Source organism: Lissotriton vulgaris, chromosome 12, assembly GCF_964263255.1.
Source record: "Lissotriton vulgaris chromosome 12, aLisVul1.2, whole genome shotgun sequence".
Lineage (NCBI taxonomy): Eukaryota > Metazoa > Chordata > Amphibia > Caudata > Salamandridae > Lissotriton > Lissotriton vulgaris.
The window spans coordinates 171251265-171395443 of record NC_141700.1 but is presented as its reverse complement, the minus strand read 5'-3'; the positions used below and the strand labels follow the sequence as shown (position 1 = coordinate 171395443).

The 144179-nt window shown below is 44.1% G+C and overlaps 2 protein-coding genes across 2 annotated transcripts; one reads left to right on the top strand and one right to left on the bottom strand.

The window, feature by feature from the left end:
- Window positions 1–37507: 37507 nt before the first annotated feature.
- On the bottom strand, window positions 37508–61445 carry CCNE1 (cyclin E1). The gene is made up of 12 exons (XM_086947707.1): window positions 60669–61445; window positions 59824–59906; window positions 59536–59608; window positions 56969–57034; window positions 51446–51591; window positions 48294–48429; window positions 40726–40872; window positions 40494–40589; window positions 39598–39735; window positions 39404–39515; window positions 39166–39323; window positions 37508–38127 (listed from the first exon to the last, which is right to left on the bottom strand). The coding sequence occupies exons 2-12, from the start codon at window positions 59835–59837 to the stop codon at window positions 38002–38004; spliced, it is 1212 nt and encodes a 403-aa protein (XP_086803833.1). The 5' UTR covers window positions 59838–59906; window positions 60669–61445; the 3' UTR covers window positions 37508–38001.
- A 436-nt stretch (window positions 61446–61881) lies between these two features.
- On the top strand, window positions 61882–114771 carry LOC147673781 (uncharacterized protein F13E9.13, mitochondrial-like). The gene is made up of 6 exons (XM_086947706.1): window positions 61882–62066; window positions 62149–62231; window positions 81585–81765; window positions 94068–94218; window positions 106965–107092; window positions 114129–114771. The coding sequence occupies exons 1-6, from the start codon at window positions 61994–61996 to the stop codon at window positions 114317–114319; spliced, it is 807 nt and encodes a 268-aa protein (XP_086803832.1). The 5' UTR covers window positions 61882–61993; the 3' UTR covers window positions 114320–114771.
- The last annotated feature ends 29408 nt before the right edge of the window (window positions 114772–144179 follow it).

Here is a 144179-nt window from a genome sequence, read left to right as displayed (position 1 = left end):
GTTATATCAAAGCTTTACAAAGAATTGACACCAAATTACAACAAGAATTCCTGAAAGTGAAAAAATAAAAAATAGCAATAGTAGTAGTTTGGCTAATGGGTAGCTAGTATTCTTACAAAATCCTCGAGTCGTAAAGAAATGGACTCAGTCTGGAGTGGACAAGCTTAGGTTAGGCGTTTATGATCACCAAACACAAGGCCTGAATGATGATGCTGACAAATCATGTTTTTTGTTCTATATCTAAATATGGACACTTTGTAAGCAGGTGGGTACATGGGGCCACTGTGGGCTATTGCTTAGAACATCCTGCAGTGAGTTGGTGTTGCTTTCACCACATCTTCCCCACCACTTGTGATCTATTGATGGTGTAAATTAAGCCACACCTCAATAAATCACACAGCCCGGGGGAAGAGGGTAGAGGCTTGATGAATGGATGGGAAAGGGGATTTCGGGATAGGCTTGACAAAGACAAACGCTACACAAGGACAACATTCGTATGTATGGAAAAGGGGATTTGGGGAAAAGTTTGACAAAGACAAACAGTACACAAGGACAACATTGATCTGGACAATGAGCACTACATTATTTGTCATCAATCTGTTATGTAAGGAAACAAAGGATTGAGCATGACCTAGTACAGTTAAAAGGCAGTGAAAACAGTCCATCTGCCGCCAAGACCCAAGTTATCAGATATCTACATGTTCTGTCTTCTAGGTTGGGAGTGAACCCACCTACCCAGTTCCCCAAATAGGATTGTTAAAATAAATATTATACTGTATAAAATTAGGTGGTGCATCTGCTTTCTCCTCAGGAATGTCCATCACTCTTGGGTGCCTGTCTAGACTGGACAGGTAAGTAAGCTGGAGTTTTGCGCTCATCTTTCACCTTTCGTTCATGCAGGAGAATAGAAGGCCTGTGGATTGTAAAACAGAAACTGTATTTTAGAGTCAAGGAGAAGGATGGAAAGCTTCATAAGAAATGTATCAACTTAGGAAGACTCGGAGGATAAGCAAACAAAAACAAGAGAGGGACTCAGAGTTTCACGTTTGTCATAAGTCCAAAACACACACACACAGCAGTATTTCAAAAATAAAAGCACCTCTCTCCATTCCACATAGCTGAGTACTAGGTCTCAGACTCTTGGTTTACCTTTGAACTGAAGTTGATAACTTTGTGCTTCTAGTTGTTGATGAGGTAGTCCCGCATCGCCCGCCCGGAGGTCTTCATCCTCTTCCTGACTCCGAGCAAATGTGTCCCAAACCAGTCATCATGACCCAAGCAAGATAGACGTGTAGGGCACTGCTGTTGAAGTACAAGTAGAGAAAAAGTATTGCAGTATTTGGCATAGGTTTTTCATTGTAAACTAAAGTGACTGTTCAGTATTTGAAGAATCAGAGAAAAGGAGAGGACTCTTCAAGTAAATATGGCAAAGTGTGAAAGGACCAACCAGCTCCACAGAAAAAAAATATCACCCATCACTCAGGCCCCAAACATTGCAAATCAGTCATCTGTCAGCCACCACATGAATCAAGCATCACTCACAATCACTCGATCATCAGATCACTCATTTGTGCAATGGTTACCTGCTCCAATTCAAGCACAGTAGTAGATACACTATCTCCTCTTTGATGCAAGCAACAGATTGGAATTTGGCGGTATTGTAAATCAAACAATTGCCTGGGGCAGCCATCCTAGATGATAAAAAAAATATTAGAAGGATCATAGGCGTTGTGTATTAGAGACTTGCTCCATGACCCTATGCCCCCGCATTTCCTCTGACCATAACGCTATAATTATATCATTTTCCACACCACACAGCACAGCTCCCCCCAGAATGTTCTCCTTTCCCAGATATCTTATCTCAGATGCATCTTATATTTCGCAGCTGAAAGCACATCTTGCCGAGTTTATTAGTATCAACAAGAACTCGGCCTCCTGTCTTGTAGTATGGGATGCCTGTAAGGCGAGCATAAGGGGTTTCACACAGGCCTATGTGTATAGACAAAATGCCGAACTTAAACAACGCAGAGCTATGATAATATCACAAATAACTAATCAAGAACAGCTACTGGCCCTGGCACTTCGACATAATTTACCAACTGTCACGGATATTAATCTTAAACTTAGTTCTTTAAAAAACAATGCAAAGAAAAGCTTCTATCAGAAACATAGTGCAAATATTCGTAAATATAAAATTGCGCAATACGAGGGGGGGGGACAAAATTGGCCGCATTTTGGCTTATAAGGTGTCTGAGTCCAGAGCAGGCTCTCTAATCTCTAATATTCGGGGGTCAGATAACAAGATATATAATAAACCACAAGAGATTTTAGAGCTATTTGCTGAGTTCTATAAAACTCTTTATACCCCAGAGAATCAGCCAGATCCGGATCTTATACGGGCCTATATTGAGGAATACGCAATGCGGGCAGCTTATAGCGTAGACCTGAGCTCCTTGTCTGATGATTTAACCATGATAGAACTACATCAGGCTATTAATCATTTGCCCGTGGGTAAAGCGGCAGGGGAAGATACTATTCCGTTGGAGTTATATAAGGCATGTTTATCCGAATTAGATCTGCTATTATTAGAAGTTATGCAGTCAGTAGGGATGAATAGAAAAGCACCCAAATCATGGAATAGGGCGAAAATAGTTTTTTTTCTAAAGAAAGACAAACCAAAGGAAGAGAGAGGGTCATACAGGCCAATTTCATTGATAAACACAGATGCAAAAATATTTGCTAAACTCCTCGCAATCAGACTGGTACCTATTATGCCTCAACTTGTCAATATCCAGCAACATGGTTTTATTCACGGGAGAGACACTACCTCACATGTAAACACGGCTATAACGGCTTTCGATGTCGCAGAGATAGAATCCACCCCACTAGGCATGATCTTAGTAGATGCGGAAAAAGCGTTTGATTGAGTGGGGTGGAGCTATCTCTGGAACACGTTGCTTAAAATGGGGTTTAGTGGAAACTTTCTAAGGAGTATACAGGCTCTATATGACAATCCCTATGCCTGCACTAGTTATAATGGTCTAACTTCCTCAGATTTTCCAATTATGCGTGGCACTCGCCAGGGCTGCCCTCTCTCACCCCTCTTATTTGCTCTCTCTTTGGAACCTTTTTTAATGGCTCTTAACTCGCAAAATTTAATCATGCCCTTTAGCTCTGGCTCTCAAGAGCTTAAACTGACTGCATATGCGGATGATATTGCTATCTATACAAACGACATAAATAAGGCCCTAAAAGGAATTAAACTAGAGGCAATTAAATTCGGGAAAGTATCTGGCTATAGGCTTAACATACAGAAGACACAAGTTGTTGCCAACTATTCCCCCTCCACGGCTACTCCAGAGATTTGCAAGGTAGCTACCTATCTCGGTGTTAAACTCACGGCGAAAATACAAGAAATAAATCATATTAATTATAATGAATTAATCAAATCCACTGCTATACTTTTAAAGAAGTGGCATAGGTTACCTCTGAATATTATCGGCAGAATTAATCTTATTAAGATGAAGGTATTACCTAAGTTCTTATATTTATTTCGATCTATTCCATTGGCATTGAATAATCGTTTTTTCCAACAATTGGATGGGGTTCTAAACAGCTTTATCTGGGGCTATAAAAAAACAAGAAGATCGCTGAAACACCTGAAAAATAACACAAGTGAGGGTGGGCTTAACTTCCCAGATTTTAAGTTGTATTTTTGGTCCTCATTTTTTCTACGATTACGTTCTTTATTTCATAAGGAAGGAACCATATTTTTTCACTATCTTATGTTGAAGCAAGAGTCAAACATGTTTTTGTTTAGAGCAAATGACCCCAATTACTTCAAGAGGGTAAGGTTCAAGACGGCCAGGGATATAACAAAGATATGGAAGAACGTATTGATATATTGCAGGACCTCGTTCTTTCACCCGATGCTACCTCTTTGGGGTAATCCAGGTCTTCCAAGAGCATTTTCTGATAATATCAATAATATATGGGCAGAGAAGGGAGTTAGTACCTTGGCTGACTTATATGGCCCACAGGGATTTGTTGATTTTAATCTGCTTAAACTTAAATATGATTTACCGGAAAATGCTAGATATAAACACTTACAGATCCATGATTTCTTAATTAATAAACAAAAGATTCGTAGCATTGCAGACTGTGATATCTGGACTTGTTTATATTCTAAAAAAACTAAATCAGTTATTAGTGGGGCTTATAAACTATTATTAAAATATAAAACAAATGACCTGCCTAAACTAGCGGAGAAATGGGGGGTCCAACTTGGCTCTAATGTCACCCCGAAGCAAATAACGAACTCCCTTTCTAACATCAACAAGCTAGTAAGATCATCCAGCCTTAGGCTACAGCAGTTTAGAACAACGTGCATGCTCTACTATACTCCTGAAAGAGTCTCCAGATGGTCCCCCAATCCCGATTTCACAGACCGCACAAAATGCCCCAAATGCTTTGGGGTAGCCGTTAATTTAGTTCATATGTTGTTTTCCTGCCCTAAGCTTAAAACTTTCTGGGACGAGATTCAAGATATCTGTAGAATTAAGAATATTTTTTTGCCTATTCTTACTGCCCACCTAGTTTTGTTAGATCATCAACCTACCCAAATCCCACATTCTCCTTTGGCAACCATACTTATGTCTTGTGCTAAACTAACTGTTGCAAGAGCCTGGATTGCTATAGATCCACCTACGGCCTGGGATTGGTGGGCTCTAGTAATGGAAATACATTCCATGGAATCTGCCCTAGCTAACCTAAGGGGAGGCCGTTCACTGATAAAATTTGAAAGATATTGGGGAACTTGCTTCTTAACTTGATATTAATTTGTCAAAATTCTATTTCCTTTGACATTGTATGAAATCTATAAACTTATATACCTTTTTTTTTTTTTATCTCCACGTTCAGCAACTTTGGACGTCTATGATCTTTCTTTGCCGTTTTGATGATACCTCTTTGTTCCCTCCTTGTTGCAATATTTGCTGTATTATTTAACTATTTCTCTAATGTATTTAATGTCCTTGATATACATATTTGTATCGTATTTTTTTCCTGTTAACTTGTTTACAATAAAAAGTTTAAAAAAAAAAAAAAAGGATCATAGGCGTTGTTAGACCTGACATCTTTGGCTTGGTTTCCCCCTATCTTTTTGCCTCTACCTCCTGTATTTTTGATGCTGTGCTGGATTTCGTTTTTGCTGGTTTAGATGCTTTGGGCACTTTGCCACTGCTGTTCAGTGTCAAAGTGCAAGTGCTCCCTGTGTAAATTGTTATTATGATTGTCTATCCATGATTGACATATTTGTGTCACCAAGATGTCCCTAGTAAAGTGCACTGAGTGTGCCAGGGCTGGTAATAACAAATGCTACTAGTGGGCCTGCAGCCCTGATTGTGCCACCCACCTGATTAGCCATAAAAATGGTGCCTGTGTGCAGTCTGTGAACTGCCATGTCCTCCTGGTCAGTGTCCCCACTGGCTAGGCCTAGCCCTTCCCTTTCTGTACACATTGGTCACCCCTATGGAAGGCCCAAGGTACCCGCCCTTGGGCAGGGTGCAGTGTATGTGAAAGGTAGAGCATGTACTTGTGCAGGTGACATGCTCTGGTAGTGAATTACAGCCATTTTCGTTTTTCACTATTGTAAGGCTATCTTGCCTCATAGGCTATCATGGGGGATGCTGGCTACAGTGGCTACCAGCATATCTTCCCATAGGAGCAAGATAGGACATAAAAGTCTGGTATCCCTGAACTCAGAATGTAATAACACATCTTTTAGGAAAGGTTGTTTTTAAATCCTGTGTTTGAGAACAGCACTTTTAGAAAGTTGCTGTTCTCTTGTCTGACCTTTCTGTGTGCCTTGGCCTGTTTGTGAATTGACTGTCTGGTTTGTGAGTGACCGGGGCTGGCTAGCTCCCAGAGTCTGAGTGGGCCATCCCTGGGGTGAATAGCTCTATCTGCATCTAGAGTAGTGGGAGGGGGAAGCACCTGGGCCTGAATAGGGCTGTGCCTACCTTCCACAATGCTGGCTCCACCTTCTGCTGGGTGGCTGACGACCCTGCCCCTCTCTCTGAAAGGAAAGGAGAGGCCAGGAAAACAAAGTGCTCAAGGAACACCCAGAACTGGTTCAGACCGGGATCAGAGCCCTACTGCACAAAGGGAACAAAGACTTTTAGGGGTATAAGTACAGGATCCCTGACTACAGAAAATTAGATCATCCTGGAAACAAGAAGGAACCTCTGCCAAAGAGAAAGCTGGAAAGACTGAGGACTGCCCTGCTGTGTGATGCTGGACTGACCTGCAGTTGCTTTGCTGCCTAGGAGAGGGGAAGGACTTTGTTGTTGCTTTGTCCCCTTACTTGAAGGAATCTGCAAGGGCCTGTTGTGAGCTGGCTCCCTGTTTTGAAGTCCCAGGAACAAAAGGACTTCACCCCCAGCTTCCCGGAGCTCTGCTGAGAGCTCTGACCTTCCTAGAATGCTTGGGCCAGTTGTGAGGCCTCTGGAAGTTGCACCTGTGCTGGGAAGCTGGAAACCAAGATTTGACAGACTTTGCTACAGAAAAGTTTTTGCATCGCTCACTTGCGGAGGGCACCCCCGACAGTCTGAGGAAATTCCTGCCGCTACGAAGGCTGAGATCGTCGCAGCACCTGTTTGCGCTGCCAGAGACGTTGCATCCTTCGTTTGCCGGAAGATCACCATCGCTGCGCGCATCATCACAGAGCCTGTCATCGTTGGGTGAGATCGATGCACCGCTTGCTGGCGGATCGCATCACGTCGTTGCGAGTGTCGTCGCAGAGCCATCGCATTGATGAGCTGCGAGAGGAAGATCGCTGGTAGGTCACACATCGTCGCCCCAGAGATCGTCGCAACCCCTACAGATCATCGTATCATGCCTTTGCGAGAACAAACTTCCTACAGAACCTACACACCGGAATCCATACAAGTCATCGCCTTCCTCCCCATACAGACCGGATTCACCACAACACGCCCGCTGCTGCAGCGGGGCTGTCGCTAACGTCTCCCCATGGTCTCAGGAGCAACGCATCGCTTGTTTTCCACCGCACCAGCTTTGGAACTTTGTCGCATTTAAAGGTACTGTTGGCTAAACGTGACGCAACTGTGAACCTTTTCACGCAACTGTGGGTTATTTTTATCGCTTTTTTGCAACCATATTCTTAAACTGTGTATGTTGGATTTTTGTCGTTTTGTGTACTTTAGATTAAATACCTTCATTTTTCTAAACTGTTGTGGAGTCAGTTTGTGGTGTTTTCACTGTGTTACTGTGAGTGTTGGTACAAATACTTTACACATTGCCTTTGGATAAGCCTGACTGCTTGTGCCAAGCTACCCAGGGGGTGAGCAGAGGTTATCTAAAGAGTGTTTCCTCCTTACCCTGACTAGAAGCATGCACATTCCTGGTGAGGAATGTGCATGTGCAGGCTCCCGCGCATACGCAGTTTCAAGAAGTGGGCACGATAGACCAGGAAGAGATGACCCTGCGATAAGGTAAGTGTTTTAAATCTTATTTTAGGCTTTAATCTGTTTAATATTGTGGGCGGCAGGCAGGTGGGAGGTGGAGAGGTGTCACTTAACAAAAATTTGCGGAGAGGCACGGAAATTGTTTCAATTTCAGTGCCTCTCAGCGAAAGTCCCTTACGCGACTTGCGCCCACCTCTAAAAAAAACAGGTCAATCGAGAAACCTATGAAGCTCCAATACGCTCCTTCTCATCCCCCCGAAAGAGACACACAAAAAACCCTCTCACGCTCGCTCTCAGGCAATGTCCCTAAAATCTTGAACTCTCTCCCAATACATATCAGAAACAACCTCTCCTTCACAAGCTTCAAGAGACAACAAAAAATTTCTCCTCAACCGTCATCTCTATCCCTCAGGACAAAAGCCACTCTATATTACCTTAAACAAACTCCTGCGCTCTGACTGAATGGAATCCCTCACTATATGCTACTGAATTGGATTCTATCTAGAATCTTATTGTTAATGTACTGTTCACTGTTTAAGACTCTGTTGTATACGTTGCTGTAAAGCGCTCTGATACCCCTTGGGTCATGCCAGCGCTATATAAAACTCCTAAAATAAATAAAATAAAATACTTGGTCCGTAAAGTAGAGTTCATCCTCAAACTCAGGTGACTCACCTAGAAGTTGATCAGCTAACACACTTGATTCAATTTCTCACTAATCATCCTCCTCCTCCTGTGCTGTTTCAGGAATGGTGTAATTGCAGTGGCGGTGCGTCCATTGGGGGCGTTGGGGCGTTGCCCCACTGTCCAGGACGACCGTCACTGAAGTGTCACGCATGCCATTGCCATTCAATCGATTTATGATCAAAGGGCTGTGTAACCAGAAGCACGCACCAGCACCAGCAGCACAGAATCATGATTGGATTCGGACCTGACCTCATTGCGGAAGGGTGTGGGGGCGGGCCTGTTGCTTTGAAGCCTTTGAGTGACAGGCTGCGTGCGCTGTGACAGAGCACAGCCAGCTGAGCAGAAGGATGGCAGGGCAGCAGGCAGCAGTGTGCGCATTTTGGACAAGTCATTTTTATGACTTGCCCTCGCATGCGCACACACGCTGCAGTACCTTTCCTCCTCCCCCACACCTAGCAGTCCGACAGGCAGGGACCCGGCTCCCCCGGGTCTCATTATGGGCAGTATTAGCCCTGCTCTTAGCCAATCCTGGCGCAGTGGCACTGTTAATGCTGCACTAGGATTGGCTGGGTGAGTTACCGCGCACACAGGATGGTTCCGTTCCGCGCGTGGGTGGCGGCTGTGCTCAGTGCTGATGCACTGTGTGGGCCAATCACATGTGGCCATGGCAAGGCATGTAGTGGGGATTGGCCGCTGTGGGCACGTCACCGCGCCTGGCGTGCCACCAGCAACACTACACAGCAACAAGTAGAGTCACGAGGAGGAGAGTGAGCGCCGTAGATCTCGTGACTGGCAGCAATTCTATTCTTCTCTACTCAGTCTGCACTCTTCCTAAAAACGTAAGTTTTTTTTATCACAGTCAGTCAGGGACTGTGTGTGTCAGTGCGTGTGCGGTGTGCATGCGCGGACCGGTGCGTGTGTGGGTGCCTGGTGGCATCTGGCATGTCATGATTTATTAAATCATAATGAGTAGTAAAGTTCAACTTCTGAAAAAATTACAGAAAACACAGGTCACGGTGAGTCTGCCCTTTCCTTTTGTTGTGCTGCAGAGTTTTCAGTTTTCACACCCTAATTGTAATCCCGGGCTGGCGGCCTCTACAGAAACAAGTGTCAAGGCCTGGGCCGGCTCGCAACTGTCAATAAATGTAATACCCATTCTACATTTGAGCCTCGGCAGTGTGGCCTGGAAGGGGGGAAAAGGTATTTACTTCATTGCTGGTGATGAGCGGGTGGCTTGAATGAATGAAACGATCCCTACTTTAGAGAGATCTGCCCGGACGTCTCGGACACGAATGTGTGAAGAGACAGGGTAAGGCCGGAGACCGTCTGGAGTTAAGCTGCATCCACGGCAAAGGGGCACGCAGGTGGCACACCACACCTAACTGTCTGACTATGCTTGAACGGCGCTTATGTTGGCATTGTACCCTCCGGTGCCCAGTCTGCCCGGATTTCAGACACAAACAAAACCAGAGGCGAGACTACTTGTCTTACCCACTTACGTACGTAGTATTAGTCTCTGGCTCAACCCTCCTCCTATCCAGTGACGTCCTCTTGGGGGGTGCGGGTGAGGGCACAGCCTGCCTGCTGCCACCCAGACACCCCTTGGGGGGACTGAATGCCTCCCTCTCTAAACACTGGCTACACCAATGGGGTAGGTGGTAACGGTGCGTTGGATTCGGGCCTGGCCTTTAGCTTGGGCGAGCTGGACCTAGGGCGCCAATTTTCTGAGGGGTGGTGCCGGTCATGGGGCTGCATGCATTAAGATTATACCAACAGCAGCGACCTTCTCACCTTGCTCCAGCCTTGTCTCTGCCTGTTCTTTTCTGTCTGATTTTCTAGTGTAAAGTGGTTTTAGTTTTTCTTTGTTATACAGCAGGGGGTGTTTTTAACACCCCTTTACCTACCCCCTCCCTTGACCTATCCAACAAACCCATCCTCTGCGTGAGGCAACTAAGCTATCGGTGCTTTAGGTGAGCGGGGGGAGGTCGAGGGATGTTTGCGTTCAGGGGCCAGTCCCTGCTCACCCCCCCCCGTACAGACCACTGCACACAAAAGGGGCCTCCTGCTGCCTCAGTGGATTCACTGCTATCAGCAAGAAAGCCACATTTCTCTCTGCCCACGCCCTGGGCATAACGCATCACATGGTAGGCGGGTGGGCTTTGAAGTTAGTGAATGGTATCCTGCACCGATTCGCATCGCAATCGTATGCACACCAAGGCTCGCCGCAGCCGCATACAGTATACTGATTCCCCCTAGGTCCAAAGTAAGTCTGGCCTGGCTGTTATCTTGAATCCCTGCAAGCATCATGCATTGCTCCCGGACCGCATTCATTCAAATCAAGTATGGAGACGAGACAGTTTTGCACAGGGTGCCAGGCGATGCATTATTAATCTTAGAGTCGGAGATCTGAGTGACTAACTTCAGAGAGATGTGAGGAGCAACTACAACAACGAGTACAGGGGGAAGGTCAGCACTGCGGTAATGAGTGGGACCGGGAGAGTGAATATTAATAATGAACTAGGCTGACATCCTTGACCCTGAGTGATATTCAGGAATTTCCGGTCATCATGTAACTGTGTACAGTCTTCTTGTTATGGCTGTCTTGACAGTGCGGTCGGGTTCAGTCAGAGCTGAAGACTTACGACTCCTAGCAGCACATCCACATGCTGCGGTGCAGTATGAGAATGATTTTACGCCCCACTGCTTTCAAATGTCACCAGCCGCCACTGTGTAATTGTGTGCTATAAAATGTTGGTTCAGTTTGATCATAGTCAATATCTCCACATTTTGAGGCGAGAAACTGATCCTTCTCACTGTAACAACCAGACCAGCTGCATTGAACATATTGTCAGCAGACAAATTGGCTACAGGACAACCCAGATACCTTATTGCCAGCCTACTGAGCTCTGGCCATTGGCACATCTTCCCATACCAATACATCAATGTGGCCCAGATGTACTCTTTGGACACTATGATGTCATGTTGCAGCCTTGTATTACAAGTCAAGCAAAGGATTAAGCTCTCAACCAAGGCATGTGCTTCTGTGTTTTCATTCACATCTGCGGGGGCGAACCTTTCAGACAACTTCTTTAATTAGTTTTCGCTTTTTAATTTTTGTTTCCGTCACTAAGAGAAACAACAGTATTACAATTATCAAAGAAAACCCAAAATCACAAGTGAAATCTCGGGCAGCGTGAAATCACCCTAAGCAATGCTGCGTCACCCTTTTGTGCAATTATGTTCTGCTAGCATCAATCAATGTTAAACAATCACAACAATATTTTAGTATCTCTATCTTAATGGCATACGTGATGGTAAGCAAGTCACATTTCCATCCATCTATCCATTCATCCAACTCTATATCACAATACAGTACCATACGAACAACCAAAAACACAATTACAATAGATAACACATCCCCCTATTAATATTAACACCTTCAAAACAGCAACAGCCTGTGAATACCCCCTTGTCAAATCTTCAAGTTCAGGGCATTGGATTTTGGGATTCGGGTAATTTATTCTAACTTGAAAATTATTTTATAATCCCTTTCAAGGTGCGAACAGTACTCATAGCGCATAGAGTTCAAATTTAATTAACAGTAGCGCTTAACCTATAACTTACAAGAAGGGGCTCCACCTCTGTGAAAATATCTTTTTTGTAGGCAATAGATTTTTGCCACCATTTTTGAATGGGGAATATATCAAATCGTTTCAGTTGACATTTAAATTTTAACTATTTCAACAGACAATCAAGAGATTTGAAAATTATTTTTGTTTTTATTAAATTAGTAAGTCAGATAAATCAGCTTACTGAAAATTAGCAAGAAAAATAGGGCGAGTCCTCAATAAGACCAAAATTACAACTGTGTTATATAAAGGAATTAATCCCTATTCTAAACAGAAGTGTAGAATCAAAAGTTAATAGAACCCATGAAGAGTTTGAGAAAAGAGTAAGATCAAAAGAGCTTTAAAATTATGTCAAATCAGATAGTTGAACTTCTTATAAAGAGCGGTTCTTGAATACAGTTGCTGTAGCAATCTGTACAAGTTGAACCTCAACAAGGAAAAGGTGGCAAACCGGTGCAACAATGGCTAAAACAGTCAGGGAAAATGGGAAAGGAAAACATGGTTGAATCGCTCCAAGAGTATCTCTTGGATTGAGAGCATATAAGTAAAGGCTCTGGATCTAACTAGAAACACACACTAATATAAAAGACATGATCATACATAGATACATTGTTGCAGGTTAGGTCACTCTTGTCCAATGAAGAGACATCTTCCGATGGTGAGCAACCTTAGTTCTTTACCTTTCCCACTGTAACTTCATTAAGTAAATAGTCTACTATCTAAATATGTAACAGACATTACTAAAGAGTTGTGTTTCTGGAAACTAACCTTGGTTCCCCGGGAAAGTTAATACAGAGTCTATTCTAACATTTATTCAATGTTTCACTGGGTTACAATGAACAACTCTAAAGACAGTAACATTTACTTGCAGATTTCTAGTTAAGTAATGTTTTTTGTATTTCACTTAAGTGAGAATTATTGTTAACGGAAGTGATTTTCTATTTAGCATTGTACAAATGTAAGATAGATAAGAAGTTCGAACCTCGTGCACATGAGAACATGTTGCTTAAGAAAGACATTTCATTACAAAACCAAAGCTTTCTGCAGTAATGACAAAAATTCAGTGCAGGTCACACTAAGGTCAGGCCATTGTTATAAACCTCAATGTACCCCAATATAGGCCTAAGTAGTTAGCAAAGGTAGGCAACAGTGATGTTGCATCTCCCGCAAAGTACACAAACATTTGGCTCTCCATGTACTGGGAACAATTTCACCCTTTTTCGAAAATAACAAAAACTGAAATTCGAAAAACTGCTTTTTTGTTTTATTTTTCCTCCTCTGCTCTCAATCAATCAGGGGTTTGTAAAGCATGCTACTCACCCGTGAGGGTCTCAAGGGGCCTGGGGGGGTTGGGGAGGGGGGGGGGAGAGAGCAGCTCTGGATCAGTCGAACAGCCAGGTCTTTAGGTCCTTCTTGAACGTGTGCAGGGTCGGCAAGCGTCTGATGTTCGCAGGGCGATCTTTCCAGGTCTTGGCCGCTATGCTATTCCGCCAGTTCTGTTTCTGCGGATGTGTGGTACCTCTGCCAGGGCAAGTTCGGCGGAGCGGTGGGTCCTCCTGGATACGTAAAAGGATACTCTCTCGTTGAGGTAATTGGGCCCGATGTTGTTGAGGGATTTGTAGGCGTGGGTGAGGCGTTTGAAGGTGACCCGGTTCTCCACAGGGAGCCAGTGCAGGTCTCGTAGGGGTTGGGTCATGTGTTTGTGGCGCAGGGTCCCAAGGATGAGTCTGCCTGCAGCGTTCTGGATGGTTTGGAGTCTGTGTAGATGGGTTCCGCTGATTCCAGCGTATAGGGCGTTGCCATAGTTGAGTCTGCTGGTAATGAGTGTGTGGGTGACGGTCCTTCTGCAGTAAACAGGGATCCATTTGAAGGTCTTGCAGAGGATGCGTAGGCAGTTGAAACTGGTGGAGGTGACGGCGTTGATCTGGGGGTTCATGAAGAGGGTGGAGTCGAGGATGATGCTGAGGTTTTATGCGTGGTCTGTAGGGGTGGGTGGTTTGTCGAGGGCGTGGGCCACCAGATGTTGTCCCAGGCGGAAGTGCAGGGTCAGAGGATGAGGACTTTGGTCTTCTCAGAGTTGAGCTTCAAACAGCTGTCTTTCATCCAGGCTGCAACGTTCTTCATTCCTTCCTGGAAACAGAGTCTGGGGTCTTCGGACTTCATGAGTAAGACGATGAGCTGGGTGTCGTTGGTGTAGGATAGAATGCTGAGCCCATGCTGTCAGACGATGGCGGCGAGGGGTCATGCAGATGTTGAAGAGCGTGGGCCTGAGCGATGATCCTTGGGGTACTCTCACAGAGCACTATGGCTTTTTCAGCATGCTCAGTTGTTCTCACGGTATATTGACTTTCTAGAGGACTTAGAGCTTTTGTTACAACTACATCATTTACCTTTTTTAACATATACAATGTTTTTAGATGCTTTTATACTCATATTTTAACAATTTTTATGTTTTTAAAAAGGCATATTTTAGCATTTATTATTATATTGTCCAGTCGGATGAGGAGTGTGTTTTATGAACATCAGTTGTCTCATATCTTGAACAACTACTCTGGCTGAGAATACTGAGAGTATCAGGTCAGGTATCTATTTATGTTAGCCTTGGTGCAACATTTGGTTACATCTGACCTTCCTCTCATAGTCTTCCAAATGACGAAGTTCTGCCAAATGGGTGGGCTGATGGAGACTTCTCTTAAGCCAGGTATTGGGCAAGCTATCTGTATCTGTTGAATAGTTTCCTTAGAGCTGACGGGGTTGTTTTGTCATAGCAATGTAATGTATGTAGTCTTGTAAAGCGCACTGCTGCCCAGAGGCATCCTGGAGCTGTAGACCGCTGGGGAACCCGTCCTGGCTATCCCTGTGAGATGGTCCCTACTGGGTATCTCCAAGGTGAAACCAGGCATCCCCGGCGAATGGGGGGGGGGCTGTTGTAGAGATGAGGCAAGCTAATGCCCAGAGTTGCAGAGTGTGATCCCAGGTTAGAGTAGGCACCGAGGTGAGAATTATCGAGTCCGCTGACCCTGGTCCACGACCCTGCTGCGTCGGGAATTGAACCCTGGTCCCGGGCCGTTCTCTGCTTCTGGGTCTGCCGCCTCTAACCAGTGAGCCACACCACTCCACTAGACTGACCTTCTCCTGGTATTTGTGCAACGCATGTGTTTTATTAACCCCAATGTGCCCAAATATAGGCCTAGGCAGTTACATTAGCTTTTACCTACATATGTCCTACCATTGTTCTACATGACGGGTCTGGCAGTTACCTTTTACCTAGTTAGGTGCTACATGACTGTCGTGTGGCTTTCTCAGAAAACGAGCCTCATGTATTATGCATGAGGATTCTCAGGATTACCATCTTCTACATAACTCTGTTAAAGTCATCCTTGCCAGACATGCTCATAGTACACTTCTAGGTAGAACCCCTGAGGGTACCTTTCGGATATATAAGCACTACATCTTCACTTGGCAAAAGAGAGGAGGAAAAGACTTCCATGCTGAGACGCTGATGCGAGACTGAGGTTCCTGAGGGTCCTTCGCTCTCACACTTCAGGTAATGGGGTCAGCTTTATCGTAAGGGGATTCTTGGCTATACACCTACATACATGCTAGGTACACTTAGGTATATCTAGGTATGGTTGCACAGCAAGAGTACCCATTATTACTTTCATATCTAAATGAATTCTACCTTTTCTTTACTCTGTTGGTGCTTATAAGCCTGTTTTCAGTGATATAGATCTTACAGCCGATTCCCCAAAAAGTTTTAGGACCTCATTTTCTATTGGAATGATGACCTGGGGGCATCACCCATTCCATTTTAGTCATGTTCTGTACTCCACCAATATTTACTCATGGAACATACTGTCCTCTCTGTTAGCATAGCAGTGTGTGCCTAATCTGATCAACTTCCAGAAATTTTAGACATCTGTTGCTAAAATTACAGGCTTAATTTACTCCCAGTTTTCCCTATAATTTAAAGCCTTATTACGCTTGATCGTAGTTTATACTGTTTAAGCAGTTCACAGCAAACCGGAATATCCTTTGTGAGCTTTTTAGATTGCCGTAGCTTCCTTAGATATTTTTTGCTTTCAGAGTCAAATCATCTGGTCTTTTTTTGTCCTTTGGAACAGGGGGACTTAACTTCTGCTGGGTTCTTCTGCCAATCTCTAGCCACTCAATTGACCACTGGTTTTATAGCATGCACATGCTTATTAATCAAGCCCCCTCATCAAGCTTTTTATTCAGAATTTTTTTCGTAGGTCCACCAGCATCTGAGTATGCTGTACACTTGTTAGAGTGGTAATGCGCTTATGTAATGCAATGTCCAGTGTCATGACTGCATCGCTTTGTGACATTCCTAATGAATGTTTCATTCTCAAGTGAAAGTGGTCACCAATTTGATGCACAAGTACTTGGAAAGCCTTTAATTGGGCAATGCTAGACTTGTTTGCAAATTATCACTTATAAGCATAGACGAGTTACCTTAACTAAAGGTCCGACTTGCAAGTATTACAGGAATATCTGAGATTAATCTACCATTAGGTTAAAAAAAAAACTCCAGTTCTCTAAAAGTCTATTTTCAAAGCTAGCTTATAATTTTGACACTGGGGGAATAATAGCAGGGGGTCAGCTTGGCCACTGTAAGCAATTCTCAAGAACATACATCTAGATACGGTTTTAGGTGCATATTCGAATTACTTAGGTTTAGCATCAGGCTGCTTAGAACAATGTGAATATGTGGCATAAATTTCATTCCAGAAATTAGTATTGATCTAAAGTGTATGCATATCCACTCAGATTTATATACACAATTACTGGTTACCATGCTCCTTACTATCTATTATACAGATCTATGTTGGCCGTGCAGCCACTCACTTTTCAAAGGCACCCGCATAAAACTTTTAGCAAGTTGAGTAGCGATCAAAGTAATTAATCCTCTTGAGTTGCACCCAGATCCATTTGGGGTTGCTTCAGTATAGATCTGGTTGAAAAATAACTCTCCACCCCTCTTGCCCAACACCCAAGTTTGCAGAAAACGTGAGATTTTATATTCTTCTACAATTATTTCCAAGTCCGATTACAAAATACATCTTAGCCCATGTATATTTCATACCAAACGTATAAGGCTGGCGGGGGAGATTTTAGCCTAGTTTATGACGCTTAGTTTGCAGAATTCCTTCTGTTCTATTTCATCAGGATTAATATGTGCAAATCTATTGTGCTCATTCACTGAAAATGTAATTCCTAAGTTATCTTAATTAGAGCCAACTGCTCTTTTCAATTCATTCACATTGCATTATTGTGTTCTTCAATTACCAGATGTATTGTTTAATGCCAAGGCTTATGGGACAGTTTAAAAAGATACTTATATGCAAATTTGTTTGTTTTTTATGGGGCGGAACCAAACGAATCCCATTAAAGTCAGATCTTAATAAGCTTCCTCAATAGTCTTATTAACAGGGAAAATAACATGACCTCTGTTGTTTTCATTTTGGCATCCACTGGCAAAAAAATACTTGTTTAAGGCCACTCTAGGTTATATACTTTAGAGAGTGGCAGGTTTTGAATATCTTAGCAACCTTGACCAATTGAGCTGTCTCACCTTATTAGCGCTCTTCCTTTTCTTGACAAAATCCAAGTATACTACTTACTGCTTCTTACGTATATGCATTCCCACAGGTTGCTTTTTGTAGAAAGGCGTCCTTTTTGGTATGGTCCCCCACACTTTTTGATCCAATGCTGATGGTTAGGACTCTAAAAGTACACTGAAGCCTGCTAACCAGGCCCCAGTGCGCTCTGCCTAAAACTGATGTATGTGAATCGGTAACCCCAACTGGCAAGGATGTTAACCCCCTTTAAAATCCCTAGTAAGTGGTACGCAGGGAATGGGAGTTAAAGGGGTCACCAGTGCTTGAAGCACAGATTGTGCCACCGTGAGTGACCCAAGTAAACGGATGACCTATTTTGGAGTATTGTGAGCATTGCATAGTGAAGCCTAACCAGCCTCAGTGCAGGGGGAGGGGGGTAGCTTGCCCAGGCGTCAGATGGCACAACGTTGAGAGGGCTCTGCCAGCTGAGCTAGCTATCCAGCAGTAATCCAAATGGTACGGACTGCAAAGCTCTGTTGTAAGTCGCACTAATTCATGGCTCACTAAAGTACACAGTGGTTCACACTGAATCACCGCGAAGCATGCAGCACTAGCGGCAGAGGAAACATCAAGAGTGAGCCTGGTGACTGCGCAGTCTGGCCTGTGAGCAGAGCTAGGACCGCAGGCTGTGGTGATGGAGGCGGCCATGCTGGTGCAGTATGTGGCATCAGACTCCCAGAATTTGAGTGATGCAGACCTGCTGGCTGCCAGAGCTGTGGTCTCCTCCGCCTCAATTGAGGAGCACATCAGGACCCATAATGGGGTGCATGCAGGTTGCAGGTGAGGGGGTGCACGTGGGTGGGATGTGAAATGTGGTATGAGGTGCCTGGGCCTGGCCAGCTCTGATGAATACCTGCACTCCCCTGCTGCTTGGTGGAGGTGACTGCAGGCGGAGATTAGGGTTGACATCAGATGTGTCAAGGGGGGCCCTAAGCTCTTGCATATCCTCCTGGATCACCCAACATAGAGGCTGTGGCAGCATCACCACTGCTTTGGTGTGTGGCAGGAGTTGAGTAGCCTGCCTTTGGGACTGCTATGCCCGAGGAAGTTTAGCAGCTACCAGAAGCTGGTGGAGCATGTGGCTCTGAGTCCTCCCCCACCCAGTGGTGGGGGCACCCGGGACAACCCGCAAGGTGAAGTGGCGAAAGGTGAAGGACTGGGTTCTTTAAGACCCAGCGGTGCCAGGGCACAACACCTGAAACCTTCGTGGGTAACCTGCTCCGGCGTACGAATGACAGAGACACGGGACACTTCCTTCGACGTCAAAGATTCAAGGTTTATTTGCTGCAGGGAACACAGAGATCACGACAAGTACACAGCGTGCAACTTGGGGAGACTGCTTCAAATTGGTTCTGTGAATCGCTCCTTTTATACAGTTTTTACCCATAGAACAACATGGCACACAAAAGTTTACAACCCGGTTCTCATCATTATCCCCCAGAGGGGTCGCTTTGGTCACTTTGAAACACATGAGGTCCGGAACATAAGTGCGGAAACATTTGGCGGTTCCCAACTGTAAAAACCATCTTCCCACCATTAGCAAATTCCAATCAGTAGTAAAACAGATCGAAATAGGAACAAGGACAGGTGCAGAGGAAGACGGAGACAGTGGGGAGATCGGAAAGGGTGTAAAAGGGGAGGTATCGAGAAACACGAGATACAGGCATCAAAGGGACGTGCCTAATGAGATGCACGGCTGAGACAATAAGTCCGTGCGGCAAGATGAGCCTCGAGCGGCGCCATCTGCCTTACAGTAGCAACCCCCTCGTCATAAAGACACTCACAAAGAACATGTGTCTTCCGCAGATATCTTGGGAGTCCCAGGGTCGCGAAGCGGACAACGTCCGTTCGCTGGCTACTTGAGGGCAAGAGACAAAATGGATGCCGTATCTAAGATGGAACCCGTGGGTACAGATGAAAAACCCACATAACAAACGAACGGTTTAAGTTAGCACAGCGAAACTGCGCACACTTACTAAACTCGTCATTTGCGGTTCATAGATACCAGACTCGACTATATTCGTACGAGTCGAAAACACCACTTACAATTGTCACGGAACCTCAGACGCTCCTTTTGCCCTCATGTAGGCAAGCACTAGTCGGAATCATATTCGATATTCATCAGACCATCGAGGTGTTGCTGTAGCATAGCTCTGTCCAACTGAGTCCCCTTGGTAACAGATGGTTGTCTCATACACGTTGTAGCACAGAGGCCACATAAGGCAGGACCACACTGTACACAAAGGCAACACGTGAACAGGAACACTACAACGACTCCGATGATCATCAGAATTTTCCAACCCCAAGTCGACATCAGGCCCCAAAACCATCCAAGTAGCGTCCAATCCCCTACATCCACGTGTATGGATTCGGAGATCTTATGCAACCTCGAGATGGCTTGATAGACAGTAGGAGCATTATCTGGAATGAAAATGCAGCAGCTCGAATGGATCACCTTACATACCCCACCTCGATCTGCTAAGATGACATCTAAAACCATACGGTTTTGTAACGTCATAAGTCTCTCCGCCTGAAGTTCTGTGGTGATATTACCAAGGGCACTGGCAGTAATATTAGCTGTCGATTCTACCACTCGAGTCAACTGTCTCAGGTTCCTACTATTGACCATAGGTCCCCAAAACGGGAGGAAACCCTTGAAAAAGTCTCCTGCCTCTTGACCGGCAGTATCCTCTTCGCTAATTACGCCTCGTACAACTCTAGTCTTATGATAATCGGCATCTACAGTGAACGTCGGAGGCAACAGATTTGCAATGAAACATGAGCCCATGAAGTCAGCGGGCAACCATGTGTATGCACGATCATAGCAGATAAAGTATGTACCCTTGGCAGCCAGAAACACATGGGACGAGGACATCGGCAGAATGTAATTTTCAGTGCAAGCACTTGCTCCAAGTCGGGCTTGCGATCTTCGGCCACGACCCATAAGACAAAAATTACCAGTGTGGGGTACGACCCATATCGGAGGCGAGCTTTTAAGCTGCTTTTCGCTAGTGAACACACTATATTCACCTCTACTTAGGACCCTATAGGCCTGTACCTCTTCTTCGGGAATAAGCGAGGGATCATAGATCTCACTATCTAAATCCTCTATTGCTATCGACAAAGGTTTTTGATACGAGGTAGGACCAGAGTTGGGGGAACGTGGTTCTCGAATGGGGTGGAAACCCAGTGCGCTTCGAAACATTGTTTGAAATGCTCGAGCTGACCCTTGGGAACTATACGGTAACACCAGATATGGAATTCCCTTATCCGTAGTGTGTGGCATCAACCCACACACCCAACAATTAGTAGTGTTAACCACTAACTGATGCTGATGGGGGAGCTGAATAAAGGAATTGTTGCGGAATTCTACACGTCTAGCCTGCTCGTGTTCCGGTAACATGTGGAAGGAATGGGGAGAAGCAGTAGAGGTAAGATTAGGGTAAGGAGTAGGAGTAGGTGTAGCAGGTAAGAAGTAAGACATCGTGTAATACACCCCACCCGCCAATAATGCAGAAGCAGTCAAGAACAATACAAACAGTTGGAATATGAAACATTTGGTACGACTGAGTTGCTGCAGCTTGAATCTGTGGACTTGAGCTCCCTCCAAATCATTCAGCTTCGAGAATGCCATTCCCTACGACCGTCCGCAACGTTTCTTGACGCACTTCGTTCTGTGCAGTAATAGTCAATCCCTAGGAGTTCCCAGGAACCGACGGCCTTTAACCTAGCGTCAAGACCTACTGTCCAGAAGGAAGTACGCGCGCGGCCCTACGGCCTTCAATGCACAATATGTATGTATGCAAAAACAAAGTCTCTCAGCTGTAAAGGCAAAAAGGTACAAGGAGTGAAGCTCAAAATATATGTACAAAAATAATTACAGTAATACGAAAGTTCAAAACTGATCACGGAAAACAGGGTAATGCAATTGTCAATACGGCAAGGCAAGATCTTTTATTTGTCCTTAGTGCGAGATCGCAAAAAGTATCGGGTTTTCCCAGGACGTGTCTGCTCGTCAAACAAAGGATCCGTTGAAGAGACAGCGTCCTGCTGATCAGTTGAGTGTTCTGGTCTTGAGTCTTTTGATGCTAATTGTTCAACAGTGTCTTTCTGCTGCGCTGAGGGTTCGTCAACAAGCTGTGCGTCGCTAAAAGGCACAAACGCCGGCAATGTTTCTGTTTCAGATGACGCAATGCCTCTCCTTACCCACGGGTCTGCCGGCAAAGGGATGGGGACTCTTTTGGTGTGCGTGGCATGCACCCAATTCTTACGTCCCTCAAGACGAACGGCAGTCCTCGTGGCCAGGAGCACTTGGTAGGGTCCGGTGAACCTCGGGTCCAGGTTATTTTTGCGTGAAAAGTTCCTTGTCACCACCCAGTCTCCGGGCTGGAGCTGGTGGCCTGGACCCTCTGTCTGCGTCGGCAATGCGTCGTAAACCTGTTGGTGAATTAACCTCAGTTTAGCAGTCAAGTCATGTAGATAATCGATCAACATTGGGTACTCAAGATCAGAAAACATTCCTGGCCTAGGAACCCCCCACACATTCGCAGGACGGCCGAACACTATTTCATAGGGACTAAGCCCTACTCGGGAGTGTACAGTCGCCCTAGTTGACAGTAATGCCAAAGGTAAAGCGTCAGGCCACGAAAGACCAGTCGTAGCCTGAATCTTCGCTAGCTTTAGTTTAAGGGTGCCGTTGTACCCTTCAACCAATCCAGCTGACTGGGGATGATTGGCGCTATGGAACTTTTGATTAATTCCAAGGCCCTTACACACACTCTTCATCACACTTCCAACAAACTCACTTCCGTTATCTGACCACACGACTCTAGGCATTCCATACCGAGGAAAGTATTCCTTCAGTAGGATTTTCGCAGTAGACAAAGCAGTATTGTCTTTGAGAGGATAGGCCTCGATCCATCGGGAGAATGCGCAAACCACAACTAAAACGTATTTCAGGTTATTGCATCGCTCCATATGGATGAAGTCCAATTGAATCACCTCAAAGGGATACGAAGGGGGAGCAAAACTGCCAGGAGGAGTTGGGGTTCCTTTGCCAGGATTGTACATTATACACACCATACAATTCTTCACCAGACGTTCAGCACATTTCGGAATGCCATCATTCTTCCACACAGGAGCCAGCAACTTTCAAATACCTTTCGCGCTAATATGTGCTAACCCATGCGCCATTGTCACAACGGCCAGCACATACGCATCAGGCAACAACCATCTTTTCTGATCCGACAAATCAATCCAACAACCATTCGCATCCAACTTTCCCGTGCTTTCTTTCCACTTCGCCTTTTCAGTCTCGGTGGCCTCATTCTGAATTGCTTTCACACTCTCGATAGTGTCTTCACACATACTCGATTCTGTAGGCCACCTAACCGAACTCGTCACATACATCCGAGTGCTAAGGTTTCGGGCAGTCTCCTTAGCAGTCTCATCCGCAAACGCGTTACCACGACCAACATCATCCGTCACCTTACGATGCACACTACATTTAACAATCGCAACTTGCGTAGGCAAAGTCAATGCATCCAAAAGATCATTCACAAGCTGGCCATGCTGAATCTTCGTACCGTGCGACGTCAAGAAACCTCTCTCTCTCCACAATCGTCCAAAGCTGTGAGCAACACCAAACGCGTATTGACTGTCAGTAAACACATTCACACGTTTCCCTTTCGCCAACACACACGCTCTAGTAAGAGCAATCAATTCTGCAGCTTGAGCAGAATTTTGATTCAACCTTGCAGTCTCAACAACAGTATTCAATGTTACAACAGCATAAGCAGTAGTCGCATCGCCATTCGGCAACTTAAAACATGACCCATCCACATACAAAGTGCCATCCGGATCCTCCAATGGGGTGTTTTTAAGGTCCACTCGACCTTTCGTTTCCTCTTCAGTCCTCAAGTAGCAGTCATGTTCTGCTACTTCATCTGACTCTGTGCTAATTGGTAACAAAGTTGCCGGGTTCAGAACGTTACAACGTTTTATCTGAATGTGGCTTGCCAAGAGCGTCAATTCGTACCCAGACAACCTCGCACTCGTCAAGTGCTGAGTTTTCGTTCGATTCAAAAGAGTATCGACTGCATGCGGAACCATCACCGTAAGCATATTATCCATGACCAATCCTGCTGATTGTCGGATGGAGACCGCAGCTGCCGCTGTTGCTCGTAAACAACTCGGCAATGCTCTAGCTACCGGGTCTAAGGTCGAGGAAAAATATGCACATGGACGTTGCTTACCACCAAAAGGTTGCGTTAAAACACTCAAAGCACAACCCTCTCTCTCGTGAACATATAACGTAAACGGCTTACCGTAGTCAGGGGTACCTAACACAGGAGCCGAACACAATGAATCACGCAGTTCAGAAAAACTTTTCTGACATTCTTCCGTCCATGGTAAAGGAGTTGAAACATCCTTGCACGTAAGAGCTACCAATGGTTTCGCTAGCAATGAAAAATTTGGAATCCATTGCCTGCAGTACGACGTGATACCTAGAAAGGCACGCACATCTCTTTGGGTTTTTGGCACAGCCATTCGCGCAATCGCTGCAATTCTCTCTGGGGTCAATCTCCTTCCCTCCTTTGACAATAAGTGACCTAGATAGGTTACTTCTTGACAACAATATTGGAGTTTAGAAGGTGACACCTTGTGATTTAACTCACAGAGATGTTGCAGCAACGACACCGTAGCAATTTTGCAAATGTCCTGAGTATCAGCAGCCACCAATAAGTCGTCGACGTATTGGATCAAGGCCGCACCAACCGGCAACCTAAACGCATCCAGTTGACCCTTCAAGGCTTGGCTGTAAATAGATGGACTTTCACAGTAGCCCTGAGGAGCGCGTTTGAACCGGAAGCTACGTCCACCGAGAGAGAAACCGAAAAGGTCCCTGCTCTCCTCGGCAATCGGGATGCTGAAAAACGCATTTTTCAAGTCAATCACCGAAAACCACGATGCAGAAGCTGGAATCAGAGTCAGTAGCGCCGTGATGTCAGGCACAACAGGAAATTGAGGAACCACAATTTTATTTACCTCCAGTAAATCGATAACAAAGCGATAAACAGGTGGTTTTGAAGGATCTGTACGTTTAAGAATGGGCAGCACAGGGCTGTTGCACACGTTTCCCCTAGTCTCCTCAATAACATCTTTCTCGATCAAATCATAGATGATCGCCAACAGTGCTCGTTCACCATCAAGGGAGATACGATATTGGGGAATACGTGGCAGCCGCACATTAGATTTCAACTGAACAACATAAGGGGAGATATCAAGCAGGCCCACGTCATTTGGACCTGTTGCCCACAAAGACGCAGGAAGAGAACTCAATTCCGGTGGGAGCTTATCGAGGGACAAATACATAGGAGAGACAACCTTTTCTCCTAACGTAAGCTTTACACCCGCAGGAGAACAATACAAAGTTGCGTACAAACGTTTAAGCAAATCCAGGCCCAAAAGATTTTCGCCACAACCCGTGGTTAAAATCAACGGAGCTTCTAGCTCACGAGGCCCAATTTTAAGGGGCAAAGGGCGCGAAACTGGATTGCTAACGGGGGCGCCAGAGAATCCAACGGAAACATTTGTTAAGCCAGACAAAGGTGCGCCAGGGAGTTTCGAATACATGATAGAACTTTTCGCTGCACCAGTGTCCAACAGAAAAGGCTCAACGACGCCCGATGTAGCAACTGCGACGTAAGGCCCTCTCTGATCAACCGGAACTGATACCACTCCCTCTCCTTGTCTTTGGCTGTCCTAGTAATTACTGTCGTCAGTTCCCTGATCGACGTAATAATCGTCTACATTGTACTGCGCAGATCGTCCTTGCGATGATCCACGTTGATCGAAACAATTATTAGAATTGGATGAGTTATCTGAGCGATCATTCTGAGCACCACGACCTCTACCACGTGATGTTTGCTGCTAACCACCACGACCTCCTCTAGATGAGTTACCATTGTTACGTTCATTCAAAACAGGGCAATTGAATTTAATGTGTCCCTCCTGTCTACAATAAGCACATTGATTGTACCCTAACGAGGATCTTTGGGAGGAGGAGTCATTACGGGTTTGGGATCTGTTCGATTGTGGCTGTGACCTATTCTGTTGCGAAGTATTCTGATTTGACCGCGGAGGATACGCTTGTTGCAACAACACTTTAGTTTTGAGCTCTTTCGTCTTTTTATCAGCACGGTCGTTCTCTTCTTTCTCTCTATTCTCATAGTATTGTGCCGTAGCCAATATCTGAGCCGAAGTAGAAACGGCCCATGCACTTTCCGAATTTCTCAATTTATTGCTCAAGTCGGGCAATAAATTCGAAACAAATTTATCCACAAACAATCTCTGACCACCCTCCGTGCCCATATCCTGACCACTATGGTCGATGAATGCTTCCTCGAACCTCGTAAAGAAGTCGGAAACACTCTCATCTTTCTTCTGCTTACAGGCTGACAATTTGTCCCAGTTCACCTTCATAGCTGGCATAAGAGTTTTCATTAGCGTAATAATTCTTTGAGGAAGGTCAAGAATCAACGGTCGGGTTTAGTAGCAGCCACTTGTCCGGCGTCTGCCGCTACAATGGCAGCCCAAGCACCACCTAATTCAGCCGGGTGATTTTCCTGTCGAATCTTTGCCCATACCGGTTGCGGTACGACATTGCCAAACAACATATCGATATCGGCAAGATTCATTACCGTAGCATCTACAAGCTGTGATAATTCTTTGTAATACCCCGTAGGATTCTTGCGTGGGTCAGGCAAAGATTGCTTCACCTGTAACACTTCAGAGCGTTTCCATGGGAGATGTATCCATACTCTCTGGAAGTGCGCCAATACCGAAGGAGCAGCATTAGGATTAGCTGGTATCCAAACCGGCGGAACTTCACGCATAGGATATTGGCCAGACTCGTCTGGTTGTTTTTCAATATCCTCAACAAACAATGCATGAGGGATGGGAGCGGGACGAAGAGATAGCAATCGTTCAACAGCACGTCGAACGTTGGTATCCACTATCAGCCCATTTGCGAACTGAAGCTGGAGATCAGACAGAGCGGTGAGCACCTCGTCAGGCGCATCAGCCGCTATTTGATCATAAAGGAACTTACACATTTCATTAAATACATATCTCTGTGTTGGTATATTGAATTGACAAAATGTTTCGAGGACAACACGGGGTGGACTTCTCTGAGGATTTACCATCCAACCCATCGCCATGTTATACAGCGCAACGCGTTCTCTGTTTCCAGGAAGCTGACTACGTCTCTGAGGACCATCGGAACCAGCGGACCCATGAACAGGTCCGAGCGAATGAAAGAAGCTAGCCGCAAGAGGAGAATTGCGACTACGAGTAGAGGGAGAAGCATACGATACAGGACTAACAAGAGAAGGAGTAGAAACAGTAGCAACAGCAGGGGTTAACAAAACAGGAGCAGTAGCAGAAGCAGTAGCGGGAACAGGAGTATGTGGAAGCGGAGGAGCAGTAGGAATAGAAACAGACAAAGAAGCAGGAACAGTCGGAAGAACGGGTGCAGGTTGAGGAACAGGCGGAGGAGGAATAGGTGGAAGAACAGGTACGGCAGGGACCACAGGAGCTGCGGTACCCTGTACGTACGGAGGTGGCGACTTCATAAGATAAGACATTAAGGGATCCTCAACTGGCTCTTCCTTCTTTTCCGACTCCGTTGGTAAAGCGGGGTAACATTTATCTACAGTCATACGCTGTAATCGGTCAAACACTTCCTTATCCTTAACCTCCTTATCTCGCTGAAATTGCTCTGCTTTCTTCACTATGGTAGCAACATTATCTCGCTGATTACGTTTAGTCTGTCTGATTTCTTTCTGTCGGGCTTCTTTGCGCCACAACCGAAAGGCATCAAACATGGCCGGCCTGGACTTTCTTTCGAACAATTTAATCTCTAGATTATCTAAAATCGGGGCCTCGAAGCTACCATGAGGTGGCCAACGAAGGTCGCCGTCCTTTTTCGTATATTTAATCCAGTAATCGTTAAAGGTAACTGGGCCTAACCCATGCTTACTATAGAGCTCATACGTGGGAGTTCCAACCGGAGGTATCGGACACGAGTCCTCCAGTCGGGAATCCATACCACAAGGTCTGAAACAACTAAACAAAGTACTGCGACCAGGCATCTTGCACACTAGCCGAGTTTCACAAACTTCAAGGGTTACGGGATTTACCAAGTCCCAGCAAAGAACAAAACCCTCGGTTTTTGGCGGCTGCAGTCGTCAAACAACACAACAAAGTACGCTAGCAAAGTGTCACCGACAAAAACACTCACACAGCGTTAACAACAAAAACACTCGCTAAAGTGTCAACAACCAAGAACTCTGGGAGCGACCCACAAATACTTAACTCAAAGATCGATGGCGTCACCAGGAAGGCCCGTCAATCGTCTCGCTATACCAAGGTCTACGCCAGGCGCCAAAACAGGTCTACAGTCAGGGCAGCAGTCCGTCGCAGCCGTCCGGAGGCGGGAATCTTCGCGGGAAAAGTCTTCGGGCCACTTATTTCGACAACAGGATCGATGAAGCGGAGTGCACCTTCCCTCGGAGATTTCACACGAAGTTCCTCACGATCGTCGGGCTTGGACCGGTACCACTGATGCAGCCCCACGTTGGGCGCCAACTGAAGGACTGGGTTCTTTAAGACCCAGCGGTGCCAGGGCACAACACCTGAAACCTTCGTGGGTAACCTGCTCCGGCGTACGAATGACAGAGACACGGGACACTTCCTTCGACGTCAAAGATTCAAGGTTTATTTGCTGCAGGGAACACAGAGATCACGACAAGTACACAGCGTGCAACTTGGGGAGACTGCTTCAAATTGGTTCTGTGAATCGCTCCTTTTATACAGTTTTTACCCATAGAACATGGCACACAAAAGTTTACAACCCGGTTCTCATCATTATCCCCCAGAGGGGTCGCTTTGGTCACTTTGAAACACATGAGGTCCGGAACATAAGTGCGGAAACATTTGGCGGTTCCCAACTGTAAAAACCATCTTCCCACCATTAGCAAATTCCAATCAGTAGTAAAACAGATCGAAATAGGAACAAGGACAGGTGCAGAGGAAGACGGAGACAGTGGGGAGATCGGAAAGGGTGTAAAAGGGGAGGTATCGAGAAACACGAGATACAGGCATCAAAGGGACGTGCCTAATGAGATGCACGGCTGAGACAATAAGTCCGTGCGGCAAGATGAGCCTCGAGCGGCGCCATCTGCCTTACAGTAGCAACCCCCTCGTCATAAAGACACTCACAAAGAACATGTGTCTTCCGCAGATATCTTGGGAGTCCCAGGGTCGCGAAGCGGACAACGTCCGTTCGCTGGCTACTTGAGGGCAAGAGACAAAATGGATGCCGTATCTAAGATGGAACCCGTGGGTACAGATGAAAAACCCACATAACAAACGAACGGTTTAAGTTAGCACAGCGAAACTGCGCACACTTACTAAACTCGTCATTTGCGGTTCATAGATACCAGACTCGACTATATTCGTACGAGTCGAAAACACCACTTACAATTGTCACGGAACCTCAAAGGGGAGTGGATCGGCATTCTTTGGTGCCTCCCTCCCCCCCCCCCCCAATCCTTCCGTTCGATGTGCCCTGGCCTTATACCCACCTGAGCAGTCACATGGCCTTGGTTTCGGGGGCCATTTGCTTCTGATGGAACTCTTTCCTCACAGTGCCGATACACATGGGGAGGGAAGATGGGGTGCCGATCCTGGTGCCTACATTCGGGTGTGGGCCCTTTGGCTTCACTGGCAGTTGGGCTGCTGACTGGGACTCAGTCCGACTACCCACAAGGGGGTTTTGAAATATTAGCCCCCCCCAGATCTGGCGCTGAGGGAAAAAGGTCGAAGACCATGCTGATCTTTGCTGCTGCTAGTGCCAAGAGACACCACAGCGGATCAGCACCACAGGAAAAGGACTCACCATGGGGAAAAGTGACGGCAAATAAATGAAGCTCCAATTTGACAGCAGGCGTAGAACCAGGCAGGGAGGGCCCCCATACATTCTGAGGTATTACCCAAGTGCACTGGTTGCCAGCTGCAGCCCAATGTGGCTATAAAGGTGATTCTGGACCAGGTCCGCTCCTGTTTTAAGGTTATTGACACCAAGTTAGATCTGAATATAAACCGACTGGAACAGGTCATGCAAAGAGTAGACAAACAGGTTAACTGCATTGACCAGTTGAGCAACGGATATCTGACACGAGTATGGGCAAGCAGAAGTAAGGAAAAGACTGTTGAAAATAGACATGGTTTTGCAGGTATTAGAGCTCAGAATGAGGACCTCGAAGCATGCTCGCGTCGAAATAATCTCAGAATCACAGGCCTCCTAGAGACAACCAACATCAAACAAATGGAGGACTTCATCAAGTACATGCTTCGGGACCTTTTTGGGGATGGACTATCATCCATGTTTGCAGTAGAGCAGCCACACATGTCACTGGGGCCCAGGCCTCCCCCTGGGGGACCCTGCTAGGACAATAGTGGCACTGCTGCTGAATTACCAGGACACAGTGCTGCACATAGCCTGAGAGTGGGTGTGATTCAATATCAGGGCAATGCCCCAACTACACTATTTCTGTACAGGCAGCCCATGTAAGTTCCCCCTAGCTAAAAAGATCTTGCAAAAGGCTGAGGTCCCCTATGGAATGATTTATCCAGCGCGCCTGAAGGTGACTTGGGCGGTCAAACGGCAATTTTTTTTTTTAACTACGCTAAATCTGTATTAAAATTTGCCGAACAAGTTACAGCTCCCCTAGATCTTCCCCAGCATAGACGCTAATCATACATCGAATGATGATTGATTCCAAGTAACCTGCCATAAAGACAATGCTTAATTGTATGCTTTGCACTCATGTGTTGTCAACTGTGAGGCTTCACAATTAATAACTAGCCATATTGTTCATCGGGCAACTGCCCATTCAGCTGCAACCCAAAACGTTTGTATGCACTGAATAGTCAGTATGCTTACATGGTATGCTATTTTTCTTAACAGTCTGTCTGTTGTAGCTGATCTCTGCCACTCTGGAAGGGGTATATGACTGGATCCGCTCTGCCTCACGAGATGGACTTTGATTTTCATTGTGGGTTATTGAGTTTGCGCACGGCCAAGTTTGGTGGTTGGTGTGGGTGGGGAAAGGGGTTGTTGATTGTTTCAGCATTGGTTGATGCAGATACTAAACTATCTTGGTGCCCTTCTTGTGATTGGGGAGCAACAGATCACTTACACCATTGCACATGACTGCGACTTGATGCGGTGTTCAATTTCTCACATGGAACATCCGGAGTCTTAATAACCATCGTACGTCCGGTCAAGTCTTTGCCTATAACCAGCAACACTGAATATACATGTATGACTTTGGGAATGGGGCACAGCAGTTGGATAGAGGCAGACACGCTTTCCGGGGCTCGTGTAGAGTCTGAAATTAGCAGCAATATTTGAGCGCAACAATTCCGATAAATATTTTTGGACTTCACCTCCCAGCATCCAATGTGAAGCACTCATTCAGAGCTGTTCAAAGAGGACTCACAATATGGGTAAATGTGCGAAGGAGTTGCCGCACTTGCGCTTAAAGGACTGCAATTATCCCTTTGAGAAAGAAAGAAATTCTAAACACGTCACGGCTGCAGTCCACTGGTCTTAATTGCTGGATAGTGTGTATGCTGTACCGAATAAAGCAATGGGGAAAGCTCTACTTTGTGTGTATATTTAGCAGGAAGTACAGCTCACTGAGGGCTCCGACTCCAGGATTAAATCCAATTGGTTGGGGGAGAAACACTCTTTGTAATTTAACTAGTCGAGTGGCAATTCTCTTCAGAATGGAGCTGGAGTGGCAGGCACGCAGGGCTAAGTATGACACGCAGTGCAGGTATGAGATTATCACTGGCACCATCATGGGACACCCTATCAGAGTGGACCGAACACAGATGACCCCCAATTTTTAGGTCTCGCAGACCTGCGTTGCAGAACGCATGCACTGTCGCTCTGCGAGGCTTTTTGTAATCTGGACATTTTAGAAGTGGAGTTGAAGCCACACCCATCATTTTGATTGGCTGACGTCACCGTTTATGCTAAATGCTCAGTAGAGAATGAGGCTTTTTGTTACCGCCCTGTCTCCTTGGACGGCCCATTCGGACTGGATATTTAACTTGCAGCGTTATACATTCTCCTTTAAGGGGGTAGGCACTATTTGTTTTAATTTGCGTAATGGAGACAGCTTGTTTCAGTCATCTTTGGCAAGGGGCGACCGCTTGTTTATATTTGCATTGAGTTTTCACTTGAAAGTGAAATTGCGGTGCAAATATAAACAATCAGCTGTTTGCCTAATGGCGACAGCTTGTTTTTTTAATGTTTTTCTAACCTCCGACTCTTGCAGCCTTTCATATTAACGTAAACCACATGACAGGCCCGTGCTATTACATCTTTTGGAGGAAAAAGGAAGTGGCAGTTCAAGCCCCGCGATCTGAAGCAAGATTGAGATCGGAGACCGCAGCCCAAGCGTCTCAAGTGGCTGCCGGAAAGGTACAAGCTCTTGAGGTCCAGGAGTTCCAAAATAGAGGCCCCTTTGACTTTCGCCCTGAGCGCCTCATTCTTTTGTCACTCCCGTAAATAGTTCACTCTGTGGGTCCCGGGTTTTACACGCTATATCTCCTACCGTTATTTATTCCTTCTACTCTGAGGAGCTCAAAGTGAATACGCCTGCATGAGGTTCTGTCTCTGAAAATTACTTTGCAGGTTAATGTGCCTACTACAGATATCAGTTTAGCCCGCGCCTTGTATTCCGGTGCAAACTGATTGGCTCAGAGGAGTTATGCCTTTGTTGCTGCAAATAATATTTTACCAGGAGGCTCCAACTTTCAGTCCTGGTACAGTAGCTCAGGTGGTGAACGCACGTTACACACTGATCTGTGTAAGCTGGAGGCAAGTTATAATTCAGTTTAGATAGATCTCATAAGCTAGTCCATTCGATATTTGGATTACTTACACAGGTCTGTAGTTTTGAGCTGTGGATTAAGGTTAGAGTCTCTATGGCAGCGAAAACTTACTGAGATTTTTGGGAAATCACTTAATCTCCCCGTGCCGACCGTCCCAAAAATGAATTTGTCCTTGTGTAACATAACTGGTGCTAATATAAAGCGCTCCAGTACCTTCAGGTCAAGTTTGCGCTACATAAAACTCTCCCAAAAAAAGATAGCTTTGTAGGGTTAGCTGGTCCGTAGCAACTAATTGGGGGTGATTCTCCCCCCCCCCCCGCAAAATAACAACACAAATTAATGTTCTATTTCCATCAAAAAAATGTAAGGTGCTGAGTACCCACTACATAATTTTTGGGGTGCATTTGTTGCAATAAAAATTGGCACTTATTTTCATCCAAAAACTTGCGAAATGTTGATGAAACGGGTGCACGACTCTAAAAGTCAGACAAGATAGTAGTCACCGACTAGTGTTTGTCTGCCTTTAACTTTCTGATCACCTCCCCTAGGGCCCCCTGGGCACACCTTCCTCGCTATTCGGCACCTGGTTGGAATTATATGGTGGTGTGATAGCTGAACCAGCCAGCAATTCAATGTAATCTTAGACCCCATGATGTACAGGGATAGTGCCTCCAGACAACCTCTGCCACAGACGGCTGCTCAACTAGGCCTACTCATGAGGGACTGACTTACATGACATTTGGAGAGTCAATAACAGCACTCAGGGAAGGCGCATCATAACTTCTGTACACTCTACCTGGTCACATCTGTATTATTGGCTAGTGTGATGTGGTAGCATGGGCGGCACGGGCCTCACACTTTCAGAATTGAAGCTACAGGGTGCTCCATCCCGGGTATTAAAGTGGCAACTGCCGCCGGGACCATTACAAGACCAGGTATTTTGGGAAGATATTAGGATAGCCATCACCGCATACTTGGAATACGACGACATGGATCCAGTAATGAGGGCCACCATATGGGAGGCCTTTCAAGATGGTCATCCATGGGGAAGGTATAGACAAACAGGCCAGCATGCTCGAGGGGGATCTCACAGCTGGAATGGGAAATGCATGACCTGGGAGACCAGTTTCTTCTCGGGGTTGGGGGGGGGGGGGGGGAGGGGGGAGAAATCCGAACAGTCTTGCATATAGACGGGGTAAACTGGTAGAATACTAGGAGGCAGTTCAGCGGGAGATGCACTACAGGGGGTACGAATTATGGATGCACCGCTTCAGGGAGGGTGAACGCCTAGGCAGGTCTCTAGTATGGGTACTGAGAAATCCATGGGCGAGCGACTAAATCACTAAATTGTGAGACGAGTAAGCATGTATACACTCAGGCAATGAGAATGTCCAGGCATTAAGGTTATTTGTTTTTGCCTTGCCACTCACAACAGGATGACCCTCCAGCAAACCTTCCGGACTACTTAGACTCGATCCAGCAGCTGGACGATGGCCACATGCACCATCGGGATGAGCCATTCACAATGAAGGAGATTGTGGGGTGCTTCGCTGTATGCTGGTAGAAAAGGCACCGGGTATTGAGTGACTCAGGCAGAATTATATAAAGAATTTGCCCCAATACTCACACCCCACTTGTTGGAAGTGTATATGGAGGCACCGTGTACATGAGTGCTCCCAGCTTCCTTGAGAGGCCCTCATTGTAATGATCCTCAAACCAGGCAAGAACCACACCCACTGACTCATATAGGCCCCTCTCCTTAATAAATGCGGACAAAAAATATTTACCAAGCTGCTTGCCTCGCACCAACTCCAGCTGCTTCCATCTCTTGTAAGGCTGGATCAAGCTGGATTTATCCCCGGCAGATCCACTTAGCACAGTCTTCATGACATTCTCATTCCATTGATCCCTCACTATATGTAGTTTTGTTTTTTATGCCACTAAGGCGTTTGAATCCTACAAATGGCTGTATCCCTTAGCCAGACACCCAAGGACACCTTTGCCCCATGGAAAAGAGGACCCAAGGTGTCCCTACGTTCCAGAGAATCATGAGGCCCAAGTTCCCTGTTGGCTCAGCATGACTAGCCTACATCATAGCATGCAGCCTCTATGCAAGAAGTTACCTGATCAGATTCATTCTGGTGCCTCAATATATATAATGGTGTTCTTTTCATAAATTGGTGTGCAATATGGCTGCACAACCACACTACTCCCTAGAAGAGCACATTGGGAATACCAGAGCAAACCCCTATCCACTCACAATGGAATACATATACTCCGTACTATTCATCTCATTTTCATATCATAAACAGCCAGCTTCCTACAAAGCCCATTAGCAATCTTGTTGGCTGGTGTGCCGCTTTGTGGGCAGTATGGGCCCCTCGACTCCCCTATTGGCAACATCCTCCTTCACCATAGCCATGCTAAGTTCCACCGCCCCAGGAACCTATTCCCCACAAGTGACATTTACAGGACCACTTTATCTTATGCGATGCGTACGCCGGGCAAATCATCCGCTGGGCTTACCAACGGGGGGGGGGGGGGGGGGGGGTTAGATCACCACTCAGGTGGCTGGCTGCAGGTGTGGGAAGAGGCTGGTATTTCCACTCTACTCTTTTTGGGGGACTGACACCTATTGATGTTCTAGGTGCTGAACAAACATGCACTCCGTGAGGGACAGTTTTTCTACGCCTCCATAAAAGAAGCAACAACTGATGCTTGAGCAACACAGGGTGAGGAAACTGTCACACATCAACTTAGCCAGACCCAGCACACAATGGGCTTGGGGTGCACTCATTACATGGCTCACTAGAGCTTTTACATCACACTCGGCATTCACTTCAAACCCTGTGAGAACGGTGCATAGCAAAATTCAACTGGATCACCTTATCACCAATATCTCTTCCTGGGAGGTGGTGGTCACTGGGACTTTTTTTTTTACAGCAGGCGGCGTAAGCATAGAGCAGCTGCTAGATTTCTAGACCTGGCCTGGATCTTGAATGAGAAAACCAGTACAGCATGCTTGAAGTCCTCTACATCGTCCCCTCCAAACCCAGACCATGGATGGCTGATGTTCACTTGTTAGACCACTGCAGAGGAGACAACACTTCACCACGGGGGAGTCAAGGGGGTCTATCACTGCCTAGTGTAGGGGAGGAGAGGCTGCTTTTCTGGCTGATTGCCCCACTACTGAGCTGATCCTCAGATGATGCACCCATTAATAGTAATTCATGCCATACACCAAGTACAGCTGGCCCTCTTCCCTGGATGACATGTAAGCCAACTCATGGACATAAAAACAGAATTACCTCATGCTTTGCTCCTTGGCCCCTCTTACTTCCTTCCTACCACTCTTCTTCCATGCACTTAACCTCTTTGCCCATTGCGCCTCCTCCCCATGCCTTGACCTCTTTACATCGTCTGCATGGCTATTTATGTTACCACTTACACATGAATCTGATTGCATTGATTGCAGTATTTCATCTTATGCAACATTTCATTAAAGAAACTAGTTTTTAAAATAAAATAAGTTCTTAAAATAAAAAAGTGCAGCTTCAGAAATCTTAACAGTCAAATCCTACTCTTAACACTGTATGCATGCAAGTTTTGATTTGCAGTAAAATTAGAATTGCACTTGATTCCCCTTCAAAAGGCTGCAGAACTCAGGGTTCCTGACATTCTGTAATGAAAATCACCTGGTGCCCTAACCCAGTCAGTCATCTAACCAAGGGGTTTTTCGCAAGGTCACTGGAACCATAAATTAAACTTGGGGCTCATCAGGGGGCACGCTAAGAACTTTTTTTTAAGGGAATGACCCTGTTGAATTTTTATATAACCATTGATCCCTATAGGTGTAAAAATGCGAAACGACGGTAACCCAAATGTTAACTCTTTTTAATTGAAGTTTTAAATGGACATTAAGTAGTAAATAGAGCCCATGTAGTCACAGTGCTATTTTAAAGCTGAATAGCAGGTTGTTCCTAGGGGGGCAGGGGGGGGGGGGGGGGGGGGGTATGTAAAGATGTTAAGTAATCGCAGTTAATAAAGAAATGAAAATGACATTTCTTTGCAGTATTCCAGAATACAGACAGAAATCACCCCTAGAGATTGGAACAATGAAGAACTCAAGCACTTTCAAACGGCAAGTGTTACGAGTATCATGTCATGTTATTACTGAGTGCATCACAGCTCAACATAGGCAACTAATGTCAGATTTTTCAATGAATGGTAATATCGGGAACCTAAGTAAGGCTGATGTGGGATATTTGCATCTACAAATAAACTTTTTAAGCTCATCTTCTTAAGAGCAGCAGCTCATCCAGAAGTTCTTGTGCAGAATGCTGCCTTCTTGGGCACCGTGCACCTCTGACGATGTCCTGAGATTAGCATTTTCAACTTCTTTGGAACATTCATACAATGTGTATCTCACACATGGTCTATTGAAAGTATGGAAAACTGTTAACTCAACCACATCAATACTGCCTCAAAACATCTTAGAATTTGCTACTTTAACAATACATGCATTTAGGTAAATATTTACCCCCTCACTGTTAAACATATGAACTCTTCTGAAGTTAACAAACCTCCTAAAACCCAGAGGCACATAATGACATTTTTTAAACCACCACCCCAAAACTGGGCAGCAGAACTGAATAGGTCAGTATAGTAAACTATGTGCTTCACCACAAAGAGCAACGTTTCTGAATAATGCACTGCACAGAATGCTCCATAAAAACTAATAGGATACAACTGTCAATATATAAATCCTAAAAGTCATGTGTTACTCGGTAACAGGCGAGGGATGTACTGACCATTGACCTATGCCGTACATACCAGGACCATAAACACTTTTGCACTTGAACTACTTGGTTTCTTATCTCCAGATTAACTTCAGTACTTGTATCGAGGCCGCAGGCCTAAAGCCATGGTGATAATCATTGTAGGCAGCCTCAGAGGCAATCCAATTCAACCGCCAACTCCAGTTAACATCCTACATTTTCATTCATTTGCTCTGTGGATGCAATGTGCATGCAAGGAGTATTGTGCACAGCACGCACAATTACAGAAAATGAGATTGCTAACAAGGCTAGAATTAAAACTTGAAGACCAAATTTTATTTAAAAACATAGCAGCACTTAAAGAAAAGTTAAAAACAAGGGTTGTAAACCAATGCTTCGGTAAAAAAAAAAAACACAAATATGTCAACCACAGTGTCTTGTGCCTCCAGAGTCAGTTGGGTGGACACTCACATGGATGAAACCGGTACCAATGGGTGCTGCTTGGAGACACCCAAATGGTACATTTTGTTATTGGCTTTTAATAGTTAATCGAATCAAGTATCACCTGCCATAGCAGCATTGTGAACGCTTCAGTGTTCCATAAAAGGCTGGTGTACTAGATCCGTTGACGCCAAAGGTTTCTTTAAACACTTCAATAAAAGCCTCCCCTTCCCAAAGTGTTCTTGCAGTTCATTTAAGCTTATTAAAAATCTCACTTGCAGCATTCAAGAAAGGGTCATTTTTTATCAAGAAAGGAAGAATTCCAACGTAGTCCACGATGTGGCCTGCAACACCTTTTTAATAACTTTCACACTACTTCCAGCATCCCGAGTCTCCGTTTTTTGTCACTTTGTGGCGGTGTAAGTATACCAGAAGGGACAGGAGTAGTCCTATTTGCTTCAGCCAATATGGCCTGTTTTGCTTGAGCTTTGTCCTGTGAAATAGAGTAAAACTGATTTATCACAACGAAAAAAATACTTTCAAAACCAGTTCTAAACAGGAAAAACGTTCTCCAAACACCACAAACCTAACCAACTAACAAATGCCAAGCTTCCTGTAATCCAAGACAAGCCTAGCCACGTTGCCAGGTAACAAAACAGGTTGGCAATATTTACCAGGCATCATAGATCAAGCATCAGAAACCTACTGAGCCCCTTTATTAATGCAAAACACACAAGATGGACGGAATGTTGCAAAATGGCAAAACATTCACCCCCAGTAACAGATAAGAGTTTAATTAATCGTTATTTTGCTCACCAAGCCATTCCAGTTCATAACGCTGAGTAAACCCAGGTCTGCGATTGGAGGTGAATGTTTTGCCATTGTGTAACATTCCGTCCATCATTTGTTTTTGCATTGGTCACCCCAAGTGGGATGGGTATGCTCAGACGTGAGCTCTCCATGCAACTGGAATCAAGCTATCCTGGCTGATGACGGCTGATAGTCCGATCCTAGAATGCTTTAATCAGGTCCAGGGAAGACATGGCTTGGCAGTTCTGGCTGGACTGTTCCCATGAGGCACAGGGTCAAGACTATTTTGCATATGGTCATGTCTGACCTGGGGTGTTGAGGTGAGCAAAACGATGGATTAAGCCCAGATCTGTGACTGGGGTGAATGTTTTGTCATTGTGCAACATTCCGTCCATCAATTGTTGTTTTTGCCTTTTTAATGCCATCATTCAATAAAGCTTCCCATTAATTAATTCAATAACAGACCGCTGTCTTTTTGAAGGAGGTGGGTTATACTGCACTGCAAGTCTTGCAAGCGACCCAGTAAAGTTAAAACAAAGCATGCACCTAATCTGGTTACCAAACAGAAATCTCAATCACTCCCATGTACACACCATGGCAAACAAAGCAATGTTACAAAAACATCTGTGATAGACCAATATGCTTTACTGAATAACTTAGCCCCATCCTATCCAAAGTTAAGAAAGCTAGTCAAATATATTGAAATGACATCACGCCATACCAGCAAATCCAAGCTGTTTATATGAGTCTGTATGTTGTGAATATCTTCAGGGGCTACACCACGGAAAGTACGAAGTGGCGCGGCTCCAGCTTCTTTTATAGTGAGGGCAAAAGGACTCATCCACTTTGTGCACTCCTCCAACTCGTTCCAGCTATAGCCTGTAAAGAGACAACTTTTTGAGGGAGGGGAAAATGCTTCCGTACTCTATACCATCAAGACCACCATGCTTAACACTTACCAGAAACTTTGGCCACTAATTCCATGGAAGAAAAGTAGTACAAAGCTGAAGCAGCAAGGGCACCATACGTGAACTCCAAGCACCCAAGATCCAGCACACAAATGTCCAAAAGCTAACAAAAAGAAAATACATTAGCATCTGCTTGACAAAGTCCCCAAAATATATACTTTAAACACCAATTAAAGCATACCCACCTCGGTTATTTGCACAAAGATCTGCTGTGGATATTGTGGCAATAGCACTTCGCAGGTCTCTTCTTTTAAATATGCTACCTGCATATAAATGTTCAACCAGGACACCATTGTCAGAGGACTTAAACTCCACCCTAGGCTCTAAAAGAAAGGGGAAACAATACAAGTTTTACCATTCATTTGTTTTCCACATCAATCTCTGCGCACTTGCCAGTTTGTTAGAGATGGGGGGATTTTTAAAGCAGGCAAACAAGTTACCAAAAATGTCTACATTAAGGTATCCCACAAAGACAATAAGCAGCATCCAATTAGAAGGCAGCCATCCAATGCCACAAGTCACTTGGCACCACTCTTACCATCTCTTCCAGAAGCTGTGCTCCCTGGTTTCCAGCACTATTCTGACAGGCAGTTAAGAGAGCCTAGCCAGGGCAGTCTGCAACGTCTTTATGACGTAGCAACAGCTGGCAACAACTTTTAACTACTGCTAAGTCATGGCAGTTAAGTTACTGGTTTTGAATCCATCTTTTCGTGCTGGAGGCCCTCTACCAGAGGAATGCATAACCCAAATAAATCATCCAATAATAGATCCACTGGCAGTTTTTAATGTTCAATGAGAAAACTCAACCCATCAAGATTAATGAAGGAAGGTACCATACTATTAAATCGTTCGTCATTTGCAAATGTATACAGAGGATAGGCTTTAATCAATTAAAAATCAAATTCAATACTTTGAAGTATTTCCTACAATAATTAGCACAAGTTAGTTTTATTAATACTCTTATGGTAAGGAAACCGAATAAAGCGGAGGATTATTAATCCTGCCATAAGCATAATATTTTTTAATACTTATTTGGGATGCAAAAAGTTAGGACGTCAATTAAAATGTAATATGCAGGTACCTTCAAAATAATTAGTTCCATCTGCAGAATGTCATCATCTGTACATGCACCGTCCGTAACATATGCAAACTGGAAAAGTTTTGGTGGATATATTTCCTGTAACAGAGCCATAATATATACATTTTTACCATCACAAAATTAAGCAGGACCATTTCAAAAAGGATATTCAAGAAGTCTCAGATGAGAATCTAGAGCCTATTTCAATCAATCAATCTAGTTCCTAAGAATTTACCTCTAGCTTTGCAGCGATGAATAAAGCTGAAATTCCAATCAGCTGTAACCTTGTTTTGAGAACGTCCTGTTCTGTTGACATGAACCGATCAAAGAAGTCTTGCGCCAAGTAAAAGGTTTCTCTGTGTAACTTGTACACCTCACATACCTGCAAAATAAATTAGACATTTTCTACTGAGCTGTGGGCAAAGCAGGTACCACAGGAAAACCAGTTATTTATAGCTTTAATTCTCAACTAAATCATGGGCACTGCATAGTCCTGTGCACATGCAGGATCCTGGATCACTTACACAGAACGTGCTTCACATTCGCATCTCTTTAGAAAAGCCATACTTTCTCTTTTGAAATAATTCAGCACCCTGCAAAAAAGGCAATTTTGACAAATCCAATATATTTATTCAATAAATGGAACATAAAAAGTATATATATGTCAGTAAGGTAGGTGACCAGGAAATAAAATCTTTCACAAATGTATTTTTAAAAAGGAAATTAAAGTAAAAACATGAGTGGCCACATGGGCTGCAGCTATGCAAGGCTGAAAACCAGACAGCGACGCCCAGTCCTCCATTATTCCATCATGTCCAGTCAGTAGCAGTTACTCTAGTTTTTAGGTCTCGCCTGGTCTTAGAAGCGCCCATGCACTGCTCTCGCCATGCAAGGGCTTCTTGGAATCAATATGGATTCTAAAGCTTTCAGAGGCGGACTTGAAGCCCTACCCATCTTTCTCATTTGCTGGCGTCATCCTCCATGCTAAACGCTGGCTCACGATTAAAAAGCAGGCTTTTTACTCCCTCCTGGTTACCACCCTGTCCACTTTCAGCCCCGCCCACCGGGACTGGATGCTTTACTTGCAGCATGTTACTATCTCCTTTAGAAGGTGAGGACTGTCATTCCGGCTGCAACGCGGCGCACACTGTTTACTTATTGCCATTCCGGCTTGGTATTTATTAATTTTAACTTTACATCGGAGCGTGTCGCCCACTTGAGGGATACCGCGCTCAATTAAATATTGCTCATGTGAGGGATCATTTTTAACGCTAATGTGCTGCAATAAGTTGCCATAACATGTCTGAACAACAAAAGTGATGAGGTTTACACTGCCACATGGCAGTGGCGCACTGATATCCATGCACAGCCCATGGGCCTCCCACCAAAGGCATGAGAAACCCACACGTGTCCTTTTGCTCTGACTATACCCACACCTGCTCCCCGTGTAGCGCGCTCTGCCCTGGTAACCTGAAACAATACGACGCTCTGAGGGCTCCCGCGCCATCTTGATTTATTCTTTCTTCTCGCAGCTTCCTGTCCAGACGGCTTTATTTGGGCGGGTAAGGGAAGGGGCTGGTCGGAGCATGTGTTGCTTCAACACCAGGCTAGCTCCAACAAGGTGCAGCCTGATACGAAGAGCATAGCCGAGGCCCTAGCCTTCTGGCTCGCAATTGGAATAAAGCAGACCTCTACCTTTTCCTCACTTCTTTAACATCCTCGGCTGCGCCCTGCCTAGGCTCTCAAGAAGCCGCATTAATTGAATGGTTAGAGTCCGCCAGCGACATGGTCGCTCCCCTCAAACTAATTAGAGCCAAGCGTCCTCATGACGCACATCGGTGGTTCTCAGATAGCCTCAAATCCCTAAAACTGGGACTTCGCCGAGCTGAGCGTCATTGGCGTAGAAACTACGACCCTTTAGAGAAACTTCACTTTTTAAAACTATCTGGAGAATACAAACAGGCTATTTTAGCAGCTAAAACCGCCTACTTCTCAAAAAAAAAAAAATCTTAACTCTGCGCAAAAATCCAAAGACATTTTTGCCATTGTGGAGGAGCTCACATCCGGATAGGGTGACTATTAAACCCCTTCTGTCCCAGGCACTCTGCGACTCCCTCAACTGTTTTTTATAGAAAAAAAATCAGCAAAATTAAAAACAGTATTTCCCCCGGATCTCCGGCGACGCCCCTCTGAGGTCACCTCCTCTTTTAACCCCCATTCCCTCACTCAGCTCCCCCCCATACTAGAGGAAGATTTTCTCTCCCTACTCAAAGTTTCATCTGGTTCCCCCACAGACTGTTGCCCTCCTGTGATTCTCCGGACCGCCGTCTCGGCTTGCCCCGCCCCTCCGCTGGCCCTCTTGAACAACTCTACTGCTCGGTGAGGTCCCCAGCCAGTTCAAGAACGCTGAGGTGGTTCCTATATTAAAAAAACCTAACGCTGATCCCGGGGTTATGGGTAATTTCCGTCCCATCTCCCTGACCCGAGTAAGGTACTTGAGACACATGTGACCAGCGTACTCAGCTCCTTCATCGAAGACTCCAACTTCCTTGACTCCCAGCAAGCCGGGTTTAGACCTGCCCATTCGACAGGCGGTTATCCTCTGTCATGGAGGAACTCCGTAGAGGCGCTGATTCCAACATTAGCCAAGCCTTGGTCTTCCTGGATCTGTCGGCGGCCTTTGACACGGTCGACCACACCATCTTGGTCGACCGTGTCAAAGAAGCGGGCATCGGTGGGACGGCCCTTAACTGGGTCCGCTCCTTCCTGACGAACCGCCACCAATCCGTCCGACTCTCCCAGTTTTCCGCTGACAGGAGGAAGCTTACCTGTGGCGTTCTGCAGGGTTCGTCCCTGTCACCACTTCTTTTCAACTTGTACCTCACCCCTCTGATCCGCTCCCTCCGGGGGAGGAATGCCTGCATTTAACTATGCAGACGACATTCAGCTCGTTTTCAATCTTGACTCATCGGATGAAGCGGCCCAAAATTTCCAATCCACCCTCTGTCATATCAGTAATTGGATGGGCGCTCACCATCTCAAACTTAATCCCGACAAGACGGAGCTTGTTCTTGTCGGAGGCCCATCCAACCCCTGGAACTCCACTTTCTGGCCCCTTTCACTTGGTCCCCTCCTCGCCCTGCTGATAAAGTGAAAAGCCTGGGGGTTTATATCTCCCACGATCTTTCTATGAAGCATCAGGTCAGTGCCACTGTGTCCTCTTGCTTTTTTCAGCTTAGGAAGATCCGAAAAATAGCCCACTTCTTGACCACCGAAGCCCTCCCTTTGGCACTGCTGGCCCTAGTCATCTCTCGGATCGACTATGCTAACGCTTTGTATGCAGGCATCCCACAATATCAAATCAAACGACTGCAGTTGATACAGAATCAGGCAGCTCGCCTGATCTACCACCAACCTAAACATCATGTCCACCCTCTGCTTAAAGCCCTTCATTGGCTTCCTGTATCAGAGCGTTGCAAGTTTAAACTAGGTTGTCTTACTCAAATCTTTGGCCGGCATCGGCCCTTCCTTCATCTCTTCCCTTCTACATCGTTACGTCCCTCCCAGGCACCTCCGATCCTCTGACCATGCACTCCTCCAGGCACCCAGATTCAGGCGCAAAAAACATGGAGGTCTTAGATTTTCTTTTCTGGCCCCCTCATTTTGGAACTCTCCCCCACTGGAACTCAGACTCACTTCCTCCTATTCTCAATTCAGGTCTCTCCTTAAAACCCATCTTTTCCGTAGTGTTCATACATAAGCTTTTCTCACCTCCCCCTCTGCCTCTCACCGAATAAAGTGAACAGCGCCAAGAAACCGTCCGGTGTATGCCGCGCTTTACAAGTAATTTTTACATTACATTACATAGCTGAGAGCATTCGTTCAGGAACTACCATTGGGGCCAATCCGATCTCAGACGCTAATGTGATCAGTTAAGCTCGTCATGTAGCAGCGATTGTCCACATACTTTTGCAGCTGAAGTTAAGGCGCATCTTCACGAGAGAATGGGTAAAGATGCAGGCCTCCTGTGGCCACTATTTCCTCTCATTAGTAGCAGATGACGTCGCTATCATTCTCAGCGAGCAAGCTGCATCAACCATGAAGCGCCTAGTCGAACCAGCCTGGGGAGGAAATGTTCTGCATTTCAGGTAAAAGCCCCAGTAATCATGTTCCTAGACATTGCTGCTAGGTGCAGGAGTTTGTATTCGCTATTAACGGATTTCCCCCTCGCCACTTCATTATCTCCACTCCTCCATCTCTGATCCTCCGCAAAGCTATTTCCCCCTTATGGGCACACCATCCTTTCTCATGATGCCTTCTCTCCTCCTTGACTCTCTCAACCATCCAGCTCCATTCCTCGCACCCAGCCCCAGAATCCCTCCCCCTCCTCAGCCAAGCCCCTTCCTTCCAACCAGCCCTTTCCACATGCTTTCAGACAAGAGGAAGGAGGGGGGAGCAGCAACTGTGTTATCATGGAGGGGGCACCCCAGCCCTTTGCAGCCTCTTTATGCTTCAAGAAATAGTGAACTTGGACCGGCTCTGTGAGGTAAGGCAGAGGGGCTGGGGAGGCAGCAGGGGCTGCAGAGGTCCCAGCATTGCATGAGAGGGAGAGAAGGGGCGAGGTGGGGGAAGAGAAAGGGTACAGCAGATGGGAAACCAGCGGGAGGGGTTTGAATGTGGTAGCGAAAGAACTAGAGATGGCCAGAGAGCAGGAGAAACAGAGGCAGCCGAGGTAACGGAGAGATGAGGAGAGTGGTGGGCGAAAGCCAGAGAGATGCAAAAACACCTAAAAAAAGAGCACAAGGGCCAGGAGGAAAGACGATAGAGGAGAGAATAGAGAGCACAGGACAGACAGTTACAATTGGGGAGGGAGGCGAGCAGACAGCACGATGGAAAGATAAAGCATTTGCAATGCAATAGGTCTCGCATCTACACGAGTTTCAGCCAGACATGGCAAATGACAATGGCTTTTATTTTTTGTTTTTAAAACCAATAAAAGGCAGCCATTTACAATGTTAATAGCTTAAACTTGCCTAAAGGCGATACCTATTGCATTGCAAATGCTTGTTCTTTCCAGCTGCTGAGAACGGGATCTGGAATCACAGAGCTTACCCTTTTCCCCCTCTTGAAAGTCTTGCCAAACCTTTAAACCAGTGCTACTCGACAACACTAAGGACTTGGGGAGTACTTTTCTGGTATTCAAGTGCCCTTCATGTGGTAGAAAAAGGTCAAACAGATGCTCCTGACCTGTGAAGACTGTCTACGGATTCCCACATGCCTGACAAGTGGAAACACTACAGGACCGTATCCAGGAACACTCTGAAGGATGGATAGAAGATGCACCTTCATAGATGGATTGCGTTTGATGCTTATTTTTAAAATAGTTTTGAGTAGGCACCAACCCATGTGAATGGTGAAGAGGCATAATAGGAGTAGGCCTTAAGATAAATAGAGAATGAGGTCTTCACAGACGGAGTAAGGAGGTGTGAGCGGCTCCACAGATGTCTGGATTGAGGAGTCTAAAATTGGATTTAGATGATTATGGAGAGGAGGGCTGTGCACCCGCACACTAACATGAGAAAACATACATATTTATTGGAGTGTGTGGAACCGGACCCTGCTCCACTGCTGGAACTGCTGCCAGCTACGATTTACATGACGACCATTTTGATTCTGGGCGAGGACCCCGTGCGACAAGAGGTGCCGAAGCCCTCGGTTGGTACTCTGGAGAATCATGAACCCGATGTTTCGAACGTATCACTACACCTACCATCATTGCTGACTTTGGGAGAATCGATTGAACATTCTGCACACCTGGCAGATGGGTAGCCGTTATCGTCAGTCCTCTGGCTAAGAGCCAGTGCCAGATCGTCTGCACCTCCTGCGACAGAGTGGGTGATTGAGCCCCCCTGCTTGTTGAGGTAATACATCGTGGTGGTGTTGTCCGTCTGTACAAGCAGAGAGTTGGCCTTCAGTACCAAGTGAACAGCTCTGAGTTCCAGGAAATTGATGTGATACGTGGCCTCCATCGGGGACCGCGTTCCTTGAATCTGTAGGTTTCCGGAGTGCGCTCCCAACCCCAGGAGAGAAGCATCCGTCACGACAGTCTGCGTGGGAATGTCCTTGTGGAAGGGAACCCCTCTGAGGAGATTCTCCGCTGAACACCACCACTTCAGAGACTGAAGAGCATGCAGAGACAGTTGTATCTTGTCGTCCCAAGATCCTTTCCTCTGATCCCACTGGTCTTCCAAGCACTCCTGCAGCGGTCTCATGTGCAGCCGTGCGTGTGGTGTTAGGAAGATACAAGAGGCCATCGATCCCAGTAGAGAAGACACCGTCCTCACTGTTGTAGATGGAGTTGTCATAAGAGCCTGAGCCTTCCGAAGGAGTGATAATAGTCGCTCCTCCGAAGGAGACACGCTTGCTGACAGCGTATTGATGGAGGCTCCCAAGTACTGTATGCATTGGACCGGAGTCGGGACAGACTTGGACATGTTGATATGCAACCCCAGCTTGTTCAAGAGAACGCATGTCTTCTGGGAGTGTGCTCTCGCTTCCGAGAAGGAGGATGCCTTGATCAACCAATTGTCCAGGTAGGGGTAGACAAACACCTTGTTCTTCCGTAGGTGTGCCGCTACCATCGCCATGCACTTCGAGAATGTACTTGGCGCAGACTTTAGTCGGAATGGGAGTACTGTGTATTGATAATGATTGGCGCCGACTTGGAACCGCAGGAACTTCCTGTGTTTGTGTGCAATGGGCAGGGGGGAGGAGGGGTTAGATAGGAGTGGTTTGGGAGTAGACACACTTATTTTTGGCCACAGCACCACAGGCATACATAGACCGGGGCAGGTACTCCACTTCTGTCCTGGGTAATTGTCGGTGGAATATCGAATATACAAGCTGGAGCTTTAGGTTTTGACTCTTGAATAGGCTTGTTGGTTTATGGTGGGGCAGTGGGCGATATACCCAGATGTACTGTACTGTTGGCTGCCTGCCTTGATAAACCCAAAATAAAGTTATTTTTGAAAAAAAACTGTTCCTGGATCCCATACGTGCACAAGAACATTCTGCGCTTAACATTTCAATGAAGATTCCCCAAAGGAGAACTAAGATTACAAGGAAGCAACCGTTCCTTGCATTGTACTTTATTTTTCATGTTACACTGATCAATGGACATTGGTTGTAACACTAGTTAACCATGCAATATTTTCCACCGCAGTGAAAGGGTTTCCAGCAGAATATAGATCTGTCTAAAATTCGATATTGCGGCCAGACATGGACAAAAATTATTAAACGTGGGTGCAGAAAAAAACCGGTCCTTGTCAGATTTTTAGGGTATCTACACTTTATAGGATATTAATTCAGATTAGCTACGTACAAACATTTTGAAAACTGGCGCAACACTTGCACATAAAGACAACACAGATTATATTGCCAGTGTGCATGATATATCCGTTTTCTGTTGGTATATACAAGAAAACAGATTCCCTCAGTTCATGAGGACAAACCTTTTCATAACATTCCAATGCATTAACATAAACAAGGTTTTCTGCAAAACTAAACTCGAAGAATCCCCAATCAATAGCATCCCAGATACATTGTATGCAAGAGATCGCAATAATTGACAATTCCAACCTGTTTGATGGTTTATCGTCAGTTCCTTCAACTTGCGCAGTCTGCTCATACTCCCATGGAGCTTAACAAGACATGCACCAAAAGCCTCAGGCCATCTCCTATTTGGTTCACATTTAAACTTGGCATGTTTGTAGATGTTGCTGCTGCCATTAACTCAAGGCTCACCTCCATCAACCAGTCCAGGAGAATTGCCCTCATTTTTGGCTGCAGGTGAGGGTGTCGCTGCATAAAGTGCTTATCCCTCACGTAGGTATGTTCTTTGAGCACCATATTCTTCCAAACAACATCTTTGCTTCCAAACCTTAAGAAAACAAAAAAAATGTATAACCCTGCTGGAAAGTATAGTGTGCAGAATAGCATTGGGTGAATGATTTTCTCTCTACAATGCTGGACAACCAATCGCGATTTAATCAACTAATGTCCAATACATAATAAATCAGCCGAGAATTTACATGAACCAATAAAACCGGTTCTTTGGTAATGGGTAACTGCTGATCCAAGAAAAACGGTGTCCAAATTATGTATGGTATAATTTCCTAGAGTACTATTCATGCAAAAATAGAAAAACGATTTGAAAAAGAATATATTCATCTAGGAACAATCTTAAAATTAGCAAAATAAAGGCAGACGCACCAATCCCATTACATGGTTCGAGCGAGGCAGAGAGCAATTAAACTATAAATTAGGCAAGTCCCCGTCTTTAACAAGGAATCACAAAAGCCCAATTATTTTGTTGCAGACTTGAATTGCTAAGATATTAGTGCACAAGATGGAAAGCTTCACAACGGATAAAATCCTAATGTTTTAAGAGGTCAAATAACGAGTCTAAATATATATTTCAAAGTGGAAAGGGGTCTGCACACAGGTGAATCGATGGGACCCTTGACATCACATGGATAGGTTAGCAGGATCCTCGCCCACTAGTACCACCATTGGCATGCTTCATCATTGGATCCTCACCCACTGCACCGAGTGGGTGGGCGGGCTCGGCATGGTTTGTAAGGGGTGCTCTTACTAAAACCATTGTGTAAGTTAAAAAAGCCTTCAGGGTCCCAATTCCTGTTTATTAATAAGGTCCTTTAGCTGAGATAAAAACAGTGTGATATTTAAAGTGGGCAATGACCCTAACACCTATAGCTCAGTAAGATAGTCATGCAAGTGTATTATTCAAAATAGCAGTAGTTTTTATGCATCGAAGATGTTGCACCATTGTGATCTGCAACATATCTGAATCCGGGATGGTTCGCTTATTGCACTTTGAAAGATTCAGGACACTTCTTGCAAGGTTCGAGTAACTGTGGCAAACAAAAGCATGCACGTTTTTGTGGGCAAAGAAACAATGAACATCCAGCCACTCCTGACTGTACTTGCTATTAAGGGCATACAGAACTGGATTAGGAAATGAGGTCTATGAACGCAATAATTGTGTTACTACAAAAGTGTATTAATAGAATACTAAATGGCTTTCTATAGTATGAGAAACCGAAAAGATGAATTTGCGTGCAATGGAACATTAACCCCCTGGTAAGTGACTTTCGGAATTGTCTTTTAAAGTGTCTTCACATCCCAGCAGGAAGACCAAGGAGACCAGCCAGGGGGGAGAGAAAAGCCAGCGGACACGACGAACGCCTCTTCTCCAGCCCGGGAAGGAACACGGAAGCGCAACGACTCTGAGACCAGGGGAGGGAGCGGCACCGGCAAGCAGGAGAGCCAGCAACCGGTACAGTCCTTCCTTCATGCTGTGGTGGCCCGCCACACACTGGGCACGCGGCAGGCCCCGGGGGCCATAAATCTTTTTTTATGTTTTGCTGTGGAGACTCGCCACAATTTGCACCCCGAGTGCACACATGGGCACGCTGCGGATTCCAGCTCTTTCCCAACTTGCAGCTGTGTACAAGGACTGTGTGACCAGTTCTGCACATGCTGAAAAGAGCAACAGCATCTACAAAATTATTCTCTCATCCAGACGAAGTTCCCTTTCAGAGAAATCGATCCAGGCATTATTGTTTTTACATTCTAACCAGCAGCACAATACTGGTCTAGATTTGGAGTGCTCAGAAGAACTGAACGTACATACCCAAGATTAACATGCCTTTTAACCAAAACAAATGGGCTGAATTGTAAATAAACAAAATGTACATACCTCCATGTTGTAAAATAACTCAAACAGTAAGATGTGTTTGTTGTCGAAAAAAAACACAAAATAAAAGGCCGCTAAATTCCCAGATGTGCCGCTAAATTTCCTGATTTGTGCCGCTAAATTTACTAGTTCATGCCGCGATATCCTGGGGGGTCTGAAAATTGGGGCCCTCTGAGACAAGCATCACCGGGAGGGTGACTCCTGGGTAGTACCCAGGAAAAGTGACATAAGCTGGTTCCAAAGTGGGGCTATAGGACGTCGGTGATGACCCTTGGCTTCCTCCCTATTGAGCGCATACACCTCAGACCAACGGGTCACTGCGGCCCCCCTGGCCATGCTGTTATGGGTTGCACGTTTTACCAGCAGTCACAGTGCGCTTGGCCATGGCGAAGGCCTAATCAGTGAAACAGGCTGCTGTTTTATTCTCTCACTTGTATATGCTTGTGGGGCCTGCCTCCCAGGTGTCTTTGGGCAGGCGATTTACTTCTCCTTCCTTATTGTGTATTTGACTAATTTCCCACACTATAGCAGTTGGCGCAATTCTGTTTGAGTATTTAAATTAATTGGTGCCGTCATTACCATACTTCTGATTACAACCATCGTAAGTGCTTCTAAAAAACTATAGAATTTACTGAGAACTATAAAATCAGCTAGGAAAGGCTGGTTAAATTAAAGGCAGAGGAAGAAATGTTGAGCCCTGTTTTAATGAAATCTGTTTTACTCCGAATTGCAATCTGAATTCCTGATAGGTGCATGGCTAGTACACCACTCAGATTCTTAGCGGGCATTTATACACACTCCAAACACTTTTTTATAAACTATCAGATTATACATTATGAACTCAGGAGTACCAGTCATGGGTTACAGCAATTACTTCTTTTCAATCCAGTCACAAAAATAATCTGCTGACCAATTGAAAAATGGGGTAGTCCAAGTGGGCATTCATAATAACATAGCTATAGGTTCCAACCATCACTTTTAGAGTACACCAATGCCTGAACTGTTTCAAGTGATCAAAGTAAGTTGTAACAAATATGAACAGAAAGGCTTCAGCATTTTTAGTTTTGTCTCAGGATACGTCAATCGATCAACGATTTACTTACATCACACTGGTATACAAGCTGGAGGATATGCAGTAACTACTTTCGAGGAACAAAAAAAACCTGAAAAGTCATACCCAAGGATCGGCAGAGGAGATGCCCTCACTGGAGTGAACCGGTGATCATCCAATGGAGAGAAACCACTCCTGCATTCGCCATCATCTTTTTCAGGAGTAGGAATAAGCAGGTGTGGGCTTCTACAAGAGCCTCTCTTACAGGAAGCCTATACAAAGGAAATAAAGATTTTATACCATCTGCATTCCAATTATCGTGTCAGTAGCATTGAATAGATTTATGGAACTAAGGATTGCAAACCCCTGAGTCATGAAAAAGGGTAAGGTCTTAAATAAGACCAGTATGGTAGAACTTTTAGTTTGCAATTATAGATTGGGCAGTTATTGAATGCAGTAATTATCACTGGACTAAATATTGAAAAAAAAGATCCATCCCACAACTAAAGAGACTTTACTACCAAAACCTGGTGCAGCCGCATTACAGGTCTGACAGAAAACACCATGAGAGCTCTAAATTGTGGCAACCTCCTAAAACCAATTTTACTAAATTAAACATTGCAATAATTATCTACATCAAACTGACCTGCACAGCAGACTTTCATTCAGAAGCAAAATAGATGTACATATCCATGTCCACATATTTACAGGCAACATGGCGAATCAATCTACAGCACACAACTCAAATGCAATTAGAAAGGTACGGAAATTAAGGCTTTAGTGTAGGAAAAATGACTGCAACAGACCAATCAGTGCATTGAACAAAGTTCAGTAGCAGTGAGGCAAAACCAATAAGGCAGAATTCATTTGGATGCAAAGTTATTTAAAAAATAAAAATTTGTTTAGCAGAATGAAGGATTTCACTGCAAATAAGATGGGGAGACTTTGCTGCCACCTGCACAGATCATATTCCTCAAATTGAGATCCTGAAAGAATGCAAGACAATAGGCCAATCTTTTTATTCTTGAGGGATTAAAGTAATGGAATCCTGGCCAATCATGGCCCTGCGAAAATAATGTAGAACATCCTTAGCCTTTTCTACGATTTGATGGGTATTGTATCATGGGTGCTGGGAAAACTTTAATAAGAGGGCCACAAACCCTAAAAATGGATTCTTACAATTAGGGCAATAGTTTTGCCAAACAAGGACTTGAAGACATCAAGTATGTATGTTTAATTCTTAAATGAGGTGGTAAGTTGTCTCCAAAAGGGTGTCAAAAGTGTTACAAGATAGCACATTAATGTACTGACTGTATAGCATAATTTGAATCTTTAACATTGAAACAAAAGTCAAAAAGAGTTGGGACATTAGTTATAGTAGTTTATAATATACACTGCTAACGTTTTCAGCAAAGCTGCAAACCGTGATCAGCAATTTTTTATAGACTACCAAAACAGAAAGCAAGGGCATACTAATAAATTTGAGATTTTGATAAATGTAACTTTAGACCAGACATGAAAATGGTGGACATTTGTTAATGGGAGATTTCCATTTACCCAACTTGACAAAAAGTGTAGTTTTTAACCAAAAGCTAGCCTACCTTGGTGGTGGTGGTCTTTCTATTATGATAGAGGAATGTTCTAGATCCTGGATCACAATTCTCATTTTTAAGTGTTTAGGTTATATGTCATGAATGGCAGGCATTAAAAACATTTGAGATAAACAGCTTTTTTTTGCTAACATACATTGTTCTGAAACACCCTCTTTAAACATATGGGGGGTTTTTGTAGTACAGGAAGAAGCACTCTAGTCCCCCTACGAAATACATTCAAAACAAAAGAGTGCACTTTCCTTGCGAGAGGAGCAAGTGGGAAAAATCACAGTAAATTCTTTAGAAAGCCCTCACTCACCAACCTAGTTGGTGACATGCTTCATCATCGGGCCCCACCAGGAAGGTCTAATGTCCCCCCCAGTGTGCTTTGATGCCAGAATTACTGCAGAGCTGGTCATTTTTTGTGTGAGTGAAATGTGAAGTGAATTAAAAGTGACCAGGTTGTGCCTGATTTTTTTTTTATTCGTTGGCCAACCCAGCACGGTTAAAAGATGGAGCGGGCAGTAAGGAAAGCTAGATAGATAGTTCAGCTTTGCCGCGCTATGTGCAGTCAACATGCTTCTGCCTATCTGGATGCAAGTTGCTAGGCGTTCATCATGACCAGTGTGAAGACCCCGGCGGTGTGAGCGCGTCAAGGCTCACCCTAACCTGGTGGCCAAAGTGGGGAAAAAAACAGGAAAAAATTAAATAGTTAAAACCTGCTGTGGGAGGGGTACCTGAATGTGTTCGGAACCCAGCAGTTCCGTAAGGCGTGATCACTAATCACACCATGGGTCTCTGGAGGGGGATGATGGCTGGTAGGCACACCGCCAGCAAAGCCAGGCACCTGCTTGGAACCTGAATTCACTCTCAGTAACTGGACGGTTACCAGGCCCAGGGGTTAGTCTGAGGCACTGGCTCGGGGGATCTGCTTCTGCCTGCTGTCAGGGCAGGTTTTTCCAGGCAGTGGAGCCAGCAATCTTGGGGAGCGGATGGATCCACAACCCCAATGGTGGTGCCATGAACCTCTTAAATTCCAAGCGAATCAGAGAGGGGAAGCGCCCATGTCTTCATGTCCAATACTAGAAGTCTATCCCTGCCCCTTCCTTTCTACAATATACTACTCTGCTGCGGTTAGCTATGCATATTCCCCGAATACAGATCCCCCAGAGTGGTGATGGAATACATGTCGCAGGGTTTCTGCCCCGCCCTATCTTACAAAAGAGACTGGTGGTGCATGACATTATGCTGGTTTGATCGCCAATACTTCTCACCTGCGGTTGGGAAGAAGGCAGGTGTAGCAATACTTGTGGCGACACTTTGCAGGTAGAGTTCTCCACGCACAAGCAGAAATTCCCAGCCGCCTTTTATCCCTTCGTATAGCAATGGGGTCCTACACATTCACTCTCACCACTAGCTATACCCCCCAAAGACTGTCAGGAACCCTTCATCTTAGAAGCTGTGAGTCAGATAATGGCAACCAAAGATGCAGACATTCTCCTCGGAGATCTTAATTTAGTAATAGATACCGCCCTGGACCTGTCTTAAGAGAGGGTGGGACAAACTGCCACATTTTCACCCCAGGGTCACTGTCAACTTTCTGAATATGAACCCCGACATTTGGAGCAAGTGCAATCAGAAAAATAAATTCTGCCCAGACGTGGGTCCCGTGCTCACTAAGCCACTGGAGTCAAGCTATCCTGGCTGAAGACAGTGGATAGCCAGAAACCGGTCCTAGGATGCTGGATTCCGGTCCAGGGAAGACATGGATTGGCAGTTTTGGCTGGACTGTTCCCATGAGGCACAGGGTCAAGACTGATTTGCTTATGGCCATGTCTGAACTGGGGTGGCTTGGTGAGCAAAATAACGATGGATTAAACCCAGATCTGTGACTGGGGGTGAATGTTTTGCCATTGTGTAACATTCCGTCCATCATCTTGTGTGTTTTGCCTACCAATCCTATGCACGGATAGGTTTTCTCATGGCAACCCATGGTTTAGTGGCATCAATCCAGGATGCCGGCAAGGCATAGCTTCTCCATCAGATCACTCACCCATACATATTATACTCAATGTGCCTAATCTCCCCCACCAAGGTTGGACGTGGTGCCTGAATCTCAAACTCCTTAAACATGCAACAGTAGTAAAGGAAATTACAGCAGCAATTATGGCCTTTCTGGAGACAAGTGATATCCAGTGGTGCTTCTGTGGGATGAGCTAAAAACAGTGCTGCGAGGTCATTTCATTGCAATCGCAGCTTATTGTAACTGTGAGAAGCGGGATAAACTGGCTACTTGAGAAATGTTAGAGTTAGAAGAGCTCCATAAACAAAACAGGAACCCATCGGACAAGTGGTCAACTCACCGCCACGAGAAAGGAGCTTAAAGCTGAATACATGGATAGGGACAGAATGTGCACTCCTACGGACCAAACAAATACTACGTAGAAGGGGAGAAAGCAGGGTGCTTATTAGCTCACAGACTTCGTGCGCAGGCCAGTGGACAGAGAGTGACAGATATTGAGGGAATATCGGGGCGACAGGCTAGCCCAGGACAAACATCGTACAAGCATTTCGCTGATTTTATGCAGACCTGTACAATGCTCAAATCTTACCAGAGGAGGATCTCACTCCTTGGAACACGGCGACCGGGAACACAGAGGAGGGATACCAAACTATAGTTCGTGAATCCACAGATGGATCGAACTACTTACTAGTCTTAACCCGACCTTTGGATCCCCTCCCGGTACAGTTAGACACTAACACGTGTCTAGTCTGTTTTGGCACGGAGTAGCCATACTTGGCCTGAAAAGATATCCGTAGAAACCCAACCTTTCGCTCCAAACCTGGAGTAGGTTCTCTAAAAAATCATTGAATACGCAACAATGAATATAACAGGATTCATCTATCAAATTCAATACCTTTTCGTGTTGACCCACAGACTTTTGGGTCTCTCCACCAGCCCTGAGGAGTTATGTTTGACTCAACCTTGAACACGACGAAACACGTGTCGGCTGAATGTGGATCTAATAAACATCTTTCCATAAGGAACATCAACACAAAGATCTGCTTTTGTTTTCTATTTGCGTGTTACAACTTTACAGTGAACCAAATTTTTTTTTACATTGTTTTGTGGTTGCAAGAGCATTGCTGTTTTAGAGGATCTCACTACATACACAGAACAGACCCCAATAGAACTGGACCTGCAACATAGTTTTGGTCTAGAGCAGTGATACGGCCCAGGTGCTGCATGCGGTACTCTTGACCTTAACATGCGTCCCCCTGATAAACAGCCGCACTGGGCTGCTTTTCACTGAACTCCCCACTAACATTTAAAAAACTGTAGATACACAGGTAAGCCTTTAAGCTAGGAAGGGATAAGCACCAAATCAACCCACAGCACATGGAACAGACAACTTTGTTATTTCATCACAGAGTACACTTTCAGTCATGTCTAGGCTCCCATTACTGACCCATACAACTACAGACTATATGGTGGTTGGGAAGCAGTACTACCTGATTAGAGTTGGGTTGAAAAGCATTTACCTGGTGGTTCACCATTAGTCTGAATGTTTTCGATAAAACTAGTGGGTTGTCTTGGTTCTTAAAGCTGGATATGATTCAGTACAACTGCAGGTTTGGGAAATCTTGAAAACTAATGACCAAGTTAAGTCTGCAAAGGCTCCTTTCCACTCAGGTCAGAAATTAAATCAAGATTTGCTCATGATATACAAGAGTATAAATGAATATGCTCCACCTAGCAGATTTGCTTAAGATCTCTAGAGGACAGAGAGGGCTTTGAAGCAAAAGATTGCTGCATCTAGAAGAACCAAAGTTTAAATCCCCTCTTTCACAACACTAAATAGTCTCCGGAGGAGCAAATACACTACCTCACAGCTAAGCACCACCACCCTACTCCATATAGGACTGAAGTGTGCACCAAAACTGAAAGTACACATCACTCATGGCACAATACTACATGAAGCATCCATTATCTTTGGTCAGGAATTTACCAACTACACCTCTTCAGTAAGTGTAGAGAACCAAGAAAAGAATATACCTGTTCATACTGCTTCTTCCTGGACATCTCTATTTGAGCCACCTCTTCATCTGGGTCCTGCAAGTGCTAATTGGGAGAAAACAATTAATTAGAAAAACAGTGGTGTATGCCGAGATGGCCAGGCACTGCCAGCAGCAGGTGCTACTTTTGCACAGATTAAAATGGCAAGGAAAATATAATTGGCTAGCTGTAAAGCACAAGTTGTTCAAAGAATATTGACTTGCAGAGCAAATTTGTGGATACAAGATAGTCGGTTGCAGTACAAGTTTAACTGGGGTATATAGAACATGATATATCCCAAGCAGGAACACCAGAGAAGCTGTAACCAGAAGGACAGCCAGGAATGGTAGTTTCAAATTTGCCTAATAGTACTGCCAAACAGGGAACAGATGGTTCAGAGCAGAATGAGTTTAAGCAGGTAGCATGACAGCAGTTGCAGTGCAGAACAAAGTTAGCATTGGGTTGGGGAAAAGAGGTACTTCAGATAGCCACAAAAGGCCTCAATGTAAAGCTATCCACGCAGTGTCCGAAAAAAGGCCTGGCACATAGTGCCAAAAATGCACTAGGTCCCTAGGAGGGCGCTGATACCCTAGAGCAGAGTGCTTCCAACCATCATCAGCTGAGAAAAGAGGCGCAGAGAAGAGGAAATTGAAACAATTGGCACTCAAGAGTGCTCAGAGTTTGGAACAGGTAAATGGACCAACTCTGCGGGCCTCGTGAGGGCTTGGCACAGAGGACGCAGACTACATGGGCCAGGAGGGAATCGGCCAAGTTGGACTCCGTGTTTAGGTCAGTGCCACCAATTGGGCCGATGGTCGCAATGGATTGGCTTGTAGCACCCAGAGGCTGCAGAGAACACTGAGAAGGGTGATCCAAGAAGGAGGTAGATTCTAAATAGAAGGGGGACCCCCGATATGATACAGGCGGGGAAATATCACAACACAAAATCACAGAAATACCGGCCAAAAGAATTCAATTAAATCCTATTAACAACGCAGTGGAACAGACCTGAAACAAAAAATTACTTAAGTATAAAGGTTTTATTGCATAGTATGCGCTTTCTTAAATGTATAAATAGCACACAAGGATAGTCATTTTTTTATATAAACAAATCAAAACATTGTATGCCCTAAAAAGTCCCACATATCAATCTAATACATCACTTTCAAACCAGCAAACATACCACTTACATACATTCCATACCACATACAAGCCACACAGCTAAAGTACAGGACAGCCACAAGCTGATCAGGATATTACAGATAAATATAAGTCATCGGGGAGATGGAAAAGGGATCAGTCAAAATATCCCAGACTGAAAACGCTGACGCGCATTTTGGTGCAGGGCCCCAGCCGGGGCTACACCTTCATCAGGGCTGAGAAGTACAGATCACAGTGGGGCACGTTCATCTAAATGTCAGACATGGGGGTAAGTCACATCAGGTTCCCTGATAAGAACGATCGTCCTCAGAGTCATATTGCTACTGGCTCCCTAGAGGGCGCTTCAACCGGTGTCTAGTGCTGACACTATTTGCAATCCCGCGTAGTATAGTGAAGATATTATTCCATATCAGGGAAGCCCAAAAATAGGACAGCAAAGAGACGCGAGCCTTCAGTTAAATCCGAGGGGGTGTTTCAGCTCTTGTGGACTGAATCCAGGGATTCTCCAAGGAGGAGTAGTTCAGCGGACGCCCTAAAGGATTCCGGGGTCTCATATACCGCATCTCTGTATACGAGACGCCGGAATCCTTTGAGAGCTCAAACACCCCCTCAGATTTAACTGAAGGCTCACGTTTCTTTGCTGCCCTATTTTTGGGCTTCCCCGATCTGGAATAAAATCTTCACACTATACTATGCAGGATTGCAAGTAGTGTCAGCACTAGACACCGGTTGAAGCGCCGCTCTAGGGAGCCAGTAGCAATATGACCCTATGAGGGCTATCATTCTTCTCAGGAAACCCGATGTGACCTCCATGTCTGACATGATGTACATTTAGATGAATGTGTCCCACTGATCTGTACTTATCAGCCCTGATTAAGCTGTAGCCCCGGCTGGGGCCCTCCACCGAAACACGCGTCTGAGTTTTTTCAGTCAGGGATATTTTGACTGATCCCTTTTTCATCTCTCCAATGACTTATGTTTATCTGTAACATCCTGATCAGCTTGTGGCTGTCCTGTACTTAAGCTTTGTGGATTGTATGTGGTATGGAATGTATCCAAGTGTGGTATGTTTTCTGGTTTGAAAGTGATGTATGAGATTGATATGTGGGACTTTTAAGGTATACAATGTTTTGATTTGTTTTTATTAAAAAAATGACTATCCTCGTTTGCTATTTATAGATTTAAGAAAGCGCATACTATGCAATAATACCTTTATACTTTTGTAAATTTTTGTTTCATGTCTGTTCCATGTTCAACGCAGTCCACGTTAAGATCAAATGACCTCTTAGTTAGGCTATAATTGAATTCTTTTGGCAGGTATTTGTGATTTTGTGTCAAAGAAGGAGTTAAAACTATGCCATGCTCTTAGCACTGGAGAGAAGTGAGGGCATTATAGCATAACTCACGATTGCCACATCTGCCTTCCTCTTTCTGGATCGAAAGCTGCAGTCTGTTTTCACGTTGCCCTCTTCCGGAGACCTGTGGGAAAAAAAATAGTTTTAAATCATCAGCACTGCATAACAGCACTGCAGAATTAGATCGCTTCTATGCACTAGAGAAAGGTACTATAGAGGGCGTAAGGTCGAGGTTATACCGACAGGCAGGGAAATGTGGCATTTCTCCTGGTATGCTATCATGCTGTGGGACAGCAGCTGGTACAGTTGGCATTAAGGTACTGGAAAAGGTTCCCTTACCTGCCATTGGGCATTCTCGGTCAGAGGCTGGTTCAGAATGTGGCGGCAGGTCGTATATGGAGGTCCACCGAGAGAATGACAACCTTGAGGATAAAAAAAATAGATATATTATCTTGTCGGAAGGGGGTGGTTCTGCGCCGCCATCTGTCTTCCCGCGTCCCGGGAAAATCCGTAGCCCCAGCAGGGTGGAGGGGCTTAGCTACCATGGCTCCTGCTGTCCTGCACCCCTACACACGGTGACCGAAGGACCCGGAAGGTCTATGGAGGGCGCGCTTTGTGGGGCTTCAGTAATGAAGGAAAGGTTAGAGCTCCCGCCAGCTCCGAAGATGGCGCGGAGGGGGAGGGAGCTGGGAAGGCGCGCTTTCTGCTGAGCCCGGCTATAGCGCCTGGCAAGGGGGAACACCCAATTCTACACACACAGCACTTGTTAGGGGGCATAAGACACTCGCAGGGCCAGCAAAGAAAACTTGGTACGAACCGTCCCCACCACTCGCAGTTAGACAAGAATTGGGGAACTCCAAAGGGGGGGGGGGGGGGGGGAGAACGGTAACAAAACACATCGCACTAAATATACGTCACCTAAACCCGCACACTTTACCACACACACCTATGCTGATATTAAAGGATTTGGGAGGTAAATCAACTCTATGAGGATGTGCAAGACGGCAAGTATCGTGATTAGGGTTTCACTTTATTTTCTTCTTGGGGGGAAACTGATCTATAACATTCTAAGACCCATTTGATAGGATAATTAACACTGCAATGACCACCGACTGGAGCTCTTAGGGCAGTCAATTGTATCCGTAATATCGAATTTTCTTACACTGCATGTGGTGGAGGCTTACCTGTAGTGCAGTTAGTTGTTCGTCCTCTTAAGTTGGAGTTTCTATCTGCCCTACACCCCCCGCCCAACCACTGGTGCTGGAGATCCGGTATCGTGGCAGACAGGGCTGGAAACTTCTATCGTGTCCCAGTCTGGAGAGCAAACTGGCCTGCAGTTCCTTGTGTCTTAGTCTAGAGTTGGCCGGGTGATAGATAGCCTCGGTAGGTGTTTGCTCCAGCCAGGCCTGGTGAGCTGCTATTCCGCGGTAGCTTTGCTGGAGGCGAGGGAAAGGCCCGTTTCTTTTTCTTAAGAGAGTGGAATGTGCCTTCCAGACCTGTTACAGTGGCTGATTAGTGTCCCGGTTTGTACAGGGATAGGATGCTTTGTTGGGTTTACTTCTGTTTCTGAATCTTACTGTATAGTGGGGGTGAAAATCCTGTACAATGCAGTGTAGTTTGCAGGTGGATACGGTGTCCTGTGGGAATGATTCTGTTGCTTACGGCGGGAAAGGGTGTCCTCTTTGGTGATGTTTCTCCGTCTTGTCTCGGAGCTCCTGCAGGACACCCTCGCTGGTCGCAGGGTAGGGCTGGACTGAAGCGGCGAGCGCGCCACCTCCTGTCTTTATAGCGCGTCGGGCGGGGGCAGCGTCCAGCAGGGCTCGGCGGTCCGGGGAGCCGTCCGCCCTGCACCCCCAGGAGCCCCGAGTCAGGGGGCACCCTATCCGCGGGTACGACGGCCCCCCGGGCCCGTTTTCAGTCCGGTTAACCGAACAGCGAAGGACTTCCGGGAGGAGAGGAGGGAGGAGAATCGTTCCGGGTGGGGCGTGTCCGCGAGACGGGAGGAGGGCCCAGAAGACGTGGGCGTGTTTTCAGGGTCAAAGGGGGCTGGGACTCCGTGGCGCGGTCTGCCCTCCTTCTGCGTGTAAACAAGCAGAGGGAGAAAATGTGATTATTCAATCCCCTGAACCCTGATTTATTTTATTTTATTTATTGTATTTTATTTATTTATTTATTTATTTATTTATTTGTTATTTTATGTTTTTTTTATATAGCGCGGACTTTACCCGAAGGTGTCAGAGCGCTTCTCAATAGGAACAGTAATGTGTGATGGTGGATGATTGGGAGCATGGGTGTGAGATGTAGAGTTTAGGTTACATCACTTTTCTGCACAGTGCAGTTTAAGAGATCGTAATTTAAATGTACACTTCAATTTCCGAAGTAGGTAATGATTGACCAGGCTGTCTGTGAAAACTAGAGCTGCACAAAAGACAAAGTCCACACTCCCATTAACAGTTGATGCTATTTCTTTACCATCTTTCTTTCCCTCTCGGTCTAGGAGTTTGCAGCCATGAATTTCTTCCAGCTCTTCCGAAAGGCTAAACCTGCTGTCATTGGCATGGTGCACGCGCAGGCACTACCAGGTGAGGGTCCTACCTAATCCAAAGTAACAGATCTCTGTAGCACCTTTAACCTTGTTAACCATCTGGAATGTATGGCTTGCAGGGTCACCAGGCAGTCATTTGCCAATATCTCGCATTGTGGAAAACGCTTGTGAGGAAGCTGACATTTATAAGAATGCTGGAGTTGTAAGTATCACTGCAAACAATGTTTTTAGTGCCCTAATGGACAGCCATTTGATTTACGTTTTTTGCGTATGTTCGTTGCATGAATGCATATACCTAGATCGGTACTAAGTCTATTGCTGCGGAATTCTAAACTTTGGCAAGCTGTTTTCCTTCCATGGCATTTGAGGACTCGAGACCTGGTCACCAGTTCGCATTTTCCCAGTGTCTTTGGAAGTTGCTCATCAGTTACACTACATATTCATTGGAGTATGTGTGTATGATCCTGAGGTGGGTGTTGTGGAGCAGATGTGCATGCTTAATGACCATACACCTATACTACTGTAAAGATTTTGGGAAGAGGTTTTTTAGGTAAGTTGTGCTCTAGATGCTGCTTCTATTTTATGTGCGCGTTTCTTCTTCTTCAATGCACCTTCTTCACTCGTCATGCAATTGTAAAGGAGGCTGCTCAAGTATGAGTGTCTGGAAACTGAGCCTCCCCTTGATTTCCTAAGGACAATGACATTATTATTCTTTTTTGATGTGCTGCTCAGTTTCTTCAGTGAAATTCCAAAAGGTGGACGTTGCTCCTCGGACATCTTGATCTTCTTTAGTAAGAAATTTTCCTCATCACGGTTCTAGTGTAATCACTATTTAAGATTTTTAGTCATTCATTTCAAAGAATACGGTCAAGCAAAAATGTAATATTGTGTGGCCCTTCTGGAGTGTCAGCTTTTCAAAAACTTATGTTTAGCTTACCTCTTCATCGTTCGCCTGCTTCTTTTTCAACTGTGCCTTAAGGATCAACATCTAGTCTGTCCTCTCAGTTTAGACTTTTGTGTATTTTTAGATGAGGTCTGGAACAAACTCTTCGGTAATTTTTTACCATTGAAGAAGCTAGATAAACCTCAGGCTAAGCTCATTACCGTTTACTTGACCTCCCTAACTTTGAAAAGAAGAAATGGGCAAAATACATCATTGAGTCTTATCTGAAAAGTGTTAGTGTATTGACCGCTGTTAAGAATAAAATTAATGTACATTTGCTTCTCACTATTTAGAGCAGCCTTGCAGGTTCCTCTCCAGACTGGCTACCCATTAATGACTACGCCATGCACAGAGTTTATTATTACACATCTTTATTCGTCTGCGTGTAACTGCAAACTCAATATTCTAAACCACCCTTCTTTGCTTTCTGCATTAGCATTTACGTCACAGTTCTACAGAGTTCATCAGGAGTCAAAAGAGTAACACCATTTCTAACTCGCAAGACATTACATCTACCCTCTGTTAAATCAAAAAATGCTTTTTTAAAACAAAATATTTGGATAGATGGCTATTCATAAACAATTGAATCTCTTCAATGAATCCTTTTGGCGCTTTAACTGTTCAACCAGATCTTGTTCTTGGAGACTGGGAACTGTCATCACCAATATCCAGGATCTGGGTCAACGGTGTAGAGGCAACAGCAGCCACTGATGTTGCAGACCCAGTCTCTCCTTCAATTAGATCTGATGAACAATAAGTACCTAAAACAAGAAGGGTGTCCGGTAATAGACTTCTGAGGGTGCTGGGTAGTCACTATGTATCCCTTGGTAGACACCACTTGAAATGGTTCTGCATCAAATGGAGAATCAGATTTTCTTTGTATATGTTTTCATCTGCTGTTTGTTCAACAATTCCTCCGCCTGAGTTGCTTTCCCATCTTTCTTTCTCTGATTGTTCCATTAACTTAACATGGTGTTCATTGCTCTCCTGAACATCAATGTTACAGGACTTCCACCTGTGGTCGAGTGTGGTGTTGATCGATAAGCTCCCTAGGTAAAATTCAACACAGTTTTCAAATCGAACTTCAGAGTAGAGTAGAGTAGGACACTGCACTGCACTGCTTTCGTTAGTGTACTCATAAAACCCTCAACAAGTCGGATGGCCTGTGTTGGAAGGTGGATATCTGACTGGATGGTTACCCCCACTTTCTGCCTGGTGTTTTGCTGGTTTTCGACTTAGTTGGCCTGAGACCCTGCTATTCAGGGGCCCAGTCTATCTGCTTTCTCTATAAAATGGACTCCATGTACTTTAGGTACATACCAGATTGGTTACTGGGTCACCCTTGTGAGCCCCTGTATAGTGTACCATAGGTACCCAGGGCATAGGTGCACCCTAGGCCTACCAGAGGCTGCAGCATGTATTGTGCCACCCCTGGTTTGCCTTCCAAACTGACACCACAGGTCTGTTCACACAGCCTGGGTAAGGTGGTGTAATCACCCCTTACTTAGATATAGTATACCTATATCTGTATATACATATAGACACATATACACCTATAACTCACTCCTATGGCAGGCCTTGACAGTCCTGGAGGCAGAGTGCTTGGTTTTATGTGAGAGGGTGCCCTAGCATGAGCTGAGCCCCTCTGCAGCTTTCGGAACCATCTCCTTATAGCTGTTCTATGATATAGCCATACTATATACTCTTAAGTGCATTATAATCCTCGCGGTTAATTCTAACTTTGGTTTGGCTTTATTAAAACATGTTGTGTAAGGTGTCAAACACTTTGGAATAATACCCCCGCCAGCCCTGGCGGTGGGGGTAGCATTCCACCCTTCTAGAGGGAGAAGACATGTAGTTACTGGTTTACGTGGTCAAGGTTAAACAGAGCCTCAGCCTTACAAAATGGATGCTGCTGCCACAGACACTAGTCTGACCTCCTGTTGCTGGACGAAACTCCGGCAGGGGAGGCCTGGACAATAGGTTTCCTGTCGAAGGAGGTGCTGGCACCTCCCCAGACAGGCTTTTGTGTATTGGGGCAGGGAGGACTGCATTCAGTGAATGCTTTCCAGACACTGCCTGGGGCACACTAGGTGCTCCATGCACTTCCCAGTTCAAACCGGTTGCTTGGGTACTCTGCCCCAGCTCTGGTGCGGAACTGGACAAAGGGAAAGGGGTGTAACCATTCCCTTCCCAGGTCCACCCATAGGAGGGACCTTAAGGGTAGTCCAGCCCCTAAACTTAGTATAAGTATAGGAACCCAGTCACTAGGACTTTAGATTACCCTGGACGAAACTTTAAAACATATATCCTGGACCTTCGACATTCCATTTCCACTGGAAGACGAAGACATCTCCCTTGTGGTCAAGGAGTGACCACCCTGTTCAAACAGGCACCAACAGCAACTTTGCCGGTCTGCATTTTCGAGGCTCCTGCCGGATCCCGAAGAATCTTCAACACAGAACACGGACTTCCATACATCTCTGACCCCGACCTTCGCTCACAGCAAAGCTGAGACCCGTGGCAGACACAAGAGACGTGGGACCGGAACTCCTGGACATCCTGCATTTTGAAAGCTGCACTCACTTCACGAGGTAACTCAAAATCGTGCTTTGGGGTGCTTGAAGCCCCATTCCCCAGCATCATTTGGACTGATGCTCAGAGGCCCCCACTCCACGAGTGACCCGTGGGCCCCGCTTTTGCATTTCAGCTCAACGCGTCTTCATGGTTTCTAGTCCGTTGGCTAGTGAGCCCCCGAAGACTTTCTTTTGAATATAACTTGCTTTCCTGGTTGCTCTAGGCTTGCTCCAACTTCCCCACAAAGGAGAAGTTTCTCAGACCTTGCTGGTCTGCACCAAAGCCAATCTCGACATCCTGCGTGGCTTGCGTTTGCCAAGGCTTGTTGGGCCCAGTCCGGATACCGACACCGCAGTCAACTAGATCCTTCGTGGGACAGCTTGAATCCAGCTCCTGGTCGTCGTCGACACCTCCTGGTCCTCGTGGCTGAAGAGACAAACTTCACATCTTCACCAAATATCACCCAACATCTGGTGGCATCTTTCTATCGCCGCTCTCGTCACTGGCAAGTGACCCAGACTCTGTCCCTTCTGCTTTCAGGTTCTACAGATCTTTGATCCACCCTTGGATCCAACCGGACACTTTTCCTCTGGTCGCCTGCAGCACTTCAATTCAATTCATAAGACTTTATTCGGAGCATAAAAGAATGTCCATAAAAGCATACATAACAATTAAAAACAGGTCACAATTACAATACAGTTTACATAATTGGTTAACAATCATTAAAAAAAAAACATGATGTACAAGCAGGGGCAGAATAAATATTTAAAAACTCATGCTTTTCCTAATGCTGATAGCTTTAATCATAAAGTAGAAATAAAGAAACAAACGTCAGGATGGTGCAGGTTAAAAAGCAATTTCATCGAGTCCTGGATTGTCCTAACACCAAACTTGACGAGAATGGGTTGTAAAAAAGTTTTACGGTAATTCCCATATAATTGACACAACAGAAGAAGGTGCATGGTGCTTTGTGCAGAAGTGTTATCACATAAGCACGGGCCAACAGGGTGCTTGTTCATGGAGGGGAAGGCAACTAAATTATGCGCAATCCCCATCCTTAACCTAGTCAATACATATAGATGGGATGCTCTAGTCACTAGTGTCAGGTATTGCTGATAGCCCTCTACTGCATTCATACTACGGTAGAAAACACAGGTGGACAACTTCCCCTCCTCCCTGAACCTCCTCTCTGCTTTACAACTCAGAAAGATGTTCTTCATTTCATGTTTAGAAAAGACCGCTGTGGCATATCGGTCATTAAAAATGTCAAGACCATAAAATTCCTGGAAATTTTCGATAACAAATTTAATCCAAGGGATCTTTAGATGGTAATCCATATTGAGGCAATCATTGATAATAGCCCTGGTTAGTGATGTCTCCTCTTTTAACCATATAGAGCGCCACAACAAGAGAGGTCTCAAAAGGATCAGATCACTTAGATATTGGATGCCGAGTTCTCTGTGTACTAAATCGTTAGAGACAGATTTAGGCAAACACAATAATCTTTTTAAAAAGGCATTCTCCTCTACCTGAAGACTCCCTGCTGGGGCCTGACCCCAAACACCAGCACCATAAAGAGCAACGGAAAGACATCTGGACTGGAAGATCTTAAGCATGTCTTTAATCCGTTTAATTCCAATTTTGGTAGCAAAAGTGAAAACCCCAGCTGCACTCCTCAGCATCTTGGACTTAACATTCTTATGTTCGCTGGCCCAGCTACAATTTTTGGAGAAAGTAATCCCCAGGTAGCAGAAATTATCCACTTTTTGAACCTTTTGACCCTCAATATGATAAGATTGGGGCTTATTTGGGCCTGGTCCACACTCCATAACATAGGTTTTACTTTTATTAATCACAAGTTTTCTGTCCTTAATAAATTGTGAAAACCTATTCATCAGGCGGCACTTCTTTGCAGCTCTCCATTGAAAACGGCGACGAAACCCGACACGAAAAGACACCTATGCACCCGGCTTCCCGGGGTGAAGTAACGTGAGTACTCCGGTGCTCCCATGGGTCTTGACTCTCGAAGTATCCTAGTTTAAAAGGGTTCCATCTTAGTCCATCCGGAATTGTCCTCAAATTGTAAATTTGTAATTTGTTCGTTTCCCATAAAAAGTCAATGGTAACCCATTGCACTCGTCTCCCGTGGGCCTCCAACTTCTTAACCTTTGGTTGTTTAGAGTATCCCCAGCGATTCCATAGGCCCCAGTCCTGCTTTCTAATTCTGACTGACTGAATTATTTTTTGAGCGCTGTTATGCCGAGGCGGCTTGGCGCTGTAAAACGGAAGGGGATGCAGAGGTGGTTAGGACATAACGAAAAGCCAGGTTTTTAGCGCTTTTCTGAAGCTTACTCTATTCTTTTCCGAGCGCAATGTAATGGGCATGCTGTTCCACAGCTTGGCTGCTTGGTAGGAAAAATATTTACCACCCCACCTGGCTCTCTTTATTCTGGGCAGTTCAATTAGATCTTGACTGCAGGATCTTAACGTGCGTGACTGCACATAGCGAGGGAGGAGGTTGGTAAGCTCCTCTGATGTATTCCCATAGAGAGATTTATGGACCAGGCATAGGGCCTTGAATTGAAATCTGTACCTAACTCGGAGCCAGTGAAGTTCCCGTATGGCTTTTGAGGTAGGGTGTCTTTTAGGGAGGTTGAGTAGGACTCTGGCTGCTGTGTTTTGGATGGACTGGAGTCTAGCAAGCTGTTTTTCCCCTGCTCCTATGTATAGTGCATTGCTATAGTCCACCCTAGACATGATTAGAGCTCCCACCACTGTTTTCCTGAGAGAAAATGGTATATAAGGTAGGATTTTCCGAAGCACCTTAATTGTGTGGAAACACGCCGAGGTGACCTGACTTATTTGTGCTGTGCAGGTTAGGTCCTTGTCGATCATGAAGCCTAGATTTCTGACCTTATTGGCTGGAACAGGGCAGATGCCGGCCTCTGGGGGCCACCATAGGTGACTCCAGATGGATGGTTTCTGGCAAAACTCGATCACTTCCGTCTTTTCGGTGTTAAGTTTTAGGAAGTGATCGTTCATCCAGTTTTTAACGTCTGAAAGACAATTTCTGAATCTCGCGGCTGTGGCTTCCACCGTCTGGGAGAGTGACACTACTAATTGAGTGTCGTCGGCATATGACACAAGGTGTAGGCCGTGATATTTTATTAATGTTGCGAGCGGGGTGACATACAGATTGAATAAGGTGGGTGATAGGGCAGACCCCTGGGGTACTCCACATGGGAGATGGAACTCTTCTGACTTGAGACCTCCCCAGTGGATTTGCTGTACGCGGGAGTCCAAGAAGGACTCAAGAAGAGCTAAGGCCGTGTCATTAATGCCCAGCGCCCTCAATCTGTTCAGTAGCACCCCATGGTTGACGGTGTCAAACGCCGCTGTTAGATCCAATAGGATCAAGACAGCTCTTCCCCCATCGTCCATGGTCCTCCAGATGTCTTCTGTAGCTATAATTAAGGTGGATTTGGTGGAGTGGCAGGCCCTGAATCCGTGTTTCTGCGTGGGGTCTAAGAGATGGTTGAGATCTATGTATTTCGTGAGGTCCTGGTTCATGGCCCTCTCCAGAATCTTGGCTGGTAAAGGGAGGCAGGATATTGGCCGGTAGTGCTTGGATTCCGTGGGATCCAATGCCTCTTTTTTAAGAATAGGCCTGATACAAGCTTTCTTCCAGCTACAGGGGAAGAGACCAGAGCTTAGGACTCTGTTAAGCAGCAGGGTTAGGACCGGGCTGATGTTTCGGGGACTTGATGTAGTATGTAAGGAGGACAAGGGTCCTGAGGTGATCCTGATTTGGTCTGAGTAAGCAGAGTGGCCACCTGGGTGTCACTTAGTGGTGAAAATTGCGAGAAATTGATAGTGTCAGGAGCCAGATCGGTTCTGTGGGTGTTAGGCATGGTGATCAGTGAGGTGTGAAGGTCGTCATAGACCGCCTGGACCTTATGTTTGAAAAATTGAACTATGTTTTCCACAAAGTTCGGATCTGGGACGAAAATAGTGTCACGAGGGCTCTTGGCTAAATGCGCAACCGTTTTGAACAGTTCCTTAGTGGAATTTGAGGACTCTAGGATTTTTTGTGAATAGAAGACCGACTTCGCTTGTTCTATCTTTGCCTTGTGTTCATGTAAAACTGCGGTGTATTCATTCCTGGTGTGGGGACTATAGTCGGATGGCCACATCCTTTCATAGCGCCGACAATTTAGTTTGATTAGTTTCACATCAGGGGTGTACCATTGTGATGTGGCTGAGCGTTTTCTGGGCTTCTTCATTTCTTCTGGGGCCAACTCGTCCACTGCTCGTCTAAGCCATGTGTTAAAGAGGCTAGCGCCGTTATTACTGTCACAGTTTTCGAGTGAGGGGAGATCCCTAGATAAGACGCTCGCGAGTTTGGCGGCTTCAAGCTTCTTCCATGGGCGGGTTTTTACTGGGAGAGAGAGAGATCTCTCCGCCTGGTGTTTGAAAGATTTGTGCGAAGGTTGAAGTGAATGGTTGCATGGTCAGACCATGGGACAGACGTGATTGAGGTTATCTTTATGTGTTTGTTGTTAGTAAAGACAGCATCGAGCGTATGGCCCGCTATGTGGGTGGGTTCAGAGACTAGTTGGTCCATCCCAAAGCTATGGAAGTTCTCTATTAGAGTGGATGTTTCCGCGGAGTTGTTCTCCTCTAAGTGGAAATTGAAGTCTCCAAGAACTGTAAATGTAGCTTGATCTAGAGTGGATTCCAGGAATGTAAGGAGGGCATTGGTGAGGGGGCCACTGGGCCCTGGGGGTCTGTACAGCAAAAGGCCTGAGAATATTGTATGGTTGCTGTATTTCACAGTAAAGCATATGGCTTCTGCCTCTAATCCGGCTTGCGGTAGAATGCTTATTTTGAAGTCAGAGCGATGAACGATTGCTATACCGCCTCCCATCGAGCCCGGTCTGTCAGCATGTACCACAGAGTAACCCATGGGTACTGCTGGGTTCCAGTCCGGCCCAGAGGCTTCTGAGGCCCATGTTTCTGTCAGGAAGACAAGGTCAGCCGAATGGTCGGTGATTAATGCTTCTATTTCATGCTTATGTTTGGGCATTGATCTGACGTTTATAAGGATGTTCTTTAAAATCCTAATCTCTCGTGGTTCTTATACCACTATTTTAGTATATCGTTTGTGAGGCCCCTAGGGCATAACGTAGATGTGATCGTGGGCGGTCGGCGGACTGGTAAAGCAGACGAGGAGGCCGGATATAGTGGGCTATAGTGTTTTTATTCGGTCTCTGTACAGTGGGATACGGGGATAGAGAGAGTCCCAGGTCGAACACACAACGAAGGAGAAGCGTCTTCTTCCGAATTCCTCCTGATGTGACGAGGGTCCGATGGATGTCCGGGTCTTGGGTGTAGCTGCCTCGGTGTGGTTGGAGGGCACCTCGGAGGGCAACAAGAGAGAAAGGAGCCGTTAGTCACTCTGGGACTAAAGATCCGATACCGTCACCGTTACCCGGTAGTGTGAGAAGGCGAAAGGGAAGTGAGGAAGGTATGGGAAGGAGTCAGGGAAAGGGGAAGAAAAAGACGTACACAGGATGGTGGGGAATGGGGGTGCTCTTTATACAGTGCTAACTGTGATTATATACAGGATGCCTAAAGACTCTGGGTGACGTGCCTAGGCTAGAGGGAATAATTATACACGGAGAGGGGTTTCTACTATTTACACAGTGCACCTAGTGTGCTCAAGATGGTAACTGGTACTCACGCGCTCCGCCGTAACTCTCCTCCGAGTTACGGCCGCTCTTCAGCCACCTCCGTGGGACTCCACCAATCTTCGGACCACTCCTCGATGTCTCCGTTTCCGTCTTCTCCGTCCGTCACCGCTCCAGCCGAAAGCTCCTGCCACGATCCTTCGACCCCTTCGGACTCTCCTCTTCCGTCTTTTCTGTATCTGACCATCGGCGGGGAGGCGGAACTTCCGGGGTCGCGGGGTAGTCCTTCCGGTCCTTCGTTACTCCTGATTGGTCCCTGCAAAAGAGAGAGGGGTGGGGTTCCTGTCGTCATGGACGCAGTGTTTGTGGATTCCGCTCGTATACCTGGATACGGAGCGCTGTGGCGGGGTAACGGAGTTGAGGGGGTGAGTAGGGGTCTCGTGACCCATGGGGCGAGATCACAGTATACTGTGAAACTTATCGTATGCTAATTGAGTAATTTGTATTGTACTTTTACCTCTGACCTCATAAAGAGTGCAGAGGGGTTGTGTTTAGAATAAATACATATATATTTGATATATACCCTGTGTGGTGTCTTTTCATTTGGTACTCAAGGGATTATAATTGGTAAAACAACTTGTTCAATACGCTCTCTGAAGTCTTAGCCTGATGACTGCTGGTCCATGCTAACACTAGGATAGCTTTCTATTAGGTTGATTTTACAACCACCATCAATAAGGGTCAATTAGACTGGTGCAAGATGCCCACTAGAACTAGTGGACATCATATGCCAGGCTAACTTCTCACAGCCTGCGGCCACAAAGGTGTGCACTTCTGTTGCTTTATATTCATATGCTCCAAGAAATCTTTAACATCTGTCTGTTGAAGGGGGGGACATTGTAAGACTTCACTACAGCTGGAACACCCAATGTTGCAAAGATGCCATCTAGTCTTTTTTAGTGACTCGTTCTTGAGTAGTAGATAAAAGATCTTAAATTAATGGAAATCATGAGTATTCATCCTAATCACCAGCAAGTGATTTCTATTGTTGAGTGGACAGATAAAGTCAATGACAATTCCCTCCCATGCATGCTTTGGGAGATCTGACATGTTCAAGGTGAGGTGAGTAGTTTTTGTAGAAAGGCAGTTGCATAGATGAAAGACCTTTAATTCCTTTTCAAACTTGTCATCAAGATAAGGAAACCAGACAGGGTCTCAGAGAGCTTGTTTTTTTGGCAACAATTACATGATGTCCTTCATGGGTCACTAGAATTATTTCCTGTCTCATTCTCTCCAGAATCACAATTTGCGACCCTCGCAGTATAACTCCTTCCTGAGTTATGGACAGTTTACCCATGACATTTTTGTATTTTTGAGATTCGCCATCACTGGTGAGTGATTGAGTGTGTTGGTTCCAGGACTGATGTGTAATTATATCCTTCCATTTTAACATGTCACTATATTGGCTTGTGGCAGTGATAATCTGGGCCACGAAATGGCAGCTGCTTTGTTTGATTTGACAATGAAGTTGATATAGGCCTCAGCCGTCTTGGATGGAGTACCATAACATTGTTGTATAGCCACTCTGGAAAAGTAGTCAGCAGGGTTCTTATCCTTACCTGGACGATGCACAATGGTATAATTATACTCTTATAGCCGTAGTCATTATCGTTCAATGCGAGAAAGCATTTTGGCCCGTGGCTTGCCAAATATAGTCAGTAAAGCTTGATGATCAGTTACCAGCGTAAAAGGTTTTCCATCCAGGAATACATGGAAATGTTCACAAGCCCATACCACGGTTAAGCTTTCTTTTTTAAGTTGTGAGTAAGCACGTTTTGTTTGGGACAAACTTCTACTTGCATATGCCACAATATGCCTTCTGGCATTCAGGTATCCGCTGTGCTGTGCAAGGATAGCGCTTAACCCAACGTGGTTAGTGTTGACAACAACTTCTGTATGAAGCTTCGGATTGAAGTATGCCATTTCAGTAGCATTCTCAACAGCTTGTTTAATTCTTTTAAAGCTTCTCTCACAGTCATGTGACCAATGAAATGAAACATTATTTTTTGTCAAGTCTCTCAACAGAGCACTTACAGAGGCAAAGTCCTGTATGTATCTGAAACAGTAGCTGACCATGCAAATAAATGGATGCACCATAGAAACATCATGTTTGGGATCAGTATTTGATAGTGCTTGTACTTTATCAGGATGTGGTGTCATACACCCATCAGAAAATATATGGGCAAAGAATTTTAGCTTTGTCTTATAGAACTCACACTTGTCTGCATTCAGACAAACCGGCGTCAGCAAGTACACAGCATACCTGTGTAAGAGCTTTATTGTGTTGTTTGGGTTAGCTCGGATAACCAATATGTCATTGCTGTGATTGAACTCATTCATGACAGGCTGTATGATATGCCGAATGACGTGTTGAAACAGTTCTGCAGCAGACGACACACCAAAACGTAGTCTTTTGTATTGAAACAGACCAACATGTGTAGAAAAGGTTGTAATGTGCATGCAATCTTCTTTAAGTTCTAACAAATGATAACCTTTATTTGAAGCAAGAGTGAGAGAACACCTTTGTACCATTTACTTGAGTTATCATTTCAGCAATGTGAGGACCTGGATTGCCTTGTTTGCCTGATGCATGGCAATGCATATGCGTACTGCTCCTTCACTGTCTTTTTTTAGGCACTTCTACCATGGTAGAAACCAATGACGCTGGACCAGCTGAACTCTCAATAATACCATGGTTAAGTAACACTTCAAGGGGTTTTCTAACAGCTTCTTACAAATGAAAAGCAATTTGTCTATGTCTCTGAGCAACAGGACGGATGTCCTCATTAATATGTAGGTTTACGTTCATCGTCTTAAACTTTTGCAAACCATGAAATAACGTAGGGAACTGACTGGTGAGCATTCATGTTATAATTCACGGAAATCAGTCACATATGAGCGGCTGTGTTGAAACTGAGTAGACAAGCACTTGACACTGTGCCTTGAAGCACGTGGATGGGTTCTTGTTCCTTTGTTTTCTTGGGTTTTATTGTCACTGCAAATGAACCTTGCCTTTTTAAGGTTGTTGATGCAGTTGATGTATACACTTTGGTATTCAATGGCGTAAGTTGCTGCAATCAAAATAGTTCATTGTATTTCTCCTCAAGCATAATGTTTATCGATGCACCACTGTTGTTAGTGAACGGTATCGAAAAACTATTTACTTTCAGTGTACTCTTCGGGACAGTGTTTAAATGACTTTGGTGCTTTGACATGTCGACCTTTCTTTGACTGACATTTTTCTTTGCAAGCATACAAAGCAACATGCGTTTCTGAGATAAACATCGACATGGCAAATAATTTTCATCACTTCCACTTGATACTGATACAGAAGAACTGTTTGACAATGATTTAGACGACGATAAACTTCGTTCTGTGTCGATTTGTCTTAACTGATGTCGCCACTTGGCCTTGTCGGTGTGTGTTGAACGCTGCTTCTGGAAAATTTTGGTGGCCATTTTATCTTCGTGCTGTGACGCACTTACTTTTTCCTTCACTTTTGAAACTTTCCCCAAATGGTTCTTTTTCCCCCCAGCCTTTACATATCTGTCCAAGAGCGGGACATTTACATTTGTGTGGAAAGGAAAATCCACAACTAAAACACAACCTCTGTTAATGTGTAGACATTTCTCTGTGTTCTGTAGTCTTTTGTTTTGGCTTACTTTTCATATTCATGATGGATTCATTCTGGGCACCTTCGGCCTCCATGTCAGCAGCTTGTCTATCAGCACGCCGTTCAGCTCTGGCAGCCGTTTACACTTACTCCAGACTAAGAATTTCTCTCAGAATTCAACGTCTAAGTGAATCTGACAAACATCTGTAATAACTTTCAGATGCATAGCTTCTTCATCATTAAATTAATTGAACTTACAATGTCTGATGGTGGTGTCGAGTTTGTCCACAAATTCATCAATGGTTTCACCAAATTTCTGATATTCTTGGTTGAAGATGTATAGTTCGTAATCAACATTTGGCATTGGATGAAACTTGAAATTCAGCACTTCTTTAATCTGATGATATGTGACTTCTTCATCAGTTTGCGTCTTTTTTTATTACCTCTTTTACAGCATCACCAGCAAGATTTTTTAAATACTTGGTAAGCTTTTTTGTTATCAGTTTCGTCAAATGCATCAATGAAATCATCAAATGTCTCTATCCTAGTAGTCTGTTGGTATCTGCATTCAGCAGTAACTCTCCAGATTACATATGACTGTATATTGCATAGCAGTGCAGTACCTTTTCTGTATGGTCTAAACAGATAGTTCTTGTTCACCAATATGTAGATTTCTTTGCAATGCTTTTGTTGTTTTCAACTTCTTTACAGCATCAGTTCTGTACTTTGACTGCAACACATGTGGCACGCACAAGCAGTTTGCTTAGATCACAGCCATACTTCCACCCATCATTATTGTCATCTCTCTCTCTGATTTTACATAAATTCATATATATATATTCAGTTGTTACTTCCTTCATATGAGGATGCAGTTACACCAATAACAGAGAGTAAGAACTCCTAAAACCACTCCACTGTTCAGACCCAATTTGGGTCAATTATTAACTGTAATGGACTTTTAATTTATGTTGCACGTGTCTTGTGGGGTTTTTTATGTGTACAGGTAACATACTTTGGCACAAAGCATGCGATTGATGTAAACAAATAAACATGTGTTTGGTATAACAAATAAGCACATGTTTCACGATTTGCAAATCAGAACTACAGGTCATCGCTAAATAAATCACAAATCGATACCGAAACCAAGGTATGTGTGATTGGGAGAAAATCAATGAACCCATATATTAAAATTCCAATCACTAAGTAGATTAGATTGATATTGGTCCTGATGAATAGCTACTAGATCATTGTTATGTCTACATGGAAGCTAGAAACAGGTTGACCTATAGCTATCTAAGATAACCAAAGTCTAATACATAGCACCACACTTTTTTCAATATAGGTAAGAGAACTTGTTCAATAAAGTTTTTGCTGAGAAGTTCCTCCTTCCCTATTTTTAACCTCACACCTTCACACCTCAGCACCATTCTATTCCTTAAGCACCCACACCTGCACTTCACCTAATAGCGGACAAGAAAATCTCCGACAAAGAGCTCTCATTGAGGGTGCCCGTCGGGCATTGCAGGGCCTACCCGACAAGGAGCAAACGCCCATTAATGAAGCATGATACTTATCCAGGTGTGTGAGGGCATTTGATTCTTGCAGGGTCACATCCACTGCACACCCTACAAAATAGTTGTTGACACACATGGACACACATTCTTCTTTAGAAACTGCATACCCCACATACATTTATTAGATTATTTGGAGCAGGTATGTTGGACCTTGATGCACTCTAAGTCTCTCCCTTTGTTAGACAAAAGTTGTTAGGGTACCACACATACAATGGCAAAAGCAGCAGTTTAGCTGTTACACTGCAAGGGTTATATTCTGTTTGGATTTGTAGATCGCTTTGCTAGCCGAAAGTTTGCCAACACGTAGATGGTTGAGAAGGAAATGATCAGTGTACCACTGTCAATTCGACAATAAAGACAAGAAACTAGCACACCCAGGGGTGGTAACAACACTGAACAATTTTTAATGATAGTATTGAATATATTCCAGAGATTATACTACCATAGATCACTTCTACATGCTATGGGCTTAATTGCCTTTCCAGAATGTTTAAGATGACCAGGGATTATTTTCCACACGTTGTGGTTTTGTTCTTTTAATAATGTCTTCTTGTAACCAACCATGACCGCCTAGAGGGAATTCCAAATGGCTCCACTGACATATGGCATTTGTTAGATGAGAAATGTACCTTCCAAGACAGAAAATGATTCTCCACTCCTTGGAGTGACAGTGGCACAAAAGGATATTGCCCAGAAATGGAGAAATGACTATTTAGCCACATGGAGAAAGGCTATCAATTGGTAAATTACCATAGAGCAGTCTGTCTATAGAGCATGTGGCGGTCCAAACAAATTGGAAAGTATTATAGCAACTATGGAGGGATTGATAAAGAGAAAGCTTCACTTTATGGGTTGTCGCCTTTTTTCCTTTTGTATTTATTGTTGCGCATTGTGATGCCCGTGTCCGGGGCCATGGAAAACAGCTATGTGACTTTCCTTGCCATAAACTTGCTTGATTGGAAACACATGAACTCCAAAGCAAACACTTCCATTTTAAGCTATTTGTATCAAAATCGATATGTGTACTTTTGCTGTTCTTCTTGAATTGGTACTATTTGAATTATTCTAAAAATGAAAGTAAAATATTTTAGGATACAAGTCTGGACAGTAAATAAAAGCACCCTAGAGGCACTGCCAGAGGTAGGAGTATCTTTTGAGAGGGTAGCAATTGACAAAGTTCGTTCCCTGAACCCACAACATCTTCTAGAAGTAATTGTGGTGGAAGTGGCTAATGCAACAAGATATTTGGAAGTGGGTTTGGTCAGTGTTAAATTTGATCCAGTTGGTTTAGGTGAAGGCACAATGATCACACACCTGACACCAGAATGTACTCACAAAATCAGTATTCCCGACAATACACTTTTGAAGACCAGAATACAGAATTGAGATTTTGTGTGTACTACCGGTGTCTTAATACGGTCCCCAAGACCAATCACGCCTTATCTTAAGGGCAGATTACTCTGTATAAAAGTTTGGTGCTGCAACACTCTTGCACACCTTTGAGCTGACCATCTGACATTCAAATTCGCCTTTTCCCAGTTTTGGATCTTGTTGTTTGGGTTAAAAATGCACTTGCCACCCTTCAAGGTTTGTAAATGGTTCTGTCACCGGATTATAGAGTTTTTATTTTAATAATATTTTAATAATGTAGTGGACTTCAGATCTAGCTGGCGGAGTCAGATACACAAGGTTCTGCATTTTATGCAGAGAGCTTAGCTCACGATTAAAGCAAGTAGATACCAAATCGGGCAGAGTTTCTGGCCTATCTTTGTCACCAGGCGGGTAATTGTGATTTTCTTTATATTTATTAGGTGCAATAATGCCTTATAACAAATCAAGTTCAAGACACACTCAAATGAAAAAGTACATCAAAATATGTAAACATATACAATTTACCAGATCACCACAAAGAATCTAACATAGAATTATATATTTACATGTACACGACCAAATCAGATAAAATTGCAGGGTTTTAAACCAGCCTCCTTTAAGCACATACTGTTAGAAAAAAAAATCAGTTTAGTTTGAAAGCTAGTAAATGGCAGGATTGCAAGAAGTTGAAGGAATAGCTGGTTCTATAACACTGCTAAAATTATTTTCAAATTTTTAACAGTGCATTTAGGATTAGTTGGCTTTGGTTCTATTACAAAGTTGTATGCTCTCTAGTGAGTATGCTACTGAAATACATTGGCAATGTAACCAGGGGGAGTCCTGCAGCAAATGAACTTCCAAATCACACAGTTCTCTAAGTTAGAATCGCAGTTTCACTCCAAAAGCTGACTTGAAATATGATTGTGTTTCGGTAAGCCATAGATTATTCACAGAAAGCAATAGATTATTAAAATATCTCTGTTTTTGACACCATGCTGTGTAATAATCTACCTCTATTATGTTTTTTAAGTAAACTTCAGAACAATAGAATAACTTTGATAACATGAGCCATCTACTAAAAACTTAATGTGGGCCAGTATAAATATAGGTCCAATTTTTGTAGTGTTGAACAAGTAAATATATGCAGCGTGCATCAGTGGGTCAAAAGAAATATCTGTCAGAAATGGCCCCAAGACAGTGCCAGGTGTTTACTGGTTCTGATGGTGGTCCTAAGGCAAAGGGCCATTCAAGGGTAAGTGAACCCACTTGATTGAGACCCAAAAGCAAGATTTCCATTGTTCCATCATTGAGACAGAAAAAGTCTTTATCCAAATTTTTATAGCCTGCCGACACAGGGAAATTAAGTTTATCTGAACCGTAACAAAAGTCTAAAAGAAAATGCATGGTCATTGATATAAATCTGAGAGTCGACCAGGATCAGCCACAATCCACATTAAAAGTATCACATAGACATTAAATAAAAATGGATGATAGTGAAGAGCCCCAGAGGAAATATATTCTTTGCTGATGTAAATTACCCCAATTAAGCCTATTAATGGTGGTTATTCAGAGGCAAACAAATCCAATTCATGGCATTGCAAAGCACACCTAACATTTGATCCAAGTAACACAAAAGGACCCTGGTTCGTGTTGTCAAAGGCAGCCAAGAGATATAAAACAGAGCTGCAAACTGTAATTCCAACAGTTACTTCGTAAAATCTATGGCTATTATTTCACTGCTTCTAAGGGAAACCTTTATTAAAATTCCTTGAATGTACTGCTGTTTTCTAGGTAACTCTGAAACTGCCTATTATTTCCACTATTTTGGCCAGAGCTAGTAAAGTGGAACTAGGCCTTTAATGTACTGGTTGTGTAGAATGTAAGTTGTCCCTCTTTAGTAAGGGAGTCACCACTGCCCTTTTCAGGTAATTTGTAAAAAGCTTCTTAGGTAGATATATTACCCACGAGATGAGAAAATAATATCATGTTGAGATCCTGTTGTGTGCACAGAGGCTACTTTCAGACTAAACAAATGAAGCTATGCAAGGCAGCCAGGCAAACAGATGCGCTGTGTCAAAAAGAGTTTTCACATAATATCAAATAGGACCTGGTGCTCATGGGTGAGGAAAGGCCACCTAACAACCCTAAAAAAACGAATGGTTCCACAATTAAAAGTAGCCATGAACACTCACATTTGTTACAGAAATAACACCATCCAAATTCAATAATCTTTTATACATTCATGTTCCAGTCTCTTTATTGAACCCACATTCTCCTTATGATCCTTAAGACCACGCTTCTTGAAATCAGTACAAATTAAATTTTCTTGAGCTCAATACAGCCAGTAAAAGTCACTTTTTCTTGACATCAGCACAGCCAACACTTGTTTCTTTGTTATGGCAAATTCAACTCCTATTTCAACTAGCCTAGAAACAAATGCATCACACATCAAATATTTCATAACTGAAAGCTGACGGTACCATCACCCACGAACAAAAAGTGCAAAGCACATGAGAATACATTGAACAAACAAATCAAGTCCATAATATATCCAAACAGTAAGATCATAAGAATACACACACCTACATGAGCCACATGTGTCATATACAATCATTAGTCTCTACCAAAGCGTGATAAGCATGCTACATAGGCACTATAGTGACAGACCTCAAAGTGCGTTCCCATCCACTCATGCCAACCAAATCTAACAAACACCCAAGTGATCAGAGCCTACAGAAGAAACCGTTAATTGCTACAAAATATATTGGTGGCACCCTCAAACGTAACCTATAAGTCTGCTTTTTTAAGGAATCATTCAGCAAAGGAGAAACACTGAACTTGAAAAATGTGTGTCAATGCTTTCTTTATAGGATTTATGTTGGTTCTCTACAAACTTTAAACAATTTCTCAGTTACTGGCTGTCATTGTGATATCTTTAAAGGTATCTCTTCGCATCCCAAGTTGAGCACTATAAATGCAGAAGCTACAGTCCAAGTAGTTTTCGATTGGGGATTGCAAAGACAGAGGCACAGTTAAGGATATCACCAACATTTTACATAGAACAATTGGACAACAAGTGCTCTGCCGACTGCCTTGGCACCCAAAAAGAAGTCAGGGTAAAGGATTTAGAGTGCCCACAGATCTTCCAGTGCTGAAGAAGGCCCTGGGTAAAGCTCCTGTTCTCGAGGAAGTAATTTACGTTTGGCTCTTCATAGTACAAACAAATGCCCCAGACTTGGGAAAGGGTATTGTGGTTGCGCTAAGCAGTCATTGTCTCCTGCCTGGAGATGTAAACTCACTGATGAATGACAAAACAGATTATGCCTTTGACTGAGCATTTAAGAGATTCTGTCCCTATTTGTTGGAGTTTACGTTCACTGCCCTGACTGATCACATCTGAGATGGCTGATTGTCTAGAAAGATTACCACTTGAAATGGCTTTAGTGGTCAATTTCCCTGCAAGATTTAGATTTCACCTTACGACATAAGCCAGTGATGTCACACAGAGTGGACCTTTCATGATAAACAGAGAACTTTGAAAAGTGCCTCTCTAACTGGGTCAAATGAAGAGACATTTATGTTAATATGAACTTTCATGGGGGACTAAATGGGTGTTTAAGTCAACAGATAAGGGAAACAAAGAAAAACGTTATAGTTCCATAAAAGGTTAGTCTGATAAAATCCCTTTAACTATGTTTTGTAACACAATCCTGCTCTTACTCAACAGGATGGCTTGATCGTGGAAAACATGCATGATGTTCCTTACTCGCTTTCCATTGGCCCAGAAGTTACAGCGACTATGGCAGTAACTTGTTCAGCTGTGAGGCGAATGTGTCCCCGTCTGCCACTAGGCATACAAATACTGTCGTGTGCAAATCAACAGGCAATGGCAGTCGCTCTAGCAACAGGTAATATATTTTCTTTACATGAGTACACAATTTAATTTCACCCCTTGTAAACATTTTAGCCCACAATCTACCCTCACTATCGCCTCTGCAGTAACATGTTGAATTACTGGAGAAACTCTTCTGGTCTCTTATATATACTGGGTCTAAAGCTATTTTGCCCCATTCCTGTCATTCCGTGGCTGTATTAAGCGCTCTTTAATCATTGGATATGTAGCTTTCTGCTACACAAATAAGTCCTTTCCTATTGGCATACAGACATATATGGTTCCACCTAAAGTTTCTCATGTAGATTGTCTTATAGTATACGACTCCACCTCTCTGTTCTCTTTTTCCTCTTCTGCCCTCACTTGCCCATAGTGATTGACCTCCTACGACTCTTACTTGCATGTGCCACATCTCTCTACTCATCATATTCACATTAGCCACATAGAGCCTAATTAGGGTGTCGGTCGGAGTTGCCTCCAGCCAACACCGTTTCGGGGAAGGAACCACCGACCTTAGAGCTGCTCTTCCGACAACCCTATTAGGATGCGACTGCACATGGTGTGGTCGCAAACTTCCATTCTTCAATGGGAGCTTGTGCAGCAGGCTGAAGCTGAAACTGCTTGCCGCACAAGCTCTGGTTGGAAAATGGAAGTTAGTACAAATCCCTGCACCGTCTGGTAGGCACCTCACGGTGCTTGCCATGCAGTGCAGGGATGTTGAGGGGGGGGGGCATCATAGGTGCCCCCCATGCCCAAATGTGGAGGGCCAGGGGGGAAGAGAGTCCTGCTAGGGGCCCCCAAAGTTAGTTTCCGACAGCCAATTCATGTCGGAAAGGCGGAAATAGATTGGCTGTGGGAAACCAACATCATAATCCTGACAGCCGAAACACCGTCCTTAAGGGATTATGGGGCAGTTCCAACAGACCAATGGGCTCCTTGAGCCCAGCAGAACCGTTTTGGATTCCCCCGCCAGTTTAAACTGCGACCGCCTCATCTTAATGAGTTTAAACCTACCATGTCTGTTGGAAAGCCTCCCACCAGCAGTCGTAGGCTTTCTGACCGACCCCGTAATTAGGCCCATAATGTGTCATCTGCATAATTGGAGCATTTTTGTGGGTCCGACTAGGGATACTTTTGGGAGCGAAGGCAGGAGTTCATCATGGAGCCAACAAATACCACTTTGTTGTCTAAGGGAATGAAAGGAATCAAGCGCATGAGGCAATGTTGGGATCACTGATCCAATTAGGGCATTGAGTGTGATTCCTGAATTAATTATGATTTATCCTACGATGCTAGGGAAGTGAAAGGTTGTAAGCTGCATTTGAAGATGGGGAATATCAGTACGGTCTTCGAGATGTTTGGGTAAACATGAGGCTACTTTTGCTTCAGTGGTTGACGGAAATGTTTCTAGGCTGTGGTGTTGACCTTGTTTATGAGATTAGAGCAGCTTGTTGTTGACATCAAAGTAGTAGTGATTGTAATATCCTATCAGCTGTTCCCACGGCATTCGTTGACGAAGTTTGTAGTTTTAAGAATATGTCATTGATTATGTATGATGGTAAATGATCATGAGGGAGGACTTCTAGATGGCACCATATTTCTACTGTGGTAGTTAAGTAGCAAAACTGACATTTCGTTGAGTATTTCCGACTTGCTTCAGTCGAACTGCTAGCAGCATATTCCAAAATTCATGCAAATTACTTTTGCTTCTGGCGCCTCCCCATGTTCTCATTTTGGTTCTCAGTTCTCCGGGTGTTTGTTGCTTGCAGCGTCGTTGCGTTGTAAAGACACCACATGTTGAGCTGTAGCACAAAATGTTATTGTTGGTCATGTCTGGGTATGGAAGTTACAGAGGTAACATTGCCTCTTTTTAGTGCCATATTTTTCTAGTAGTGCCACTTTTTGGTTATAATTATGCGTGGGAGCCTCAGGAAGAATATGTGGTTGTAGTAACAATAATTGAGAAAGCATCAATGTATTTCATTTATTTATTAACTAGCAGCCCGTCACGACGTTGTCCGGGAGCAATTAGGCTTCAAGGCCCCTGCCCGCCCCGACGTTGTCCGTGGGTTCCCCGGAGCCTTCCTCCATATATTTCAGTATTATACCTCTATGTTTACTTTGTACGCTTTTGTAACCTGCACACGTCACTTTTTCCTCCTGTAATGCAGTATTATACCTCTATGTTTACTTTGTACGCTTTTGTAACATGCACACGTAACTTTTTCCTCCTGTAATGCACCATTTGGCTCACTTTTGTAATGCTCCGTTTGCTTCCTCTTGCTAACGCTGTACACTTTTGTAACCTGCACACGTAACTTTTTCCTCCTGTAATGCACCGTTTGGCTCACTTTTGTATTGCTCCGTTTGCTTCCTCTTGCTCATGATTGTCATTTTTGCTTCATTTTTCCGCCGCTCACCGCTCCTAAATAAATAAATAAATAACCTACCTCATCCGCCGCTCACCGCTCCTTCCCGGCCTGTCCGCCGCTCCTCACCAAATGTCCGCCGCTCCTCACCGCCTGTCCGCCGCTCCTCACCGCCTGTCCGCCGGTCCTCCTCGCGCTCCTGGACGTCGTTCCTCCCCGCGCTCCTCACGTCAGCACGCACGTCGCGGCCGGCGCTTCTTCCAAGGGACTACTTTTTTTTGGTAAATTTTTTAAATAACGTATATTTATTAAGTTTATATAGCCTATGTCCATCTGCACACCCTCACGATTACAACGATGTATCGGCTGTGTGGATTGGCGCTGTGGTTCCCGAGTTTACCCGCCTCAAAGGTTCAAAGTTCTTCCTTTATAATAGTAGTATAGATAGATTTCCAGTTGTCTATAGAGTGAAAGGTCTCAAATCGGTGGAAGAACGCTTTGCATGGGAAACATTATGATACTTAACAAACAAAAGATATAGCGCCATATGTATGAAGCAAATTCGCATTCGCAAAGGCCGAAATTCGCTGAATTTCAGCCTTTGCGAATTCGAATTTGCTAAATGGAATGTATGAATGAAAATTCGGTGCAAAATAAGGACTCTCAAAATGTGCGACTCCTTATTTTGCAATTGCATTTAAGGAATCGCAAATTTTGCAATTCCTTAAATGCAATGTATGAAGCTAAAACAAAATTGCTAATTGTCCCTAAGGAATCGCAAATTACCACCAACTTCAAGTTGGTGGTAATGTGCGAATTTCTTGAAAAACGCCCATTTTTGCAATTTTCTAAGTGCCATGTGATGCACATACATGCCCTTAGGGCATGTATGTGCACCACATGTGCACCTATACTTACTTCAGGGGTGCAACAGGGTGTCCTTTGGACACCCCTGCACCCTTGAAATTATTCGCAATTTGCGATTAGCAAATTGTGAATCGCAAATTGAGAATAAATTCCCATTCCTTCCTATGGGCCAGGGGGCCCATAGAAACGAATGGTAAAGTGTTCCTGAATTGCGAATTCGCAATTTGCGAATTCGTAATTAAGGAGTATCAAGAAATCGCTAAAAAATTGCTATTTTCTTGATACATACCAATTAGCGATTCCGAAATAGCGATTTCTTAAAAATAGCCATTACAGAATCACTAATTGGTATCTTGATACATATGGCCCATAGTGCATAGTCATTTCATGGTCATTAACACACTTAACTTAGTAAATGTTTCAGAAAGAGACTTTACAGTTGTATATGAAAGATAGTTTGTGTGAAACATTCCTTGGCCGACAAGCAAGCCAGAAAACTGTAAGGTGTTTATCAACATGCATATGTGATCATAATACATGCCTAAAGGAATACTCTCCTTTCAAACTCCTCAGTCGTTGTGGCATACTGCATTCCAATAACTTTGAAAAATATTCTGGACATAGAAATCAACAGAAAAGAGCCATTTATAGTTGCTCACTTCCTCCATATTGTGGCTGTTATGGTCCATTGAATTGCCATTTTTGTGTTTCCGATTTCATTTGAAGTAGCTGGAGAGACTGAGGTTTGAGTGATGTGTGTTCAGTCTGTGGTCCTTAGGTACTGTGATAGTCTAGACATGTTGAATAATGCCCCCCTCATGCTGTTGATCTTCTTTGAAGTATTGGGGCGCATCATATGGTACTTGACACATATATTTTTTTGCAAGTGGTGTTCAGAATAAGATTGACTGATTCCCAGGTTGTCCCTATAGCTTTCTGCAAGAACCTAATGGCATTAAATACATTGTTCAAGCAGTGTTATTTTGTTTAATTAACAAAAGACAATGACTTTTATTAATATCAACCAGACAAACTAAGTAACATAAAGAAATTCCATGACACAGACCTCACTGCTTTTTATCTTAGTAGATACAATTCTACTTCCTTCTATACTTAGTTCAGGGTGCACATGGAAAAACAGCTTTGCAGTTAAGCAACAATTTAACCTATATCCAAGAGAAAAGCCTTCTTTTCTCGAGGGCAGTGGGCATTTATAAATGACTATATGAAGTCTCAGTTGAGTGTTCAGGAACTGATAGAGGAGTTCAGGTTCTCTGCGATCTCACGCCCTGTGATCGATTTAGTGGTTAGAGAGTCGCAGTCAGAGCTCCTTGTGTTGGCTGTGTGTATGGACTGTCTCTATTGGGTGTCTTGAGGCTTCAGTTTGTTGCATGTCCTAGTTGTTGTTTCTGCCTTGTTAACATTGCAGAAAACTGAGAAGCTTAGTTAGATACTTGAGCATGGAAACTCAGTGTTCCCTACGCTACTCCCATGGCTTTTGCTAAGGCTCGTTAAAACCGAAGATAAGAATGTGTGTGGGTGACTGTCTAATTCTCTGCCACGAATCCCCAAATTTGCGTGTTTCTCTCTGAGCCCTGTGCTTGCATGTCTGTGTACCAATGCATTTAAGGAGAGAGTCATTTGGTGTTATCAGACCTTGTTGATAGTCACTCTTTTTAATTCTTCTTAGTATGATAGTTTTTGCTAAGCATGTCTTGCATGAGCATTTTATTGATTGTTTTGTTATGGTCATTGCTGCCAACATTGGTCATTGCTGCCAAGTACGGTAATTGACATAAATTGGGTAATTGGCATAACTATAAATTATACTTTCCTCAGTTAAGCATAACTGATACATCTAAGTGGCTGTTTTGGTTTAAACGGTAGTTTTCTAAGGTCAGTAGATATAAAGTTACAAATAAATCCATTCTTACCTATTTGCACTTACCTTTTGAATATTTTGGTAGCACAGTGTTTCTGTAGTCGATATAGCCTCACAACGTAGGCACAGACATAATACCCTGGAGTAGTGCAGTAGGCACAAAAAGGACGGACTAGAAAGCAGCAAGAGTAATTACCAGTGACTGAGACTTTTGCAAGCATTCTGTTCAACACATTTTATTATTTTAATGTGATGCCCTAAGTGTGATGGGTATGCCAAGATGTAGACCCTGTGTACACTAAGCCATAAGAGTGAGGTTGCACCTCACTGATATTGCCCAACTAGGCTCAAACCAGTATCGGGTTTATTGTGTTCTCTTTCAGAGGAGATGCTGCCTGGCATTGGGCTACTGTTCTATTGGACAAGGAGGAGGACTAATTTGCATATTAGTGCTCTCTGCCTTTAGTGGTGCAGGGGGCTAAAAAACGATCAGCTGAAAAATGGGTCAAACATTGCCAGCGGCTTAGACTTTTGAGAACACTTCACCTATTACTGTTTTGTTAGCTGTTTTATTGTGACACACTAGGTGAGTCTGATATATCCAGGCATGGATCCCATACTCACCTTGCCATGGTCTTTCCACAGATGGAAGAATGCTTATCCTATAGAGAAACAAAGGATTTAGCAAAGGCCGTAGGTCTAGTATTGACAAGACATTGTCATAGTTAATTTTTTTAAATTGTATATTGTAAGCGTAAGCCACAAAACTAAAAAAGAAGAAAAAAGAAAACATTCTAGGAATATGGTTGCAGTAAAAATGTGAAATTAAGAAAAATGAACCATAGCATGTACTTTTAATAGAACTGTAGGTTGCTTCCTGGCAGGCAGGTATAATTAGAACATGTATGCAACCTTTTTTTAGGTGTAATGCACATCAAATGAAAATAGGATTCTTATTGCCTCCCCAAAAATACTATTGGCTTTGATTTTTTTATGTGTTTATTGGTATTTATAGATTGTTCAGCACAAATTATGCATATTTCAAGCCGCATAACAATACAGCATCCGTGCGACTACTAAACAAAGTCATGTGCTCAGTGGTGATCAGCTAAAATGTAAATAAGTGTATGTGCATAATGGTTTTCCGTGCACATTGCCGCCTACACCGTATAGCTAGTACGCTTCCCAAAGATTCAGAAGTCATAAAACTGGGCAGGTGTGGGCGAAAGTGGCCGAGCTGTTCATATAGGCTCAACACTGGTTGTAGCTAGGTCCATCTGTAACCAAGTCAACTGATAACAATAGCTTAACTGTGAGCACATGACCAGGGGTCACCTAGCTGCCATTCCCACACCATGCCTGCATAAGCGCATTTAGGTCGTGTCTAGGAAGGCGTAGCAGTGCTTGTCATCGGAGCTGTCGGAACCGTGTTTCAGCACCAGCAGGAATTACTATATTCATCCCTCCTCCCTCACAAAGGCTGCCAGAATGGATGCCCAATCATCCACAATTGGATTAGGTTGTAGACCTCTCTTTTCCTCTTCTCTTAGTGCAGATTCTGCCACCAATGCCCAGGGCTCAACCTCTGTCTTCCACTTACAGTGGGAGCTGTTCCCCGGGGACCTCCAATGCTAGGTGATGGTCCGCCTAGCGAGAACTGGGGCCAATCTCAACAATCTAGCTCCTTCTCCTTTTGCCCCTGAGGCGAGAGACTGTCCTAAAAGACCTACACCTATCTTCCAGAGTTCTGTCCTGTCTAGTGTGCATTCTAAATCTGCTGTCAGGTCCTTCAAGTACTGTCTTATCCCTGAGCTTATGTCATATGTATGCAGTAGGTGTCTAGTTCACTGTATCTATGACTTTTTGTCAGCTGTGTCTTGTATCCTGTTGCGTCAGTGTGGGGTAAGATATGTCATGAGAAGGTAATTAAACTGGGTGTAGCAGAAGCTGGCGTTGCATGATGTGGTATGGACCTCTCCTGGTTGTGTAAGATCCGGCTCAGTGCAGTCCACCACTGTCGTCTGAACAGTGATCAATCTCTCTGGCTCAGAAGAAGAGGCAGTTAATAGAGGCAGGAAACCGAATGTAGGTGCAATTTGTAACACTTCATGTGGCTGTGGTTCGGTCTTTCCTGCCTGCTATAGTGCATGTATTGCCCAGAGGACCACCACATCCGTTAGGAATTGCAAGGTGGGTAATCCGGAATCTATTAAGAGCACCTTTTGCTGTCTTAGTCTGCCCTCGTTAAAACAGTCGCCAACCATAAGTAGGTCTGCAGGTGGTCAGGTGCTTAATCCCCGTGCTGTGAGGTGTCCGCCCCGGGAAGTTGGGAGGCCCAACATTGGTAACGCTGGGAATTATGGCCTATTGAATTCCCCCCAGCAGCGTAGGGTTATTGGGAATAGTTTGGGGAGTGGATCTGATGGGGCAACACTCCCCAGAAGGAGGAATATCAGTGTCCTCTGCATGTTAGAGGTGATGTAACATCCCAATTCTTCTCGATATACTACGCAGAGTCATTGCGCCAGGCATTTCAGCCTCTCTGCCAGATCAGAGTGTACGAGACAATCACCTTGATTCCAGGAAGGGGCCCACATTCCAGTCATGTGCCACTTTCACCTGCTAGACTGTGGGCTTCTTGCTTTCTCCTGGCCACAAATGGTCACTGGCACATGAGGGCTCTCTCCAGTGGTGTCTGCACAAGCAATGGTTCTAGCATGGAGGTGACCTCATGACTGCATAGTGGTTTCCCAGAATGCTGCGGTGTAGCTTCCCGGGTAGAGTGTGTAGGAAAATCTTTCTAGCGGGATGCCCTTCCAACCTCCTCTGGCCATGGCCACGGTTGTGACAGTTGCCTCCATTCTGAGGTGGTGTACTCATCTGGAGTAATTAGAGATAGACCTTTGATCTCCAGAGGAGCAGAGTCTCCACATCAGTCTACTTGAACTGAGAATGATTCACCTAGTGTTCAAGGCATTTTTCCCTTCCCTTTGCATTGAATAATTCAGATCTTGACAGACGACTGGAATGTGGCATGTGACCAACTGGATGAGAAACTGATATTGGCAAAATGGTGAGGGCGTTGTAAGCAGTCATTGACGTCACAGGGACATCACTGCCGGCATTGAGCAGAGCTTATGCTCCCTACCTTTAAGAATGAACTATGGAGAAACGTTTTCTGGACTAGTCTGGAACCTGGGGGAAGAATCCTCAGGTAGATATATAATATCCACCCAAAATATTGTTACCGACGGTATGTAACTTTCTTGTCAGGTCTCTAGAGTCATCACTGGTTATTCCATAAGGATAGTTGGTTTTAAATTCTAATAAAAGGTACATCAAAGGGTAACAGTTTACTGTGCTACTCTTCAAAGGGAAATGTATCTTGTCTGTTTGCTTATCACAGATTTGGGTTTTAGGCGTTGATGTAGGAGTTTTTAGATGCACCTGTCATGAAACCTCTCTGGTCCAAGTCATTCCCCACAACTCACCCAAAATGGCCAGAAAAAGCCCAGTGACACCTGACAGACTGAAGATATGACTTTTTAGGGGACGTGGGGCAAAGTCCAGTGACTGTGCAGAGACTACAGAAGTTAAGTAGTCCAGAGGGTAATCAGAGTGGGACTATAAACAGTTCCGAGGCCTGTACACAAGAATCCCTGGGTGAAGGAACACCATATTTCCCAGACCTTTAGATGGGAAGCCGGCAGTCAGAGATGATGTTATGCTTTTCAAGGGATTTCCATAAGTCTGGGGTCACAGGCTTATCAACCTTCTTCATCAAAGGCGACCTTGGATTTCAAATGTGAGAACTGCTTGATGGGTTTAGTTTTGGTGAACAGGACCGAAACAGGACAACCTCCCCCAGCCACCTCTCTAAATCCTCATTCCAAGGGACAAAGCTGAGGTAATACACAGGCAATTTTAAAGTCACTTGGAGGCAACTAGAAGGTGTCACATGTTTCTCTGCAGCACAGACAAGGTCAGGTAAAGGAGTTCAGTCTTGACAACAGCAGACGGTAAGAGCTAAGCTCCTGGGCCCTTGCAGATGAGTTTGTTTGATGTCCTCAAGTGCCTGAGTGAGCTGGCCCCATGCTGCATAGTCCCACAATGGTTCTTACATATCTGCTGAGTACAGCAGGGCTAGGCGGATCCCATTTGGCAAACACGCCTCCTGAAAAGGAGCAGTCCATTATCTTCCACACCCAAGTGGCATTCTTCCTCGCACAAGAAAGGCACAGCATGTCTCTCTTGAGTTTCTTGGGTCCAAGCTTTTCTCTAGCTTGGAGAGGAAGGCAGTCATTAGCAGAGTGCTGCCCCTGGACAAAAAGCCTCTCTGCTACACTGGAGTACAACTCTGCTTTGAAATGGAAATAAATCCAAATGGAGCTAAGCAGGGCACCAGTTGAGGGGACATGCAGGTAGACAGCGTCTACCCATTCTTTTCACAGAGTGGATGCAGTATCCCCTGCCAAAAAGTTGGGTCCCAAATAAATATGCCAAACTTGACCTGATGTCATTTTCAGACATTGGGACACATTCAGTAGTGCCTGCATGTTGTCTGCTTTCATTCCAAGCAGCAACCTGCAGGCGAGGGGTCAATGTTACTTTAAATTCAAAGTCGGCCCGAAACAAAGGCAGGGGTTAGGGGGGCAGTAGACTTCCTTTTGATTAAGTATCTTGGTTTGGAGCTTTCTGGAGCATCACACCTAGCAGAAAATACAATGAAAGGGAACCGAAGGTACTTATGAGAGACTTGCTTTTGACTTTGTTCAATTCCTGTATATAAGTGCATGCAGGGTAAGAATGTCAGATTTGTTGGTCTGTCCCAGTATTTACACAAATTACAATTTAAATATCACTGTTTTTTATTTCTTTTATAGCGCTGATCTTCCTACTCCAGGGTGTCGGAGCACTTTACATCGCACCTACACATTATACATTGATAGTAAACCATGTGTGTGTAAATCAATGAACAGGAAGTGTTACTAAGACAGCAGGGGATATGGGGAGTCACATGTCCTTCTTAGCCCAGTCTGCTAAATTAGAAATATTTCAATATATGAACTGCAAGTAACAAGAGGATCTCTATGTTAAAAGCAATAACCCACTTACCCGTCTGCATAAAATAAAAATCTGTAATCTGCGTGTCACATGATGTGCTTTGGAAGAGACAAATTAACTCTCTGTGCTACTTTGATTAAACACTTGGACTAGACAAAACACAGATCACTCCAGCAAGTGCATGAACCTCCAGAGTTATCTTACCATTATTATTATTCTTTTGGATTTACTGGGCACACAAAAATCTATGCAGCAGGGGCCTTAACCACATAAGATATTTTAAAATGCAGACTTTGAAACCAATTAAGCAGAACAGATTTACTGCCATGTTTCTCCCTTTTGGCAATTTCTTTGTGGCAGAGTTAAAAAAAATGTATACGTTGAGGCCCAGATTTTGCGTTGGGGTTGTGTTTCTTTTTTTGGCACAATTCCGAATCAAAATCTCATTTGTTAAATATTTTAATGCGCTCAAATGTACTTTTGATAGACCTGCTAAACAGATGTGTGAGGTCTTAAGAACTGATGTCACTTCTTCTGATGTCACTTCCTGTGAGATCATGGGTTGTGATGAAACTTTCTGTGATGCCACGTGCAATGTCACGCTCCGTGATGTCATGTGCTGTGTTGTCATGCGCCATTATGTCACTGGCATACTGCGTAACTTGGTTAGTCCCCCCACTTCTTTTTTTAGGACTTGTTCCCTGGAGAAAAGTACTTGAACAGTTTACTTGTCAAGAAAACTATATTTATGACGAGAGCTGAACAATCATCTCTCCTACAACCTTCAAACCCTGGGGGCTCCTCAAATCACAGAAGACATGGGCAATGCATGATCAGCTGATGCCAGGACCATGGACAACAGGAGCCTCTTCTGGACTGGTTCTACCAAACCTGGGTACAATGTATGTTGAGTCCCAGAAATATGTCCACACCTCACAGAAATGTAAAGTAAGGTAGCAAAAGTGAGGGAAGTTAAGAGCACACTGCTTGGCAGAACGATTATGGAAACTACAGTGACTGAAATCCTGACACCCTTCCACAAAAGGGTGTTTGTACAAAATATTGAGTCCAAAATAATATGTGAACAAAATATCATGACAAAAATATCGAGGACAAGAATGTTGTGAAGGAAAGTTTCCATCGGTACGTAAAGTTTTAATATACTTAACTCCTCATATATTTACCATGACAATATTTCAATATATCTTCAAGGTACGTAGATGTGGAGTTAAGAATAGTACATCTTTACTTACCTATTTGCACTTACCTTTAGATAGTTTTATCCTCAATAGTTTTGACACAATATTCTGTCAGTGATCCACTAAAGCACTATATCCCTTTACAGGGGCCAGGACGGAGCGGAATGCAAAAGAGTGAACCCCAAGATTAGCAGAGACTTAGACAGCCGCGGACTTAGCCCTCCATCATCGTAGATTGCCAAAAATATATATGGAGCCAAAAAACACTCCACCAAGTATTCTAATTGACATTTAGGCTTCACACCAAGAGATAAACAGATGTGCACATACACTGTGGATGCTACATATATGGAAGAAAAAATCCCCATCTAACAGAGACTAGCAGAATTTTACTTAGGACAGGAAACTTTACTTAGTGGAGAAAGTACATAAAAGGCTTCAATCTAGGTCATGCTGTCACCACTGCAGGTTCTACAAAGCATGGGTTGAAATGACAGTAGCTAATCTCTAAAAGAGGGGTATCATAGGATGCCACCTTGCCCTCAGAACACCGCTCATCATTGTCATTCTCACAGAGGGTAAAACAACAAAAATATGCCAGACACTATAGGAAATAACACCACACTGCCCTACTGAGTCATGGGGGGCACTTACACTATTAACACATTTTTTAAAGTGAAAATTATCATGTTGTTCATATGTTGACAATACATGTGAAATAAAAAACATATGTTCATGACTGGGCTTTTCGGAAATATGAATCTAAAAATCAGATATAGCCAAATCAGTTGTATGAAAATTGAGCGTGCAGTATCTTGTTGGCTTGAAGCCAGCACATGTTATGAATATACTCTTTCAGAATCAATCAAATGTACTTTCTTTAATAGGAGTTTACACATTGTCTATAATATACATTATTTTAACTCTTCATTGTTAGGTCTGGATTTCATCCGTGCAGAGGGCTTTATCTTCTCCCATGTTGCAGATGAAGGCCTTGTCAATGCCTGTGCTGGTGACCTTCTCAGATATCGCAGACATATTGGAGCAGAACATGTACAGATTTTTGCCGATATCAAAAAGAAACATAGGTAAGTTATTTTTCTATCCCCTTGTCATGCTACAGAATGTATTGGTCAGCCATCAGCCTGTATCCAAAGAAAAAGTCCCAATAGTGTGAGTTTAAGAACAATTGAAAATATTAAACACTAGCAGCCCGTCCCGACGTTGTCCGGGTATGAATTGCTGCCGGCCAGTAGTATATTGTTTTGTAGGATTTCGTTTTGATAGCATTTCTTATCTGTGACAGGCCTGTGAAACGCTCCGATTCACAGTGCACTTAAGAGTGCGTGTTCAGTAGTGTGTGAACTCGAGTTTCCCTACTTTATTTTTCCTTGCAATATTATATAGCGCGAACTCGACAACATGGCATGAGCACAATTTACATTACAGAAGAACACATTCATTTGTGGTAGGCACGGGGAGACAAAGCGATTTGCCTGGAATCACAGGATGTTGAGCTGATGCCGAGATTCGAACGTAGCTCCCCAGCTCTAAAGTTCGCAATTCTAGAACTTGTGGCGGAGGTGTGTCTAAAAGTGTATGTCGGTGCTGGCCATCAATGAGAGAGACCTGTGCATTTTTCAAATGGGTGGTGAAAAAATATGAGTATGTTGCTGGAGATGTGGGCCACCGTGCCACCAATGTACTTACCGGGGGAGGGTAAACACCCATTAATCCACAACTTTCTTTCCGCGTACCATCACTCCGCATACTTTCATTACGAAAGTACCATGACTCCGCAATGCCATTATAACGCATGGCATTACATTTTATATGCTTTTACCACGCATACATTTACAACGAAATTCGTTGTAAATGCATGAATGGTAAAAGCATGTTTTTTTAAAAATGTTTGGATAAGGTAAGTATGGGTATAGGGGTATATGTTTTGGGGCACTGAGGTATATGTGTTGGGGTGTTTGGGTATTTTAAGGGTTCCGATATATGTTTGGGTTTTGGGGTACAGGGGTAGTTTTAGGGTTTAGGGATAGGTATGGGTTTTGGGGTACAGGGGTATTTTTAGGGTTCAGGGCTAGGTTTGGGTTTTGGGGTACATGGGTATTTTTAGGGTTCAGGGGTAGGTTTGGGGTTGGGGTACAGGGGTATTTTAAGGGTTCAGGGCTAGGTTTCGGTTTTGGGGTACAGGGGTATTTTTAGGGTTCAGGGCTAGGTTTGGGTTTTGGGGTACAGGGGTATTTTAGGGTTCAGGGGTAGGTTTGGGTTTTGGGGTACAGGGGTATTTTAAGGGTTCAGGGCTAGGTTTGGGTTTTGGGGTACAGTGGTATTTTAGGGTTCAGGGCTAGGTTTGGGTTTTGGGGTACAGGGTATTTTTAGGGTTATGGGGTAGGTTTGGGTTTTGAGGTACAGGGGTATTTATAGGGTTCAGGGCTAGGTTTGGGTTTTGGGGTACAGGGGTATTTTTAGGGTTCAGGGGTAGGTTTGGGTTTTGGGGTACAGGGGTATTTTTAGGGTTTAGGGATAGGTTTGGATTTTGGGGTACAGGGTATATTTATAGGGTTAAGATGGGTTAGTGCTTAAGGGTGTTGGGTATTTTAAGGAGTAAGGTGGGTTATGATTATGGGGTGCAGGGGTATTTAAAGGGAGCAGGGTGGGATTAGCACACGATATGAGACATGGCATGAAGGGCGGAACGTACCACACGCCCCCAGCGTTTGTCACACCCCCAGCACACGCCCACAGCACAACGCAGACACGCCCACAAGGGACTACTTTGCTGGCACGGTTCTTTTACCTTTTAAATGTATATGGTGGGCGTCTGCATAGCCTATGTCCTTCTGCTGCAACTGCCCTTTCCAACGCTGTATTGGGTGTTGTGATTGGTGCTGTGGTTCCTGAGATTACCCGCCTCAAAGGTTTGGGCTCTCTCTTTATTATATTAGTATGGATAGGAGAAAGGTTCACCCAAATTACCTCATAACTCACAACTTGGAATAACATTGTTTTCTCTTGGACATTAGTGGTCAGAAGTGGAGTTAAAATAGTAAATCAACTCTGTGCGAGTAAGAATAGTAAATCAGCTCAGTGCAAATAAAGGTCAAGTCAAATCCTAATGTTCAATAGGGACACAACGATGATTGGCATTAAGCAGTCCCAGAAAGTTTTTCTATTTTGTTTAACTTACTGTTGGGGTCGATGCTTAAGTTCTAGATTTCTTGCTGATGCAAACATCCAAAGAAATCCAGAGCTATTCTGACCATGTTAATAGTTCTGTGTTTGCTTGTGACGGTTGACCAAATAATTATTCACTGATGCTTTAGTCCTAGCACTGGCGAGGTGGACATTAGAAAGGAGCTCACACCTTGCAGGGCTCACTCTCAGTCTTACATTCACAACCACTTTGGGGGCACTGGTGTGATTTTCACTATTGAGTACCGTGCATCATTCAGTGGACAACAGAGGGTGTGTTGCCTACTACATGGAGGTAGGATTCCAATTTGGATGCATCTTTAATGCACTATATTACACCAAACCATAGGACTCATGGCGGATGTGGCATACACCACAGTTGTAGAAGCTTCTCACATTCTGCGCATCAAAGATAATATCACCCTTGAGATCTTGGAAAAGGTAATAAAGGACACTGACCCATGTAGCAAAGGATGACACTTACTCACTAGAGGGGTCAATTTACATTCAGGGGCTCTGACCTCCTCTGAGTGTGGGGACTATGTTCCTGGCTCAAAGATATACCAAATAGAAGGCAGTGCTTTTCCTGCTATGCTTGGAGAAAAGAAACAACTGTCCCTGCAAATATTAGAACTGCTCCAACCCACCTGAATACTAGAAAGGATCGTAAGACCTACGTCATTAGAAAATATCACATCTCTAAACAAAGTCAGTCACCATCCTGTAACTATTTTGCCTCTTGTAAATAATCCTGTCTTATATCCCTAGGATTATTCCATGATACTCTCTTGCATTATCTGTGCTTCTCATATACCTAGGCATGCATGCACACAGCAAACAGAAAGGCAAAAGTGCTTCTTAATTGCCATATCATCAGAGTAGCTTCTATTAACCTAGTAGTTTTGTGACCATTTTGACTACCTTATTATTGGCATAGCCTTATATCCTGACCTTCCTCTATAACATCCTCTGATTGTGATCATTGTTGACCATCTATGGTACAGCGGAAAATGTGTGGTGCCTCCCCCAGACCTCACTAAAATTAAATCAGCATGTCAAGCCCGCAAAACATATCTTGAAAGTTGTCTGACTGGTATCTTGATATAACACCAGAGCTTACAATAAAAGCAATGAAAGCAGGGCATTCTTCCAAACAACTAAAACTGCTTCAACCCACTTACTCTACTTAAAGTTATCCACTAAATCAAAACATTCATTGACATCAATTACATTTCCATAAACAAAATCTGCACAATAAGACATAATATTGACTTACCCAACAGTCACTTTGATAATTCGCCTGTTACTCCAAAGGGCACTCATTCGCCATTGAGGCTCTAGCCTGTTTCACCAGCATTATTTCCTCTTTCAGGGCTGTAATGATAATCTCCCCTCCGCTATCATTGAATTCCTTCCTACAGAACTGCTGTCCTCACCACAGGCTCCCTGATCTCCAGTGTGGTGAAACTAGATGCTTGGTTGTTGAGACCAACCAAAAAATAAATTCTTTGCTTTGATTATCTCACCGGCTTTAGGTGATAATGGATCTCGTGCCAGGTAAAATCAAATATGTGTGTAGACAATATTTGAATATGCCACAGCACCTGCTGGACTGGTTGCAAAACTGCTGTATGAATCTGCTTTCTTCTTGATGTGGCTGAAACACTGAAATCAGCTGTCATAAGCCATTGGATTTCTCAATCGGCATCCAGTATGTCAGAGGATTAAATGGAAACCTGTGTGAATTCTAGACCAGGCTAATTACCATTCCCATTTTTAAATATCATGCACCCTGCCATGTGGGCTACAATATTTACATGGGGTCAATTGCATTTTTTCACTGCTACAGTCAGCCCACACAGGGTAGGCCTAGAGCCATGTTTCCAATAAAGCCATCTAAAATATATATAGTACAGCAAAAGGCTAAAATTCCAGCGTGATCATGCAGAAAAGGAAGATTTCCTACAAAAATTTAATAAGACAAAAATACTCCCTCAAAAAGCACAGTTTTAAGATCCAAACAGACCCAGGCTCAATCAAAACAAGTCAATCATATATATGAAAATTCAGCTAAGAAGCGCAGGAGGAGCACAGGCAAAAGAGTGAAACAAAAAAGCAAAGCTGAAGAACTAATTGGTGAGGGTGCCTGCCAGCCCAGCCACTCCTGTCCTCTGGTGAGGTGAAGTTGGACCCACCCGTGGCTCTGGCTTTGCGTGGGCTTGGCCCAAGAATACTTTCTGCAGATGGGCAGGGCTCCTTTTAACCCCGTTGTTGCTGGTCCTAGCAGAGGTCAATAACCTTCTCTCCCTATTCTTTTGCTGTGATAACTGCTCTCCCGTTCAGCATCCTGCACTGTTGGAGTTATGGGGGACTTCCGAGTCTTGGTGTCCTCCCACCGAGTAACTTTCAATCCCGAATCACCCATTATAAAAATTACTCAGGGCTGCATTTTAGATCATTGTTTGTTTGCTCTCTCTGCTGCTACGGGAAAAGACTGACCCTATTTCCTAATTGCTAAAAGGAATGAAAGTTCAACACAACCTGGGTGTCCACTAGGCAATTTGGACATACACTCCTCTAATGCAAAGCTTTCCACTTGGCATTTTTTCTGTGTGGGGACACCCTTGCACATTCGATAGGACACCTTTGTTTATTGTAACACAATAATTAAGAGGAGAGCCCACTTTTTCCTCAAGGCCTGAGGTAGGCTTCTAATCGTGCCTTTAAGGGTCTTATTGAGCCTCTCAAGAATTAAGGGTCTTATTAAGCCTCTCAAGAAATCCCATTGGTTTGTGGATGGTAAGTGGTTGAGAACTTGTAACTCCACACTCCTTCCAAATTGATGCATTATATGCAGACATGAAGTTTGTGCCCCTGTCTGACGCAACTTCCTTGGGGATACCAACTCGGATAAAAAACCCCACCAGGGCCTTTGGCATTGCAGGTGCAGTCACGGTTTCAGAGGGATTGCGTCTGGATACCTAGTAGCATGGTCCCCAGAACCAGGATGAATGTGTTGCCTGAAATAGTCTGGGGATCCATAGGCCTAACAATGTCGATGGCCACCCTCTCAAAGGATGGGAATTAAGTCTCCTCCCTTAAGGGGAGTTTAAGCCTCTGTCCTGTCTTTCCACCACTAGCCTAGCAGGTCATACAAGACCTGCAGAACGTATCTGAGGAAATCTTGACCCTGGTCCAATAAAAGTGTGGGAAAAGCCTTGCAAAGGTCTTGTCTTGGCCCAGGAGTCCTGCTAGGGGAATTTCGCGAGCCAGCTCCAGTGGGAAGGCCCTGTAGCATTGGGGTACCACCATGGCCCTTGTTGTCCCATGAACAGGAACCTTAGACTTACTGTAAAGGAGGCTGTCCTACAAGTAAATATGGTGACTACTAGAGGCCTCACCTGCTGCTTGGGCTTCAGTCCAGTGTGTCAGTCCCTCAAGGGTTGGACACACTCTCTATGCATTCCAGAACTCCTCCATGGTGGGCCCTCCTTCTACTTGCCACCCAGCAATGACAGGCAGATCACCAAGGGGAGCAGTGCCCTCATCAGTGGGCTCTGGGGCGGCCAGCGCAGGTGCCTTATCCATCTCACTGGGCTTACGCTCAGGGGCTGCTTACCCACGCCATGTGCCTTTTGTTTTTAGCAGGTGGCTAGACCATTCTTCCAGGCTCCAGCCGTTATTGACTTCCACCCTGGGCAGCCATGAACCTTGTCGTAGCACAGATCCAATCAGGTAATCCTAACATCTTCACATGAGCCTTGAGCTCCACTTCCTTCCAGGTAGTGTGCTCAAGGTCATTAGCTAACAAACAGTCCACAGGCATGGCAGGGTTCACAGCAACCTTCAGAAGACCTGAACCCCGCCTCTCAAATGTAAACAGGGTCACAGGATAGTGACCATCTCTGTTGTCACCCACCACAACCTGGTGGAATGCATTTGAAATTACCTGTCCTGGGGAAACCATCTGACTCCTCACGATAGTCACTGGCTTCTGTACCCCTCAGAGCCTCCACGCCTTGCCCATTGATGGTGGCCCATTTCCTATACTTTGCCGTGTTAGAGAGCACATGGATCTTAGGAACTATCTCACTGCCACCCAGGGACAATAAGGTAACTTCACTAACCCCCCCCCCCCCCTCCCCATTAACTGGATCAAACTCCTCCCCCAGCACTACACTCACCACACTTGGAACCTTTCCTACAGTGGGAGGCTGTGCTCTTTTTGGACACTTGGGTTCCCCTTGTAGTATCTATACTTGCAGCACTCCTAGAATTTAATGGGCTTGGGCTACTGACATTTGTCAGGATGGTTTTTCTTCTGGTAGCCAGATTGAAAATGAGAACCAAACCCTTTCCATTGTGACTAGTTTTGATCTCCTCCTCCTCCTTCTGGTGGGATCTTTGACAACCCTTTTGGAAGTCCCTCATATGCTTTCTTGGACACTCTGGTGCTGACCCAGTTGTCTGTCTCCTCAGCAAGCTTCGTGGGATCAGTAAGCTTACTATCCACTAGGTGTTGGCTAAGCTCTGTAAAACAAATGTCAATCTTGTGTTTCGTTAAAATTACGTTGTATAGCCCTGAATAATCATCTACGTTGCTGCCCCTCACCCAGCCCTTCAGTGCCATACCAGCATAGCCTAAGCAGTCAACCTCTGTTGGTATTTCTCAGGTGTCAGCCCAAACGTACTGTTCAGGAGGGGCTTCATAACAGTGTAGCATTTCTTGTCCCCCAACAACATACTGGTCAGGAGGGCCTTCATAGCAGTGTAGCATGTCTTGTCCCCCAACTCTAGTGTAAGACGAGTGTCTCTCCCCATCATGGATATGTACCTCCATAAACTACCACCCATAACTCCTTTGGGGCCTTGTGCACTCTTAGAGCCAGTTCATAGGCTGCAAATCACTTTTCCACAGTATCCCCACCACACAGCTATGCCTCTTTAGGTATTCTGACTCTTGACTCATGTGAAGACACTGCGGGGATGCTGCCACCATTACTGTTGCTGGACCCTACTTCCTGGGCTCTTACATCCAGCTTTATGAGGCTCAACTCATGGAAAAGCTTCTTTTCTTCCAGAGCTAACCGCCTCTCAGCTAGAGCCTGCTCTATCCCCAGCTTAGCAAGCTCCAACTTTAGGTTTCTTTCCTTTCATCTGTCTGCCATCTTCTCTGGGAACAGGTTCCTAGAGGAGACACTGCTCCCCCTTCTGGGAACTACCACTGCTCCTGGCAAATTGGTGGCCCCCTCTAAAGGCAGGTCCAGAGCCACATCAGACTCTAGAATCAGCTCATCCTCCTCGGGAATTTCCTTCTCCTCACCTAGATTGTAATCCCCAGCAACTTGGGACTCTGCCCAGGTCCTCAAGGCTTTCTGCAGCTCCACTTTCTGAGTGAAGCGTCTCCTAGAAACCTGAACATCTTTGCAAAAAATATTTATCTGAGCATAGTGTTAGACTCTAACCTGGCCAGATCAAACTCCAAAACTTCAGGTGCAGTTTCAGGGTTAGCTTCTTCAGATCGAGACACTATTTAGCAAGAAAAATCAAAAGGCTAATCAGGGAGAATTAAAAAAAATTGAAATAGTCTTAGACAGTGACACATGAGTTACTATATGGTATCGCACAAACACAAGTCCTATCCTCACCGCTGATCACCAATGTTAGAACTGCACTCAGGCCAGGCAGGAATCAGCACTTTAGTCAGGGTAAGCTAAGTACATAATAAAAGATAGCCTGTACTCACCTTTTAGTAGCTTGGCACACAGCATTCAGACTTATCTAAAGGGCAATATGTAAAGCATTTGTGCATACACATACACAGTAACATAATGAATACACCACAAAAATACTCCACAGAGGCTTAAACATATACATTATATTTGTATGAATAAAACAAGAGCAAAACAACAAAATCCAATAAGTAGAACCAGAATTATGAATTTTGAAAGAATAAACCAAAAACAGTGCTCAGAAGTCGCAGTGGTAAAAGGTTCCTTGAGGTCTCACTAGACTGGGGTAAATCCAAAATTCAGGCCGACCTCAATTGAGCACGGGTTAGATACAGTTCCAAACAAGTCCCACTGAAGTTTAACCTTCTCAAGTCGAGCCAGAGTCCCGATTCCTGGAGAGATGCTCGCCGGTAGCAAGAAGGGCATTTCTAGCAATGATCCTGAGAGCGCGAAGGGTCGGCCGGGCATTGCGGAAGGCAGACGGGGCCTTGCAGTTATGGGTGGTGATCCTTGATGTGTTTGGAGACAATGTTGCAGAGACTCCTGCTGATCCTTTGAGCGAACGGCGCACTTCTGGAGCAAATAGGCCCAATTGCGGTCGCGATTAGTCCCAAATCTTGCTTTCAAGAGTCAAACATCCACTTCCAAGGGCCTAGGACTACAGAGGTACCTTTCGGGGGTGTGGGCAAGTTGAAGATCGGCCCAGGAGCAGTATGCAATGAGTTGGAAGTCTTTTATTTCCCTGAGATGTCAGAAGAACAGGAGTCAAGCCCGCAAGCCCTAAGAGAACACTTGGGAGAAGACAGAGTCCAGCATAGTCAGAGAGCTGCAGGCAGCAGGGCAACAAACAGAAAATTAGGCTTTCCAGATCAGCAGTCCATTTGAGTCCTTTAAGCAGCACAGCAGTTCCTGTGACAGAGCTTCATTTCCAGATCCAAAAGTTTCTGATGTTTGGGTTCAGAGACCCAGTACTTATACCCAAAAGTGCCTTTTATGTAGGGAGTGACTTGAAAGCAGCCCCCTGAAGTGCAAAAGTATCCCTTTCAAACCAGTCCTGTCTGGAGGGTATTCAGTCCTTTGTGTGGGGACAGGACGCAGCCTGTTCAAGTGAAGTGTTAGCCCCTCCCTACCATCCTGCCCAAGCAGAGCCATCAGAATCCAGATGTATGTAGATGGGTATTCAGACTCACCTAGCCATCCTGTGTTTGTGGCTGTCTGAAGGGAATGCACAACGTGTAGCTGTCACCCCGACGTGTATTGGAGGCAGACTGCAAAACACACAAAGCAGTAAGCACAAAGAAATGTCCCATTTCTAAAAGTGGCATTTCTAAAACAGTAAAGTTAAATCCAACTACACCAGTCACCAGTACGGAGGACTTATCAATAGCATTTCAAACATATGAAACATGAAAAAACCACTCCTCTTTCATTAGGAATTACAGTTTAAAAGTGTTTTAATGAATTCTCAATGCTAATCTATGAAAGGAGCACATACAATAGGCTGTTTGTCACTACCAGGACATGCAAAACACAAAAGTACATGTCCTAACCTTTACTTACATAGCACCCTGCCCTTAGGGCTACCTAGGGCCTACCTTAGGAGTGACTTAAATGTAATACAAGGGCAGTTTAAGGCTAGTAGTTTTAAAAGTCAAGTCACAGTGACAGTAGACGGCACACTCAGGCCTGAGAGCGGTTTGAAGGACTACTTCCGTGGGAGGTACAATGAGCACTGCATCCCACTAGTAGCATTTAACTTACAGGTCCTGGGTATATGGTATACCACTTTACAAGAGTCTTTCAAGTAAATTAAATATGTCAATCAGGTATGCAGCAATTACACACATGTTTAGGGAATAAGAACATGCACTTTAGCACTGATTAGCAGTGGTAAAGTGCACAGAGTCCTAAGGCCAACAAAAAGATTCATCAAGACATTGAGGCGCAAAGAAAAATGATTGGGGGAAGATCCCCCTGGCAAGTCTAACAGTTCTATATCAAACTACCTGATTCTTCAAAAACGATGATTCTCATTGCAATCATTCATATACTTGTCGAACATTAAACAGTGAAATCCACAATATAAATAACCATCATAATTGTTCCTTAGTTATGATATTTTTTTATCAAAGTCAAGAAACTATCATTGTTGCGAAACAACCCAAGAAGTGTGCACTATATCCCATGAAAAACGGAACCTCAAGAAAACATTTGCAAACAAATAAAAAATAAACGCCTTGTGTGTGTTTGTAACTAACAACTTACATAATTCCAGTGGGTCTTTGAATCCTAATAGTGTATTGTTTGTTTGTTACTTTATGCTGTCAGTGACGTTTTGACCCTTTCCGTGTTGCAAGGGTCTTACCAGTACTCTAGGGATGTAGAGACATCTCAAAGGTTCACCCACCCAGGTCAAAATATGTGGGGTTTGTCCTAGTTATTCTCCAGCGGCACTAGGGAGGTACTTACCAAAGTGAATAAGATACATGTCCATATTCAGGGGTATATGGTACTACCCCTGAGTTTCGGCCTGCTACTAAGGCTTGTCTTGAAGGTGCAGCGTGCTGCCTCAGCCCCACCATTGCACACAGTGTCAGGTAAACTCAAGTGTCCGTCATAGTGGACCCAATGGAGACGGCAATATCTTTTTTATAAAGTGCTAGCTCACAGTGTGGTCTGTTGTCAATAGTCTACAACTGTATACAACAATCATATCAACTTGGATTACAGGCTCAAATAACCCTCCTCTCAATATCACAGTGCAGGAACAATGATCGTCACTGTCCATGGCGGAATTCCCTCATAGACAGGGACGGTAAAATAATATTGTTGTTTCCAATGGGACCATTCTAGAACTTATTTTTGACAGACATACTCTATTTGAGGAAGAAGCAGCAGCTGGAGGAAACAAGAATCAATTGAAACAGTGCATTCAGATGAGACTAACCTATCCACAGACATTCCTATTGCAGCTGAAGGGTCAGACAATATAAATTTGCCAGACAACGCCCTAATTACAAATGGCTTGTTAAATTGTGAGCCAGTCGCAAACAGTTGATTGCTCTTAGATCACAATTACAAGTTTTTCTTTTTTTGGGAAAATCTTTGTATTTGAATTTTAATCAAACAAAACAGATTACATTGTAGCAGTACAAGTAGGCAGATGTCTAACAAATCAATAATATCAAAAGAAAAATAGAAAAAAAGAGATCGAGTGGTGGGGGGCCCAGTAGTCAACCTCCATTCACAGTGGTAGAGCAAAGGAGCCTCATTCCATACCGGTAGTCCGAGATCCCCTTCACCCATCTCCACTCCCATACCCATTTGAAAGCTCAGGCCAGTCACAGCCTCACTTTCGAAAACTACTCAAGGAGGTTCCTCCAGGGTTGAGATCATTCCCTGCGTCGTGGCAGCAGGTGAAGGAGCTCCAGATGGGGGCCCTTCCTCCATAATATGCCTGCAGGGGTCCAACCTGGGGCAGACCAACAGTAAAGCCTCCCAAGCAGACTGAATCATCACTTTTATTACTCCCCTAACCATCTCTCTTCAAATCGCCTCCCTCTCTCATTCCGCCCAGTTTACCAATTCCAACCCGATTTATAAACACCTGGGCCGCAAGTCGATTTCCAGCTCATGGTTAGTTGCCTATTGGCGAGAATCAGTGCCAAGTTCGTAAATCTATCAGTCACCTTCAGAGCCGTACCAAGCTTGTGCAGGCTTAGCAGACACTTTGGGGGGAGGGGGGCTGAGCTCAAAATCCCTATCCGCAGCCCTGTAAACCACCTGGAGGACAGTGGTCTAGTATGGGAGCAGGTTCGGACAGGACAACAACATGTGGAAAAAAATGGCATCCTCCTCATAGGCAAAAGACAACTCGGTGCTGCGTTGAGGAACATTGGAAAAACCACAGTTGATGGACAGAATTCAGAACAATGTCATACATTCACCCCAGTACAGAGATCTTGGCCTAAATCCATCGTTTTTTTGCACTCCACACCGCCCCAGTTCAGACATGGCCATATGCAAATCAGTCTGCCCCTGTGCCTCATGGGAACAGTCCAGCCCGAACTGCCAAGCCATGCCTTCCCTGGACCGAAAACAAGCTTCTGAGGACCGGTTTCTGGCATTCCAGCCGTCTTCAGCCCGGCTTGCTTGAATCCAGGGGTGTGGAGAGCATGAGACTCACGTCTGAGCATACCCATCCCACTCGGGGTGACAATTGCAAAAACCACAGTTGATGGACAGAATGCAGAACATTAGGTTTAAAGCCATTGAAGCTTGACAAGGGGGTATCCGGTAACAATGTGGCAGTTGCTTAGCCTCCATGTGCTCATAACAATTTTTACTGATAAGAAATAGCTCTCATTACAGGAAAGGTTGGAGATCCTTGCTCTCTACTGTTGTCTCGTTTCAGATAAAATGTATCACATAGATTGCACCAGTACCTGTGCAATGTTACATCTTCAATGATTACATAGGTTCCACTAATACATTTTTGGCACAATATTTGGACCAAACTACCAGTGAAGAATTCAATTTTTGCACTGGTCAGCTAATGTTTCTTGTTTATTAACAGCTTGATATCATGCCTAAAAGGCAATACAATTAATACACACACATAATACAAAAAACACAGATCCTATTTAAAAACGCATTCTTTTCCAACAAAATATATATTTTTTTCTAATATGCTTTACTCGCCACATACAAGCATTTAAAATCAGCAAGCAGTTTTAACTAGGCGGTGCAGATGTTGGTGGAAAATTGCACAAGCACAACCTTTGTAATTCAGAAATGTTTGTCATGAAATCCGTGCACAGTGTCCTTTCTACTAGCAGATGCTGTTATGGTACCTTGCCTGTAATAATATATGAGCCGGATTTCTGTTTGTGCAGCGCTCATGCCCTCACTGCAGATGTTAGTTTATCAGAGACTGCAAAGGCTGCTGAATTTTTTCTCGCTGATGGGATCATACTGACTGGAGCTGCCACAGGGATTCAAGCAAACCCCGAAGAAGTTAAAGGTAAGAGCTTTGAGAAAGGGAAGGCTGCAGACTAGTGGGCAGTCCTAAGAATATATTTCTTAGAGGCTGAATAATACAGTTGAGTTGTGAGGTTGGAACATTGTTATCATACAACTGTTTAAGAGCAGAAGAAGCAGCCTCCAAAAATCCAAATAGCTGGAAGAAGCCAGGAGTTAATTTGATTCATATTTCATTCTCTAGGGCAATTTATATTATTATTATTATTATTGTAAACAAAAGAATTTGCAGATGATTGGGCCTGTGGATTTTATATCCCGATTCCCCTCCCCTGTGAGGAGGTCTCTTCACAACTTAAACAGATTGTGACTTCCCACCTCCAGTGCATCTCTGGGTGATGACTTGAAGCCTTTTTTCATGAAGGGGTGATTATGCATTCTTAATCTGTACACTCTTCCTATCTCAACAGATATTTCAAAGTACTTTACTACTTCACCTGTCCAAGAACTTTTGAGAACATTCTGGAGTCATTCAGGTCTTACTAATTTAAAATCATAAAATGAGACAACAACATATGGCCATCTCATTTGATTGGGTTTACATATTATCATAGAGTAGTTCAAAATAAGTGTCATATATAGTTGTGTAATTTCTCATGCGGTCATTAGTCATGAGCACAACTTGAGTTGGAACTCTTTTTCTTTTTCAGAACTGGTTTAATCACCCATGAGGTTTGGCTGTGGTCCTTCTGACTTTGCCTTTTGTCGTATTTATACCCCTACGGGCTGTTTCTTCCCTGAGCTGTGAGCTAATCCTAGGTTTCCCTCCAAGCATCCGAGTTCACCTGATACTGTACTGCTGCTTATAGTCTACTTCAACGTTGAAAATTCTAACTGAGGCATATTTCTCTCTCTTTGAAAAACTGACCTCTGCAGTCAACAACCAACTTTCCCTTTCTTCCTGTGTCAATGCTGCATTCATTCCTTTATAATGTGGAGGCACATTTAGCTTGGGTCAATTCTGTCTTCTATGATGTATATTCTTGATACCATCCTAGTGATCAAATCTTAAAACATTACCACTTTCAGTCTGCAAACGTTCCTGCTTACCCATATACACTGACAACACTCTCTCATCTGAAGCTCCTTTATCTTTCATTTGACTGCTAATGCACGAAGGGTTTCATACGCGGAATCACAGAAAGGCAGGAAAGCAATGCTAAATAATACACTACAACAATCACATGAAGTTTAAAAGATGACCATGAAGTGGAGACTGAAGGGGGTTGTTATTGGCAAGTGCTGAAGAACAAATATTTGGTTTTCAGCGACAATAAAAAAAAGAGTAATCTTTTTATGCTTTTGATACATGGGTCAGCAATGCAGCCATTCAGTTTTCCCTAAAGCTGCTTCCAAGAAAAGTGAATACCTCACCCCTGATTGTATTGTACAAAACATTTTCAGAGCAACTTATTATATATTTTAGATGCCTATTGTGGGAAAGTTGCTATTTTCTCTAGCCTTCTCTGCCACACAGAGGATCTTCATGAAAGGTCCCAAAATATGTAGCAGTTTATCATCTCATACCCGCCAGGAGTGGTCGATCCCTTTCTTTGTATCTTTCACAAATTTGTGATTTTTCTCATTGATTCCAGGGGTTAGATCCACCTTACCCTTTAAGGATGATCTTGTGCATGCGGCTTTAGGGCATCCCTTACCTCCTTATCTAGGGGTTTCCTTATTCTGCTGTTCACATACTGGGCAGTCTTGTGTACTGGTGTCCATTCCATGGACTGCAGGTGGTAGATATCACCTGGGTCTAGCATGCCTAGAGGTTTCTTGACTCCTTTGCCCCCTCTGAGGGGTTACAGTCCACCCTGGGATTGGTGACGACAACCTCTGGTCCTCATAGTCTGCTGGAACTTAGTTCCTCACTTGAGTCAGCCTCCTTCTCCTATTCCTCTGAATCTTCGCCCTCAATCAAGGCCCTCTGGCTGGGTTTCATGACCTTTCTGTCCAAGGGTATAACATTGTGGATCCCTGCCCTTCCATTCCTCTTAAGGTGCATCTGTGCCTCTTAAGGAAAGCCTGCCATAGGGGAAGGAGGAAGAGTTTAATGCTTTTGACTTTCGCCTTTCCTTTTTCCTTTAGAGCTTCCTGAGGTTCAGAGGGTCTAAAAGGGCCGAATCTTCCCCCACTAGGTGGTTCGCGCAGCAGCTAGCTGCAAGGATCACTTGGTACAGAGCCATGACGCTAAGGAGAATAGACAATCATGCTTCCATTCTGTGAAAGGCTTTTTTTCCCTGTGGAAGATGTAAGGCCGGCAACTTCAGTCAAAAGGTGTCAATATATAGTGTACCAGGACTTAAGAATCCCAAACAGATAAAAAATGTGTGAACTGCAACACCAGCCACACGGTATACTGTTTAATATGTTCGTGTGGATTACGATATGTCGGTAGCACCATTCATTCGACCAAAATACGGATTCTGGAACATCTCCGAGCAATTGCCTCTAAGGATATGAATTATCCGGTGGCCAGACATTTTGAGAATTACCATGACAGTTACAGGGACCTGTTACGTTAATTTTGTCTGGATCCTGTTCCCAATGACATAAGAGGGGGGACAGGGAGTTGAGGCTCAGAAGATTAGAGTCGAGATACATTCTAGACTTACAATCGAAAATGCCCCATGGTTTGAATAGTAGAGAAGAACTTGTGGTACATCTTTAATTCCACAAGATGATGGAGCATTAAAGATTTGAGATCTGAAGTGGGTTTGCACATCTGTAAATATGTAAATATGAATCTATACAATTACATTTTGCCCACCTTTGTTTTGAGTTGATTTGTTTTCTGATTAACATGGTGGAAGGGGTAGACAATCAATTCAGTGCCATTTTTGACCAATATGATTTTAGGACAGGCCTATTGAAGGCAGAATATGGAGTGTGTCCTTAACATGTAATTTGGTGATAGGTTGTAAATAGATTTAATGAATTGCAACGATCATACTTTGCATTTTGTTTATATGAAATTTGAAAATGTAAATAGATATGCACACATTTACATTCTGGGCAACATTTTTCATAATTTAATAAATTTGGAGTAAAAGGACTGAAATGACAAGCGTTATTTTGCATGTTCTAAGATGGCCGAAATGGTTGTAACATGGAGGATAGTCCTTCGTTGATTGGTGGCGTGTTCTCGGGCTGGCGCTTTATATTGAGGAAGGCAGTCGCCAAAACGCATCTTGTTTGTGTGCTGTACCAATAAATTTGGTCTAGAAGTCTCATTTGAGTGCTGGTACTTTGTGTACAACGTAGCTGATATATATATATATATATATATATATATATATATATATATATATATATATATATATATATATATATATATATATATATATATATATATATATATATATATATATGAGACCAGGGATTCCTCAGCAACTCGCTCTCCGCTCGCAGACACCGCCTCCACGCCAGCAAAGAAAGAGGACCGGACCAGCAAAAGTCAGCAAGATGGTATTTATTCTGAACAGAACCAGCATATATATATATATATATACATACAGCCAAACCATATCTTCACCACTCCATATTGCATCGAGTCAGAAACGGAAACGTACACCAGTTTTCTCTCCGTGCAACTTTTTTATTTCATTTTGTGCATTCCGCCATGACGCGTTTCAGCCCCTGGAGGCCTTGATCACATGACGTACTCGTGTTTCTTTACAGTTTTTAAAGTGACAGTGCAAAAGAAAATGGAAAACAGACTCTCTTGTTTTTTCCACTAGCAGTATTTACATTCGATATCATTACAGTTTTAATGTCAATTGGTTTCCGTTTAAATACAATTATATTCTCACCAAATTGTATGGAGTTAATAACTTTATACCTTGCATGAATGCACGATTACCATTTAACTCCATCATATACAGGCATAGAGGTTACAGTAGGACAGAGTACCCAATTACTTGTCAACATAAATTAAAGTTGGTAAGACGGGATACCCTTTCCTTTTACTAAAACCTATTGATTGGTCCTAATGTGTATTTTCAACCTATCCTTTTGGTATCAGTATATATCATTGCCTGGACGTCTAAATACACAAATGTATACATATATGGATATAAATATAAATATATATAAATACTTAAATAAATAAATAGATACATACTTACAATATAATTAAACCAGCTCCTCTTGTTACCAATCCGTAAAATCAGTGCAAATGTCACGGTTAATTTGTGCAAATTGTACTTGTCCCTTTTATATATCTGTATATAGACTATAGATACACAAACATACAGGGAAGGCGAGAGGGATGTACACCCATACCTCTTTGTTATTGCTAAGTCAGTTAACTGTAGAAATATAAGTGAGACCTGCAAATAATGAAAAGCTGTATTCGGTTGAAGGCCACTTCTCTGCACTGCTCTTGGAGCAACCTCTGGCTGAAGCTGGTGTTGCTGCAAACAGGTGTGACCTCTGGCTTGATACTCATAGCGTGAAAGCCCTCCATTTAATGGTCAGATACTGGGATCTTTACAGTATCTTATTGCCGATTTTATCTCATGTTTGTAAAAAAAACAGCACTTGGAATTGCGGACATAATTTATTTGTTGCCAGTATGTGTTCTCCATCACTAAGGTGGCAAAGTATAGCCTATCGCCAACATAATGGTCCGCCTACCAAATTTATGCTGGCGGATCATTGATTTAAATATGGCGGAGTCTACTTCATCTCCGCTGTGATTAAACCCTTCCGTCTGCGCAGTAGAATAAGGGCCACCGGAGACAGACCTCTAATTTTGCCCTCCTAAATTTAGATGGGCGGAATTTGAGGTCGGATTTTACTGCCTGTTACCGCCAGGAAAACCTTGCTGGTAAAGGGCAAAGAAAGGGCAATGAAAACTGCTAAATGCTCCACTCAGCATGGGAGAGGACTCCCATGGCCAGAGAAGCATTGCCTTATGTAAGTAAGTAAGTAAATCTTTATTCAGTTTTTAAGGTACATAAAAAACCATAAAAGAACATATACAGTCAACAAGTTATTATTATTAGAGCATAAAAAGATCATATTTCCCCTAATTCGATTTTAGTATCAAAAAGTTTTAAAAAAGAAGTTTAGACATATCGAACAGTTTTTCAGTTTCTCTCGTTTTTCCTAAAATATACACCAGGGTTTGGTCAAAGATTTACTCTATGTTTAAAAATACATTTGAAAAAAGTCACTATGTATTTACAAACTATTTCTGATTCTATAAATTGCAAACGCAACATGGCGGGGCGACATCTTCTTAGACCCATTTTTCTTAAGAGTGGAATTAGCCAAAGTTTACGGTGTGCAGAATAAAATTTACAAAACAGAAAGGTGTGCATAGTGGATTGTTCTGATGTGTCATCACATGGGCACACTGTTAAACACTCTTCCCAACTGTTTTTTATCGGGAATGCCACCAGGCTATGAAAAATATTCATTCTAAATCTTGTCAATAGGAAGCGCTCGAATTGTGACTGGACATATGTCAGGTACGGCTCAATCTTCAGGGTGGTCATAACCGCCATGGAGTGTTGGACCGAAGATTTTCTTGCCTCAGTGCAAATTCGTAACTCTTCCACATGGCTCAGTGCCCTTTTTTTAGATCTTTTCTGGATATTTCACCAATTAGTTCCGGGGCAGAATAATATTGCCTTATGTATTTTCAAAAAGAAAATTCAGTATTGGGATTATCTTTCTGAAAATAAAAAAGAAAACCGTTTGGTGCAGGGCTCTGTCATTTTGACAGCAAAATGCATTGACAGGAACTGCCGAGACGGTGGTTCCTGGCAGTGCTGTATAAATGACCACCGGCTTGGTGGTCATTTATAAGTTTAGCGGGCGGTCCCTCCACCAGGGTGACAGAGTAAGTTACTCTCTTGCCATGGCGGAAAAACAGGCTGTCAATCAGCATAGCAGGCCCTGAGTCTCAACAAGAGAAACATTTCCATATAGATAATTTGCCCCTACAAGTAAAATATTAGAAACATGGCAGTTTTCGCTATAAGCGTCCATATTGTTATGGCAGACATGATAATAAAAACAACAAAAATATGTCAGACCAGACAGGAGGCAAACATGATACTAACACTTCTGCACATGTTTAAAATGTCACACTATCTACTAAAAGATTTAAAAGAACCTGCAAGCAGGCTCACATTGGAAATAGAAAAGTTCTCAACTCGACAATCTGGTTGAGATGAAATTCAAAAATTAATTTTGAAAAGAAGGTGAGGAGGAGTTCTGCATTCATGATATCTATGCACAGGTATGAAACAGAAACTGCCTTACATTATGTCCCGCCGAATGTCCTGGTAGCTCCTAGAGCTGCGACTTGGACCATTGAGTCTTAATGCTTATTCCCAAAGAGGTACCGCAGTGTATATTACTCTCTTAAAGTCATGTCTCCATCAAGGAGAACGTGTGGCTTTCAAACAGCATGGAACTTTCAATGTGGACCGTAGAGCAGCCACATAGACCACTCAATATGCATTCTGTGGTGTTTCTTCAAAGGTCACTTGTAACCGCACTGTTCCCTTCCCAAGAGGATATACCAACTTCGACCGGTGTCTTGAGGCAACAATCAGCAGCAATTGTATGCTCTATAAGGGTGCTGTTTACCTACCTATCGATCTATCTATAAATCGGTGTATCATACATCAATCTATATTTCTGTATATCTGCCCGTGTGAAGATATAAACAAGCCAGGCAGTGGAGTGAGGTTCATTTGTCTTGGACTCATTCATATGTTTCACCTCTCTCCATTCCTAAAGTCTGTAACAAATGACTTGAATTCCTAAATTGAAATAGGAAAGGTAACACTCTTCAGGCTAGGGCAATACTGCTTGGGGGATTAGGGGGTAGAAATGTATAGTTATTCAAAGTAGACCATGTAAAATAACCAGTGGTCTTGGAATAACGTAGTTATCTTGACGAGTAGCTCATCCGCATTCATACTCGTCCACAGCATGAATAACTTTTAAAGAGGGGATGTTTGGTTTACCCATTCACAATTTTCTTTACCTTCCAGAGGCAGGGCGTGCAGTGAGTATCCCAGTTCTTGTTGGTTCTGGGGTGACTCTGGAAAACCTCGAAGACTACATCACCGCAGACGCCTTGATCATCGGTTCATACTTCAAAGAAGGTGGTCATTGGAGAGGCAGAGTGGATCCTGACAGAGTGAAAACCTTCATGGAAAAAGTTAAACAGCTGAGAGCATGAAGTCCTTGGGAGCAGTGTGTTGGAGATGAACTTCAGCAAAAACAGATCTACACAGACTTTGAGACAGAATCGTGCCTCTGGCCACAGATAAAAGACCGAAGTCCTAAATCCAGTGCAGCCGGTAATGAAAGTTACCAGTCCCTTCGTTATTCCAGGGTTGTGCAGATCTGGGGTCCTTCACCCAGAGACTGCAGCTGCTAAAGTAACTGAAGTTTCCAGGTGAAACTACTGTGCTCTTGTCATGAGGATGATTGCATGAAATTGAAAGGTGCTCGTTCGAGGGATCTTTTGCAACCAGATGCACAATGCAGGGTAAAAATAATTTGCATAATGAAAGTCTCTGTGTTTGCACAGCAATCGAGATGAGTATCGTGGCTCATCGGCACAGATGGATTCATAGTGTCGCTGACATAATGTGTTTCAGAAAACAATAAAAAAATGAATGAAATCAATCGCTCATTATTTGTGGCGTTTGTTTATTTAGACATAGAATTTAAGCATTTTTTAGCAAATGTTTATATTGTGGATGCCTTAAAGTCTGCACGCTCCTCGGTATTGGGACATGTTTAATCGAAAATAGGAAAAGGTGAAATCCCTGCTGAAATGCTGAGGCCTAAAGGAATTTGTCTCGTATTAAAGGAAAAATGACAGTGAAAAATTGGAAATTGCAGGTGGCAAAGTTCCTAAGGCGGGAGTACTGGTGGGAAAGAATTTCCATGATATCTTGAAAACGGATTGCTCCTCTGGTGGCCGTGTGTCTTCAAACCTGATTTTATTGTTTACAGATATGCAAATACTTTCGGCTAAAACAAACCGGTCTGTTGAAGGGTGCAGAGCATCGTCACGTTGCAGGCCAAGGCCTCTGATTCGGCATGGGCTTGATGTCTGAGGAGTGACATACACTAGCTTTGTTGTGCAGCTGCCACACATTCCTGCATGTGGAGACAGGACATGAAGGGTGTGTGTTGGTACAGACAGCAGGCGCTTCAGAGGTGCCCTGTATACACGACATTCCTCAAACCTGCTTGACAACCGGTGTACTTTACAGGATTGTGCATGGCTGTGAGCTATGCCCGCGAATTCTATTGCACTCTCTTCAACTGTTTATGGAGGCGTCTCTGGAGGAAATATTTGTGCGAAACACACCTATTCTTGCTTCCAACGCCTGCAGTGCCTGCCTTGAGCAGTGCATCGGGAGTGACTGACGCCTGAGTAGTTTTGCGATTCTTTGTGAATCGGAAACAGAAGACGGACTATCACACTCCCCAAAGAGCAGTCATGGAATGTGTTCTTGTTGACTTCTTTGGCAAACACCTAGTGATTGGCTGCGCCTCTACAATGTCGTCTTTGATGACAGGTGTTACATTTAAATATCATTCCTGTGAACCATATCCCCCTAGGATGGCAATAGCAGAAAGAGGCCCTGGGGCTCGCATACATATTCCATATTCTGAATTTTCATTTACAGTACGTAATATTGTGATGTAAGTTATTTTAATTGTTTAAAGAGCAGTTTGTATAGCACTTTTATTAAGACTTCATGGATAATTGGGTACTGTTTAAACTTGAATTGTGTAATAAAATTGTCAGTAAGCATTGCGCACGAAAATGTACATCAGTGTATGCATGCCATCAGGGATGGACTTGCATTTTTAGTAGCAAAATTAATGAGGTCTGGGATCTTGAAATGTTTGTCTCAGCTACCAGAACTAACATTAGGTCAGTGGGCTACTAGCCAAACTAACCTGAAAGGCCTCTGACTGACATGACTAACACAGCAAAGGAAATTGGTGGCATCTGTCTGATCCTCTTGACTGTGTTGGTTGTATAGGAGTGTGGGTGTGATGGTAGTGCATTTGGTAACAATTGGCAGATACTTTCAGCTATCCCAATATTGGACTGTGTTTCTTTTTAGTGATGCTGTCGACCAAAACGTTTACATCTCTCTCCTCACTACTCCTGCTGCTTTCTTTTCCTCAACCCCAACTCCACCCCTCCTCAACCCCCAAGCCTCACTCCTCTATCACCTCATCTGCCTAATTCTTTCACTGCCGTGTTCATTCCAACTTTTCTGTGTAATCATTGAACCTATTCTCTATGCATCTCTCTTACAACAAAGCTACTTTTCCCACCACCACGTTTCATCCATCCAACCACCACTGCGACTCAGGCTCTTTGTATCTTTAACATCTGCTCTTTTGTAGGCATCTCCCATTCACCGCACCCCAGACTTATTTCAGTACCCCTCTGACCCCACAACTCGCCTCTACCACCTTTCATCCTCTGACACAACTTAGCTTTCTCCTCTCCCCTCACAGCACTTTTACTGCTGTTTGTTCGCAACTTACCTTCAAGCACTCTACCTTCTTCTCCAACTCCAATACAAAGGAATCTCGTTTCCACCATCCTACTTCTACCAAACTCCCCCATCCTGCCCCAAATACCCTTGCCTCACTCATTCCTCTGACTTTATGTCAGGAATCAGGAATATCGCAGAAGGACACCACAGATAACCCCCGGCTTCCTTGCAGCCATACGTTCTCCAGGACACAATGCTTATATAATATACTAGGAAAGAGAGGACTTAGGAGGCATGGGACCGTAACAAGCAAAAAATTAGAAATACAACAGGACTAAATTGATTGCTCCAGGACCTAAGAACACAATCATGATCTGGTAACACAAAGTTACTATTGTTCATAAGTAGGAAACCAATGCAATTATCACAGTAAAAGAAGGCATTTGAATATCACTACTCGCCAATCATGGCCTGGGAACAGCTGGCCAAAAGGAAATGAGGGAGACTGGTCCCAGTGGAAACAACTGGTAACTGTAACAAAGCACAACCACCAAAAACAAGGACTAATCCAAGCAGAGAATAACTCAAGGGAAAGGGTGCAAGGAAAACAAGAAACTTGAGCAAGAAAATAACCGGATGACATACCGCACAAAAACAGCAACTTGCAATGTTGCCAGGCAGTGTGCTTGTCCACCCCAGGCCTTTTATACTGGTACTGCCATGCATGACTGGGAACTGGAAAGAGAAGGCCAAACCTCTCTTGGTTGGGGCCATATTGGATTGGGATCTATCAATGTACACACTTTGTATTAAAAAAGTGGCCACCTTCTTGGATCTGGTTCAAGAGAGTGCAACTGAGGCCACTATCTTGGATCTGGGTTCAAGAGTGCAACTTAAAGCCCTGATCCACCACCAGCCCAGTCCTGGGTACCAGAGCCTTCCAATTCCTTAACCCTATAACATATAGATGTCATGGGGGCATGGCTTGCCAAAATGGCTGCGTAGACATGTCTGCTGGAGCTCCCTTGGGACGAAAAAGTAAATTCAGAAATATCCGCCAGTAATCCTGTATTTCTGTATGCTTGGAAGCAGCAAACAAGCACTGTCTCACGAATCCGGTAAGGGGCGTTTTTGTTCCCTGGTGTGGAGTCCCGGAGGAGTAATGAGCTGAAAAACCCGACTGCAGAGGAACGCCGGGAAACAATGTGGTCCACAGATGCTCGTCACCCACCAGGAGTGGTAAGTGACTAGTGACTACCTGGAGAATACGGCTGACAGAGATCTACACCCCTGTGACATTGTGGCCCGAGTGCCAAAATCGGAATGCTGCCGATCTGCGACACAAGTAAGGAGAGACGGGGATCAGGTTCCTGAGATGGCGGGAAGGAGGAGTCCGCCTTGCGCCATGATCGAGAGGTGTTGGAGCCCCCAGGAATTGGCTAGCAGCAAGCAGGAGACCCCTCCCCCATGAGTTGGAGTACCGAGGGGGCGACATCGGATGCGTACCTGACAGCAGTAGAGGCCTGATGGGCCTGAGCAACCGAGGCATACAAAGCACATAGAGGACCCGATGTGATGTGGTGGCCGAAAACCCTCCTCCGGCGGAGGGGTCACGGCATAGAGACAGAGCTTGGGGAGGATACTACGGGAGATACCCTCTCAAATTGAAGCTGAAAATGTCAAAGCCAGGCCCTAGGAACATGGGCAGCCTCCTCTGAAATCCTGAAAAACCAGAGCCCACATTTTAATTACATCAGGAACAGACCCTGGGTCATGCTAGTTGTGGGGAACCCTGAGATTCATGATGTGGGTCAGCCCCCAGACCGGACACTGTACCTGAGAAGTATTGAAAAAAAGGTGGCATTATCCTTATTCCCATGCAGCACAGAAGAACTGAGAGTGCGAACCCTCATGGGGCCGTCATAAATCCTCAAACATTGTACACATTGGAGTGCAGGGAGAGCTGCCCCCAGATACGGTCCAGGGACCAGAGCTACCTATATTCATGAAATGCCACGAAGGTGATCACAGATCAGAGGTGAGGCCTCACTGTGAAAAGTGCTTAGCATTGCTCTCTAGGGACAATACACAGAGAAACTCCAGCCTACGACATAGTCCGCAATTAGACCCCCTGGACTCCCAGAAGAGACCTGGTGTTCTGACCAGGCATATCTAAATGCTATGTGGAGTACAGTTTTCAGGGAGTGTTCTCAAAGGCCCTGATATCTGAAGAATAACGGACAGCTTACCTTTGGGCCCCCAACATTCTAAAGGACAAGGGAGCTAAAGTGCAGGCCATCAAAATAAGCAACTGTGCATTGCCCCTCCCTCAAGGGTCCCAAGAAGAAAATATGGGTGGAGGTGATCTTGGAGAACCACAAAAAGAAAGTAAATCACCCTTGCTGGCAGATGTGTTGCAGGCGATCCAGTCTACCCGGATGGATATGGTCCATAGAATAGACGCTGTAGTCATCGACGTCAACCTCCTCAGATGTGACCTGCGGAAGGTGGCCGATAGAGTAACTAACGTGGAAGAAAACGTGGAGATATTACAGAAAAGCAGAATGTTAGGGATACTGTTATTGCACTTCAGAAACGAAAATTTCATCTGGATGAGAGAGCGGAGGACTCCAAAGGGATGTTCAGAATGAACAATTTGCGCTTCCCTGAGCAGACTGAGGGCCCCTCGGTGGTGCTATTTCTGGTAGAATTGATCCTGCAAGAATTAGCTCCCAAGCGTCTATCAAAGTTTTTCAACATTGAAAGAGAACATAGGTATTTGTAAGCCCCCCACAACCGGGGGCACAGCCGAGGGCTTTCATTGCTGGGTTCTTTAATTATAGAGAGAGAGAGAGAGACATGATCCTGTAATCAATACATACTAGAGGACCATTATTATTCGAAGGCAATCCCATATCAATATACCCTGATTACACATAGCGTGTGCTTGAGTAGAGGAAAACTTTCCTCAACTTCAAGCGGCGTCTTTGGGAACTCAACATGAAGTACAGCCTACTGTTTCTCGCGAAGTTGGGGGTGGAGAAAGCTGGTTGCACATTGTTTTTCCACTCGGCAGCTGATGCTAATGACTGATTGCACTCCAGCGGGATACCAGGGGCCTGTTTGATCCCATCCAAAGGATCATCACAGACTTCGACGATGAGAGACAACCGGGAGTGACGAAGGGTCCCAAGGCAGAAATCCCAAACATGACGAGGCTGTCCCGGCAGAGTAAGAGTCCACCCCGATGGGACACTACAAGCATCAGACACTGAAACCATACAGGAATCAGAGACTGCAACCCAGGATATAGGACCTGACCTGGAGAGCCTGGATGAACTGGTTGAGTGAGAAGGATAGAATCCCTGATTGCAATGGGACAAAATATGGACTGGGTCAAGAAGAAAGTAAAGGTAGAGAGACAATGGTGTAAGAGACTTGGATATTGAATACATGTCATTGAGGGAGGAATATGTGGTTGTTGCAGTTGAGTTGTCCCGCAGAGAGAGATGTAGGGTATACCTCACACCCTCCGTGGTGAATAGGCTGCTAGCACAGCCTTCAATAAATTCGAGTAAAAGAACTTTTAAAGAAAAAGAGATTGCCTCTAACCTTATTAGGCACGATTAGTTAAGAGTTGTAGTTGGGGCAGTAGGGTGTACTTGTAGGCCGATATCCCACACCATATGGGGGGGTGAGACTTTTAGGAATGCCTGTTGGGAGGGGGGATGTTGAGAGTTTTGTTGTTGAATCTAATTCGGGAAATATGCAGATGTTAACGGTAAAGTGTCTAGTGTCTGATTCTGGGATACTGTTTAAGAAAGAGGAGAGTGAGGAAACCATTACAGGAAGCGCAAGACATAGAGCAATCGGAAAGAAATTACAGGATCCTTGGGAGTACAAGAACTGAAAATTATAACATGGATTGTACGGGGTGTGGCAAACTTCCAGAAGAGGAGGAGAGTGCTAGAATATTTGAAATGCTAAAGGGTGGCAATTGAAGGTCCACACGACATGCATATCTGAGGGGAGGCGAAACCACGTATTCGACGACGCTGGAGAGGCCAGATACATGCCACTTCTTATTCGGGGTTCATCAGAGGGACACTGATATGGGTGGCCCCCGGAGTACCGTTCCAATTTATTAAGCATGTGTCAGATCCAGAGGAGCAGTATGTACTACTATATGATTAGTGGGAAAGGCAGGAGATATGTCTTCTTAATGTTTTTGTTCCAAATTCGTACTGCCCCGACTTCTTCAAACAATGATGGAAATAGCTGCTCCTTTCCTGGGAGCGGAGGTAATCATAAAGTGAGACTTAAATTGCCCCCTAGATGCGCGAATGGAAAGAGACCGCCAAAAGAGAATACTAAACCCGGAACGTTCAGAGTAGTTCTGGATGTCCTGGTCGGCCTGATCCTCAGAGTTGAGTGGAGGGAGCGAAACCCCTTAAAGAGGGTGTTCTCCTGTCACATCCCTGCTACAAATACTTTTAGTCGACTAGACTACTGTTGTATCTCCATCGACTTAACACCGAGGGTAGACAGGATCTCCTATCTACCTAGATATTTGTTGGATAACTCTCCGCTCCTGTTCAATCTTAAAGCGGATTGGGGCGACCAGCAATCTCGCTATAGCGCCTCCGTGCAGAAACACTAAAAGGCCCCCCCTTATGTAGCTACCCTCCAAGATGCCCTTACACGTTATTTTGCTGAAAACTGGGGAACGGTGTCTACTAGAGCAATGGAGTGGGAGGCCATGAAGGTTGTTACCTGAGATGGAGCCATTAAAACAATGTATGGAGTTTCACAACAACCAGAACGGGATATTCAGGCCCAAGATCAGAAATTAGGTGAAGTAGAAACGACCCTGCATGAGGATCCACATGCATTGCGGGAGTGGGGGAAGACATGAGAAGAACTTTTGACCTCCTGGTGCAGATTGGAAAAGCATAAATATATAGTGTATCAACAACGCCTTCACAGGGAAGGAGATAAGTCTGGGCCCTCCCAGCAAGATTGATAAGATCCGAATCAGCTCCGCCCACTATATTAAAGTTACAGAGCAGGATAAGAGAGTTGGTAGGTACCCAGCATGCGATCGCAGACACATTAGCACACCATCTGGCGACTGCCTGCCGATCCAACTCAAATATACCCCCAGAACGAATACAAGAATACCTTAATTACATTGAGCCACCACTGATAGACCCAGAGGAAGCAGGGGCCCTTGTGGCCCCCATAACCAGGGAAGAACTAATAAATGCTATTAGTCATCTTAAAACTGCCAAGTGTCCGGGCGGTGATGGCCTCCCAGCTGAGTTTTACCAACGGTTTGTACTGCTTCTGGTTGACGAGCTACTGGAGGTCTGTACTGAGGCACATTAGAGATGAACCCTACCAAGATCAGTGCAAGAGGCCTGGTGTCATGATCTTAAAACCGGTTAAGGACTCTTTACAACCCGGCTCCTAAAGACCGATCACACTCTTGAATCTAGATGTCAAGAATCTGAGTCAGATTCTTGCAACTAGGTTGCACCCCTACATGCCCCACCTAATCCACCCAGATCAGGCAGGATTTATACCTAGGAGAAACACCACCATAATTTAAGTTGGCTCGCTCATGTCTGGCATGCTCCAATAGTACAAGATGAAGACTGCACCCTAGCCTTGTTAAATATTGAGCAGGCCTTCGACCCAGTAGAGTGGAAATATATCTGGGAAGCCCTTCAAAAGCTGGGGATGCGACAAGAGTTTCTCAGTTGGATTCAATTACTATATATGAATCCGTCAGCCCAGGTGCGAATTAGAGGAGTGGTGTCTGACCAGTTTAGCCTAACGAGAGGAACACGCCAGAGATGCCCCCTGTCGCCACTGCTGTTTGTGGTGGCGATGCAGCCACTGGCTGCAACACTTACAAAGAATATGGAATCCCTCTTGGAGATACCCTGCACATAGAATATATGTATGCAGATGATATGTTGGTATATTTAAGGCGCCCACCTTGAGCAGTCCCATTCTTGTTGCACGAACTAAGGAAATGTGGCGAGTTCTCAGGACTCCGTATTAACCCTGGCAAATTTTTAATAGTCCCCATCTGGAAAATGTCACAGGACAAAATTGCTGTACAACCTGAAGTGGGTCTGCCGTGGAAACAAGAAGGCATGAGATACCTGGGTATTCAATTGTGGCATACCTCCTCGTCACTTCTAGAACATAACAAAGGGAGGATAATTGCTGGGGTACACGCTTCGATGGGATTTTGGAAATCCCTGCCTCTCTCCCTAATGGATAAAGTTGTGCTTATAAAAATGATAATCCTACCACGCTGTCTCTACACTCTGCAACACTCATTCCATGAAATACCCAAACCCAACTTCTCAACATAAGATAGTTTACTGGTGGACTTGTTATGGGGGAGCAAAAGGAAATGAGTGGAACTGGATACCCTCCAACTGAAATGGATGGACGGGGTGGAGCTACCCTATATATGCCTATATTACATAGTGGCCCAACTACAACATGCGGTCCACTGGCTGGAAGAGGGTAGTAACTGGGACAAGTCTCTTTTGGCAGGCACCTATGACAGTAGCACTTTACCTGAGCTGCTCATGATGGGGTCTACAATCCCAAATTATTTTTTACTTGATTAGATATGTGGCAACAATCTGGGTGGGTGCAGTTAAGGGGGTGATTTGGAGAGCACCTTACTCCCCCGACATGATACTATGGGTCATCAGACCATTTAAAAAGATAGCAGAGTCTGTCTATTCAGAGATGGAAGGACGGGGGATGCCTTACAATGGGAGATCTGTATACTAACATCAACTTTATAACCCGAGAGGAAGCGGTGCCTGTTTTTGGGCTCGGAGCAGATCAATTCCTACAATATAACAAGATAGCAGCAGTGGGTAAGGAGATCTGGACTTCCTTTCCAGAGAAACCCCCATGCACAGCCGTTCTTACAACCATAATATCAATGGCTGGCAGGCGGCGTCTGATCTCCCATATTTATAGGGCCCTCCCGGTTCAGGCAAATTGGGATGAGGAACCCATACTAGATCGGGACTGGGTGAATGTACAGAAAAGGGTTTGGGAGGTGAGCGCCAATGTTTGTTTTTAATTAATCCAATATAATATAGTGCACCAAGTATATCTAACCCCATATAGACTAAGTAAAATTTACCCAGAAAGATCAGACACTTGCCCTAGATGTGGAGAGGCACCAGCATGCTTCGTGCATATGATATGGGAATGTCAGAGTCTGAGCGCTTTTTGGGAGAGAGTGTTGAATATTATACATGTGGCAATCGGATGTTCTGTCCCCAGGACGATCCGATCTGCTCTCTTGAATTTGCTACCCACCCCGAAAAAGAAAAAGTTGAGTAGAAAATGTGTGCTCCTGGGGTTGGTGCTTGCAAAGAGGAGAATAGTAATCTCGTGGCTTAGCCCGACTCCTCCTCCATTAGGTAGGTGGCTGAGAGATTTGAAAGAGTGGGCCATTGCTGAACTGGTAAGGATGAGACACATTAGGAAAGATGATAGACTGGAAGAGGACGCACAAGCATGGTCCGCAATGAGTGCAGGTGTAAAGGACTTCTTAGGGGTAGAAGTAGAGGAGATTCACAACACATCCCAGAACTAGAAATAGGATAGAGGGGTTACAGTGTGGCACTTCTGTTGGGTGGTTTATGGATTCATAGGCATGTGCAAAGTAATTAGACACTTAGATACGTGGGGCGGGTTGGAGGGGGGAGTTGATGAGAAAAGAACAAATATTGTTGCAGTAGAGTTGGGATCATCTCAAATCCTGTCAAAATTGATAAATAATGAAGACCATATTTTAAAAATATGTGATACTGTTATAATATGTAAAATGCCAATAAAGAGTGATAAAAAAACCATATAGATGTCATAACAACACTAAGCCAAACGTTGAACCAACGGATGCCTTGCTGAACCCTGATGCGGGGCATGAGTATTAAGTTCTGACACCCCTTCAGCCTCCCTCGTATCCTCCCACTCTATATCATTATAGATACCTACAAAACATTGGTTTCTGGCGTGTTAGTGTTAGACCTGGCATCCTTGGCGTGGTTTCCCCTGAATGTTTGCCTCTACCTCATGTATTTTTGATGCTGTGCTGGATTTCATTTTTGCTAGCTTTGATGCTTTGGGCACTTTGCCACTGCTGATCAGTGTCAAAGTGCATGTGCTCCCAGTGTAAATTGTTATTGTGATTGGTTCTCCCTGATTGACACATTTGTTTTACCAGTAGGCCCCTAGTAAAGTGCACTAAGTGTGCCAGTGTGGGTAAATCAAATGCTACTAGTGGGCTTGCAGCACTGATTGTGCCACCCACATGAGTAGCCCTGAAAAGAGGTCTCAGGCCTGCATCGCAGTCCCTGTGTGCAGTTTGTTAACTGCCATGTCGACTTGGCAAGTGCACCCACTTGCCAGGCCTTACCATTCCCTTTTCTTATACAGAAGACACCCCTATGGCAGGCCCAAGGTATCTCCCTGGGCAGGGTACAGTGTATGTGAAAGGTAGGACATGTACTGGTATGTGTAACATGTTCTGATAGTGAAATACTGCCAATTCCGTTTTTCACTATTGAAAGGCTATCTTGCCCATAGGACAGAATGGGGAATGTTTTGTAACATTTTACAACCATATCTTCCCGTAGGGATAAGATGGAAAAATGGAGTTTAGTACCTCTTAACTCAGAATTTAATAACACATACGTTAGTAAAGATGGCTGTTTTCTTATTCTACCTTCCTGTGTGCCTCTGCCTGTTTGTGGAGTGTCTGTCTGGCTTCGGAGTGACAGGGGCTGGGGAGGTGCAGGGGCTCCAGGAGTCTGGATGAGGCAGCACTAGGCTAAAGTGGCCTGATCTGCATTTGGAGTGGTGGGAGGAGCATCACCTGTACCTGTCTAGGGCTGTGCCTGCCTTCCACAATGCTGGATCCAACGCCCTGTGGTGTGTCTGGGATCAAGGCCCACACTGACAAAGGATGTTGTTGTGCACTGGCAGAGTTTCCCCAGAACTGGTTTGAACTGGGCTCAGAGGCCATTGCACAAAGAAAACAAAGACATTTTTGGGTATAAGTATTAGACCTAAAACCCCTGAACTTTAGATCATTCCTGGAATTCAAGAGGAACCTTTGCCAAGGAGAAGAGCTGGAGAGGCTGAGGAGAAGTACTGCCCTTGCTGTGTGTCTGGTTTCTGCAAAGCACAAAGGGGTAACCCAGTATCCCTCAGAACCAGGGCATGTATATTATAGCAAACAATGGTTCTGTTGGATGCAGCTATATTTTTGTAATGTACAACATTCATGTAAACAATGAATCAACTGATGGCGCAAAAACACAAAAACAAAATTCAGCATTCATTTATGGTTAAAAAGGAATGATTTGCTTAGATTTGAAATTTCAAACAAAGAGTTTAATTCAATGCAAGAATTACCATAAGAAAAGACTGTCTAATAATTCAATCAATGAAGCGGCGCAAGTGATAAATATTTACAGTGACAAGGTGAATAAAGTGCATAAGTGACAGAGTCAGTGTATTTAACATGTAAGTGACACAATAAGCGAATGACATATGTTTACAAGTAGAGAATTTGAAAAATGTGTCCAATATCAGAATATATTATAAGTGTCTCCAGCTCAAGAATTGATCCACATTAATTTGAAAGCAAAGAGACCTATTGAGGATTGGACATTCTACAACCGTCGATGTTTCGGCCCTAACAATAGCAATAATATGTACTTGTCAATGCGGGTCTTCTTCAGGACAAAATGGTAATCGGACAGCCGATTCTTGAAGTTGAATCGATGCCAAAGGTAAAATGTTGAAGGGTTAAACTGAATTGATGGTAGTCGGCCCTGAATTCAGATGGAACCCTCTTTAAGGTTGATGCAATAAATTATGGATCGTGGTAGCTGAAAAGGAATTCTGTAACTCATACAGTTCCAGGAGCTCGAGAGCAGCTTTCTTTGGTCAGGAAATCAAAGGTGTCAGATACGAATCCCAAATTGTTCAATTACTTAGAATTAGTGGACTTGTAAAGCTCATATCTGCTCGCAAAAGTTTGAGTGCTATTGCCTTTTGTTTCTGGTAGCATAGGATCCTGCCGTCCAGTTACAACGAAGGAGCCACTCCATGAGGTTTTTGATCCATTAGTGAAACATTGGATTACTATAGGAACAAAAGGCAACAGAGCTTGAACTTTTGAGAGCAGATATGAGCTTTACATGTCTGAGCTAACACGTCATGAACCTTACCACCATATCACCTCTAACTTCCATCCACCACTAAAGCCTGCTTCACCTCATTTTGCCCCATCTCCACTGTTCTCCTCCTTTCCTGACACCATCTCTCTCAACCCAATCAATCTCTTAATCAATTCGCTTACACGCTACTCCATGCCTCAAGTGACTATAAACCCTCTCCACCAAACCATTTCCACACTTCTCTTCAACCTCCTCCCCCACCCCCTCAATATTTTTTATTAACTACATCATCTCTTTTCATATACAATTCCTACACTTTTTGAAAACCTGAACTCACAAATGTCCCCTTCCTACACCACCTTCCCAGCACCTTTTTGATGCACCCCTTATCATCTACCCCCCCCCCCCCCCCCCCCACTGCTCCATTGTGCCACCTCTCTCTTGCCCACAGCTCTTCCACGATCTAGGAAAATACCAAAAATAGATTCAGTAGAAAGTCAAACACCCTAATTATGAGTTAGGCATAGTGGTAATTACCACATGCAAGGGTAAATAGCGCATTACTATAATGAATTGTCTGCTCACAAGTTAAAAAAAACATGTATTATTTTGCACATGTGCATAATACCGCTTATCCGTAGTTCATGTACACTATTTAACACATGTAGTATTTAAAACATGCTCTATTTACCACATGCAAAAAATAACACATATGTTAGATAACACTCAACTACAAATATGAGAGGTTATTAAAACCAACTGTAAATACCACCTTAAAATATCACCATTCAAAAGCAGGTGGGAAAAATTCATGAAAGTGTAGAGAATGAAAGAAGAGCTGTGAAACAAAAGAAAAATGTAAAGACTAACCAATAATGCAAAACCCACACAGCACATGCACTTTTTGAGTTGAAAATAATAATATATATCACACACATGTACACAGGGCCAGACCTACATTACCAGCCAAGGACTGGTGAAGATCTAAGGTTGATTGCAGCAGCTCACACTTCATTCTACAGTCCATTGAAATGGATGCTGGGCTGTTAAGCCATTATAACATTCTATGCCAGATCCATATTATGCTATAACAAGCCATGCATCATGAGGATGGAAACCAAGCCACCAATGTATGACCTCAAATAGCACAGCAACACAGAATAAGAGCTTGGATTGACAGAGTAAGGCTAGAACCCATAAAGACTAGACAGCCTGCGAGCTAGAGGATACACAAGCTTGATATGGGCACCATTGGAGAAGTGAGGCTCACTGGTTAGAGCGGCAGACCCTGATGCAGAGGTCTGGCCCGGGACCAGGGTTCAATTCCCGCCGCGGCAGGGTCTTGGGCTCAATGTCCTCGAACCCTATAATTCTCGCCTCGGTGCCTACTCTAATCATGGGTCCCACGCTGCAACTCTGGGCAATAGCTTGCTTAATCTCCACACCAGCCCCAACAAAGCTAGGATGCCTGGCTTCAGCTGGGGGTGCCCAGGAGTGGGCACCTCACAGGAACAAGCCAGGAAGGGTTCCTCAGTGGTATTCGTACAGTGCTTAGAGACCCCTGGGTGATAATGCGCTTTACAAATGCAACTACCATTACCATTACCATTCAAAACATATTTTCACCATTACAGTTACCCTGGATCCCAATATAGGGATCCACTGCCATCCCCCCTCCTGAAAATGAAAGAAGCACTAGAATTCTTCCTGACAGGCACCACAACAGATAGAAGGATTGATGTGTGCCATTTCTCATTCAACCTGTAGCAAAATACTCTGCTAAGGGATGGATGGTTTGTAGAAAGTGAGTGAACTGCATATACAGATCTCCTTTGACACCCACTCAGATAATGCCAACAAAGCAAACATCTGTGCTACAGCAGGATTGCCTGATATCCTAGGGTCAATGTCTGCACTCATGTACACGTGCTGACCTCAAGTAGACAGGAACATGTGTGCTGAAACCATAAAATGAAACTTTTTATGTGCATATGCTGTTTGATGTGAATCTGTGTATATTGAACTGGTGTGTTCGGTGCTCTGTACGAAACCACAATGTTATTCGGTTGATAAAAAAGCATATTTAGTTATACTGTGGTAGCACATCACCCTTAAGGTACTGGGCAGCAGTTGTGGCCGGTATGTCTCGTGGGTGAAGGGGCCAGGCCAGGGGGAGGGGGCTGGTGTGCAGGTGCGAGCGCAAGGTAGCGCATTGAAAAACAAAAATTTTGAGGAAAATTACACGCTTACCTTATTGTCGTTCCTGCTGCTCTGTCTCTTCTCCTTGCTCGCGCTCTCTCCACGTGGCGTGGGACAGGAAGCAAGGAACAACAACAAAGTGCCCATGACCAATCACAACTCTGCAATGCAGCGTTGTGATTGGTAGATACCAGGCTCCTCTGACCAATCACACGCAGCGTTGTGATTGGTTTTGAACATCCTAGTTGGACGCTCAACCACTGAATGGGAGCCTGGGCTTGTTCTCCTTGCAGAAATGCAGACTGCATGGAGAACTGGGAAAGTGCGCAATGACTGGTTTGGGCGGCCCGAGAGGGCCGACCAAACAGTCATTGCGCGCTTAGGAGTGGGCAAACCACTCCTGCCCTGCTCAATGAGCAGAGAAGCCCCGCCCACCCACCCTCAAAGAAAGGAAACATCAAATGATTATAACTAAAAGTTATTCTTTTATATTTCCTTTCCACTGCTGAAAGCAGTGGGCGACGTTCCTCTGCCATAGTGAAGTAGGCGCCACTGGCGGGCGGACAAATCAACCCTTTATCATCAAGATTACGGTAGATTATGTTTGTTGTAGCCTATTCTCTATACATGTCAGCACTGGCACGAGAGAGTTATTAGCCTCTATGACATATGCATGGATCAATGTGAATTTGTGGAAACAATTACTTGGCCACTTTTCACAATGATGACGATTGTCAGCCAAGTCAGCTTTAATCACATGTACTTCCATTATGACTATTAACTTAGATTCCTCCAACTTCTAGACTTTCTTTCATTTCTTCCAATCCAGACATGTTGAGGATGTCCTAATTGGTTCTTCCCACAGCTTGAGGTAGAGCTGAGGTGGAGAACTACCACCAGTTGCCATGCTTTAGAGTTGTTGTTTTCTTGTTGCAGTTTTAAATAGCGCTGCCTGGACATGAAGGTATCAGAGCTCTTTACATAAGCACCAGGTGCATTACAGACAGACACATTCATTTTAGGCACGGGGAGATTAAGCGATTTGCCCAGAATCACAGGATGTTTGAGCCTCCCGCCAGACTCGAACCTGGTTCCCCAGCTTCAAGGTTGGCTGCCCTAGCTATTAAGCCACACCTTCTCTCCAACATTTAGTGCTTGCCAACTCACTTAGGTACATAGAATGTTATGGTTTAGAACCTGTTTTTAATTTTACTAGCGTCATATGAATATGTTGATTCAGTATTGATAGTGGCCATTATCTTCTTCAGCAAGCGTGTTTCTCTTTGTTTTTGGTGGCATCCTCAGCATGAGATGGCACATTAGACAGTCATGGTGTCTTACCACCTCTTTGGCCAGGACCTTCCACTATGGATCTGTAAACGTGGAGTTCTTTTCCCTGCCTAGGTCCATTATGGAAAGGTTTGCCAGCTTTCTACTTGTGATGACTGAGTGATATCAGAGGATGGCATAGGGTTGTGTTTGTATTGTTTCGAGCTGCTTTGTCCACACAAAATGAATGTCTGAACACTCCCACACATGAAGGAGTTTTTGTTGTACTTAATGGGGTGTCATAAGGTTCTTTTGAATGTTGCTTTGGCTGTTTGTTTTCTAAGGATTAATTTCCACACTCTAGGAACTTCCAGTATTTGGTAATGGCCACTTTCTGATGTTTTGCGCTATTCATTGGGTATTTAGCACACGCGCCAAATAGCACACATTTGGTATTCAACAGATGCTCTAAATAGCGCACATCCAGTATTTAACACATGGGCTAAATAACAATTCTGCAGTGTGCGGTAAAAACTCATAATCATTGTTATTGAAAAAGTGTGTTATTTACTGCACCCAGTGGTATTGGTATTTATCCGATGAGCACGTGTGTTGGTATTTACCACCAAACTCATAATCAAGACCAGAATAAGTAAAATATATCCTGGTAAGAAATGTTGAATAAACTCACCCATACCAAATCAGAGAGCACAAGGGGATCAACTCCAACATGACACTCAGACTGTTGATCCACAACACATGCAAAGACTTGTACTGGGGGAAGGGGGCGCTTTGTTTCAACATCTTCTTCGTTCACTTCCCGCAATCACCATGTGGAGCATGGGCTCTGAGCTAGGTGTTGGGAGGGGGGAAAATGACCTATGGGGACATTTGACCCCCAACAAGATGTAGTCGATGAGCAGTGGTTGTATAAAGCGTATGCACTTCTAGAAAACCAACCCATCTCCCTTAACAGGTTTGACAATCTTGACAGGTAAGGGTGGAAATAAATTTGAAACTTACGGCCACATGCATCAAAGTCCGGTTTTGTGATTCCTAATTTGCGATTTTTAGGGAATCGCATATAAGGAATCGCAAAACGGGATGCATGATTGAAAGTGCATAAAATTTGCAAAACGGTAAAAATCGCAATTTTTACCGAATCGCAAATATTATGCGAATTCCAATTTGCGATTTCGCAATTCCCATTGATTCCTATGGGCCAAAAGGTCCATAGGAGTCAATGGGAATTGCGAATTCGCAAATTAGAATTCGCAAAATGTTGATGCATTCCATGGGTGCAGGGGGAGGCCCAAAGGACCCCCCCTGCACCCCTGAAATGTATTTTGAAGTGTATGTTTCAAACACACATGTCCTAAGGACATGTGTGTCTGTAACATGACAGTGTTTTGAAATGCAAATTAGAGCATTTGAACACATTTTCGCAAATTACCACGAGGTTCAACCTCGTGATAATTTGCACCCCCTAATTGCGAATTCGCAATTTTAAAATTAATCATGAATTGCTTTTAAGGAATTGCAAATTTGCGATTCCTTAAAAGCAATCGCATTTTTGGAATTCGCTAAAAATAGAGATTTTACCAAAAATGCTTGATGCATCCAAAAAACCTATTTAGGAATCGCAAACGGACGAATTTTGCGATTCGCCCCGTTTGCACTTCCTAAATAGGTTGATGCATGTGGCCTTAAGAGCCATATTTATGGTAAAGTAATGCAACACAGAGTAGCAAGTCAACCTTGCTGCGCTGCTTTGCAAAACAGGGATAGGGCAGGAATCCACGGTATTTGAAAGAATAAGAAGAATTCCTGTCCTTGTCCCTGCACTGGCACAGGATTGTTTTTGTGCAGGAAAGGACATCTTTGTGTGCAAAAACAATCCTGAGAGGCAAATTCCTCTTTTTGTGTGCTGCAAGATGCAGCACACATAGAAAGAGGAAATACAGAGGCGAAATAATATATTTCTCCTTGCTTCTCCTCATCCAGAGATGCGTATCTGTTTGACCCATCCCAAGGTTTACAAGTTCTTCTCAAAATCCATGGGAGATGAGTGGGTACACCAATGCAACTCCAGTGGAACGCCCACCCAGGGATTTGCGCTTTGCTTGGTTACTCCAGGTTTTTGAGCCACTCAGAGTCACGCAAGTGACTTTCCGAGAGTTCAAAAATCTGTCTTAAGGGTTGCGTCGCACTTGCACCGCTTGCACCACGTTGTGTGGTGCAAGAACAACTAAACAGCCTCATAAATAGGCTCCTCAGCATCTTCAACCTGAACTCACCTCTGGTTCACACTGCATCTTAACTCTCCTGAAGAGGGAGGGACCAGGCTTCTTGGAGGGGGACTGACCTCCTTGTGGTCCAGACCTTTTAGCCCTACCCAAGGGTGGATGGAAGAGGTCTGGGTGTGGCGGGGGGTGGTGAGGATCCTGGGTACCCAGAGACTAAGGATAGATGAAGTTTCTTATTACCTGGGTTCAGTCTTTGTAAGTAAACATTTGATGTGTGAGCAAAATGTTTTGTCGCTGTTTTTGGTTATGCATAAGTCTGTCAGCTGTCTGAGCCTGCCCCAGAGTGAGATATGAAATAATATTCTGTCAAAATGTATGTAATGCTCAAATCATACATACATATGGCATGTTTACCATTCCTACTTTTTGCCTGCTTCCATGATGCCTATAGTAAAGTAAGATACGGCCTACAGTGAATATAATGTGACCGTTCAAAACTGTGCTATACAAAAAATAGAAAAACAAGTTATTACAAGTCATTCATCACAACACAAGTGGCCCCTGTCGTCCCATAAAAAGGAATATTTTTAAACAAACATACTTAATCTCATTTTTTTATAAGAAACGATATGCACGTCAAACACGTTTGAGTAAAAGTTGGAAAAAACATAATACATATATTATATGCTCCTAATTTCCGAAATATGGCTACGGATGTGAAGATGCTTAATGTTACTATCAATTATGTTTTCTACATTGAGAAACCGGTCATAAACAATAGGCGAGACTCCCCAGCAAGCGATTTGCATGATCTCTTTAATTCAACATGGCAACTGAAGTGTGAGCTATGCGGAGTCCAGATGCCACTACGTCACAGCCTCTTGTTGTGACTGGTAAGGGGGAGAGCAGATGAAGGGGGAGGGGAGTAGAGTTAAAGGAGAAACAGGCAGTGGAAACCCAGCCTGTTGGGAGGGGTACTGGCGGGAGGGGTACTGGCTGGGAGGGGGAGGGGTGGCGTGGGAGACTCCACAAAGAGGTATACTCTATGGTAATGATTTGATACATAACAGTAACTCGTACAACGGTCAGATCTGCACATTGTTGAAACGGTGATCTGATGTTCCCATAAATATTAACTTTCTGATTTTTTTTGTAAAGTGCTAACTAACTTGCCTCTGCATCGAGGTGCTTTGTCCAGCCAACCAATGGTTGCGGGAATCCGATCACAGGGAAAAGAAAAGAAGTGTGTACCGGCAGCTGCGGACGAAGGGTTGTCAGAAAACTATTAATGGAAAAGCGGCCTTCTTAGCTTCCTTTTAAACAAGGGCAAACTTTGCCCTGGCTCCTTCATGAATTGAAAGGAGAGCATTCCAAAATGTTCGACCTCCAGACCTTCGGACTCTTACGTCACATGTATTCGTAGATAATTCAGATATGAAAAATCGTAAGACTGGTTGTTATTGCACCCGTCCTCTGCAAAACACTGTACCATACAAGTACTTTTTCAGCCCCAGGTAAAGATATATTATCCCCTTCTCTGTTACCACTGTGTCAGAACTTGTACTGTATACATTGGACAGAGCGTCATTTTTGCCTGCACAAATTATTTTTTATTTTAAATAATTTATGTAAAATTTTATATTAACAAACCTGATCCTACGGGGCTTACAATTCGCAACAAGACACCATTTGTTTGCACACAGGCCAAGACTATACTAATATATATGAAAAGTACCAGCTCACATAATAATTCATTGTTAGATTAGTCATCCTTAGTGTGTTTTTCCACAGACGTTTTGATGATTCTTTTTGCTGGTCTTAGGACTCTGAGCACTTTACCGCTGCTAACCAGTGCTAAAGTGCATGTGCGTCTCCCCAAACCTGATGGCTTTGGTGTGTACCTGATTGGCATATTTGTTGTACTGCTTAGTCATTTGGAAAGTGGTATTGAATGTACCCAGGGACTGTACTTCAAATGCTACTAGTGGGCTGCAGCACTAATTGTGCCACCCACAGAAGTAGTCTTTCAAACCTGTCTTAGCCCTGCCACTGTAGTACTTGTGTGTGTAGTTTTCTTCCACTTCGACTTGGTAGAGTTCCTATGCACTAAACAAGCAAGGATCACATATTTTACACACTCCCCAAAATTCACAAAAACAAATTAGCACCACAAAGACGATCCATTGTCTAGGGCATAAACTCTCTCCTGGAGCCTCTGTCGCGCTTTTGTGATTTTTTTCCTGAGACTCTTGGTACAAAACACCTCAACTCACCTAAAGGACACCAAAGACCTGTTGAATTTATTGAGCGAAGTGGATTTCACTCCAGAGACCAACCTCCTGATAAGCCTGGACATTGAAAGTCTTTATACTAGCCCCCGCCCAGGATGAAACAATCAGAGTGATCAAGAACGCCTTGAATGAGTCCACGTGGGAGTACAATGGAATGTGCCAAACTAGCCCTCAAAGAAAACCTTTTTGAAATTGAAGACACACTCCAGATATACATCACTTCAATGGGGAGCATGTAGCCTCTTGTGTGGCTGGGCTCTATGTGTTAGAGTTTGAGAAAAGATACTTCTTGGACACCAACAATCCCTTTAAGACCCAGATAAAAGTTTGGAAACGGTACATTGACAATGTACTTTTGATATGGGAGGGTCAGGAAACCTCTTTCAAGCAATTCCTAGATTGGCTCAATGGCTGTGACATTAACCTCAAAATTCACGCACAACGTAGGCACCACGGAAATCAAATCCGAAAATGTAGTAGAACGGAAGACTTCCACACACAGGCCAGGGACCTCTCAGAAAAATTAAGGATTTGGAACTACCTGGAAAAGATTATCAGAACCACCAGAAAAAGAGCTCGAAACCAGAATAAAGACGCATTATTGGACACAACCAAAGAAGGTAAAACGAGCCACCTTTATTTGTGTTACCGCCTACAATACCATTACTAACGAGGTAACCAAAATCATACACAAGCACTGGCGGATCTTAAAAACAGGTAAACTCTTTGGGACAAGCCTCTTTTTAGGTCTCGGCCTGTGTAGGCTGCGCTTGCGCAGTCTCGCTGGCGAGATTTTACATTTCTAGAGTATGGGACTTAAACCCGCCCCTCTTCTCTATTGGCTGGCCTCCTAAATGCTGGCCAGCCATTGGAGAAGAGGTTTGTTTGTCCATTTAAACCCCATCTTTTTTGAATTCGGGGGGGGCTGTTTTTTAGGTTCTTTCTCTTCTCTTCCCATTATCTGGAATTTTACATTCCAGCCAATGGGAAGAGGAGAGAAAGAAAAACACGCCCCCCCCCTCCAGTCTGAAAATGACGGGGCGTTTTGGAGTTCCATTTCTGGCCTGCGAGGGGAGAGGGTGGTGCAGCGACTGCTGGCTCTGACTGAGGCGAGGGGAATCCATTCACTCCAGCGCTCGTGAGGGATTTATTCTCCGCCGTTCCCCAGCTCTTGCATGTCCCTCCAGCCTCACATCCCCGGACCCGCCATGGAGCGTTGGAAGGGCAGAGTGCAGGCGGGGTCACTTAGCCCGGCCAACGCCAGGTTTCGGCCCACCTGAGGGTGAGGGGGGTTGGGACTGCCCTCTGCAAGCACAGGCCAGCATCCTCAGACAAGGCTACTCGGTTGGGTCAGGCGGCCCCGGGGTGCACCGGGGCAAAGAGAAGGCATTACCGAGCAGGCACAGTGCCCCCCCGGAGGCTATGGTGCTAGCGCAGTGCGGGTCATCCCATAATATGACCGGACAAGCTGTCCTTTCTGTGCCTGCTGAGTTAGTCCTTCTCTAAGCACCTCGCGCTGTTGCTCATCCTCTTTCCCAGTGCACTTGGTTGCTCGTGTTTGGTCCCTCAACTGTAATCCATGAAGTTCCGGTTTAGTCCTTCCTCCTTGTTTATGCGGCCTCTTCTCCGCTATGTTTTGAGTTTACGCATGCGCACGCCGATGTGCCGGAGGTGTTGAGAGCAGGAACGGCAGAGGAGGCAGCCCGCCGACGCCCGTCTCGCACCGGAGTACCGTGCTGGGACCAGGTCAGCCGGCAATGAGCGGACAGCAAGCGAAGCAACGGGTGAGTGCAGCCCGTGGGGAACAGTGCCTGGGAGGACAGGGCGGCATCTCAGATTCAGATTCAGATTCAAAATCTTTATTCGAATTTCATCAAATCCATAAAAGCAATCTCATATATAAAATCCCAAAAAAATGATTATAACGAACACAAATGATATGTTATTTAGCAGCGACAGTACGAAAATTATTTCAAGAGTTTTCCATCATTTTGTGTACATGAGTAATAGCATTCAGAAAAGTGCTAGCGCGAAATATCAATTCATCAGTGTGCAGGGTAAGCAGCATCAGGTAGGACTGTTCCAGGGAAAGTGGTCTTTGTTTCTTAAAATATGGGACTAAAAACCATTTGATGTATTTTAGGTAAAATTTGCAGGAAAAGAAAAAATGTAGATCATTTTGTGTGCTCACTCCATCACATGGGCAAAACTTGTCTATGGATTTTGTAGAAAAATAGCCTAATGGGAAACATAATAGAAATCTAACAGTACCCGCCCTTAAACGGAACAAAAGTGATCTTTCCCAATTTGTCATTGGTAACGTAAGATAAAATGGGATTGGTTGCCTATACAAGTCTTTGTTCAAGTAGGCCTGGACGGTTGATTTGGTTAGCTCCCCTTCCAGTCTCTTTTTATTATAAAGTGCGTACAGTGCAAACTTTGTTTCATTTCTTTCTGTAGGCTCAATCTTGGAGGGGTCAATAAAAAGATGGCCTTTACCCACGCTGCTCAATTTATTGAAAACTCCAGATAGCCAAGGGATTGTCATCCCTTTCTCACAGGTGAGACAATCTCTTATAATTTCATGGGTTAGAGTGGCCGATTTATTCCTCCAGATAGCCAGCCAAAACAGGGCAGGTCTAGTTGCTATAAAATCCGATATGTAGTGCAGGTTTAATTCACAATGACAAATATACTCCGAAGTGGAAATAGGGACTCCAAGGATTTTCCTGCAAAAGCGATTTTCCTCAGTTTGGATGCTGGGTATTTTACCTGGGCCCCATATCTTCGCCCCGTATGTTGCTACCGAGGCACACTGCCATTTAAAATTTTTTAAATTGCTTTGGTAGCACCTATTTTCTTAGGCCGTGGAAGACTAAGAATGGAATTAATGGCTTTTGAGAACTTGCTCGTGGCGTGGACCAAATGTCCACTCCACGAGCCGTTCGCAGAAAAAACCATTCCTAAGTAGGAAAATGTGTTTGTGGAATATAGTTTATCAGTTCCTACCGAAATAGCACTAAGCTGTCTTTTCCCTGGCCCACAAGACATGATGAAAGATTTTTTTAAATTCACTTGAAGGTCTAAATTATCCATATACTGTGTGAAAGTTTTAACCAGGGTGCGTAAAGCATTTGGTGTGAGGCCCATAAGGACCGCATCATCTGCATCAAGCATTGTCGGTAACAATCCCCCTCTTATTTTTGGAACATCCGTAGTTGCCAGTTTTAGGGAGTTACTTAACCCATTAATATAAATAATGAACAACAGGGGTGCTAAAACGCACCCCTGTCTAACTCCTCTTTCCACCTTTATGGCCCTGGAGATTTCCCCCGCCATCCCGATCCTTACTTGGGCTTTTGTATCGGTGTGCAGGTAGGCCAAAAAGTGCACAAGGGCCTCGTCTTGGCCATATTCCAGAAGAATAGACCACAATTTAGACCTAGGTCAAATGCGGACGATAAGTCCATAAAGGCTAAATAGATTGGTGAGGACCTGGCGATGTTATATTTGCCAATTACTAAATTTAAATTCAAACACTGTCCTGTTGTCCCAACCCTACTTCTAAAGCCCAGTTGACAGGGGTCTAAGACGCCTGTTTCCTCTGCCCATTCATTGACCCTATTATATAAGACTCGTCCCAGGATTTTCAAAGTGTTGTCTAAGAGTGAGATTGGTCTATAATTTTACTGGGTCTGTTCTCTCACCCTTCTTATATATTGGCACTATTATGCTTGTAGACCACGTATCTGGCATTGGCACTAGAGGTAAACTGTTAAAAACATTTGTTAGGATAGGTGCCCAGAGTTCCGGTTTCCATTTAATAATGTCTATTGGGAAACCGTCTGGCCCGGGGGCCTTATTACCAAGGCTCTGTTTAATAGCCACGATCACCTCACCTACGCTAATCTGCAAGGAACACAATTGACCTGGTGTCTAGCTGTCATTAACCTTTGGAGGTGTGGCATACACTTTGGAGAAATGATCTTCCCACCGGATACTTGGGATAGTGCAGCTAATTGTGGATAGTTGGTTTCCCATATTACGCATGTTTTTAACTGCAGGCCAGAAAGCAGTTCCATTCTTCCCTGCTGCAGAATCAGTTAACACCTCCCACTGCTCTATCAATATTGCTGCCTTGCGTTCCCCTATTGTAGATTTGTACTTCTTTCTTGCCACCCTAACCTCCATTTGACATCTGGGTTTTGCGCTCAGTGCCTTACTTAAGGCCCTGTTAGCAGCTGAGCAATTGCGATCAAACCACCTGGGATCCCTATCTGTTCTTTGATTTGGGACAGTTAGGAGTGACTTTATTACTGTACACAAACTGGTGAAATCTGTGATTACCCTTAGAAAGTTCCCATCTGAAAGTCTACATGAGTCGATTAGATGTTGATGCTTATTTATAACAAGCTCGACTATGCTTCCACTATCAACCCCCCTCCATTTCAACCTCAAATTGTTTGTTGCGGGCGTGATATCTCTGGCACCTAGTGTGCGAGTGAACACTGGGATAGAGCTCAATCTAATATTCGCCACTAGTGCATTATGATCCCCAAAAGCGGTTTCTAGGACTTTAGCCATTGTGAGACAATCAACTAACTGAGGTGACATAAAGATATAATCAATAGTTGTAGAGTCATCTCTACCTCTAAATGTCGGGACATAATTGGTTGTAGGGGTAGGGCTTACATCCATGGCGTTAGTTAGAATATGCTCACAGATGAAGCAATCCAATTCTATACCCCTTTGTGCTGCTCGGTCAGTTTGGATATTAGCTTCATTTAGTTCAGATTTTGGAATTTTCGCATTGAAATCCCCAGCTAAAATAATCCTGTTACCCATATTTTTATCTAATGGCTCAATCACATCAGATAGGGTTTTAAAGAGTTCTATAAAAATTTTATTTGGGATTGAGTAGAAATCATTAATATAGAAATTAATCACATAAAATGGGACCTTTCTTTTATATTCAATAATCTGAATATTCGGGCATGTGGTTGGTATTATCTTTATACTACCACCAGCGGTTATCCTAATCCCAATTAGTAACCCGCCCGCAGGCCGACCAAAATCAGGCTTGGTTGCGGTTACACAGTTATAATATAAACTCTCTATATGGAGATCAGTTGTAGCCCATGTCTCCTGGAACATTATTATATCTTTATCAAATAATATCTTTAACCAGTCCGGGTCCGATAATCTAGGTTCCAACCCAGCAACATTCCAGCTAAGGATCCTAAGGTCAGCTTTAGTCAACTTATTTAAACAGGATTTTTCAATCATTTTCCCATTTATAGCCACCTCGTTTAAGGGCCTATATTTAACTACCACACTATCTTCACCACCACCAGAGTTTTTGATCGCTACAGTCTCCATACTATTTGTCCCTGTAACTGGTAGACACTGTGTGGTGGATGCTGCAACTACATCTGCATCCCTATCCTCAGGAGTGGGCTTTGAATAGCTGTCGGCCATCTGGTTAACTCTCCTGTTAAGCTTTCTAAACCCCTCCCAATCTCCTTTGGAGAGCCCGGTAGGTGCTATCGGTCAATCGACCATCTCCAAACAGCTATATCTGTTGTTAGTCGGAATTCCTCTCCAACCTTCTATAAATACTCCGTCTCTACTGGGGTTCCCCCCCCACTCTCCCCATTCTCCTCTCCAATCTCGGTGGCCTACTCTGCTCCAGTTCCCATCCCAACCCGGCCCGACACGACTCCTAGGGGGATAGAAGAAGGAGAGTTGTTTTGTTTCAATACCTTCATTACTACCTTGCATTCTCCATGAGCATATATAATCTGCGGTGCGTGGATCCTCAAAATTAATTATAACACAGTCACCATGGGTTTTGTAACTCTCTTGTCCCACCCAGGGCACTCTACGCACCATTAAGATCCTACTTGACCAATGAGGTGGTAATGGTCGATTAATGTTAAGCCAGTATTGGACTTTGTTGTTTAGTGACCAGCTAGATTCATCTGTGTAATCCGCCAACTCTGGAAACCCAGTCATAACTACCACAAGGGGACTCGCTTCTGGAGGCAAATTAACAGCAAGTCTGCCCTCTTTTACTCCCCTGTTAGAGTCCCTTTTGGGGAGTAAGGTGAAAGCCTTAGGTGTGTTGTCTTCCTGTCTAGTATGCACAATAGGGTTTGTCAGTTTATCTACCGTTTTCTTATCTAGGACCATGGGGGTCTTTGGCTTTTCATTTACATTTACCGCTGGGACAGATGTTTTCTTAGCTAGTGAACCTACTAATTTATTTTTACTCGGTTTAGTCCCCCCAATATTTGGTGCCCCATGGTTGGGAGGGTTTTTTGAGAGAGTACTCAATTTGGCCAATTGTTTTTCTATATGCATGAGTCTAGTCTCTATCGGAGACAGATGGATATTGAAAAGCTCCTCGATTTTTACTAAAAGTTGGCTATTGGCTTCGCAATTATTGCATACTCCGCCCAGAATGACCAAGGCCACCACGCTTTCTGAGTCCAAAGCCTTATTTGTCACATTTGAGTGTGTTTTTCCATGCCCTTTCTGTCGGGGGTGGTCTAATCCTTTCCCATGCTTTTTAGTTAGCACACAAGTCTCCTTAACCATTGGCACTTTTGTCTGTTTAATTTGTTTCTGTATTGCGCCCTCCCTCCTTCCCCTTGACTGCCTCATACTTATGTCATCTGGTGTAAGATTAATGACTAATTCCGGGGTCCTTTCTAGTGCCAAGCTTAATTGTGAGTCCGATAAAAGTTGTGACGCTGACAAATCAACCTCGTTTGACATACTATGCACATCTGCACGAGCTTCTACTGTAGAGCCTTTCTCCTTAGCCTGTACTGGGGTTCTAGCTAACGCAAGAGGTCCCAAGGATGATCGTTTAGCCATTGCTAAATCTTGGGAAACTCTACGTTCTAAAAGGATAATACCTTGATCTATGGCTTTATTGGCCCTTATTATAAAGTTATCTAATGGGCCTATCAGCTGAGCTCCACCCGCGGCTGTTTTACTTCTGCTACTTCTTGTGGACATTGTATAATATTAGATCAATATGCATTCACAAATCTTAGCTGTTATGTATTAAAAACAGTTAGTTACAAAGCAATACATACATACTGAGTGTTTAAATACCTTGTCCACCTCTGCTTGTCAAAAAACGGCTCTAATTGAAAAAATGAATTTCAACAATGTTGAGTTTGCTTCTAATAATGCACAATAATGATACTTAATTAGACTTTGTGCAGTGCTCGAGTGCGACTAGTTGCTTCTTTGAGCCTCTCATGATAAATGTCACCATGTACGGTAATTGCTAAGAGAGTTATAGACCCTCCGAGTATATATTACATATACAAAAAAATCAGAACCCTACCGAAATGTGCAGTGTTCCTAATTATTAGAAGCAAACTCGACATTGTTGAAATTCGTTTTTTCAATTAGAGCCGTTTTTTGATAAGCAGAGGTGGACAAGGTATTTAAACACTCAGTTTTCTATGAAGCATTACTAATTCACAGATTGAATGTATATTCTCTATGTCAGTTTGGACATGATCTAGTGGGCACAATATATGTCCATTACTCTTGGCAACTTCCCACTTACCTCTCTGTTAGAGTAGTAGGTCACCTACACTGATAGTATCCCCCCATGTGTGTCTATCACTTATTCATTAATTTGTTGTATATCTGTATCATTGATTATGTATATGTGGAAATACATTAGTGATTCATGCTTTTCGTTTCAGGATTTCGCCCCTGAAGAAGGGTACCTAAGGGTCCCGAAATGCATTGGGCGCTGCCGAAGTGAAAAAACATTTTGAAAATATGTTTACTAAAGGATGGTTGTTTGGAAATTAATTTGTTTAAACACGTTGTACAACGAAAGTATTCGTTTAGAATGCACTATGTATTAGTATCATCATCCAATCAATTGTGTTACTATACACTTTAGTAAGGTGTATTATTAAATCATAAGGAATCGATTGATTATCGATATTTAAAAGAAATGTGTATGATGCAAAACTAAATTAATTTATAAACTGATAAAGTGTTCAGTTAATTATTGAGTCAGTATTATTATTGTTTGGAAAACAGTTTTGTTTCCGATAGGAACAGTGCTCATTACCAGTAGTTTCTCAACTACTGTTCCTTTGCCTTTCACACATTGTGTAGCCAACACAATTTGGTAGTGTAGCACCCTTTGATTAAATTGTTTACAGTGTATCTTAACGTTCGAGTGCACCCCTGACCTCTCTTTGCTGTAGAATCAGAGTGAAAACATAATACCCCATGCTCGAGAGGTGCGACTTTTCGGTGATTGTACGTCACGGTGGACAATGTGTAACCGTGTAGACCGAAAGTGAAGTGTTACGGGTAAACAAACGTGTATATCGCTGGTGGCGATAACGGGTGAATCAAACACATGCAAGTACGTACACAGTGAGCAGACATGCAGCGGGATAAAAATATACTGACTCTATCTTACTCACAATATGATTGCAACAATGTATGCACTGCAACCTAGAAGTCCAACAACCACAAATCAGTGTGTGAAACTCCAGGAGGAGTACACTACAACACGTATAAACCAATATAAACATGGTACTTCCGAAACGGTCGTCCCGCAAATGTACACATTAGCGTGCAAAGAAACAATGTTAGTACGGCACAGACGGTTACCGGAAGTTAAATGTAATCAGGAAAGTGGGCGGTGACCTCTATCTGATAGGATGAAATCTATCATGTGTCACAGTGCGGTTGGGTGCAGACAGTTTTCAGGCAATGATGGCTGTGAGAAATGGCAAACGAGGATGTGTATTGGAAGGGGTGGAATAAAGCGCCATCTTGGAAAGGAGCTTGTCAACAGGTGAAATCACTAGGATATGCACCAAAGTGCATGCTGAGTACGCTTTAACATAACAGAGTATAAGAAAATGAAAGCCCAGCAGTGCGTGTGAATATATAAAAGAGTGTATGTCAGAGAAATGGAGCACCATGGTAGAATGGGGCTGATCATTAAACAAAAATAGGCATTACCGAGTCCACACTAATGAGATAGAAACACACGGGATGTGCTGTGACATGACTACATAGTGAGTGGGTGATACTAAAAACGGTACCCCGAAAGTATGCTATTATTTGTAAACGTGGAAAGAGTGTGTGTCAAATCTAAACGACATGTGAAAGAAGACAACAAAATGAATAACAAAGGTAACAGTCGAAGTGCGAGAGCCAGAACAAAAGAGATAACATACAGTGGTCAAGATGCAGGGAACAAGGATGGGAGACAGTGTTCAATTAGCAGAGTATACGCATGTGAATCAGAATTCT

Coding starts and splice junctions, on each gene's coding strand:
- CCNE1 (XM_086947707.1), bottom strand. Junction 39,736..40,493: donor TGGAACTAATTATTTTGAAG/GTACCTGCATAT, acceptor CCTTTCTTTTAG/AGCCTAGGGTGGAGTTTAAG. Junction 39,516..39,597: donor TCTTTGTGCAAATAACCGAG/GTGGGTATGCTT, acceptor TCTTTTTGTTAG/CTTTTGGACATTTGTGTGCT.
- LOC147673781 (XM_086947706.1), top strand. CDS start 61,994: ATGAATTTCTTCCAGCTCTTCCGAAAGGCTAAACCTGCTGTCATTGGC. Junction 62,232..81,584: donor TTTATAAGAATGCTGGAGTT/GTAAGTATCACT, acceptor CTTACTCAACAG/GATGGCTTGATCGTGGAAAA. Junction 81,766..94,067: donor GGCAGTCGCTCTAGCAACAG/GTAATATATTTT, acceptor CTTCATTGTTAG/GTCTGGATTTCATCCGTGCA.